Genomic DNA, 144,179 nt, shown 5'->3' on the forward strand with positions numbered 1-144,179 from the left:
ACTTTACAATCCCCAGGAAATTTTGCTTTAGATTATTGGTTTACTTTTGTAAGCAAACAACCTTCAAAAAGAGCCCATTTCAAAGCGATTTGGCAAATGCTAAGTAGGTCTCAGGGTAACGGCCATGTCTTGGACGTTAACAAAAGCAACGGTCAGAAGGCGCTGAAGCCTACTGACCCAGTAAAACCAAGACCCCAGCTGCCTTGGGAGGCAGGGGGAGAGGAGAGTCAGTAGCAGGACTCTTGAACAAGAAAGACATGCGATGTTTTCTCATTCCTGGTTTATCAAGACAATGTAACCCGGGAATCTCTAGGATTTTATAGAATTATAGATCAATCTGTTTTCTACAGAACATTAAACAAACACAAAAGCACACCACTGCCATTGAGTTGATCCCAACTCTATAGGAGATTAAAAACCAATGGTGGTTAGAAGGATTAAGACTCATTGACCTTGAGAGAAGTAACCAAATTTCCCTGACTTGTTTCATTTTTTCAAAAACAGGTAGTGGCACAGGAAGCCATTCCAAGACTCCTCGGTAATCATTAGAGACCCCATGATGTCCCTGGGGACCACCAGATTAGATCACTTTAGGAACCATTCCCAGAAGGATGGCAGATGAGCACAAGTTGCAGACAAGCACCATGACAACCACAATGCAAGCTAGCTAAAAGCCACAGCAGACTGCAAAGCCCACATCCTGGACTAAGGGTCAGGCTGGCCACTCCCACCCTTCTAAAAGTGGTTCTACAGGAACCTCCAGTCTGACTGTGGGCAATCATGCAGAGAGGAGGGGGCCTGTGCACCCAGGACCACAGCAAGCAGGGGTGGCATCCCATCATAAGTCTTGCTTTCTGATATCAGAATCCCTCGCAACCCGGAGAGGGAACAACCGTCTTGGAGAACACTGGCAGCACAGTCGCTTAGCGTAGCCCAGCATATGCCAGGACATCCCCACCTCTATCTCCAATGTGATGGTGTCTGTATCATCTCCCTGTTGCACCTCGTGGGGATAAACACCTAGCACATCCCTAGCTTTGGTGAGACGAGGGTAAGCGTTGCTGAAACCCTCAGCTCCAGCAGTTGGCGTTTTCGCTCATAAGACTGGGTGTGTGTGGAAACCCTGAGCTTCTCCTGGTCCTTGGTGGTCTGTGGAAGGCGAGGACTCCCCTTGTCTACAGGGTTAGGCAGGGGAACGTGACTCCCCAGCAACAGTCATTTCCTGACAGAAACACTGGTGGTTTCCCCCTCTCCTTTATAAACAACTTTATTGTGGTGTCAATTGCTTGTCGTAAAGTTCACACCTTGGAAGGGTACAGTTACGTTTTAGTAAATTTACGGAGGCCTTCACACATCCCGGTTTGGGAGTAGTTTCATGATTCCAATAAGATCTCTCTGTGCTCACCCTTTTCAAAGCCCCCTCGATGCTGTTGTTAGGTGATTGTTAGTTGGTTTTCAACTCCTAGTGACCCCATGTGGCAATGGAGAACTGCCCCCAACAGCGTTTTCTAGACGTCAGTCTTCGTGAAGATTGCCCGTCTTTTCTCCCTCCAAGCTGTTGGGGGCAGGGGTGGGGCTGGAACAGACAGCCCTTTGGTTACCGGCCAAGCTCTTCATTGTTGTGCCACCAGGGTCCCTAGGCAACCCCCGTCTATCTTTTGGTCCCCATACATTTCTTTTCTGCACATTTCACAAAAGCAGAAGCAGATAACAGCTAATCTTTTGTGTCGGTTTCTTCTGCTTAGTGTGGTAGTTACACAATTTCACATCAACTTGATAAATACGAATGAAGGGGTGGAGTCTAGCCTGTCAGTCACGTCACAGCCTGATGCCTCCTTATGGGCGTGACCTTCTGATGCCTCTCTTCTTCCCTGGAGGCGGGACACACTTTCTCTCTGCTTCATGTTCCTGTTGACAAGCAATATGGAGTCACACTGCTCGCAGCCAGAGGCCTGGAGATGCTTCCACTGCCACTGGCCCCACAGGACTTCCCACCCACTGGCCTGTGATCTTCCTGCATTCAGCACCATTGCATGTGCTGCGTGAGTCTGAAGAGGAATTCATGGCTTATATCAGACTTATGGGCTAATATGGACTTGATCTGGACTGGAATGTTTTATTGATGCATAATGACTTCTTGATAAAAAAAAATTCTCCCTTACACATATATGAGTGTCTCTGGATTTGTTTCTCAACCTGGACTAACACACTTAGCATATTGTTTTTGAGGGTCGCCCACACGGTAAGTCTTTATAACAGAATAGTATTCCATCAGAGGGACATTTTCTTGATCCATGCCCACTTTATGAGCACTGGGGCTCTTCCACTTACTGGCAACAGTGCATAATGCTGCTAAAACATTTGTGTGCAGGCTTTTGTGGTGCGTGTTTTTTATTTCTCTACGAGTGGAATGGCTGGGTTGTGTGACACATTTATGCTTCATGCTTCAAAAACTGTCAAACTACTTTTTCAAATTGGCTGCACCACTAGGAAGTTTTCTTCAGGGTAACCAAACCAGGCCCCAAACCAAACCCATTGCCATGGAGTCAATGCTGACTCATGGTGAATCAAAGGGTTTCTAAGGCTGTAAATCTCTATGGGAGCAGGAGAGCCTCACCTTTCTCCCACAGAAGCGCTGTTGGGATTGAACCAAGCAAAGTGTGGTTAGCAGCCCAGTGCTTACCTGACAGCGTCACCAGGATAACCAGACAGGTCCTCAGAAAGGGGTTTCTTTTCTATGTGACCCTTTCTAGCGGGAAGCAATCCGTTTCTTTCCCACTCTGACTCTCGCTCAGTTAGAAAGCCTAGCAGAGGGTTAATTTCTCAAATCCATTCCACTTTCATATCCTGAACTCACATGAGTTCATGTGTATACCAAGCTACCTTGAAAACTAAGAGCAATGCTGCTAAGAAATGTGCTTTCAGACCTTGGACAAGTCACGTTGGAGGTTCGAGGACTCAGTTTTTTCTTCTTTGCGTGTAGAAGCAGGTGATCTCCTATGTCCCCTCCACTTACGAACGTGTCTCTGGAAGTGCATGTGGAGCAGGTGCGATTCCCTGACAGGCTTCCATCACCCCTCGTGGTGTGGAGCTCGAGTTCCCTCAGTCGTGCAAACGTCAGCAAGCGTACCCATGCAACGAACGGACCGCCCCTGACCCCAAGGGTGGACGTGGCAGTTAGAGGAGGGTCTTGGTGGACAAGTCACATTCCCAGGAGGGAACAGGAGGAAAATTGACTTCAATGTAGTGAATTGTCTGCCATTGTCCCCATCGTGGGCAGTGAAGTAACATGGCTCTTGCAGGCCACTCTTTGATCAGTTGAGTTTTTATCTTTTTGGTTTTGTTTTGTTTTTAAAATCATTTTATTGGGAGCTCTTACAGATATTACAACAATCCACAGTTCAATTAGATCAAGCATAATTGTACAGTTGCTGCCACCATCATTTCCCAAACATTTTCTTTCTTCTTGAACTCTTTGATATCAGCTCTCCTTGATCCCCTCCCTTCCCAACCCTACCCCTGAGGGACCCTTATTCTTATATTATAGTTACCATTGTTGTCCCATCTTTCACTGTCCACTGAATCGGTTTCCCTAAAGTTCTGCTATTTGTTCTGCTCGAGTGGTGTCATAGTCACCTTTGCTATCACCTCCGACTCTTCCCATACCCCCAGGGAATCATTGCTCCCGTCACTCTTTCTGATGGGTTTATCTACCTTGGCTTTCATGCACTGAATGATCTTCATTAGACAACTGAATATTCGCAGGTCTAACAAGCTTAATGAGGTAAAACTGGGGCCATAATAGTTAGGGGAGGAAATATTAAAGAACTGGAGGTTAGTTAAGTGTTTCATCAGCCTTCTGTGAGAGACTATCCAATTATCTTACAGGTGGATTTTAGATCTCTACTTTGTCTACAATTCTTCACATCAATTTGATTGCTTGTCTTTGAACTTCTGATAGGATAGCTATTCCTGTCAACACCACTTGATCACAGAGACTGGTGTGTGTCTTCCATGTGGGCTTTGTTGCTTCCCTGCTGGATGGCTGTTTGTTTAACTACATGCCTTTAAGACCCCCGACACTATATCTTTTGATAGCTGGGAACCATCAGCTTTCTTCACCATATTTGCTTATGAACTCATTTTGTCTTCAGTGATTGTGTCGGGAAGGTATCATACGTCGCCACATTATTAGAACAAATTGTTCTTGTAATGAGGTAAGATCTAAGTAGAGGCCCAAAGTCCATCTGCGTCACTAAAAATTCTTTGGCTTCGAGTTGACTCAGATTCATAGCAGTCTTATAGAACAAAGTAGAACAGCTGTGGCAGTTACATAATCTGGGGTCAACTTGCAGAGGGGTGCAGTCTAGCCTGTCAATCAGATCACAGCTTGATGACCTCATTTGGAGGCTTGAAGGATAATTAGATGACTGGAGGCCAGATATACTCTCCCTGTGAAACATTCCTGCTGACAAGACACATGGAGCTATGCTAGAGCCCTGGAGCTGAAGGAGCCACATGGAGACCCATGCCAGTGTTGAGCTACTTCCACCACCACTGGATCCACAAGACTTTCCACCCACTGGCCTGCGATCTTCCTGCATTTGGTGTCACTGCATGTGTTGCATGAGTCTGAAGAGGAATTTATAGATTGGTATCAGACATATGGTCTGATATCGGACTTATAGACTTGATCTGGGGTGTTTTATAAACTTGCTTTTTTCCATAGAGCTTTCTTCTACACCTATGCGTGTCTATGAATTTGTTTCTGTAGTCAACCCAGACTAACACAACTGCCCTTATGGGTTTCTGAGACTGTATTTATGGGAACAGAAAGCGTCATCTTTTTCCTAAGGAGTGACTGGTGGTTTTGAACTGCTGACCTTGTGGTTAGCAGCCCAATGTGTAACCCACCATGCCACCAGGGCTCAGTATCTTTAACTGAATGCACACCCACTATAAAGGGAGCAAAAGTGTTTTCCTTCTTTAGCAGCTGACATCTAGATTCTATAGCATAAGTTCCCAAACTTATTAGACTTCTAGCCCCTTTTTCAGAAACAATAAATTACTCAGCCAACCCCCTGACCCAGCAATGAAAAATGTTTGTCCTATAGCTCATCATCCAAGGTAAAGTGGCCCTCATTGTTAGGTGCTAGTGAGCCAGTTCCGACCCATAGCGACCCTGTGCACAGCAGAGGAAGCACTGTCCAGTCCTGCGCCGGCCTCACAATCGTGCCCTTGCCTGAACCCATTGTTGCAGCCACTGTCAATCATCTTGTTAAAGTGCAGGTGTCTGCCCCATCATTCCCCCCTGAGGGGGAAATATTGCCCCCTAATGGAAACACTGCCCTAGAGCACGTCAGCGAAGTTGGGCACACGGAGAGGCCACAACTACCTTCAACCTTGGCTTTCAGGCCCATGTGAGTTAAGATTTTGACATTCTGCTCTTATTTGTAGGATTCAGTTCCATTTGGGGCGGGGGAGGGAATTTAGTTGTGGAATATGGCACTGTCAATGGATGAGGCCATTTTACCCTGTGTAGTGCTACTGAGGACTAACACCATTGAAGAATGCGGTCTTAAATATGGTAAAGAAAAAAGGGAGTTGGGACACAAGGCTATGATGTCCTGCTCCATCCTCCACAGCCTCTTCTAGGTCACTGTGCCCCCCCCCCAACCCCCGTTTCTATGCTCTCTGCCCTTCCTGCACGGGCCTTCTCCACCCGTTGTCTTCTTTCCTGTGGCCCTGACAGAAGAACTTGCTTCCCAGGATGGTTGTCTTATACTTCAAACTCAAAGGTCCCCAAACAAAATGTTCCCACATAACACCGACCTCTTCACCTCCTGGGATTGAAATTCTGTTGTCCATGCCTTATTTCTTTCTCTTTCTCAGTAACAGCACCTACACCTTGCTTCTGTGAGGGCTGAGTGCAGTCAGGTGGATCATTTACCACACAGGGCAGGACGCAGCATGTTTCACAAGGTCCATGATTGCTGGGTAGTATAGCATCGCTCACGGGGGAGCTACCTCATCTTTAAAGCGTTGCAGTCTGTTGCAGCTCTACCCTGCCCTATAGGGCCGCCATGAGTCAGAATTGACTTGATGGCAATGATTTATTTTGGTACTGACTTTTACCGACCAAACAGTGCCATCAAATGAATTCTTGATTCAGAGTGACTCTATCGGACAGAGTAGAACTGGCCCTTTGGGCTTCTGAAACTCTTAAATCTTTATGGGAACAGACAGCCTCATCTTTCTTCTGCAGAACCACTAATGTAGTGGGCTTGAACCACTGACTCTGTGGTTAGCAGCTCAATGTGTAACCCACTAGGCCACCAAAACCAAACTCACTGACACTGAGTTGATGCTTATTCACAGTATGCCACTAGGACTCTTTTCATAATCGAGTCAAGTGCCACTGAGCCTTGAACTTGGGTCTCTCAGTTCATTGAGTCTAGAGTGTTTGCTATCACACCATTGTGCCCTACACTCCTTTTTACCAGTTGCTGCTAAATCGATGCCAATTCATGGGTGTCTGATAACTTTGCTCCACGGGGTTTTCAAGGGCTGATTTTTAAAAAGCAGATCATCAGACCTTTCTTTAGAGGCATAAAATATGTCCTCATCTTTTCCCTGTATGCCTCTCAAAACCATCCATCCATTATCCTTTTCATTCTCCTACTATCTCTTTTACCAAGCCTCCATTACCCACCCATCTGGCCTGAGACAGAAACTCTAGGGCAGTCTCCTGGTCTCCAATCTCTTCTCCATTTCCTAAACCATTGGAATACAAGGTGCAGATAGAGATAATGAAAGAACAGCTTGGATTACTTGGATCATGTCTTTCCTTTCCACTCAACACTTCCTGACGAACCAACAGCCATGCTCTAGTGAGACTGGTAGAGGAGTTTCCTGTGAAGATCTTCTGTCTCTCTCTCGTCTATTTTTGGATACATACTGTTCTCTCAGCCTGGAGCGTCCACATCTGAAATCCAGTCCATACTATAAAGACCTCTTCTCCCCAATGCCAGTATTTTTGCCTCCTTCCTTTTCCTTCTTTGACCCCCCCACCCCCCCACTGCCTCGGGCATGTAGTCCTTTCATCATCTTACTCAACGTTTTATACCCTGCCCTGTAATACCTCATCCCAGCCACCAAGGCAAAGCAGTCTGCACCCTTCTAATCGAAGTAAGCAATCAAACATATCATCAAGATGTACCAATGATTATTGGTTATTGGAATGCAAAAGTTGAAAACAAAGAAGAAGGATCAGTAGTTGGGAAATAGATCTTGATGATAGACATGACTCAAGATCACATGGTAGAATTTTGTAAGACCAATGATTCATTCATTGCGAATACTCATTTTCAACAATATAAACAGTGACTATATGCATGGATGTCACTAGATGGAAGGCATCGCAATCCAAATGACTTCATATGTGGAAAGATACGATATAGAAGCTCAGTGTCCTCCATGAGTGAGAATAAGGTCAGGGACTGACTGTGGCCCACCAATTGCACATAAGCAAGTACAGGTTGAAGCTACAGAACATTAAAACAACTCCATGAGAGCCCAAATACATCCTAAATTCAGAGATTGTGTCAAGAACAGATATGACTCATTGAACACTAACAAAGAAGAGATGAGTTGTGGGATAACATCAACAATGTCATACATGATAACATCAAGAATATCATACACGAAGAAAGAAGACAGTCATTAAAAAGATAAGCGAGATAAAACTAAAATGGATATCAGAAGAGATTCTGAAACGTGTTCGTGCACGTGAAAAAGTGGTGAAGTAAAAGAGCTGAACAGAAAGTTTCCAAGGGCAGCTTGAGGAGACAAAGTAAGATATAATGAAATATGCCAAAAATGGGAAAAGGGAAAGGGAATCAAACTCAGCATTTTTCAAGCTGATATAAACAAAAAGCAAAAATGAAGAAGAACAGCAAGCTTCGAGTTACATTCTATGGGCATAATATTAAATGATGCAAGAGGTATGAAAGAAGATGGGAGGTGACCCCCCTTCATGAGTTCCACCAGTAACTAGAATGTATTGATCTAATACCAACAATGCTCTTGAGACAGCTTTATTTAACTTCCCATGTCTTTTTTTTAACATTGCTGTATCTTAGCAACCCTTGGACGCCATTAGGACCTCAGGATAATGGCCTTCTCTCCTCTGGGTGATACATCTCTAGAGTTATCTTGTCCTTGTCCTATTTAAGAGAACACAACAACAACAAAAGAAGATGGGCCAAATAGACTACCCCAAAAAGAAGTGGTGAATGTGTGAGGATACGATCAAGAACCAATGGTATTGAAACAAGAAGTCCAAGTTGCACTGAAAGCTTTAGTGAAAAAGTCGTCTCAAGAATTGACAGGATACCAACAGAAAAGTTTTAACAAGATGATGAAGCACTGGGAGCATTTGATGGCAAAAAAAATTTGGAAGAAAGTTCCCTGGTCAACCAACTGAAAGAAATCCATATTTGTGCCCACTCTGAACAAAGGTGACCCCACAGAATGCATAGCACATGCAAGTAAAATTTCCCTGGCGATAATTTAAAAAGTATTAGCTGTAGCAGTGCACTGACAAGGACCTGCCAGAAATTCAAGGAAGATTCAGAAGAGCACATGGTTATAGGATACCATTGCTGATATCAAATGGGTCTCGACAGAGAGATGTTTACTTATGTTTTACTGTCTATGGAAAGGCATTCAGCAATGAGTTATAGCGAGTTACGGATAACGTCACAAAGGGAATTCCAGAAGACTTGAGCGTCTTGTCCACAGAAGAAGACTCAGTCGCTGGAGCAGAACAAAGGAATACTGATTGGCTTCACATCAGGAAAAGTGTATGAGGCTGTGCCCTTTTTCCTACTTATTTGCTGAGCAAATAATCTGAGGAGCTGGGTTTTACGAAGAAAAACCTGGTATCAGGACTTGTTACCAATTGCTTTATGCAGATAATACAAGGCAAGGCAGACTTGAACCACTCACTGATGAAGATCAAAGACTCCAGCCTTCAGTGTGGATGACAACCGAACATACAGAAAACAAAAACTCTCACAACTGTAAAACAGCCTCATGATAAATGAAGAAAAGATTGACGTTGGAAAGGATGTCATTTTACTTCCGACGCTCACGGAAGCCCTGGTCAGGAAATCCAGGGACATGTTGCCTTGGGTAATGCTCTTGCAGAAGGTCTCTTTAAAGTGTTGGAGAGCGAGGATGTCCCCTTAAGGACTGAGGTGAGCCCGACCCGAGCCACAGGACTTCCAATCCCCTCATCTGCATGCATGTAAATATGAAAGCTGGACCCAAAGAAAAACTGATGCCTTCGGATCATGGTGGTGTTTGAAAGATGCTAAGTAGAACTTGGACGGCCAGAAGAGGGACAAATCTGTCTTACAAGTAGGGGGCATCGCAGAAGGGAAGACGTTCAGTGATTGACTGCCCAAATGGTTGGAACCTAGCAATAAGTAGGAGGATGGGTCATGGACAGGGAGTGTTTTGTCCTGTTGTGTGCAGTGCCTCTGTGAGTCCGATGCAACTTGGCAGCACTACCAAAAACAATGACCTCACGGTTGGTGGTTGAAATCTACCCGGCTGTTCTAAGGAAGAAAGGCCTGACTATCCACATTGGTAAAAAATTATAGCCAAGCCCGCACTCTGTGGAACACAGGGTTCATATGCAATACATGGATGAGGTGGGCATGAGTCAGAATGACTTGACAGTAATGGGCTTGGGATTGCCTTAGAATACCTCATCCCATGCTCACACGCAGGCCCACGCCAGTTGCCATTTAGATTGACTCCAATTCATGTTGACCCCTGTGGGGGTTCTCACAGAGTTTGGTGGGTTTGAACTATCTATCTTGTCGTTAGTAATCCAACAGCAGAGAGTTGACAGGACCCCTTTCATATGTGAACACCCTCACTAAGGACCTCATTGAGTATTTAGTGACTGAAATGGAAGGCTTTTCTGAGGTTAAGGTGAGACTATTCTTTGAAGCCTACCTCTAAGCTCAGGAACCCTCATGCCTGGGGCTTCTTAGGTTCCACCTTCCTCTCACATACCCAGCTTGCTTTTTCTTAACCCCATGTAATAATGTGGGCTTCCTAATCCTTCATTTTTCACTTTCTCGGTTCAGACTCTTTCCATGATCCACCCCAAAGCTCCACTTGTCCTCAAAGCCTCCTGTCACAATTTGTCATAATTAAAAAGACTGTCAGCTACAGAATGACGCTCCTAGACGAGAAGACGGAGGGGATTGCTTTTCCCTCAGGTCTGGCCTGCATCAAAGCCAAGCCCTGCAGTTGAAGATGCCATGGGAATGGACTGATAAGTAGCTAGAAGCAGAACGCTGTGTCTACACAAATTACACTGCATGGAGGGAGCACTTTGGAAGTTCAAGCAAGAATTGTTTATTAAAATGCATGAGTCTACTGTAGCTTTACTGACGGTATCTAACATGCTTATCAGTCACTGGCGGAAGCTCTGCCTAAGAGTATGGGTATCTTATCTAAGTGACTTTTGAAGTAGTTTTTGATTCTTTTCATTAGGAAAGACGGAGCCATCTTCAAGCCTCTACTGCTGGTATGAAAAGATGTGTGTTGTGTCAGCAACCATGGTGTCATGTATTTGTTTTGTGTGACCACATCGTCGAGCATGTCGTTTCTTTTACGGAAACACTGAAGTAACCCTTCAGCTGCTGTCCCGCAGAAAGACGTGTCCGTTTTGGCACACCTGTGCTGCTTGTCCTTGACATTCCTATCCTGCTCCTGTGGCTAGATATAGAAGTAGAGACGGTGAAACTGGGAAGGTGAGTGGTTCGTGTATGCTTGGCATGACCTTTGTTTAATTCTGTGCGGTGGAGCCAGGATCCAGGAGCTGCTCAGATGCCCTTTTCTAGTGAAAGTCCCTTACTGCTTACCACGACCTCCCCCTCTTTAGCCTCAATAAATAAATGGGGTGAGCCCTTTGTATGCTGATGGAGCCTAGCCAGTCTTTCTTCCATGTTTGCCTGAGAGTTCTCTCTCTGTTTGGTTTGGAGTTTGCCTATCTTAGGAAGCTCACGGACTTACAAGATGGCAAGATGCAACTGCTAGTTGGACTCGAACAGCTCTCGGTCCCAATGAGAGCACTTTCCTTTTTCAGTTGAGGGCCGTTGGCAACGTGTCTTTCCCCCAGTTTCCACCTCCATCCCCTTAGCATAGGGGACTTAAATAATGTTAGCCCCACTATCATCATACACCAAAACCAGACTCACTGCCATGGAGTCAACACTGACTCAGTGAGGCTCTGTGGGTTTCCCAGGCTGTAACTGCTTAGGACAGCAGAAAGCCCAGTCTTTCGCCTGTGGAGCTATGGTGATTTTGAACTGGTGACCAAGGGGATTGCAGGTCCAGGCATGACCACTAAGCCACCAGGGCTCCCTTACATGGTCTTCCAATTCTGTCCATACTCTTGCGTACAGTGAGGGACATCTGAGCATAAGAAACCACTATCCAACTCCCTTTCTAACTTCTACCTTGACTTACCCAGAAGCCAATCTAAAAAACATGAGGTTCCCTCTATCCACCCTTCCCTTTCCCCCCACCTCCTGCTCCTGGCCCTCTAGGTCCTCTGATGATATCATCCTCACCTAACAAGGGAGGGACTGGGAGCAGGTCTCCTGGGCAGAGAGCTACTGTAGAAGGTTTTCTCCCCGGCCTTGATTCTGTTTCCTTCCCCCAAAGCAAGCAGAGCTAGAAGTCAGCCAGCTCTCCCGGGAAACACCCAGGTCAAAGTGTAAACGTTTCAGGCTGCGGAAAGAAGGGACGGTACCTGGGCTGTGGGCCGCCTCACCGAACTAAACGATTTTAGCCCCAGGACTATCTTGAACTCATTCTATCCCTGCGAATGAGTCACTTACAGGAAATGGAGTAAACAGAGGTGTACTATTGGCCCCACGGAAGACCTAGCTGTCCCAGGGCGGTGGAAGATCAATTGTCACTAGTTCAACCTTTGTATTTGATAAGTAAAACAAAACGACTCCCCGAAGTTAAGCACTTGGCACTAAGCCTCAAGTTCGAAGGATCTAGCTAACCCTGGATGGAGCTCGCTTCTGAAATCCCCCCCCCCTCCATCCCGTGCCACCCTCTTCCCACAGGTAAGAGTCATCGATAATCAGGGTGCTCACCCTGCTTTCAGGACCTGTCACAGATCCTGACATCCTTAGGCTTTGCACCCCTCACCATTCCTCTTGAGCCAAGCTCTGTGCCATGCTTTGCTCTCCAGGGCCCTGCCCTAGCACCCTACCCTGAGGGCCAGCTAGACGAAGCGATGCACGGTCCCTACACCTATGTCCCCAAGTTGCCGGGAAAGGCAGGCTGCAAACACCGATGCCAGCCCCTGCAGGATGGCGCAGAGTCCTTCTGGGGAAGGGGGCGCAACTGGGGGCTCAGCTCGGGGGCAGAGCGCGCCAAGCCTCGGGCTAGGGGCGGGGCCTCACCTTCCGCCCCGAGAGCCTGCGGGAGGGAGGGGGAGAGGGAGGGGAGGGCCGGTGCCCGCAGAGTTTGCAGGCGTCCGCGGCTGGCGCTCGGGAGCCGGCCGGGGGCGCGGCTGGCGCGCAGCGGAGCGGCCGGCGCGGGGCGGCGGCGGGGACTGCGGAGGTGCGGCGGGGGCCGGGGCGGGCGGGCGGCGTCACCGGAGGCGGAGGGGGCGGAGCCGCGCTCGCAGCTGCTACCCGGGCCGCCGGGCCGAGACAGACGACACCCGAGCGCGGCCGGGCACGCTCTGCGCGCAGACACTCTGCAAACAATGCTGCGAGGCGCCCGGCTGGGCCGCGGGCGGCGAGGCCCAGGGAGCGCAGCCCCGAGGTGAGCTCGAGACGCCTTCTCCAAATTCTGCCTCTTTTTGTCTGGCAAACGTGGCCGCCGAGGGCAGCGCCGGGGGACGGCAGCTCGGGCGGTCGCCGGACAGGCGGCCCCGGGTGACAGGCGGCCCTTTGGGGAGGTGGAGCGTCCCGAGCCGCGTGCGCCCGGCCATGGACCCGAGGTGGAGGCACCCAGCCTCGGGGGCAGAGCTGCGGGAACGGTGCTTTCTATTCATTCCAGAATCGCGCTCTTTAAAACGGGGAAACTTTCCCTCGAGTTCTGGGAGGCTGGGGGCGCCCCGGGGGCTCCGACTGCCCCGCTGGCTTTTCTGGGCTTGCTGCTCCTTTGGGGGCAAGGGGCCCAAGCGGGCTTGGCGTGAAGACCTCCTTTCTAAGGCGGGAGTATTGTCAATGGAGCAGAGAGCGAGGGAGGGAGGCGGCCTGGGTTGCTGGGACCAAGATGGTTTGGGGGCTTCACGCACAGCAACGGTTTAGGTGCTGTCTTCTGGAAGTCTCAAGAGGAGCAGAGGTGGCGACCCTTCTCGAGAGAGGCTGAGCCCTTCCATACTCATGTGAGCACGTCCTTAACCTTTGCTTGTGGGGGTCCCCTTCCTCACTGGACACACACACGCACACACAGCCACACGCACACGCTCACACGTACAATAGGAGCCCTTTACTTTCCAGTCCTGCGAATGGGAATGGACGTGGCCGCTGTTCCCAGCCGGCAGGGCGGACACACTGAGTGTTCATTCCTCCCAGGTGCTGCTCAGCCAGCACAAGGCTTTGCAAAGCTGATAGCAGAAGCCCAAAGGTCTAGGGCTGGGTTTTGCAGTGCATTCTGGCTGGAGTCAGGTTCAAAGGCTTTATAGTTCACTGGTCTGAGCTGTCATTAATAAACCCTTACTCCTTCCCTGTTGGGTTGGGAAGCCGAGGTGGCCTGTGGATTCCACCGTTATTCACCTCTTTTGGGGTCCTGTGGAGGTTGAGATCCAATCCTCCTGATTTAGACCTTAGTTGGTGCAAAACCACCCCTCCCTCTGCTGAAATTAGTTTACACAGCAAAGAAAAAGTATGAATATTATTAGTTGACTTGTGTGTGTATATTAAGGTTGTCACTTTCCCTTTTCTTTGTGCTGAAAAGTCAGTGGACGGTGCTGAAATCTAGGCATCTCTATCCCATACACAATCTTCCTTTTTTCTTATGTTGCATGAATGCAATTGTATAAAGAGCTGTGTTTAGATGAAGGCTTGTTTTCTGGAAATGAGTCACTTAAGGGTAAGGTATAGCAACTTTTCAACAAGCATGAGGGATATTTTGAGTCAAAACACTCAGTTTTACAAATCTGTTCAGCCTGATTCTTTTTGAAATGGGCCTGGGGTGAGGGGTGGTTGTGGAGGAAACTGGGTGCACGAGTATCTGACAGCTTCAGCCTTGCAAATTGTATCCACAAGTCAAGCACAGAAGTTTGCAGAAGCAACTGCTAGCTATTTATTCACAGATTGGATCCAAAAGAGTGCTGAGAGTTTTTCAATCATTATTATCTTTTTAGTTTTACACTGTAGCCTCCCACTGAAATGAGGGAATTTGCATACTGTGGAGGGCCTGCCTCCCCCTCCGAGGTAAGGAATGTAGGCTGGGCAGTGCCATTGGCAGCTGTGCAGGACTGGCTGGCAGTACTGCTGCTTCTATTCCTTGAGTCGCTTGGGCTTGACACCATCTTTTCCTTAAAGCTAATAAAACTCAAAACTAATAGGAGATCATTCCAGACACAGAAACTCTCTAGATTTACAGAGAGGAGCATTTGTTGACTGGACATGGAAATATCCCCCACCTCCACCACTACACACACACACACACACACACACACACACACACACACCACCCCCCCCCACCCTCCCCCCCTACCTGACACTGAGAAACTAGCCCTAGGGGTATTACTGGCTAGGCTGTGATACTCAAGGTGCAAAGTTCAAAAGCACCTGCCACTCCAAGGGAGACCCATGGGGCTTTGTAAGCCTGACCGCTGTTAGACTCTGGGAAACTCACAGGGGCAGTTCTACGCAGTTTTATGGCATTGGCTCCATCGATGGTAGTGCATTTGTTTGTTGTTGTTGTTTTGAGTAGTCAAAGATAATGGGAAGCCCAAGATATCATTTTGTTCTCTTAGTCATCAACTCTTCCATAAAAACCATCTCGCTTTGGAGTATTTGCGCGGGAAAGCTTGTATTCAACGGTGGGAATTTGATGATACCCTGACGAGAAGTTCTGAAGGAAACTTCAGCACGATATTAACCCAGAGCCTCTCGGCACTCGCTGTGTAGGTGTGTGTGTTTCTGTGCATGTATGTGTGGTTGGCGGGTGCAGTGCAGGGGAGTCCAACACCAGCCATCCACCTCTAACAAGTCTGTGTCCTCAGAAGCCTGTTGCAGAGGAAATGAGAGGTGGCCACATTGAAAAATGCTTCTTTGTGACACTGTGTGACCCCCCAGGAAGTGGTTGGACGCCCACTCCCTGGGGCCAGCTTTAAGAGGTGCTGGCAGGAACTTGACAAGGCTGCACAGAGCTGCTTCCAAGCTCTCTTCCTCCATCCCACCCAGGGGCGTGGGAGTTTGTGCCTGCGGTCAAAGCAGACCTGGTTGTCTTCTCTGTGGCTTTACAACTATCTGCTATAGAGGAAAGGACCCCCTTCTTGTCCTGGGACAGTGATGGGGATATTTGCCCTGTTGAAGACTAAAATGTTGCTTCTACTTTTTTCCCTGTCCCCAAAATTTGACAGCAAGGGTTCTGGCTTTCCAAGGATTGAAATTGTAGAAGCAACTGTTGAAGTCTAATGGCAAAAAGAAGTCTGCTACTTATGTGTATTGGGTGGTGGAGGAGAAAAAAATTAATCAGTAATCATCTTTAAAGAGAGGGGCCTAAGAGATCCTAAATATGATTGTACACACACACACACACACACACACACACACACACACACACAAAACCACCTCTTTCCAAGTCAATGGCAACCGTGTAGGTTCCTTAGTAGAACTGCTGCAGAGGATTTTCTTGACTACAATCTTTATAGATGTAGATCAACAGGCCTTTCTTCCCTGGTGCCACTAGGTGGTTTTGAACCACCAACCTTTAGATTCATAGTCAAGTTCAAAATGTTTGTGCTATCCACAGACCTGGGTGACTTCTGTTTGCACCATGTTCATTTAGCTTAAAGAACCAGCAGACGTCACTGTTAACTTTGGAGGGGAAAGAGGTAAATTTAGCTTTAACATTTGTTGACTAAGCACCTCCATCTGGGAGTGTGGGAGACAAGGATGAGAGCATTTCCCACAGAGATCTGGAATGATCTCTGGGGCTTCTGGCTCTTCCCACCTGGTGTGTCTTGTTGATAGTTTAGAGAGCATCAACCTCAAGCAATTTCTCACGGGAGGGAAATGGAGAGCAAACCCTAAGGCAAAACCCACCTTACTTAATGAGAATCAGCTCTTAGATTCTTAGAAGATTTTTCTCAGGAGCACTCCCCTTCTGGAAAGGGAAGAAGAGCAGCGAGCAGCCCTCAGAGAAGAAGGCGAGTTATTCTGTATGATGAAGGGCGTGATGAGGGCCTGCTACAAGACTGGCTACTCTTCTCAGACACAGAAAAGTCTTTGTATCTCGGTTGTCGGGTGCTGTCAAGAGGATTCCAGCGCACAGTGACCCCATGTGCTGGAGGGGAAGGGCCGGAGGAAACTTCCTCATTACAGAAACAGATCGCCAGGAGCCGCCGAGTGGGTTCAGCCTTCCAACCTTGGGGTGAGCAGCTCAGCTTTGAACCACGTGTCCACAGGGTCCCTTCTCTCTACCGAGAGCACCAAACCATGCAGCAGCAGCCACAGAAACCAAGCAAACCCTTCCGTGGGTTTTAACCAACACCTGATCACTGCATCTGCACTGTAAAACGGGGATAGCCGTTTGCTCCTCGTGGGCTGTTGTTATGCAGGTTAATTAGAGAATGCCCTTCTCGCTGGTAATTTTATAAGGTCAGTGCAAATCACACTCAGCTGGCTTTAACAAATGACTGTATTTGCTCACAATTTAGGATATAAATCTCATTGGGAGGCACTGCTGAAGGTCCGTGGTTTGAAACCGCCAGGCACTTTGAGGGAGAAAGATGAGGCTCTCTCCTCCCATAGAGAGCTGCAGTTTCAGAAGCCCACAGGGGCACTTCTACCCTGTCCGGCAGGGTGGTTGTGGGTCAGTGAGTTGAGCGTGACATCTGAATCCTGAGAGCTAGAGCTTGGATGCTAGCAAGACGACCACTCTCCCTGTCAGCTCTGGAGGAGGGGTCTCCTCGCTTCAGCTTCTGCTTCCTGCTTCCTTTCAGATCTCCGTGTCTTGACATTGCTTTTACCCCATCTTTTCTTGGCCTAATGTGCTCCTTTTGTCTTTTGTAAGAGATTGGTTCAAGACACACCCTACACTCATTGATTCTTTCTCATTCCCATTAACAGAGAGTTCATTTCTAAATGGGATTATAACCCCAGGCAGAAAACCGAAATTACAAACCTGTGGTCATCCAGGGGATTCCAACTCATGGTGACCCTACAGGACGGACTAGAATTTCCTTACATGGTTTCCAAGGCAGTTCTGGTTTTGTTTATGTTTTGTAATGGAAGCAGAGTGCTACATCTTTTGTCCTGTTGAGAGGCTTAGAGGTTAGGATTGACAGAAAACAATTTTTTTTTAACTTTGGAAACCAATCCATCCCATTCCACCATTTGTCCCTCTCTCTGCCCCATCACCCACTTACGTACTTGCCACACGCAAACCCATTCACCCCATCACGCCATCTCAGTGGTCTTCAAGCCCCAGATTCCATCTTCTGAGTCATCAATCAAATGAGGGTGAGACTTGAGGAATATCTATCCTGGGCAGAATTCTTCCTTATCTATGAACCTGTGACACAGACTGCAAGGTCTCTACTTCCAAAGTCCACTGCTGGAACCGGTGCCAGGGAAACCATTCCCATGGCAAAGGGAAGAAAGGACAGGAGAAGAAGGAACAGCAGGGACCACACAAATCAAACCCGACCCACTGTCCTTGAGTCACTTCGGACTCCTAGAGCCCGTGGAGGGCAGAGTAGAACTGCCCCATGGAGCTTTCCAGAACGGCAGCAGAGATGCAAGCCCCAAACCCAGCAGAACGCATTACTGTCGCACCCAAGGCTTGAGAATAAGCCTGTGTTCTCTATGACTGGTGTCCCAGTGGGTTAAACAGTGAGCTTCACCATCAGATGGAAGGTTCGAACAAGCCAGTAGCCACTCATTGGGGGGGGGGGGGGAGATGAGGCTGTGGGCTCTTGTAAAGATTAAAGATCTCAAGGCCCTTTCAGAGGGATTGGAATGCAAAGCTGAAGCCTGGGGCTAAGGGACCTCCACCCAGAATCCAGAAACCCACTGTTCTGAGTTGATTCTGACTCACATAAAGGGTTTCTGAGATTGTAAATTGTTATGGGAACAGACAGCCTCTTTTTTTCTCGGCTGGTGGGTTTGGACCCCTGATGTGTCGTTTATCTGCCCAAAGCCTAACTAACCCACAGCGCCATCACAGGGGTCCTGTGCTTTTACCCCTGCTCAGTCTGTGAGTCAATGCCACCTACAGGACAGGCAAGAACTGCCCCTGTGAGTTTCTGAGACTGACTTCACTGGAGTAGAAATCCCTGTCTTTCTCCTGTGGTTTCCAACTGCTGACCTTGCAGATCGCAGCCCAACTCCTGACCATGACGTCAAATCTTTCCAGTTTCTACCCGTGTCCCAATTCTGAAAATGTGTCCACATTTTAGCTGTCTGTGGGCAGAGTGATTTCTCGTTGCCCTGCTAACCTCGGAGTCGTTCGAAACCACCAGCTGCTCCTCGGGAGAAAGAGGAGGCTTTCTATTCCCACAGGGGCCGCTCTACCCTGTCCTGCAGGGTCGCTAGGACCAGGTCGTTATGGACTAGGTGCCACCAAGGGTTAGAGCAGCGCCCACTCTTCTGGTGCCAAGTGCAGTCGTAGTTAACTAGTGATGCTGTAACAAAAACATTAAAAATGGGTAGTTTTAACCAACAAAGGTATTTTCTGCCTCTTTAGAGGGCTCCCAGTCTGAGTTCACCAGCTCCAGGGAAGTCTTTCTGTGTGTTGGCTCTGAAGCAAGGTTCTGGTCTCTTCTAGCTTTATTTCCTGCTTCCTTGGAGAATCCCATGTATTTTTTGGCATCAAACTATCTTACCCTGTCTCTCCTTGCGGACTCTGCTTGTTTGTTTAATCACTACGAGCTGGGATCCACTCCGAGGCACCAGGTAGGGTTGTGGTTTGGGTGGTGCAAATGATCTATTCTCCCCTTTTTTGAAAGCAACCTGTCCCGAGGCAGTGAACTCAGTCTGGCAGCCACCTCTCCAGTGTAATCAGCAGGAGAGCTGCGTGACTGTGACTTCTCTCTCTTGGGTTAGGTTAGTGATGAGCAGCTAAGGGAACCACCGGAGCTTCGGGTTCCCCATAGGCACTTCGGAAGAAAGGTCCGGCGATCTGAGAATCCAGCCTCCGAAATCTCCCCAGAGTGCAGTTCCACGGTGGTGCCCACGGCGTCACCAGGAGGCGAGCTCAGCTGTTTGTTCTGTTCTCTCCCTCTTGGACCACAAAGGTGTGGAGAGCATGCCTTTCTTTTCTTTCTCATCTGCTGAGCCCCTTGGCCTGCTGCATGAACTTTTTGACCTTGCGAAGCACAGGGTTAAATAACATATTCAGCAAGGGGGTGAATTCCCAAGATGCCAGACCTCCAGAACAGATTCCTCTGTGGGGAACAGGCCCCCACTACACCTCTCCCCTTGCTCCACACATTCCAGCCTCCTCCTGGTCAGAAGGAGGAATTACAGTGCTGCTGCCGGGCTCCCCTCTGCTGAGCTTGCCCGCAGAAAAACTGTAGATTTTCCCTGGGTAGGCACCATTCTTACTTGCTTTCCTGCTTTGCAGCTCTCGTTTCAGGGGGTAGGGGTGGGAGGAACAGGCAAAGAGTGTGAGCACAAGGTGTGGGCTTGTCTTTTCCCTGTGCCCTGGATTTTAGGGAGTGGGATGTTTCTGTGCTCTGTCTGTGCTCAGGGACCGGGACTGTGTTTGGTATTTACAGCCTCTGATAAGACCACACAACTGGCCAGTGACTAAGGGTGGAGGCATCAGACGCTATGGAATAATGAATGAAGGAAATTTGCCACTCCCAGATCACACTGCCCCCCTCCTTGGTAGTGCGCCCATCCTCTGACTGTGGAGCTCACTAATCAGACAAGCTCTCTGCTTTTTCCAGGAAGCTCCACTGTGACCGCCCTCTGCCAAGCTCACAGCAGAGAGCCTGGCGCAAGATGAACCCCACTGTCCACGCAAGATTCACGAGACCATCCCACTGAACCCCGAGAGCCTGAAGATGTCTGCCTGCAGTGACTTTGTGGAGCACATCTGGAAGCCCGGGTCCTGCAAGAACTGCTTCTGCCTGCGGAGTGACCACCAGCTGGTGGCTGGCCGTCCCCAGCCCAGAGCAGGCAGCCTGCCCGCCCCGCCCCGCCTGCCCCCCAGGCCGGAGAACTGCCGCCTGGAAGATGAGGGTGTGAACGTGAACGGCTTGCCCTACTCCAAACCCACCATCGCCGTGAAGCCCACCATGATGAGCTCTGACCCCTCTGATGTGTGGGCAGAGGGCGGTGTGAGTGCGGAAGTCTCACAGGTGAGGCTGACTAACCCGTGTGGTATTTTTACAGGGGCTGTTCCTGTCGGAACGCTTGGGCTTGGTGACTGGCTGGCAGCCAGGGGGCTGTTAGAGCAGGAATCCTGCCCAGTGGCTCCCCGTCAGCTCCCCCTGAGGTCCCCTGTCCCTGATTGCTGGGGTTTTGACACCCCCTGCCCTCTTTTCTCTGTCCCTGTGGGCGAATTAATCCAGTCCATTAATCCAGCCCAGCAATGTTTAATCCTGTATAAGGACTGACCAAAATAGAGCTATTAATAAGAAACAAAAAAGTGGAGCTTTTAAAAATAGTTTTATTATAAAAATGTGCGCGTGTGTGTTGAATGAGAAGGCTTCACAACATTTATGAAAGAATGGAATTAATAAATGACATTTCCCTATGAAGTTTTAAAGCCCCTCTATCATTTTCCAATTCAACACATTTTACATTTCAGTGGTCCTCGATTATATTCATCTGGTGGTGCAATGATCCCCACTGGTAGCTTCCAAATGATTAACCCACCACTAACAAGCCCTGGGCCCCTCAGCAAAGACTCCCCCCACTCCGGTCTTCATCCATGTGTCGCTATCACATAAGTGGGAGTGCACAGCATTTGTTCTTTCATGACTGACTGCGTGTCTTCATGCTCATCCATGCTGTGTCATATGTGCCTATATCTATGTAGATACATAACGTTCTATTGCATGCATTTACCATATTGTGCTTATCCATCACCTACTAACAGACATCTAGTTGTTTCTACTTTTGGGCTCTTGTGAACAGTGCTGCAGTGGACGTCAGTGTGTTTTTTGAAATTAACTTGACATTGTGTGTACAGGTATAAGAAGTAGTAATTATATAACGACCCCTATGTGTGCCTCAATATTTTACTACCTCGCAAACAATCCTGTTTCCTCACCGCCACCCCCCACTGCCCCTCTGCAACACTTTTAAAGCAAATCCCTGCCATTGAATCATTTAGTATGATCTTTTATCAGACTACGAACCATTGAATAACCGCAATACCATTATCACGCTTTAAAATGTTAACTCCTTGGTCGTGTTGGGTGCCCAGCCAGGGTTCATAGTTCGCATTTTGAAGCTTAAATTTTACCAGCTTTGATCCAGATCTGTTACATCTCCAGACACATGGGGCAGGGCTGCTGAAGGCTGCAGCCTTTAGGCATGTCTAGGACATGTCCTGAGAACAATTGGTACCTGTTTAACCTCCTCAGCCATTGTGATGAGTGAATCAGGAAGGGTGTGTGTGTGTGTGTGTGTGTGTGTGTGTAGGAGAGAGAGAGAGAGAGAGAGAACACAAAGGCCAGTTTCAAGTCAGTGGAGTCTTCATTGAGGAGAGACGGTCACTGTGGCTGAGATGTCCCCAGGAGGGCTGTGTCCCAGCATGAGTGCTGCACTTCCCTAAGCTGGTTCATGCCATTCCCCGGGCCATTCTGGCTACCCTCAGCCTTCAAAGACCTAAGCCAGGGCCACTTCAGTCCAGACTCGGAAAAGAGCCAGAATCGGGTCCTATTTGGAGGCCACTTCTCAAAGCCAGGCGGGTGAAGGGGCCACTTGAGAAGAAAGGAGGAAGAGGGCAGTGATAACAAGCCATACCCCTCTCTCCCAGTGCTCAGCTTACCCGGCCTCTTATGCCGGCTAGTCACCACCTGTCACAGGGATCGAGAGCAGCCCTTGGCATGGCTTGAAGCTATGCTGTGACCTGCTCAGAAGCCTGCCCTCACCCTCCTGCCCCTGGCCCTCCCCGGCCCTAATGGCTCTTTAAAAGCGCTTATACCTCTGGTCCCTTCAGGATTGTGCAAGAGGCTCTCTGCCTGGTCATTGGCTAGAGAAGGAGCTTGCAAGCAAAAAGCAAAATTAAACCCCCTGTTTTCAACATCCATAGGAGGACAGAATCTCACATGGAAGTTGGGAGACAGACTGCAAAAATTCTCATTTCGATTTAAAAAAAAATTTTTTTCTCGCCCTACCTCAGAGACCCGAGCCAAAAGAATGGCAGGTCACCGGTGGGAAGTGCAGCTCAGTATCTGGGCAGAGGAGCCTGCTCACTGGGTGTGCTCAGTGATGACAAGGCTTGTGGGGAGATCAGAGGGTGGGTGTGCTGGAGAGCTGGACTGATAAGCCGCCGCCACTGCCTTCCTCCAATGCACGTCCGGAGGTGGAGTGCAGTGCCCGGCACCCCCCGCCTTCCCTGGTCCTCGCTAGCCAAGGCTCTGAATGTCTTTTCACCTTGGGCCCCTAGGTCATCTGGAGACGGGTGCCCAGCAAGCTCCCCCTCCCGAAGCAGGACGATGCGTCCAGAGCGTATCTGAGCAGCTTCCGCGGTGCCCCGAAGCTCGGGGGACCCTCGTCCCCCACCGATGGCAGCTCCCGGTGCCCTCCTGCATACGCCATGGCTGGCCAGCCCCGGGGAGAGAGGAACCTGGCCTTCCACCCTGCAAGTTTTGCCGGCGACAAGGGTAGGCGAGAGGGCCAACCCACCTTTCCTTTCCAAGAGCTGACTGCCACTCAGGAGAGCTTCCGCCAGAAACTGGCCACCTTTGCGGAAATGGCATCCGGCTGTGCCAAGGGCCCTGGGTCCTTCTCCTCTCCGCAGCCCCTGAGAGGGTCGCTGCCCTCGGAGGACGGCAGTGACCACGGGTGCTCACCCTCGGGGGACAGTGAAGGGGGAGAGTACTGCTCCATCCTGGACTGCTGCCCTGTGGCCAAGGACTCCTCACAGGCTGAAGGGGCCAGACGCAGACACGCTGGAGGGGACAGCTCGCCCGCATCCTGGGACCCGACAGTGTGTGCTGGGCCCCCTGACGATGACAAGCGGGTGTTGGGCTTCCCCAGGGCATGCTGTGCCCAGGACCCAGCAGGGCACCCATCTCGCCTGGGGCCCAAGAAGCCCTCCCTGACCTCAGAAGCCGCCAGCTCTTCGGATGGCATTTCCTGTGGGAGCAGCAGCAGTGGAGCCAGCAGCCCCTTTGCCCCCCATTTGGAGAGCGATTATTGTTCCCTTATAAAGGAACCTGTGTCCAAGAAGCCGCCGGACGCTGGCTGCCACGGGCTGAACTCTAGCGGATGCATGGGGCTGACTGCAGAGACCCAGCCCCCAGACCCGTCTAGGGAGGCTGTGCAGCCGGAACCCATCTATGCGGAGAGCGCCAAGAGGAAGAAGCCGGGCCCTGTGCCTTCCAGACCCCAGGCCAAGGCAGAGCAGACAGCACCTGCCCAGGGCCAGGGCCAGGGCCGGACAGGTAGCGCTTGGGCCCCCAAAGCATGTGTCTGGGGCCAGGACAGGGAAAGCCCAGACGTGGGCAACCAGGTGGCGGCCACCATCACCGTCATGGCAGCCCACCCAGAAGAGGACCACCGGACCATCTGCCTCAGCAGCCCCGACTCGGCGGTGGGGGTGCAGTGGCCCCGCGGTCCTGTGAGCCAGGACTCAGAGGCGGCCGATGAGGAGCCGGGGCTGAGCTCCCGGGGAAGCCATCCTCACGACGGAGCTGAGCACGCGCCCAAGGGGAGGCCCGCCATCCCCCCGAAGCTGTCCAAGAGTAGCCCTGGGGGGTCCCCTGTGTCTTCATCCACCTCCCCGCTGGCCGACCTCAGCGAGGGCAGTGCGGGCAGCGGCGTGGGGCCCCAGCCTTCCTCCAGAGCCCCCGCTGAACCCAGTTCTTCCTGCCGAGCAAATGGTGTCACCGCCAACGACCCTGCCCGGGGCCTGCCCGCCACCTGCACCCCCGCCACCGCCGCCCTGGACCAGAGGAGACCCAGGTACCAGACGGGAGCCTGGAGTCGCCAGTGCCGCATCGAAGAGGAGGAGGAGGTGGAGGCGGAACTGAGTCAAGGCTGGAATGGGGAACTGGAGAACGGCGCCATTGCCACTGGGGACTTGGCCCACTCCTCCACCTGGCACCGGCTCTACCCCGCCGACGGCGCCGCCAGGCAGGGTGGCATGAGCAAATCGGCCTCTTTCGCCTTCGAGTTCCCCAAGGACAGAAGCGGAATGGAGACGTTTTCACCGCCGCCGCCGCCTCCGAAGTCCCGGTGAGTACCCTTGTCGATGTCAGAATCGGGGCTTGAAGGAGAAATCGGTGTCCTGCAGGCGATTCCGGAGACCTGCGAGGCCTTGGGGTCTTCAGGTGTGGCACAGTAGCGCCGTGTGTGTCAGAGTGAAAACCCTGTTGGATTTTGAATGGCTCTTTTATGTTTTTTTCCCCCCAAGTATGTTGCCAGCTCTTTCTTCTGAGGCGCCCTGGGGAGATGCAATCCATTAGCCTTTCAATTAGCGCCTATCAGTGGTTACCTGCACCCTAAGCACCCGCATCTGGCCAAGGCCCCTGGTGCTTGTCCTTCAATTTCAGGGAAAGGAGTCAAGTGCGGCCCACAGAGAGCATGCCCAGTTGTTCCCACCTTCAGTGCCTCATTTGGGACTGTCTGCTAAGTAGCCAGCCCTTCCAAGGAGCACTGCCAAGCTCTAGTGGATTTGTTTGTTTGTTTGCTTGTTTGTTTGTTTAAGGGGCTCATATTTGTAAAATCTGGTTCTGTTTCCCCCATTGTTCCCAAGAGTCTTCAGCATGCTATCTCAAAGAAACCCTGAAAATGTCCATTGATGCAGACATGAAAAGTAGGGCTCACCAAAGTTGTGCAGCAGGGTTTGGGGAGGCAGAGAGACAGAGACGCCACCGGGCAACGACCACTGTGTGCTTAGCAAACTCAGTTAAAGCGACCACACACCAGGATGCCAATGAGGCCTTGAGGTCAAGAGACAGAGGGTAAGAGTCTGCACATGGTTGGCGGTCCTCAGATGTGGTTTCATTAATTAATATCATTCGAGCATGCTGAACTGCGCCGCTTTCCTGTTCCGGCCTGCTCCTTTAACATACCTGCAGAGGTGCGAGGTGGTGGAAAGCTATTGATCTGCACGTGGAATTTAAATTCTGGAAAGAAAATGTTTTCCTGATTAGAGCAAAACTGATACCTGTAAGTGAAAGGAGAAACCTGCTGTTTTTCAAGAAAGAAAACAAAGTGACAGTATTTCAGAACAGACTTTCTCTAGTCCTGTCCTTTCCAGGGGGTGCTGTTTCAGCTGAGGTGCCTCCGGTTGCTGTTAGAAGCAAGAGGATTGCCCACAAAGGGAAGCATCTGGGGCACTTGACTTTGAACATCAAGGCTGGCCCAGGCTGTGGTGGGATGATCTAACGGGGCACCCCCGCCCCCACCCAGCCTCCTCCCTCTGTTCTCCTGTCACGTGGTTGCCTGCTGTGCTCTGTGCCCTGTGCACAGTCCACATTCTCCAGATCCTCAGGTGATCACAGACGGGCTTTGGCCCCGGTGTTGACTCCCGGGATGAATGATGGCCCCACAGCTGTGAAGCGCTCTCCTTTCTAAGGCACTTACTATGGACCAGGCAGGAATCCAGGAGCATTGGATCTGTTAACTCTGCCACCAGGGGATAGCAATTACTATGACTATTTTAGGGACAAAAAAGCTGAGACAGAAAGCTGAAGCTACCTGCCTAAGACTGCAGCGCCTGTACCCTTGAACACACCACACACACACCACCAGGCCAAGGCCGGGGAGCGAGCACAGTGCCCGACTGCCTCAGGCCTAGGTAACCTGGGAAACCAGTAAACCATGCCCTGGGGCTGAATCTGACGTGTGTGTGTGTGTGTGTGTGTGTGTGTGTGTGAGAGAGAGAGAGAGAGAGAGAGAGAGAGAGAGAGAGAGAGAGAGAGAGAGAGAGAGATAGAGAGAGAGAGAGAGGCGGGCTAGGACTGTGCTTACCCCATTCGAGTGGTTAAAATTGCAGATTTTTTTCGGAGGTAGAAGGCTAGGCTTTTTTCCCAGTGGACTCAACCCTCCAACCCTTTTGGTTAGCCACTGAGCACATTAACCATTGGCGCCAGAAGTGGCAGGCTCGGCTCTCAGAAAACGAAGCCCAGGTACCATCTGTCTGGCTTAAGTTGAGGAAGCCACTTATTGTGACTGAGCTTCCAGGTGATTCTTCGCTAAACCGAGATGCTGGTAACAAAGCGTCCGTCCATCCTGTTGCTGAGGTGGACACTGTAGCTATCATGTAAGCAAAACCACCAGCACCCTTCATGGTGGCAGTGCCGCCCCCACCCTACCTAGAGGAGCCGCCCTGGCCCAATCGCAATGACATCACCTGATTCTAAGATAAGTAACTGAAACATTTTTGTGTAAAAATCATAGGGCTTGTAGAAATCCCAGTAACCATAGCAACATGACTCAGATAGGGTTTTAATTAGCATCTGGATTGAGATCAGACTTTCTTAAATCCAGTTTGTTATGATAAAATCATTGGATTATGTACAGCCCAAACCAGGTGGAAAGCCCATAGGTTCTGGCCTGTAGAAAAAAAAAAATTCAAGAACCCCCACCCCTAGGGGGAAAAAACGATAAAAAGTTCTTATTTCCAAGACTAGGGAGAAAAAGAAAATATCATGAACTAGCTTACGGGAACAACGAAAGAGAAAAGTGCATCTAGTGCTATTTATTTAAAATAAACCAAACTAGTTTATATTTTCATTACTAGTATATATTTTCATTCTGGGCAGATATTCAAGCAGTGCTGACTGTCCCATGAATCTTCACGTCTCCCTGTGAGAGGAGATAAGGCAGACTTGGGACCCTGCGTTGACTTCATACTGGAACTGGGTCTATACTCCATTCCTCTGGGATCGTTGCCAACAGCCTCAAAGTCTTCACACCAAGGGCGCTGGCAAATCAGAATGTTAATGACATGCAGCCCGCGGCTGAAATGGTACCAATGCTGCTCTTACACTGGCAGTTATAGCAGGGCTGGTGCCAGGTATCCAAGATGGAAAATGGCTGGCCGCTCTTCAAATGATGTGCAAGGATAACTTGATTTCTTTGCATGGGCCTCTCTGTTAAGTGGGTCCTGTTTCTATTGGCCAGTCTCCCCATGAGCAAAGGGAATAGCTCATTGTGTGCGCTAGATGCACTCCCTGTTTAAGGCAAGACTGTGTTACTTTCAGGGCTTCTAACAGGGCTATCCCAGCTGCCCCTCTGCTGAGAGCTGAGAATTCTCATTCCCACCCCATCTACGCCAAATCAGAATCTACCTGGGGTCTAAATGAATCACCTAGGGATCTTGGTAAAATGTGTATTCTGATCCAATATAGGTGGGGTGGAAAAGACAAATTCCCAGTAGCAAGTCAAACCAAATGAACTGGTCCAAAGCCCTGGTTACTTTCCATTCACCCACAGTGGAGAGAGCATTTCTCTGCTTTCTTCGGCCAGTAGGGAAGAGCAGAGAACACATCTGTCTAGGTGGCCTCTCACCCTGTTTTATAAAAGTGTTTCAGACCAAGAGGAAAGAACTAGGTGAGGAGCACGACTTCACTTCCCTGTTGAGGATGTTCGGCCGTGGCTTGTCGGCTTGCTTGCAGTGCTGTCCTCTGTAATCTCCCATGCACGTTCCCGAGGCACCTCTGCCTGCGTGCTGTGTAGGACAGACTCTCAACTGACATTTTATGCCTGAACACCTCTTCACTGAGCGTCTTGAAGTGCATACCTAGCCCCTCCCACCCCCGGGCAGGTAAGGCGGAGGTCTATGCCCCACGCCCATACTCACCCTCCCACCTATTCAGCTACTCAGAATGATGGCCCCACTAAATCTGTGGGTCACCCTGCCCCAGTGTAAAGGAGAGTGGTCGGCTAATATTGCTGGTTACAGAATTTAAAGACTTCAGGAAAGAAGTGCACTTCGTAAGGTGAATGTCACATTCAAGACTTAATGTGAGGAACAATGCTTGGAGAAAAGTTAGGATACAAAAGAATAAAATGTATTTCTGCCTCTTTTTGGTAGATTCAATCCTGGTTTCATGTGACATATAATATTTTAGTTACCAGAGCTGTTGGCTGGTTCAGACACGTGTTTCACAAAGAAACCACAGTTTGGGGTGATTCTCCCACATTCAGATGTGAAATCAGAGGGGCGTAAGCGAGGAAAGAACACCAGTTTATGTGCTGGTCTGACTCCATGAAATGAGACTAATCAAACCTATCCCTAAGAAAATGAGAGTTACTTTTGTTCTAAAGTTATTGGCGTTGTTAGGTGCTTTTGAGTCAGTTCTGACTCGTAGTGACCCTGCGTCGCACAGAGCCAACACGCCATCCGGTTCCAGTCTAACAGTGATTAGTGAGGCTTCAGCCCGTTGTTGCAGCCACTGTGTCGATCCGTTTCATTGTGGGGCTTCCTCGTTTTCACTGGCTTGCTAGTTTACCAAGTGTGAAGTTCTTTAGAGCCTGGCTCCTTGTGATAGCATGTGATAACCTGTCCAAAGTACAGGAGACCATCCTTGCTTCCAAGGAGTATTCTGACTGTGTTTCTTCTGAGATAGATTTATTTATTCTTCTAACAGCCCCTGATATACTTGACCAACACCACGATTCAAAGACCTTAATTCTTCTTTGGTCTTCCTTATTCATTTTTCAGCTTTTGCACACCTCTGAAGGGATTGAAAATACCATGACTTGGGTCAGGCACACTTTAATCCTCAAAGTGACATCTTTGTTTTTTAACAATTTTAAGGGGTCTTTTACAGGAGCCCTGGTGGCATTGTGGTTTCACATCGGACTGCAATCTGCATGGTTGGCAGTTCGAAACCACCAGCAGCTCCATGGAAGAAAGACTGGGCTTTTCACCCCCATAAATAGTTACAATCTCAAAAACCCACCTGGGGTCAGTGTGAGTCAGCATTGACTCCCTGGCAGTGAGTTGGGTTGGTTTTTGCAGCACCAGGAACCCTGGTGGATCAGTGGGTTAAGTGATGAGCTGCTAATCATGAGGTTGGCAGTTCAGACCCACACTACACGGGAGCTAGCTGCAGCTGTCTACTCCTGTAAAGATGCCTAGCCTCTGAGACCCTGTGGATGGATCAGTTCTAGTCTGTTCTCGGCGTTCTGTGTAGTTGGAATAGCTGCACAGCAGTGGGTAGGTTTGTAGCAGGTTTACCCAATAGAATAATACATCCTTTGATTTCCTTGGCTATGGATTGTGGATCCAAGTTAAATCAAATCTCCATCAATGTCAGTATGTTCTCCATTTATCGAGAAGTTGCTTATCAGTCCAGATGGGAGAGATTTTGTTTCCATGTCAAGGTGTAACCCATCCTGAAGGCTATCATCTTCGAGTTCTCTTCCTTTCAGCAAGCCAGTTTGTGTCATCCTAGTTTATTATCACATGTTGTTAATCATCTTCCTTCAGCCCCGTGCCACATGCGCATCCATCCGACAGCAGCAGCGTCTTCCAACCTGCAGGCCTCGTCTTCTGGCACTGTGTCAGACAGTGTTTGGCTATTTATAATGTTTTCCCTGGATGCTTTTTTTCTTTAGAAGTGGATCTACCAAGTCGGGAAGTCCTTCTCTGAAAGGCCAGCAGAATAGTTCACAGCATTACATTAACACCCAAACCCCCACAATATGACAGACAAACTGACAGAGAATTGGAGTGGTCGTCTAAAGTTTTCACTAGCTCTAATTTGTAATCCAATTAATTATAACTTTTATAATTACATTTTATTTATGCTATTATGATTAATTTAGTTTTTAACTAAATGCAATTTGTGTACTTATACTTTTTGCTATGTCCCCCTTATCCTAAGAGGATTTAAGAGACAGTGAGTGTAAGCCTGCTCTTTAACTTTGACACATTCTGACTTCGTTTTCTCCCTCCATCTGTGCTTCTCATCAGATGAGCTGATTCGTGTCATAGGCGGGCCTTTTTCTGTCCACAGACATGGCCACTCTCTGAACCAGAGAAACGAAGAGGATTTTACTCTGCGTCCTCTCCTTCAACACAGCCTCTCAGCACGAGCACCCGCAATGGGAATAGGATGAGTGTGCGGGTGTTTTTGTCTCCATAATCCGTAGCCGATCTAATTAGTGTTCTAAATGCGCTATTCTTGAGGCGCATAATGCTATAATTTCAGTGAGTAGACAAATATCAGTAGAAAACCCCACCTCTCTTGATGTCTTAATGCCTTTCAGGTTGTCAGTTTGAAAATCACTATTTGTTCTAGAAAGCACATTATCCATATAGAGGATCTTCTCTGTATTTTGCCTTTTTGATGAAACGCAAGTCAGCTGGAAATCAAGATGGCCCAGGAGAAGGTGACTAGTGGGCGGGCTTCAAGGGGAGAGAGTACTGCCCCTCATCCCTGACCCCCCCGACACGCAGAGTGTGGCACAGAACAAGCATACCAACAATGCAAGCTTACTTTCTGCCCCATGCCAGCGGCAAATTGTTAGTTGGCCTCTTAGCATGAGTGTGTGGCAAGCACCTGGTTGTACATCTAATGATACCATGAGCAGAGGGCATTGAAGTGGGCTCCTCTCTGCCTGGTTTGTAATTAAACAGGCAACAAAACAAACACTTAGTTAAAAAGGAAAATGTTTGTGGAAAAATGATATATATAAAATTTTAAGGCCATCTCTACATTTTTTAGCATATTATTTTTGACTAAAGCTAGAGATCAGAGAACCTTTGAGCTTGCCAGATATTTATAACAACTTAATTTATAATAGACTCTTGCTAAAACGCCAAGACTGGGGTTCTGCTCGGAAGGGTCCTGAGGGTTGAGGTGGTGTCAATTAAATCAGCATATGTGCAATATGACTGCCAAAAACTCAGCCCTCATTTGATTCCCTTTGATGTGACCCATTCTCTTGGGACCAGGATTCCCACCACGTGCAGCGTTCTGCTCAGTAATGTAAAGACCAGCTCAGCTTGGTGTGAGGAGAAGCTGGAGGCTAAGTCTCTTGTTTAACACTCTTTTGGATGGACCAAGATGAGCGCTTAGTGCAGCCTTATAAATAACCACTTATCAAGAAGACCACTCCTTAGAAGTAAAGAGCAAACTTTGTTGATTACACATTGGGTTGCAACGGCATGGTTGGCAGTTCGAAGCCACCAGCAGCTCCTTGTGAGAAAGAATGGTCTTTCTACTCACATAATCAGTAACAATCTCTGAAACCCACCAGGGATCTCTGAGGGTCAGCTATGGACTCGCTGGCAGTGAGTTTAGTTGAGTGAGGAAATCGCTATGAATTGGAATCAACGCCACAGCAGTGAGAGAGGGAGGATTTTCATAAATAGCTCTCCAGCCTTTTCTTCTGAGCCTCCTCAGTGTAAGGCATACTGAAACTTGTCCGGCATCCTAGCAACATCTGCGTCTCTACTTACAGGGTACTGACTGCGTGTGAGATGCCTGTGCCACGAGTTGAACCCAGGTCTCTTGCAAGGAAGATAAGAATCTACCCCTGACCCACCGCGGTCCTCAGAAGAACAGGCTTGGGCATCTTGTTCTCTTTGGCTGTCCTGGAGTTGATTTCATGGCGACCCCATGTGTCCGGGATAGAAGTGTAGCATTGGGTTTTCAAGGTTGTTTTCTTTGGGACACATTGTCAGGTTGTCAACAACATCGTTCTTTTGGAAGCACAGTGCCAGGGCTTTCTTCTGAGACATCTCTGGGAGGTGTCCTTTGCTAATAATACAGTGCTTAAACTTTGCACCCTTTAGGTCTTACCCACTACTACTCGCTACTATCAAGCTGGGTCCAGCTTATCGTGATCCTATAACCTTAGGGTTTCTGAGACCTATATTTGTAGGATCAGACAGCCTCGTTTATCTCCCGTGGAGCATCTGGTGGGCTTGAACCACTGACTTTGTAGTGAGTGAGCCCATACTTAGCACATAGCACCACCTGAGTTCCTTAGGAGTCCTTTAGCCACGTGTAAGTCTGTAACATCTATTTTGGTGCCTGGCACAGAATAGATGCTCAAGAAATATTTATTAGTCCCATGCCTTTTTCCTATCAGTCTCACAAAAGTACCTAATTCATGCTTTGCTTGTAAAAAAAATGCTCAAATAATTGTTGAAGCGAGGATCAGGTGGCGTTAATTACACACAGAGCAGTATCTTTGTGACCCCAGGCTCTGTTTCCTTCGGCATCTGTTTGGGCAGCTGACACCACGTGCCCTGCTCTGCCTTACATTGGATGTGTTTGCATCTCCTCGGGGAACTGCAACCCCCTGGGTGTGTGGACCGTGCATTGATCAGCTTGTTTTTCTATTTTCTTGTGGCACGGAGCCTGGTACATAGTAGGTCTTTAAGAAAGATGATTGGATTTAAAAAGAAATAGGCCAGAGTGAGCTATAGATTACATGGTTCTCAGCCTGGTTTTCACCACTTGTCATCCTGGGTCCTCCCTTGCTCAGTAGAACATTGTCACCTGGTTAAAGGAGCAAGGTTAATCATTATTACTGCCTTGAGGTGGGCAAACACCTTGTGGGCACAATGCATCCTTTCATGGATTAATTACTCGCCAATGATTTCACTTCTGCAGAAAGGCTCTTTTACTCGGCCACCCCACCCCCACTCCTTGCCTTTTTTCTTTTTTTAAGCTGAGCAGGTGTGCAGAGCCAGCCCTCTCTTGCCACAAGAATGTTCCTTTTAGGCAATAATTATCTATGGCTTTTCCCCACCAGGGAGTTGCAGGGAGACCCAGGGTGTGGGCTTGCTGCCCTGAGAATGGAGTTCTTCTTCCCATGCTTCCCAGGGTAGGCGCGAAAACCCCAGTCCAGGCTGGAGGGCAAGCCCCTCTGTCCTCTGGAGGGAACTGTGCACCTAGAATAGCCAGCCTGTTTTTTAGGTGTGGAACTCAACAATTGATGACAAATGTTTATGTATTTGTGGTCAGAGAATGTTTTGTGGCTTTTGTTTTGGGGGTTGCTACTGTTGTGCGTTGGGCTGCTAACCGCACGGTCAACCATCCGCACACACCAGCCATACCTGCTGAGAAAGACAGGGCTTTCGCGCCCATGAAGAGTCCAGTCTTGGAAATTCCCACGGGCAGTTCTACCCTGTCCTGCCAACAGGGTCGCTGCGGGTTGGCATTGAGTTGACGGTAATCAGTGACTGTTCCCATTAAAAGACTTGTGTTTCTTTCCATCAAGATGGATAGATCGGACTACAAGGAATTATCTCTTTAGTGCGTGAGGCTGACTATAAAGATGAGATCCACCCGTGGAGCTTCATTTCCTAATAATTATTTCTAGTCGCTCTGGGGAACACTTCTGAGCGTGTTGGGTGGAGGGTGTGTGCCAGCTTTGCCCGCACAGCCCTGGGCACTCTCCGGCTCCCAGGAGCTCTCGGCCGATACCCTGGGGGGCTCATGCTCTGCGCTTCTCAGGTGGTTCCCTTGCCAATTAGTGCGGGCCACTATCCAGTGCCTCCCGTGACTTCTGGGAATTTGATATTTTAGAGATTTCCTATGCATCTCCGTGTGGTATAAAAACTCTCCTGAACTCAATTGATTGGCAGAGGTCTTGGAAAGCCCTTCAGAACGGATCCTGCTCGTTGAGTCACAGTGAAAATACAACCCCGCGGGCCGGCACCAACACGGCGGCTGGTAGGTGTCCCTGAGTCGGTCCTCACTGGGCACGACAAGGTGCATCAGAACCAGACCCCATCCTCTGTGTTGGAGCCTCGTGTCGCGACCACTGTGGAGATCAACTGTAAATCACCGAGGCGGATCTTCAGAAAGATCAGGAGTGTTTGGGGAATTTCAGAATCATTCCCGGTGGGGCGTCACACGAAGTAACTTTCCCGACTGACTGCTGAGGAGGGATGCGATTCCGTTTTCACCGAGGCTAGAATCATGGGAGCAAATTGGCTGCATTCTCAGTGCTACCGACTCCGCCTGGCACCCTGCGAGGCCAAGTGCCCACCTGTGGGAGAGCTGGCCCCCTTCAGTCAGCACTGTCTGCAGGTTGCCTGGGAGTCGGGGTGGGAGGTAGGGGTGGGACGCATGTCCTGGCTGTTTGCCAGTTGGACCTTAGAAGCGAAGCCGGACAGGCAGCATGCTTGCTGTTCCGAAACTCCCCACACTGATGTCAGAGTGCCTCCGCCTGGACGGGTGCAGAGAAGGCCCATTGCAGACGTTGACCACAGTCATGCTGGGCCTTCCTTCTGGAGAATGATGCGGTGTTATCCAAGAAAATTAAATCTAAGAATGTGCCTTGCACTCACCATTGTCGGTCCTGGGCACATGCTTCAGAGAAGTGCATACTCATACCGGTCCCTCGGTGGACAGGGAAGTTCATGACAGCACTGTCTGTAATGGCAGGAGCCGGTGCAAACCCAGGTGTCCATCCCTAGAGGACGCAGTTTGAAGTGAAACAGGTATCGTGGTGGTCAGAGGCAATGCACTAGAAGTATATGTAGAAGTTCAATGGACTTTGAGCTAGTATTGCGTGAGAAAATATAAGAAACAGAGCAAGATGTCTAGCACCATATAATTAATATAAATTTAATGCGTTCATGCAAAGGAACACCGCATCTTTTAAAATGATAAATCTAAACCTATCTGACAGATATTAGATTGAGTGCCTGGAAGTGGGAAATGGGGAAGTGGAGGATCGGACCAGAGACGGGAATAAAGGCAGAAAATAACTTAACCTAAGAGGGCGCCTTTCCATTTTTATTGACTAATGAAGAAGTGTCCCTTAGTGCAGGGTGACATGAAAGTGTATCTTTAATTGAGGCACTTGGTTATCTATGTGCTTGAAGCCAGCACAAGCAAGAGGAGATACTGAATCATGAAGAAATAGAAACAATTACAAGCAGCTCAGAGTATATGGTGACGACAGATACGAAAGAAAGTAATTTTTATACAGAGTGTTCTGGGTGCCTGGAGGAAGGTGCCACCAACCCCACCTGCAGATGTCAGGGATGGCTTTAAACTAACAAGCAAACAGTACACTGGGGCTAGAACTTAAAGGATGCATTTGTGTTTTCAGGGAGACACAGGAAGAAAGAGCATTTTAGATTAGGGAATGATGGTGAATTTACATCTCGACTCCAGTCCTGTCAACTCTGTTTGGGAACTCCATTTCGGGTTTGAGAAGCAGCCAGGGGTTCTGAAAGTCTGCAGAGAAGCACGGGAGCTAATGCCGGGCCATGCACCTGAGGAGGTGTTTTGGACAGGATAGCCGGGATCTAACATAAAAGAAATTTTAGGTCTAGAGATATTTTCTAAAGCAGAACCAGCTCCGGCTTCACGAACTCCTCTCTCATTGATGGACTATCACGTGAAACTGTAGAGAACAGCTCACTTGGGAGAAAAAGTCTCGAAGCTATAGGTTTTTAGTTATCAGATGTAAGGGAGGCAAGATGCCAGGTATCTGTAACCAGATTTTCACCACTTGTCTGTCAGTTTGTTGTGCTGTGGTGGCTCGTGGGTTGCTGTGATGCTGAAAGCTATGTCATTGGTCTTTCAAATACTCATAGGGTCCTTCAAAGTGAACACGTTTCAGCAGAGGTTTCAGACTAAGAACAAACTATGAAGAAGGAATAGCCTGTAAGCTCAGACGAACTGGCCACTGAAAGTCCTATGGAAGTCATGGAAATATTGTCAGTTATTGAAAACCTAGTAGGTAAAAGTAGAACGTTGTCAGAGAGAGTGCCAGAAGATGAGTCCCCAAGGTCAGAGGTACTCAAGATATAACTGAGGAAGAGCTACCTTCTCAAAATAGAATCGACCACAATTACTTGAAAGGAGTAGAACTGCAGGAGTAAAGCCCGTGGAACTTTCATTGGCTAACGGGACATGACTCAAAACGAGAAGGAACAGCTGCACACACCAATTAATAATTGGAATTTATGAAGTATGAATCTAAGAAACATAGAAATCATTAAAAATGAAGTGGAACAATTGAACACATGAACACTATTCTAGGTGTTAGTGAGCTGAAGTGGAAGGGTATTGGCTATTTTGAATCAAGAAATTATATCATTGACTGTTCTTGGAATGATATAATCAAGAGGAACGGTGTTACAGTCATAATCAAAAAGGAAATTTAAGATCTGTCTTGCAGTACATTGCTTATGTGATAGGATGATGTCTATCTACATATAAGGCTATCCAATCAATACAACTATTATTCAAATAAATGCACCATTCACTAAAGCTAGTGATGAAGAAACTGAAGAATTATATGAACTTCTTCAGTTTGAAATTGATCAAATGTGCAATCAAGATGTGGTGATAATTATTAGTGGTTGGAAACAAAACGGAAGGAATGGAAGTTAGAAAATATGTTCTTCATGATAGAAACAAAGCTGAAGATTATATGATAGAATTTTGCAAGACAAATGACTATTTTATACCAAATACCTCTTTCAGCAACACAAGAGGTGACTGACTATTCATGTAGAGTCAACATTGTAGACTTCTCCACAGGGATTTTCCAGAAGTCAAATTGGCTACATCTGCATAAAGAGTCTAAATCTGTGAAAGAAGCTCATCATCAGCAGTTAAAACAGGGTAGGGGTCCACTGTGGAACAGACCATCAATTGCTCATATATAAGTTCAGGTTGAAATTAAAGAAAACTAAAACAAGTCCACAAGAGCCAAAATATAAATATATCCCACCCACATTTTGGGAACATCTCAAGAACAAACTTGATGCACTGAACACTGATGACGGAAGACCTGCTGAACTGTGGGAGGACATCAAGAAAATCATCCATGAAGCAAGAGAAACGTCATTACAAAGCCAAGGAAGAGAAAAGATCGAAGTGGATGTCAGAAGAGATCGTGAAGCTTATTCTTGATCATAGAGTAGCTAAGGCCCGCAGAAGAAATGAAGTCAAAGAGCTGAACAGAAATTTTCAAAGGGCAGCTTGAGAAGACAAGGTAAAATATTATGCTGAAATGTGCAAAGGCCTAGAATTGAAAACCGAAAAGGAAGAACACACTCAACAAATCTTAAACTGAAATAACTCGAGAAAATTCAGGCCTTAAGTTTCAATATTATAAGTTTTTCTGGACAAAATATTGAATAACGCAAGAAGTATCAAAAGAAGATGGAAACAACACACAGAGTCAGTGTACCACAATGATCTAGTAGAGTCCGCCATTTTAAGAAATCGCATATGAGCAAGACCCAATGGTGCTGAAGGAAGAAATTCAAGTGGCATCGAAAGCATTAGCCCCAAACAAGGCCCCAAGAAGTGTAGGGAACTGCATATCCCCCTACCTGGATTTAAGCCATGTACGACCTTTAAGAATTTACTCTCAGTTTCCTGCCATACAAACGGTGCCTGGTAGTTTTACTGCCTTTGTTTCACCCGCCAGATGGTGGTTGTCTTGACCCTTGCTAGGATTGGTGCTCTTTCACTAGCAGCTGCTGTGTTCATTGGTCAATACATGACTGGTGGCATTTCCCCCAGGCTCCTGGTATGCTTCATTAGCATACTTACCTGTTCGATCTGTTGCCCGCCATTTCTTCCTTATTTGGGAGATGCACGACTATTGGCTACCTCAGCTGTACCTTACTTCCATGTGACGTAATGGTGCCTGCCCTTCGCTGGCTATTTAAGCCTCTGCTCTCAGCTCAATAAACGAGGCTTGATCAGATTCCTGTCTTGCCTCCATTTTTCGCATCTCTTGCCCATCTTCATTCCCAGTCCCTCTTTCAGGTACCCACATTGTTGATGTCCCATGGGATGGGACAAGGAATTGATGGACTACCAATTGAAATGTTTCAACAAGTTGATGAAATATTGGAAGCACTCACTCCTCCCTGCCAGGAAATTTGCAAGATAGCTACTTGGCCAATTGAAAGGAAGAGATCCATAATTGTACCCATTCCAAAGAAAGGCGCCCCAGCTGTGATTATCAAACAGTAACATTGACAGCACGTGCAAGTAAAATTTTGCTAAAGATCATCCAGCAACAGTTGCAGCAGTACATTGACACAGAGTTGTCAGTGGTTCAGTTGAGATTCAGAAGAGACCGTGGAACAAGGGATCTACTGATGTCAAATGGATGGTGGCTGAAAGCAGAGCATACCGGAAAGATGCCCTCTGGTGTTTCATTCATTATTCAAAGATATTCACCTGACCCAAGCCATGGTATTTTCAGTTGCCTCACATGCATGTGAAAGTTGGACATTGATAAGGAAGACTGAAGAAGAATTGATGCATTTGAATTGTGCTGCTTGCAAGAATATTGAAAAGACCATGGACTGCCAAAAGGACAAACATCTGTCTTAGAAGTACAATTAGAGTGCTCTTTAGAGGCAAAGATGGCAAGACCTCTTCTCACTTACGTTGAGCATGCTGCCAGGAGAGACCATTCCCTGGAGAAGGACGTCATGTTTGGTGGCATGGAGGAACAGCAGAGAGAGAGAGAGAGAGAGAGAAACACTTTGGACAAGAGGGCTTGACAACAGCTGAAACAATGCGCTCACACATAAGAACATTTGTGTGGATGATGTAGGAACAGGCAGTGTTCTGTTCTGTTGGGCACAGGATCGCTATGAGTCAGAAGCAACTCATTGATGGCACTAACAACAACACCACAACCAAATTAAGAAGGTGAGGATGGCGCTGATATTATACAGGTAAACTTAGAAGAAGAGCAAAGGCACCGTGATGCGGTTCCCCGGCAGCTTGCATTTGCTTAGTGAAATAGAAGGCAGGTAAACTGGGGGAGGATGGCTTTTAATTAGTTCAAGAAGAGGGACGAATGAGTGGAATTACTGGTTTGGGAAATGGGAGTTGAGGTTCCAGGACTGGCAGGGTGCACTAACGGAAGCATAAATTAGGCGTGGGATCAGTCTGCATCACTGTGTTCTTTCCTAGAGACGTACTAGCTGCCTGCTGCAGATGGCAAATACTTCGAGTTACTTAGTGTTGAGGGTGGGAGAAAGAGGAGGCTTTCTCCTTCCATTAAGAGTTACAGTCTTGGAAACCCATAGCAGCAGTCTGTCATGTCCTATAGGGTCACTGTGAGTTGGACTGGACTTGATGGCAGTGAGTTTTGAATTTGAGTCCGGAAGTTTTCAGATAAGGCTGAACCAGAAATGTTGCTAATGAGGAGCAGGCAAAAGAGAAGGGGGGTTGTAGAACTGACCTGGGGTGGGAAGGGAACACCCAAGGGTGGCAGCAGGCTGGACCAGCATGAGAGCTGGGAATAAAGATTTGTCTAGTGTTTTCATAAGAATGGTACTGATGTCTAGTACACAGAAGATGAGGCAACAAAGTTGAGTTGAAACATTCGCCAAATTGAGAGAAATAGGGATAATTCTGAAAGCAAGCTTTCCAGAACCAAAAGTCCAAAAATGAAGATTTCGGGCAGGCACACATCATCAGGGTGGTGGATGCCAACAAGAATTGTTGCAACCAGATTGCAATCAGAACAGTAGTGACTCCCAAGTTGATGAGTAACAACTAGTGTTTTGGTTTAGTCGATTGTCAGAGCTCCAAGAAATACAAATACAATAGAACCCTATAATTGACAGCATCAGTACTTGACAGATTTCAACACAAAATGTTGAAAAAAATTTGCAGACAGCCCCCCACCCCACCCCACCCCGCAGAAGAACTTACTTCAGAGGACAGCACTGAAGCTACAGCTCAGGGAGAGGGACGTGTCTGATCAGAGCACATAGGAGCAAATGAAGGGGGTGGAAGAGAGAGTGGAGCACATCCTGGCCCTCCAAGGCTTGAGGATGAAATCCCTGCTCAGAGCAGTCAATGCACAGAGAGGACCATAGGGCCAGTCCCACTATGAGACATAACATCCCTCACTGACCCACAGCCCTACGGGGGATAACACTGGAGACACAATGCAGGAACTGTGCCTTATCTGACCCCACCACACTGAGGTAAAACACTAAGGGTGTGCAATAAAACAGCAAGGGTAGCAGAGCAAGGAAGTCCTCAGGGGATACCAAAAATAGAGTTTAGGGCCAGAGCATGGCACCCCCCACCAGACTCGACCGGAAAATACTCCTACGGGTCAACAAACAGACCTTGAATTACTTACAGGCTTTTCTTTTTTTTAATTATCATTGGTTTTTGGTTGTTGTTGTTTGTTTTCTTTTGTTGCTTTGTTTTGCTCTGTCTTGTTTTTTGTGCATATTATTATCTCTGCAGATCTATCTAGATAAGATAGGTGGGATAAACAATCTGGAGGAGAAAAGATGGGGACTTATGGTTTGGGAGGACATGAGACAGCGGGAGGTAGCGGGAAGGAAGTGGGTATTAACAAACCCAGCGACAAGGGAACAACAAGTGATCTAAAAACGATGGTGAGGAGGTTGTAGGAGACCTGGTAGGACTTGATCAAGGGCAGTGTAACCAAGTGGAATTGCTAAAACCCAAATGAAGACTGAACATGATAGTGGGACAAGAGGAAAGTAAAAGGAAATAGAGGAAAGAACTAGGAGATAAAAGGCATTTATAGAGTCTGAATACAGGCATGTATATATATAAATATATTTTTATATGACAATGGGGAAATAGATCTGTGTACATATATTTATAGGTTTAGTATTAAGGTAGTAGATGGCCCTACTCAAATACTCCCTCAATGCAAGAACGCTTTTTCTATTAAACTGGCATTCCATGGTGCTTACCTTCCTGACATGCTTGCTGAAGAAGCAGGTACATAAGCAAATGTAAAGAAAGCTGATGGTGCCCGGCTTTTAAAAGATATAGCATCTGGGGTCTTAAAGGCTTTAAAATGAATAAGCAGCCATCTAACTCAGAAGCAACAAAGCTCACATGGAAGAAGCACACCAGCTTGTGTGATCACGAGGTGTCAATGGGATCAGGTATCAGGCATCAAAAAAAAAATCATATTATTGTGAATGAGGGTGAGTGTGGAGTGGAGACCCAAAGCCCATCTGTAGGCAACTGGACATCCCCTTCCAGAAGGGTTGCAGAAGGAGACGAGCCAGTCAGCGTTCAGTGTAGCAACGATGAAACATACAACTTTCCTCTAGTTCTTAAATGCTTCCTCCCTGCCACTATCATGATCCCAGTTCTACCTTACAAATCTGGCTAGACTAGAAGATGTACACTGGTACAGATAGGAACTAGAATCATAGGGAATCCAGGACAGATAAACCCTGCAGGACCAATAATGAGAGTAGCAAAACCAGGAGGGCAAGGGGAAGGTGGGGTTGGAAGGGGGTACTGATCACAAGGATCTACATATAACCTCTCCCTGGGGGACGGACAACAGAAATGTGAGTCAAGTGAAATGTCAGACAGTGTAAGACATGACAAAATAATAGTTTATAAATTATCAAGGGTTCATAAGGGAGGGGGAAAATGAGGAGCTGATACCAAGGGCTTAAGTAGGAAGCAAATGTTTTGAGGATGAAGATGGCAACAAATGTACAAATGTGCTTGACACAATGGATGGATGTATGGATTGTGATAATAGTTGTACGAGCCCCCAATAAAATGATTTAAAAATAAAAATAATAATGCATTGCCATGAAGCAAAGAGAGAAAAGAAAATTTTGCATTGGAGCTGGAACAAAACATTGCAATCCGACCCGACGTGATTTTTGTAAATAAAAGCACTTCGTGCTTCCCTTTTGCGGCTGTGTTCCAAGAGCTTTGCTGTAATGTTGTTAGTTTTTGTGGCTTTTGTACTGTTTTTAGATAAACATGTATCCTAAGAAAGGGTTTTTTGAAAAAAATAAGATAAGGAACTGGTTAACCGTGTTATTGATTTTGTCGATGATAATATAGTAAACCCTTTCAGAAAAGTTATGTAAACACCAGCAGCAGACCACATTAGACAGAGTTTGTTTTAGAGAAATCCAGCCAGGTGCTAGTGAAAAAGGCAACAGAGGGGGAAAAAACTCCTGAAAAGCAGCTACCAGTTGATTTTAGGGAAGGGAATTCCCCTTCCAAACAGTGACTCTCTCTCCATCCCTCCTCTCCACATCCGTGTCCACAGCTCCAGATCCTCATCAGTCTCAAGGTATGGGCCATACTGTAGTTGTTAAAACCTTTAAAAAAATTTTTTTTTGTTAAAAACTTTTTAAATGTTTCTTATTTAAATTATATTTTAACTCTGAACTTACTTACTTTGAAATTTCTGTATTTCATTCTGTAATGCTTTGTATAAAAAGGCAAATTAGGGTAAAAACTTGGTGGTTGAGAATGGATGAATCCATTTTCAGTTATTTCTTATGTGAAAAAATGATTCAGAACTTGACTGCATCGTATCTCGAACGGATTAGCGTCAAGGTCGGGGTTCTACTGTACTTTAAAAAGGTAATCTTCTGGGTATCAGGAAATTCAAGGTCTTGTTGTTGTTTGTGGTTGGGGGGGCGGGCACTAGCCTACGACATGGCCGTGCACTTTGATAGGGAGATGGAGCTGTAGAAGCCCAGGTAAAAATAGCAACTCAACTCCATCTGACGTCCATTAGACTGTCATCTCCAATATGGTAGATCATCTTAGAATACGTGTCTCCAATCCATGAACTTGGAAGCCAAGAAGAAGGCTCTTAGATCTGCTCATACATAGAGGCAGGGAAGAAGCTAAAAATGAAAGATAGTGGAAAGGAATTCAGTGGAAGCTGACGACTGAGTCACTGCAATTCATGCGAGCGTGCTTCGCGCCGACTGCCCTGCTCAGAGGTGACCGTGGCTTATGAAGGTCCTCAGGAGCCTTGGGGTAACTAGTTCCTGGAGCACTTAGATGACTGCCCAGATGGACTTCAGGTACAGCCCTCCGAACCCTCTAGAGCACCTAACAGCAACTTCTAAAAATATTTGTACTTCTCGATGCCAAAGTATGTAGTATGCATGTGTTGTTAGTCAAGTTGACGGAATCAAACTGATTCCAACCCATGGCGAAGACACGTGTGCAGAGTGGAAGTACTCCAATGGGGTGTTCAAGGCTGGGCCCTTTTAGAAGTGGAGTGCCAGGTCTGCCTTCCCAGGGGCCTCTGGAGGGATTCCAACCGCCAATCTTCAGCCTAGCTATGGGGCCTCTCCAGTTGCTTCTCACTCACAGCCAGCCTATAGGTGAGTGTAGACCTGTTCTCATCAGACTTCTGAAGGCATATAAATATACTTCTTCACATAGGCAGACAGCCTCATCTTTCTCTCACTGAGTGGCTGGTGAGTTCACACCGTTGACCTTGCCATTAGCACCCCAACCGTTAACTCACTACACCACCAGGACTCCTTGGATAGGTCTCTCGTCGGGGTCAATGCCTGCACATTTCCATTTGACTGATTGAATCAATGAGTTCCTCAAACATTTTTATGTATGTTTCTGTCTTCTTAAATACCATTTCAGTTTTGTCTTGTTTTTAAAAACATTTTCTACTGAATAGAAAGAGTTATTCATTTTCAGGGGAAACCCAAGGACGTTTCATCCTGTAGGGCTCTGTTGGAGTCACCAGTGCGTGGACTGCAAATGCAAATTAACAGGCTGGCACCGTGGGGACCACGGCCCCTCTGACTAAAAAGGAAAGTACTTTCTGGTTGTTATATTTGGAGATGAGTCGGTGGGGAAAACATGCCCCAAAGCACGTGACACCTGGCTCCGTCAGGTGGCGCTTAGGTCCTAACAGTGTGGCCCTTTGTCACCTTCTCCACAGAACAAATAAAAATAATAATTCCTCCAGCTTAGTTATGTGCTTTTCCCTCCCAGCTCTTGGGGACAAAGAAAGAGGAAAGCTTTGTGCAAGCCCAGAATATTTCAGAACTGTGTTATTTTGTAGATAAGAGAAACATTTCAGCTATCGGGTCCAATATCCTTGTTAGTTGCTTAGTGTTACTACCTTTTGCAAGTTCAACCAGACAAATGTATTTTTTTTCCTTGAAGGAAACATTCATTCTCCTAGATGCCTCAGAAGTCCTGAAACAAAGACAGATAAACCTAATCAAGAAGTATATAATAATTACTCTCTGTTCTAGCAGTCCTCAGCAAGACACAGCTCCTCGAGTTTATAATTTGGGGGTGATAAGAGGGCGACTTCCCATTAGAAACAATTAGAATAATCTAGGCAGGCTTATAAGCAAGTGCACGATACTGTGGTTCACACGCAGCTCAGCGTGAGCTCCAGAGAGGGAGACTACTCGGAGACGACTCAAGTAGTGTGGAAGGAAGTCATGGGTAAGTGAATCAGACCCTGGGCGTGGAGGACAGAACGAATGGACTTGAGGAGAGAAGAGGGGTGTTTCCTCTGAGCCGGGGGGGGGGGGAGAGAAGGGAAAAGGGATGCCAGTACTTTGGAGGCGGCGAGGTTAGCCTGGTGGGAATGAGTTCGTGAGGAGCAGTCGTGCTATGTAAACCAACATGAGGCACCCCCCACCCCAAACCAGAATTGTTGACATGTGTGCTAATACCCGGTGAGCGAATGCCATGGTCTGAAGCTGAGACTGTCCACAAAGTCGGGAATGTGTGTTTGTGTTTCGGTCAGTCACTGGGGAGCACTCCAAGAGTATCCAGTATGGCTGACAACGTAGGGAACCGCCGCTGGTTCTCCGTGTAAGACTCTGTTCTGGGTAGGCTATTGAAAGGGAGCAAGGTTCTCAGAAAAAGTCAAGTCAGGATGCTCTCCTACGAGGTTGGAGCAAGTTTCTGGTGTGGACTGATGTGACTGGCACTTGTCGCTGTCATGTTTCAGAGGAGCTGAGTAAGTCTTTCTTGACTAGGTAGAATCAGTTCTGCTCCCAGTGCATCCCCAACACCTGCTGGACCAAGAGCAGGCATTTGCTAGTGATTTGTTGGAAGACCCGGAGCTGGTAGGGAGGCCAGACAGGAAGGGGGGCGTGTTGCAGTTAACACAGCATCCGGTACATGCAAAAATGAGGGCTGCTTATTCCACCTGGAAACCAATTGTTTCCACTCGACTCACCCATGTATTTCGCTGTAGAACATGGTGACGGAGGAGAGAATAAACAGAGCACAGCATCATGTATGTTAGAGTGCATACGATCCCCCTGCTAACCAGGGGACCCAACATGACAATGGGTGATTGAAAGCCATGGGGCACGGCGGCAGAGCCTTCCCTGTTTTCCTGTGCTTTTGCAGGAAGTGCATTTTATAGAAAAGTCAGAGAGGAACTGAGGGGAAATAGAGAGCTCTGAGCTGGCGAATTCACAGCAGGCGGACAAGAGCGCTCGCCGCCGCTTCACCACCCAGCCTCTCATCCGCAAGGGCTGCTCCATGGGACCCTGAAGTGGCTGGCCCAGGCCCGGGGGCTGCCCTGATGAGGACAGCGCCAGGCCCGAGTCTAGGATGGTAAGAATCTGATTCCTTGCTTTCGGGCACCCGTTGATTGTTGGAGTGTACGACCAGTTTGTTTTTGCTTTTTCTTAGGTCATTTACCAACGTATATAGAAAACTTTAGTTTGTTCATGCTTCCAGCGCTACCTTAAACAGCTCGTTGAGTCTTTAAGCGTACCGTCTCGTTCTTCTCCAGGTTGGCACCGCGGAGCTGGCCACTGGAAAGACCTGAGAGGTGAGGGTGTGCGTGAGCGCCTGGAGGACCTGCCCGCAATGGCCAGCTCGCACGTGCTGTTTGAGTTCTCCTGTGTTTAGCTGCAGAGATGAGAAGGCTCTGAACCAAATGGTAGTGAACTAAACCCCCATGTGCTCCGGCCCCTGCGGGCGAGTGTGCTGTGGATGTGGGGTCCCCGCAGCCCTGGGAAGTTAGCGAGTCGCTCCCAGCCCCACCTTGGGCACCGGCATCCGTTAAGAATTGCGGACGTTCTGAAAGCGCTGGGGGTATTTTTAGATGAGGCTTGTTCCTCCGAATGAGGAAGTCTGGCAGATGGCTCTTCCGGCTGCATTATTTTCTCCGGCTTTCTACCTAGCTAGTGTAGAGCAAACTCTGGCAAGCCTTCTCTCTATAAGGACAATGGGGGGAAAAGCCATGCTGGAAACCCCGGGCGGCAGCTGCGGGGCTCAGAGCTGCTGAGGACACTGTCCGTCCGTCCGTCCGTCCACACCCGGCTCCCGTATTTCACCCTGCTCTCCTGTGACTGTGTCTAATCAACAGTGGGAGGCAGGAAAGGAAGTCTGAGCAAGAACAAGCCCTTTATCACCCTGCGTGAGAGAAGACATCTGTGGGGGCTGTGCTCTTGCTGCAGCTGATAAGACTGTTTTTCACCACCCAAAGAAAAAGGACTAGAATGTGTGGTTTTTGTCCATTAAAGCCGCTTCCTGAAATCGCATGACATCAGATTTCATTCTGCAGATGGCATGCGTGGCTTCATTAAAACCAGATCAAATTGTTGTTAATGATGGGGAAACACCTTTCTAAAAGATCAGTGTCGTCTTGATGTGGTTGTTGTTAAGTGCACTCAAATGCTCAAGTTATCGTTGGATCATATGTCTCGCGGCACAATCCGTTAGGACTCGGGAAGACTAAGCGAAGTCCCGTTCGGAATATTAAGGAGTTTGTTGGGATTCTTAACTCTGTGCACACACGGGCTGAACACATTGGCATGATTGGATTGTAAGTCTCTGCTTTGCGAACGCGTCTCCCCTGTCATTTTGTAAACCGATGCGGCTCTGTTCATTCATTCCCTAATGAAACTACACGGGTTTTCAGGGTAGGTGCTTTTTAATGTCGTTCGTATAAAAGGCTCTTCACTCCCAGGAGTTGATATCAAGGAAAAAGTGTCCCGCAAAGCCTATTAGAATGCATTTGCGCTTGAGTGTTCCAGTGCCTATTGGATTGTAAAGGAGCCCTAGTGGCGGAGTGGCGGCACGTTGGGCTTCTAACCACAAAGTCAGCGATTTGAAACCCTCAGCTGCCCACCCCCCCCAACACACACACCAGGAGAAAGATAAGGCTTTCTACTCCTATAGTGTTACCGTCTCAGAAATCCACAGGGTCACTTCTCCGTTCTCTAGGGTCACTGTGAGCTGGCATTCACTCAATGGTAGTGAGTTCCTGGGCTTGAATGGGTTATAGGCATTGGGCTTCTAAGCGCCAAGGAGGGCAGTTCAAAACCGCTGTGTGTCTGCTCCGTAATGCATTCCAGTCTTGGCAACCCCGTGGAGGGTCCCAGTGAGTCAGAATTGCCTGGGTGACAGTAGGTTTGTTTGTTTTTAAAGAAGCCCTGGTGGCTGCACTCAGCTAGTAACTGCAAGGCCAGTAGTTCGAACCCAACCGTGCTGTTGGGGAAAGAATCGGAACTTCTTGAACTTCACTCAATGGATAAGCAACAGTAATCATCTTCCCAGAAGCTGTGAAAATTCCATTTGGGATCTGGATGAGATTTTCCAAGGTCTTCTTTTGGAATCCTTCCGCCCCCAACACTCACACACACAATCTGTGGAGAATATATTCTGCACAGATAGGCGTACTCTAATTTTGTCTGGCTTCATTGGTGAGTCTTTGAAGCTGTAACGTCTAACAGCGTAACTGCATTCAAAAGAATTTACCCTACAGTTTCAGCAGAGGTGTGGGTTCTGGACAGTTCCCTTGTCCATCCTGGGAACTACTATCCTGTGGTAGAACCAACCCTCCTCCTGCTCTGAGGCCTTGGGAAAGTCCTGTCCTCAGGGATAGATGCTTGGCCGGGTCTGAGGGTCTCTCTGGTTCTGCACTGGGCAGCGCTGTAGCCCCTAGCTGGAATGTGCTATACATACATGCTACACACCAGGGTCTGAAGCCTTCGTATGAAAAAGGAGGTATGCTTACCTTTCAGAAACCAAACACAGGTCGCTAGTGGTGGCCGCCCCTGAGTACATCCAGACCCTAGTGATTATTTGTGCTATTGGAAACCCTCTGGTTTAATTAATAAAAGTCTCCAGTGAGCACACAGTGCAGTTCAAGGAATAATTCAATTGACATTGGTCTGCCTCCCCGATTTTTCCTTTGGACATGTTATCAGGAGAGACCATTTCCTGGAGAAGGGCATCATGCTCGGTAAAGTCAGCAGGCAGTGAAAGAGAGGAAGGCCCTTGGCAAGATGGGTGACACGGTGGCTGCTGCAGGAGGCTCAAGCACACACCGATTGTCCGGCTGGTGCCGACCTGGGCAGTGTTTCCTTCTGCTGCACAAGGACTTGCTATGAGTCGGGATTACTTGATGGCACCGAACTACAGCAAAACAAAAAGTTTTTTTCAAATGTTAATATTTTTCCTGTTGCTTTTATCTTTTAAAATAGGATATTCCAGATAGAGTGGAAGACATTTTCCTATCCAATTCTTGTTTCTTCTTTCCCAGAGCACTGTCTAGATGTCTACATTTACCCTTTCAACTAGCTTTTTCATGCTGTCTTCTAAGCCTGATGTGTATTAGATACTTGTAAGTGTATTTACTACGGAGCCCTTTAGGAAGAGGTGTGCTGCCCCAGTTTGAGAACGATGGTTTTTATCCATTTTCTGGTTGTTGTTGTTTTAAGCAAAGCCCCAGAAGTATTTCTCGTGGTCTAGTGTAATACACCTGAAACAGAAATGTCATAGATCCTTGTAATGAAGGGGATACATTGAAATGTTCTGGGCTCTTTGGAATTGACTTGAGGGCAGTGGGTTGATTGGGTTATTGTATGTATTAAAACAAACTGCCAGTCATGCACCATTACCTTGGCTTAGCCATTCATTCACTACAGGTGATTTGAGTAACATTGCTCTAGGGCACATATCTAAAGAGGTAGGAACTGGTTTATAAGGAAGTGCATATTCAATATATACACATAGATGTATTTAAAGAACTAGAGTGTTCTTTTTCCTCTATTTTGAGCCCCATAGTACTCTCGCCTTCTACTGGGGCCATCTTTTGTGACCATATGCAGAAGGGTCCTTGGTGATACCCGGCACCATCTGGTTCTTTGGGCTCCGGGTAAATGCGGCTGTGGTGCCTGTAGGTGGGTTTCCTCTGAGTTTTTGGTTACCTTCTAACTGCTTTCCTCCTGGAGGGCAGAGATGTAACTCAAGTGGCGACTTACCTCCTTGTAAGACCCCACATGCTACTTCCTTCACTAACATGCAGATCATGATTTGTGTGAACCATGTTTTACCAACTGACTGAGCTGTCCCATGAGGCCAAGAAAGAAAACCCACCTTGGAAGGTGATCTCTGGCAAGGCAGGGAAGTGTCTGCATTTTTGTGTTCCTTGACTTGATTGATGTGCTTGCACCCACCCATTTGAATTTCCATGTACCTATATTGCTGGATTGGTACTGTACGTGGGAAGATCCTTGGTAGCTTAGTGGTTAAGTGGTTGCCTGCTAACCCAAAGGTTGGAATTTTGAACCTGCTCCTGTGGAGGAAGATGTGGCAGTCAGCTTCCTTCAAGATTTAGTGCTCAAAAGCGTATGGGCCGATTATTCTCTGTCCTCTCTGTCCTCCAGGGGCGCTATGAGTTGAGACTGACTTGGTGGTAGTACGTTTCTAGATTCTATCAATTCTTACCTACTCAACCCCGTACCTTGATGCCTACTCCTGTGCAGTATGCCTAACGCCCATCTAGTTGTGCTCAGCCGATGTACTTTGGCGGGGTTGTGCTCACTGTATCCACAGTCAGCGCCTCGTTTACCGAGGGCAAAGGTAACAAGTCTCTACCATCTAAAACATGCTCTCCACAGTCCCCCTCTCCTAGAAACCACTAATGAGCACTGGTCTCCATGGAGCTACACTTGTCATCTTATAGAGGAGATACGACATGATAATTGCCCTTAAGTGATTGGCTGATATCACATAGCATTTCAGTTCATCCACATTCTGTTCCCTGGATCATCATTGTTCTATGTGTACCACTACGTGTTCTGGTCATCTGTCCATGGGCACCTCAGACTTGAGTCCTTTCCATGTACTTGCTATGTAAGTAAAGCAGTGATGAAGATAGGTTTGCCTATGTTTGTTTCTGGTCTTAGTTTTAGATCTCTACTAGTAGACTTGTCGGCGTACTGGTTACTCCTTGGGCTTCTAACGGCAAGGTCAGCAGTTTGAAAGCACCAGCCACTCCACTGGAGAAAGATGAGGCTTTCTACTCCTTTAAAGAGCTACATCTTGGAATCACTCAGGCCAGTTATACCCTGTGCCATAGGGTTGCCATGAGTCGGCATCAGTCTTAGGGCAGTGAGATTCCAGGAATCGACAGAGTGCCAATCGAGATAGTTCAACAAACAGATGCTGTGCGGAGGTATTCACTTGTGTCAAGGAATTTGGAAGACAGCGATCGATCTTTCTGAGATTTTATATAAATGTCGTAAGATCATTGGAAAGGAGAAAATGTTACCCAATTCATGTTGTGATTCTAATGTAACTCTCACGCGGACACTGGACAAGGACAGTTCCAGGGAGGGCGGGGGGTGGGGGTGGTGCGAGAGGGAAGACTTTTGAATGGGAATGTTAAACGTTCTTCAAGGAACTCATGGAAAAATCCCCATTGTCTTTTCATTCTATTTTTCCATGAGCTTTTTGAAGCCCCCTCAGATTAGTAAAAATGAATACAGTAATGTGTAGTAAAACAAGTGAGATGGTTAAGGTCCATTGTGCCAACCTGGCCAATGAACACATGCGGGATTAATTGAAGGGCAGAGAGATAAATGGCTCAGACAGGCTTGCCCTTCTGGTCTCTTTTTCCCTGATGGTTGGACCAGTGTGTGGCTGCCTTAGCTAGCATGGCTCACTTCCTGTGGGACATCCCTGAGGAGAAGCCACATGGACTTCCCTTGATGCAGCCCTAGGTGCTGTCGCAGCTGCATGGAGACTCCTGCCAGCGCTGAGATGCTTACTGGATTCAAAGACTTTCTACCCACTGGCCTGTGATCCTCCTGCATTCATCATAATTGAGTGTGTTTTGTGAGTTTGAGGACTTTGTCAGACATATGGGCTAAGTCGGACTTATGGGTTTAGATGCTTTCTGAATGTACACTTACCCTATATATAAAACTCTCTTTTCTACACATATGAGCTTCTGTAGATTTGTTTCTCTTCTATCCAGACTAACACAAGTTATATGCAAAATGTGAAGAAATGGATTAATTTTTAAAAACTCATTCATGGAACTCATCAGATTAACTGAATAAAGGAAAGAAATGATACCATTTTCCTCGCAGATTTAGAAAACATACTGGGTAAAATTCAATAACAGTGCATGATAAATATAAAATTCTTAGAGACCTTGGCATTGAAACAAATATCCTTTACCTGATACAGAGCACGTAACGAAACTTAGGACAAACAGCCCGTAGTATTGAAGCATGCCTTAGTGTTTTGACGTGGAATTTCCGTTTTGCATCTGGTTTAGGGTAATTTAAAAATTTTATGCTTGGCTATTGCTTTAAATAATTGTGTGTGTGCGTTTATATGTGTAGGAAAGTAAGTTCAAAAGTCTTGTGTTCCAATTCACATATGCCTAGGCTTAATGGGGCTCTGCAGTCAGTGGCTGGCTATAGACAAGCTCTCTCAGTTATACACTTGTCTGAATCCCCTTGGGGTACCTTCTAAAAAGGGTCCAATCAACACAGCTTCCCAGAAACCCACCCACTTCAATTCAAGTCAGAGGGCTCAGCTCAGAAAGTTGTGGTGACTCTTTTGGGGGTGGAGTGGGGAATCTTGATAGATTTTATTTTTGAAGTACACAGGACAATCACAGGGGCTTATTAGGAAGAGGTTTTCAGAAACTTGGACAAATGTGCTTGACACATGGATGTCTTTATGTATTGTGCTAAGAGCTGTGTGAGCCCTCAATAAAATGAATTTTAAAAAGACAAAGAAACTTGGAAATGCCATTGGTGAGAAAAAGGCCATGCTTGTTGTCAGAGGAATTTGGTTCCTCACAACCTTGTGCCTGCACATTCTTCCAGGGTTAGTTAACAGGGGTTGTCCGGGGAGAATTTTGTTGGGAAACCGGACCTGATCTTGCCCTTTCAGATTTCTTTTTGACCCCCAAACGCAAAAGACATTTAAAAAGGCGCACAAGTTGAGTGCCCTTGGATGCCAGACTGCTGTTTTGACTCAGTGCAAATCAGAGAGCTCAGAATTCTCCAGGAGATGGTTGCAGAGATAAAAACACCGCCTTCAGAAATACATCGACCTTGACAGGAAGACCTGATGTTGAGTGTGGCAGTCGGAAGCCAAATCAATACTGTATTGTGTCTTTCCTATAGCCGGTACTGAGGTGTGGGTCAGCTGCAGTGGGAACAGGGATGTCGTCCGGAATTTGATATCACATTTTGATAATTTTGTGTAATAAAGTCTCTGAGTTTTTAGCAATGTTTTTAACCTGTTCTCATATGTGTTTGTGTGTATGTCTGTGTGTATAGGCACAGACGTATACATATAAGTTAGTATTTTACCCAGATACTTCTTCCTAAGTGTTTTCCTAAGTTGAGAAGTGGGAAGCTTTGCAAGTTCACAGCCACAGTGATGCTCGATGTTCTCAATGGACCATGTTCCGGGATAGAGTAACCCCGAGCTCGGACACACCTGGGAGGGACAGAGCAGTTGGGCCGCCATTGAAATGGTTTCTCTGCTCGGTAGAGGAGTTCTCGTTTTTCACAACTTCATCATAGCTTCCTCCAGGAGAGCCACTGAGAATGAATCTGATGCAGATAAATACATTTCATGAAACTTCCTGTGATTCTGTTACCATCAAGTAAAATCAAGATGATCTATTATTCTAGAACTTTGTAAGGATTTGATATTTTCATGATTCCTCCCGTAATATTGAAAATATAAAGAGTCCTATTAGCCATAGCTTTTCAATCATGATCATGCTTGTATTTGATAGCTTTAAAACTTCTTTTAATATGCTTTTAAGGTTGGGGGTAGTGGGAGCGACAAAGATCTAGGGAGCACTTTTCAGAGTAACAAACGGATTTTTCTAAATCTTGCTGTCCACAACTGTTAAGCAAGGAATCCCAATGGCTGTGAAAACCCCGACAGGGCCTCGCAGTGCTGAACACAAAGAACGATCGATAACTTCTAGACTGTACGGTCATGGATAGGAAATACGGCAGTTCCGATACCCAATCAATACGGTATTATGTATTTCCTACAGCGGATATTGAGATATGGATCTGCTGTAGTGGGCACAGGAATGCCATCAGGAACTACCAGCGCAGACACATCTGGGTTACCACCACCAGGGAAACAGCTGGATTGATTGTGGTCTAACTCCACGGTGGAAATGTCAGCTCAGAAATGAATATTCATGATGTGCCCCTTGGAAAGTGTGTGTGGAGGGGCCAGTTTGAGGAAAAACCAATAAGCTAAACACACTACCTCCTAATGGAACTGCTACGTCCAGGGAAAGTCCTCTCTTCTCTACTTTTCTGGCGAAAGATTTTCCTAAAAAACCTAAGGGCACATTTCACAGTTCTGGAATGAGAGATATGTTACTATCGTTCTGGAAGTCCAGTTAAAATTTAAATGAAAAATTCCTGAATTCCAAGGAACTTGCTAGACAGATGCTTTACCGCTGTCATCATATGAAAGCACCAGGCAAAAGTCAAGTTCCCTATTTTCACTTCTAGTTGGCAACTCACTTGTCTGGTGAGCTTGCAAAACCTTCCTAGTGTTTGCATGGCTGATTATGTCCTGTCTTCTTTCTATGGATGTTAAAGTTATTATAGGCCGCCACCGATGTCATAAATATTTTGGCAGTGGGCTCAGGGTGTAAAGGTAATCCCACCTAAATCATGATGTTGGTGTTGATCTAAACACAATAGACGCTCTTCTCTCCAATATGAGCCTGTGGTCTCCTGCCATTCAGGCGCCGAATGTGTGAGCTGAGTCTTTCCGCAATCACTTGGCCAGCGTTGGCGAAGCTTCAAGAACATAGAAAGTTCTGAATTGAAACTAAATATTTGATTCCTACTGTTTTTCCATCTTCCAGGCACCTTCTGAAAATGAACAAAAGCAGCTCTGATTTGGAAAAGGGGAGCCAGGGCTCAGCCGGGAGTCTCAGCCCATCCTTCCGGGGTGTTCAAGTCAGCTTCACCACCGGCTCCACCGACAGCCTGGCCTCGGACTCCAGAACCTGCAGCGATGGAGGTAAGGGGATGGGGAGAATTAGATAGCTCGGGGGCTGCTATCGGGTCCTTTTGACTTGGCATCAACTCAGTGGTCGTGAGTTTGACTTTGCACTGGGTTGCCGGGCAGTTCTGGCTTACTCTCCAGGGGTTGGAAAGGCTGAGATAAGCCTCATGCCTCGGTTCTGCTGTCTTCCTGGACTGGACAGACTTCATCCAGATTCCAGCCAGGTTATTTCTCAGTTGAGTAGATGATAAGCTGCCTTGCCCCGTGTTGCCCTCTCCCATTGTAAATGCCCATGGCAACAAGGCGGGAGAAGGATACATGGAAAGTACATCGTAGGCTGCCGCTTCCTTGGGGACCAGCCATGTCTGTGTAGGTGCTCTCCCATCATTTCTGTCATCAGAATGAGGTCCATAAGGAAGATGCCCACCCATCCGAAGTTCTCACCTTTGGCTTCTCCTCTCAATCTCACCGTCACTCAGTGGGGAGACTCCAGTTTCCACACATGCGTACATGCTTGGAAGCAGCCAAGTGTCCAGAGGAATGGAGGCCAGGAGGCTTCATTGGCCACCATCCATCCCACTGGGGATTAAGTTGGGAGGCTTACTTTGTGGATATGCCCTGGTTGAACAGATGTCCTAAAAAGAGACTCTCGTGTCTCTTGCAGTTCCTGACCAGGATGGGTAATGTTTCCCAGCTCACTCTGACCCCTTCCCACATTCTCTGTGGTGCATGTCCTCGCCAGGGCCTCCCTTCAACATTCTTTCATGTGATAGGCTTTGACGTGGGCTGGCATGACTTCCTGTCCTGGCTGGGGAAGGGTTTCTTCTCCTCGGGACGCACTACTGGAGGGCTCTGTTGTCAATGGACTGCTGGCTCCACTTGCTTCATGTCATAAACATCACCCGCCGGGGTGCTCCAATAGGAAGCTGCTGCTGGTGTGGACTAAGAGAGACGAGGAAGAAAGGTCTGACCATCTCCTTTGAAAATCGTGCATGGGGTTACCATGATTAGGGCTGCCATGTTAACATCCCAGGCCATCAAGTCCACTCTGATTCAGCGTGGCCCTCGATAGGATTCTAAGGCTATAAGTCTGTACTGGAATAGACAGCCCCCTCGTTCTCCTTTGGGGGCTGGCACATTGGAGGGTTTGAGTCACTGACTTTGTGGTCGTTAGTCGTCCAAAGCCTCGCCCACAGCACCAGGGCTCCAGCTACCAGCAACAGCCAACATGAATCTGGAAAATAGAGCCAGCAGTGAAGGGATATTAGAAGTCCGTCATTAACCAGGCAGCTCAGGTCTGTTATTGAACAACTGCCTTTCAGTTCTGTGAGTCCTTATTCACTCATCCTTCATAGCGGAACTATTACCCATCATGCATTTTCTTACCATATAGAATCCATTACTGAAATCGAGTAAGGGGATCAGAGTAAGAGAGGCAAAATTCGTTCAATTTAAAGTGTCTTGAAACTAGCACATGGTGGCACCTCTTCTAAGAGCATATACCAAATCAAAAGATGTCACGAGGCAATCGGTGTGTTTTGTTAACAAGAGCCCACTCACTAAAACTGCATTTCATGTAGGCTGGGCTGAGTGAAGTGAGGACAAAGCCATTCCGGGGCATTCCATAATACTAGTTTGATCTTCCCCAGAGTTAATGGTTCATGATAGTTACCAACTACCTAAATTGTGTGACAAGAAAAGGCAAACATTAAATTTTATCAGAGACACTAACATAATTGGCATTTTAATCTGCTGCATTTTTAAAGCCGTTCATCTAAATTTTGTTTATAATGTATCACTTCATAGCACTCTGAATCCCACATCTTTAGACTTGTATCACATTTCACGTTCCTCAAAGCACATCTGTCACCCAGTTGTCCGTGTGGGCAGTTCAGTTGACCAGTGCGTCCCCCGGGGAAGGACAATCCCTCTCAGCAGTTGTTGGGGTAAGCGTGGCTGGGAGGGACAGGCTGCAGGTGTCGCATCGGTGCCCCACAGGGAAGGCTATTTGCAGTGAAGGGATGAAGGGACGAGAGAAATGCCAGAGAAATGCCAGGAAAGGTCATCAGAAGACACTGTGCCTCTGTGATGACCTTTAAATATGTAAATGCAGTCATTATGGCTAAGTGCTCAAAAAAAAAAAAAGAAAGGGTTGATGGTTCGATTCACCAGTGGCCCCACTGGAGAAAGGCCGGGTGACCAACCCCTGTAAAGACTGGAGTCAACACCGCGAGCGCAGACCACAGGTCAGAGGCATTCCCTGTAGTTCCATGGCTAGCAGATTAGAGGCACAGAATGTGGGCTGCATCTCTTGACAGATGGAACGTCTTGTTCTCCATGTCAGCCAAGGAGATTATTTTAAGTGAACGCATTAGTCCAGGTATCGATCGGTCTGATAGATACTTGGAGAGCCCCAACACTGCGGCGGGCACAGCTGCCGACGCCGCCAGTCCCACTGCCAGGCAGACGTGCACAGGAAGGAGATCAAGAGGCCCAGTAGCTGGCATGGCAGCAGATAGTATGAAACAACAACAAATCAAGGGGCAGAGGGGAGCGCCTGCCAAGGGGGTTCCCAGAAGGCCACCAAGATCAGACATCAGTCAGAATGAGTGATGGCTTATCCCTTAGCACACCTGTGCTCCTCTCACGGGCTGCTTCCTGAGCCTCTGGAAGAACACATGATATTTTCTGAAAAGGTGGTTCGGGAAAATACATCTAAGGCGCTCGACCTAAAAATATTTTGTGACCTTTAAGCAGGACTGGGCACGTGTTGCTGGCTGCATGTATTCGGTGTAATGTAAGACATTCACGTTTTATGGAAGCAAACGGAGTCCCGGACTCCATTCTGAGACATCTACTTCTAAAGGAAATATCCCCACAGAAATGGTAGTCATCCTCAAGTTTGCCTGTGGTCAGAGTCAATGGGACTCTCTACAGTGGGACCTCATCTTATTTTAAACTGATTTTTAAAATATATGTTGTATGTTGTTACTTTAATAATATTAACACCTGTCTGTGATTAAAAATTCAAAGAATAGAGAAGAGTATGAAATTAAAAAAACAAAGTCCCTTAACACCCTGATCCTAACTTCCACATACAACCCTCTCACCCTTTCTGTCACCCCAGTTTGGGCAGCCATATTTTAAATAGTATAAAAATGTGTGTGCATTTTTGCACTTGTATAGCTTGAGATGGGCTGCTACAACCAGGCCCACAGTTGAAACTCATCAGTTCCAAACCACTTTCCCGCTGCATGAGAAAGACGAGGCTTTCTGCTCCCGTGAGGATTTAGCCTTGGAAAGCCACAGGGCCAGTTCTCTGCCCCGGGACTGCTGGGAGTCGGAATCCATTTGGTGGCACTGAGGTTTTTCATTTCGTTTTGTTTTGCATTGTATTTTTTAGATAGCTTGACATCTTCCAAATGAGGCCCTCCAGATCTACCTCCTGGCTTTGTTTTGTTTTTCATCAAGGGAACAACTTACGCCCTTCTCTAAACATCTTTACATTGTCTTCACATTGTTTGCAGTGGTTTCCATTAGCGTGATTTGATGAGCATCTCTGTATTCGGAGGATAACCTCTTAGAAGAAATGGACTTAATCTGTCGAAATGAGGTTCATTTTAAATAGATGCTACCTAATTATCCCGTAAAGATGTCAATTGACACTTCGTCTACAGCACCGTGTGCTTTTAATCCCTCCATTCCCAAACGAACCTTTATTTTCCCTGTTCAGTGAAAGCTTTCAGGATTTCATTGTCATGAAGGCAGGAGCCTGGAAAAGCCCGAGTCAGGGACTACACTCAGTCTATAGCCGTGGCATCCAAAGTACCGTAGCCACTTTCCCAAACCAACACAGCCGTTCTGTTCATTTGCCCATTAATCACATTCACATCTTAATTACTCTTTCCTGGGATGATTAAGTGGTCCAGGCAGGCTCCTCACAAATGCTACATTGCCCAGTCAGTTGTAAAATGCTAATAGCAGGCTTTTTCAGAACATATCCACCTTGTTTCAGAACACTTCCCTTTGAAGAAAGACTTTATCCACCCCCATGGAGCCCTGGTAGTATAGTAGTTACACGTTAGGCTGAGATCCGCATGGTTGGCAGTTTGAAACCACCAGCTGCTCCTTGGGAGAAAGACTGGACTTTCTACTCCTGTAAACAGTTACAGTCTCAGAAACTCACAGAGGGGTCACTACGAGTCAACCTTGACTTGATGGCAATGGGTTTGGCTTTTACAAAGATGAGTCAAAAATATTGCTATAAAATAATATTAGAGACCTGTATGAAACAAAAATATCAAAATGTGAAGTGATGCTTGCTCAGAATACCCTCCCATCTAAATCTAGATCCATTCCCCCAAAATTCTACACTCTTCGATTTTCTTCTCATCGAAATGGCCATGTTGATTTTCTAGGGGTGCTCAACTTGTGTCCCTTGTGAATGCTCTTTGAGTTTGAGCAGCAGAGAGAAATCTGAAGGGGCGAGATGAGGGCTGTGTAGGGTGGATGGGTGAGGTTTCCCAGTGAAAGCCTCGGAATGGCCCTTGCCCCATTTGAAGAACCAGCAGGGGTGTGGTCTTCATGAACAGAATTGAACCAGCCCAGTGTTCCTGACCTTTTTCTCACCTGGGCAGTTTTCTAAAAACTTCTTCCTGAGAAGTCCCGTGACTGTTCTGTGTCCTTCAAGAAAACGAATGCTCTTTGGAGTGCCAGCAATCGGTCACCGTTACCAAGCTGGCCTCTTGGGCTTGTTGAATTGAACGGAACTGACCCGCACATCCTCAGGGAGCACTATTTCGATGGGACCTTTTTAAAATGGCACCTTAACTAGCCTGAGACAAGTGTAATGCTGAGAGAGTGTGTCTGCCACCATCCATCCACTGCAGAGACACGTTGAAGCACATTTTGTCTGGAATAAATCCACGCACGTGACATATGCTTCTGATTGTAGGAACAAGCAAGAGGTTACAGAACTTTTTTGTTAGGAAAAGTTATTGGGGAAGCCCCGGGGTGGCAAAGTGGGTTGCATGTTGGGCTGCTATCAGCAGGGTCAGCTGTTCAAAACCACCAGCCACTCCTCAGCATAAAGATGGGGCTTTCTACTCCCGTAAAGAGTTAAACAATCTCAGAAGATCACAGAGGCAGCTCTACTCTGCCCTACTGAATGGCCAGGAGTCAGCATCGGCAACAGTGGCAGCGAGGAAGAGCCACCTGCATGTCCTCTGTGGGCAGGGGACAGGCAGAAACCTGCATGAGAGCTGGCATAGTGGGACTGGAGTCGGCCATGACTGCACTGACATGGGGGATGGATCCCTCGGGGTACATGCTTCCAGCTATAAAATCAACTAGCCTAATTTGAAAAATCCATCTGTAAAGGACTCCTAAGTTCTCAGAACAGAAGAGAATTCTGCTTGCTCTATCTCCAACTCAACACTGGAGACATGTGGCGTGGAAACGCTGACGTTTCGAGTCTGTGGCAGCGCCACTGCGACTCTGCCCTCGGCGCCCACCATTTGCTGCCACAGCTGCTGCCTGACTGGCAGAGGCCAGCTCGGAGGGAGTCAACATGCCCATTCATACGGCTCAAACCAGGACTGACCACTTCCTCCCTAAACCCAGCCCTCGTTTGAACCATAGAGAACAATGAACGTGCCTATTAAAGCCGGGCAAGAGGGACAGACGCTATAATAAGGAAAACCTCATAGTACCAAATTTGAACTTTTGGCCTGCATTGCTGCAGAGGGGCTAAGCTATGTTTCCTGACTACCAAAATCCTGATTTCTCTCCTCCACTTTCTAAATAGGACGGCACCAAACTAGTACAACTCCCCCTTCAGTCTTTGTAAGATCCCACCTGGTGTACTCTCTCTGTCCTCAACTGCCAGATACACTAACGAAAGAAGTCTGGGTGTTCTCCAGTCAATAGGGAATTCACTGTATTTGCAGAACTAGACATTAGGAGGGAAGCCTAGGAGCAGAAGTTTGCAGCCCCGTGGCCTGATTAATATGCAAAATCATTTAATACCTACCAGTGGTTTAGCTATAATGTAGGCAGACTTCCCAGAAAAGTGTTTTCCATTCTCAGCTCCCGCCGCCTCCCATTCCCCCTTAGCCCCTTAATTATAAGCCGGAATTTTGAAACAGGGTGATATAAAGAACAGTGTAAAACCAGGAGATGTCTGAATTAGTCTCCTGCCTTGTTGGATCTGAATCCTGAGGATACAGTCTGTTTGCTAAAGTTTTCCAGGATGAAGAAAGCCCATTTTTCTGAACCCGTAGCTGGCCCGTAGATGTCAGTGCATATTTGTTTCTTCTCTGGCATACGAAGAAGCTAGCGTCTGTGTTACCTCGGGCCATATTTCTGAGCTGGCAGTTCCCCCAAGCAAGACTCGAGAGATGACAGAGTGAGTCACAGTGGACCCTTAGGAGTTCTCTCAGATCCACAGAAAACAGCTGCCTCGTGCTAGAGAAATCACGTTTCCCCCTGAAGGGCCACATCTTGGCGTCCACCTGGGAGCAGTAGTCCTAAGAATTTTAACCCCTGTGAAGCACTCTGGCCCTGAGATGCTCGGTGACTCCAGGATCAATCAGCCCTCTCACCGCTGTGGGTCCACATTAGGGGCACAGCTTTGAGATCCAGGCCATCAAAAGTGGGCATCAACGTGCAAGGCAAGATGTGCCTGCCAAATCCAGGTACTGCCTCTTTCCACTGGAATGCCCGTGTAGTGCTCTCGTGTGTGAATCCACATGACAGCTGGTACTTCACTTGAAGAATGTTGTGTGGCTGCGGCCTTGACTTCAGTGGGGGAGTCCTTGGGGGGTGGCTTTCTCTTAACGAGGCCATTCGCTAGTTCCAGCATGCATTGCTGAGTGATTATTGGAGAGAGAATATGTACTCTCTCAGAAATAAAGAAAAAGGAATGTGTTAGTCTGGGTGGACTAGAGAAACAAATTCATAGATACTCATGAGTATATAAGAAAGAGTTTTATATACAAGAGCAGTTGTATATTGAGAAACATCCCAGCCCAGTCCAGATCAAGTCCCTAAGTCTGATAGTAGCCCATATGTTCAATACCAATCTATAAAGCTCTCTTCAGACTCACGAAACACATGCAATGACACTGAATGTAGGACGATCACAGGCCAGCGGGTAGAAGGTTTTGTGGATCCAGTGGCAGTGTAAGCATCTGAGTGCAGGCAGGGGTCTTTATGGGGCTTCTCCAGCTCCAGGGCTCTAGTGTAGCTCCATGTGTCTTGTCAATAGTAATGTCTCATGGCTAGTGTCTGAGTGTCCCGCCTACAGTGAGCTATTTAGCACCTCCAAATGAGGTCATCAAGCTGCAACCTGATTGACAGGCAAAACTCCACTCCTTCACTCTTTAGTCGCTAGTTGACAACAGATTATGTAACTACCACAAGGAACTAGCTCATGCAGTAGGCTTTCGAGCCATACTTCCCAACTGATAACGAGTGTGCCTCACCAGAAGGATCCAGGTGGCTATGGGGTATACCAGTTCCCCTAAGCAGATTCTGACCCTGGTGCCCCTTCGTGTATCAGAGGACAACTTCTCTCCATAGAGTTTGCAAAGGCTGTTTTTTTTGGAAGTAGATTCCCAGGCCTTTCTTCTGAGGTACCTGAGTGGACTGGAACCTTTAACTTCTAGGTTAGCAGCACCACAACATGAACTGTTGGCACCATTGCTATGGATTGAATATTGTCCTCCAAAAATATGTGTTGTAATTCCTAAATCTATACCTGTGGTCATAGGTCTGTTGGGGAATAGGTTGTCTTTGTTTGACTAATGAGGCAGGATTAATGTAGGGTGTGTTTTCAAGCAGTATCTTCTGAGACACAAAAGGCTAAACAAGCCAGCATAGGGGAAAGAGAGAGAGTAAGATTGACACATGGAGATCTCCAAGGGACACGGAATAGAAGCTGGGGGGACAGGAGCCATGCCCCCCCCCAGGAGAGAGCCTTCCCTTAGAGCAGTGATTCCGAACTTTCCTCAGGCCGCGATCCTTTAATACAGTCCCTCAAGTTGTGGTGACCCCCAACCATAAAATTATTTTCATTGCTATTTTATAACTCTAATTTTGTTACTGTTATGAATCGGGCAAACCTTAAGAAAGGATCGTTTGAGCCCCAAAGGGGTTGTGACTCACAGGTTGAGAACCGCTGCCTTAGAACCACCTCAAATTCAGGTGCCTAGGTGCCTAGGCATATTGAGGCACCACGGGAGGTGTCTGTGTTACAGTAGCACTCCTCAGCTCAGACGGCCAGCCGCCTTGGCGTCAGAACACAGCGATCCCGAGCCACAGGGAGGCACAGGCCAGACTACAGCCACCGGCGAGCAAGAGGAACCCATGCAAGTAAAGGAAGAAAATCACTTCCCACCAGCTGCCTGAACCAAGTTGTTCTTTTGCACCAGACCCTGATCTACAGCCTGAAGCAGAGCGTCCGGATTCTCCTTGGTCGTCCAGGGATTACGGAGAGTGACAGCTTCTTTTTAAACCAGCTTCCTGCCATCGTTTCAACTTGGAACCTGGGTCACAGGCCAGTCTTGGAACTAAGAAACAGAGGAGAACTCATGAAGCAAATCAACCATCTGCCTAGAGCTATTTTATTTCGGGGGCATCATTCAGACAAAATGCATGTTAGGAGAGGTTGAAAATGGCCAGGGTGGCTGAAATTATAGTCTACCGGTGCTGGAAAGGGCCTTCACAATGATGCAATGTACTCATTTTGTAAATGAGGAAACTTGGTCGGATAACGTCAGTTGGCAGCTAGTTAATGGCAGGCAAGGGTCAGTCCATTCGGACTATGTTACAAATCCTAGTAGAAGCAGAAAGGGACGTATTGGAGCCATGAAGGAGAGACGTGTGATAAAGGCAAGGACGATGAAACCAATAAAGGTCAGGGGTGGGGTGGGGTGGGCACAACACTTGAAACGAGAGCATCTAAGGAACTGGCCCCAGGAAGGTTCCCTCTCTCTGAGAGGAGCTGACTACGACACTGTGGACTCTGATCACGCGGCACTCTCTCCCCAACCCCCTGTCCTGGCTGTTGATAATAAATTAAGGATGTTCAGGAGAAAGGACTTGGTGAGAGTAGGGGCAGGGAAGGCAGGAAAGGGGGAACTGGTAGCAACGATGGCTAAATAGTCCCCCTCGAGGGGAACTAGTACAGTACTAAAAGTGAAAGGATACATAATATATGAAGTGTTCGCGAGGGTGGCAGGGCGGGAGAGGGAGGGGAAAAAGAGGAACTGATATCAAGGGACTCAAGAAGAAAGATAATGTTTTGAAATTGTTGATGGCAAAATTTTATGTATCTGCTTCATACCGCGGTTCTCAATCTGTGGGTCGCAACCCCTTTGGGGCTCGAGCACCCCTTTCTCAGGGTCATCCGATTCATAACAGTAGCAAAATGACAGTGATGACGTAGCAATGAAAATAATGTTATGGTTGGTGAGTCACCATGACATGAGGAAGTGTATGAAAGGGTCGCGGCCTGAGGAAGGTTGAGAATCACTGGCTCAATAGAATGGATGTATGGACTGTCATAATATATGTAAGAGCCCCCAATAAAATGTTTTATCCATAAAAAGTTCATAAAAATAAATTAATTTTTAATATCAACCAAAAAAGAAAGAAATTAAGAATGTTGGTGGGTTTTCTCTGCCCAGAATGCAGGGCCACTTTCCCTGCCATTGAGTCGATCCCAACTCACAGCTGCCCTAGAGGGCAGAGTAGAACTGCCCCTGTGGGTTTCTGAGGCTGTAACTGTTTACTGGTGAGTTTGAACTGCTGACCCTAGGGAGTTAGCAGCCCACTCTGCCACCAGGGCCCTCCTGAATGCGAGTGACCAGGAAATGAGTATGTTTGCCCACCTGTACTTTTTGCTTCTGTCTGGATGCACTTGGCCCCTGAAGCTCTGTGTCCCTGGAGGGCCTTGTGGATAGGAGGCCCTGTGCTCCCTTGTCAGCTTGCTGATAGCTGCCACAACTCGGCTCCCCACTCCGGTGAGCAGAGGAGTTCTATTCCCAGGCGGATTTGAGCCACCAACCTCTCAGTGTGTCGTCCCGGTCTTAACCATGGGTGCGACCCAGGAACTCGTTTCCCCCTTTTTATAACCTGAGAGCTAGTAAGTGGTCCCCTTCCTCTGCTCTCAGCCTCACCTACTAGAAGAAGGGAACGGTCCACCTTAGCCTTCATCTGCCCCATTGCTGGCCCTGAGCCCCTGGGAGGAGAAGAGGGTCTCCGTGGGAGGAGGTAGTGGGAGGACTCCAGCTTTCAGAGTCGGCTAGTACGGTCAGCATCTCCCCTCCTCTGGCCAGCAGTCCCTCGCACACCCTCATTCTGACTACAAGGGGGAAATACTGGCAGGTATAAAGCTGACTGGGCATCTCAGTGGCACCAGTAGTTATCCAGAAGGTGGTTGGTAGTGGGTCAAACCCCATCCTCTCCCTGCTAGAGATGCCCCTGAAGACAGGTCTGGCGACCACGCAAGAAAAGCCCCGGCCTTGAAAACGCTTGGTGCAGTTCGGCGCTGCGGGCAGGTGGGCGCCATGAGCCGGAATGGAAGGAAACTATACCAACAGAGAGCTGGCTGGCCTTGACTGGGCCCGCACTGCATGACTGATCATCATCCTGGGCCCTCCTGGCCCGCACATACATCACTCATCTTCCCTGCTGGCTTGAGCCTGGCCTGTCATTAACAACGCGGGGGAAGGGGGAAGGAAAACTTGAGACACCACAGAGAAGCGAGAGCAACCTCGGGCTGGGGCAACAGCCGTGCAAGTGCACAGTGACGCAGAGGTCATGGGAAGCGCTATGTTCCCTCTGGGCCTGGGGCAGAGAGTGGAGCTGGGAGAGGCCGTCGTGGGGAACCAGACTGGCTCTGCTGCACGACACCTCTCTGCATGGGCACGTTGGTGCTAGCTCCTGGTTTCTGCATGGCTCATTCAAGATGTAGACACCATTAGAAGGACAAGTAAATAAATTGCTTTGACTCCCCCTGCCCCCCCCCCCAAAAAAGAAAGAAAGTCAGCCCACTGGGGCCTCTATCTCTAGCTCATCTCCACCTTGTTTCTGCTTCTCTGTTTCAGGACCTTCGTATGAACCAGCCCACTCGCCCACCAGCAGCGGGAAGAAACTCTTTGCTCCTGTTCCTTTCCCTTCGGACTCCACTGAGGATGTGTCCCCCAGCAGCCCCCTGCAGCCCCCTCCGCTCCCCCAGAAAAAGACTGTGAGCCGAGCGGCCTCTTCCCCAGACGGCTTCTTCTGGACCCACGGCTCCCCCAAGCCGAGGGCAGCAAGCCCCAAGCTGAACCTCAGCCACTCTGAAACCAGCGTCTGTGCCCACGAAGAGTCCCCCTTCAGCTTCTCCACCAGCCCTGGCCACCGCCACCATCCTGTCTTCTCCGCTTCTGAGCCCCTGGAGAAAACTTTCAAAGGCATCAACGGCCCCTGGGTCCCTGTCGCGGGGCTGGCGGGCAGCAAAAGCAGCTGTGGGAGCCCCAGCCTCCAGTGCCGAGGGCCCCCCTCCACCTCGTCCTCCCAGCTGAGCGTGTCCAGCCAGGCCTCCGCCGCCAGCTCCCAGCTGCACAGCCTTCTGAGCAGCATCAGCAGCAAAGAGGGCACCTACGCCAAGATGGGGGGCCTCTTCGCCCAGTCCCTGCTCCGCCTGGTCACCAAGTGCGAGGACCTCTTCATGGGCGGCCAGAAAAAGGAGCTGCACTTCAACGAGAACAACTGGTCGCTCTTCAAGCTGACCTGCAACAAGCCCTGCTGCGACTCGGGAGATGCCATTTATTACTGCGCCACCTGCTCCGAGGATCCCGGCAGCACCTATGCTGTGAAGGTAGGCACCCTCTCCCCTTCCGCGGTGCTGTGCTGCAGCGAGCTGCCCGGTCCTGGCTCTGCACAGTGGGGCTCGGGCGAGTCTTTCACCCTGTCTGTGCTAGATGAACAGGACTGGTGACAGAGGTTCTTTAACACGCCATGCTCCATGATTTCGCTCCCCACCTAGGTTCTTGTTGGGGCTTATATTCTATTGAAAGGGATGCGTAATTAAGGTCATTATGCCTCACATGGTAGAGCCAGCAGGATCATCAGACTGAGTAACAATAGTGTTGACTCAGCGCTTGGCTTGGTGGCGTTGATGTTAGGTGCCATCGAGCTCGTTGCACTCAGCCACCTTATGCACAGCAGAGGGGAGTGTCGCCTGGCCCTGCACCGTGCTCGCGTGCGAGCCCGCAGATGCAGCCCATGTCAACCCCCCTGGCCTTCCTCTTTTTCACGCGTCTTCCCCTTTACCAAGCACGATGCCCTCCTCCAGGTCTCTCCTGACACTATGCCCAATGTACCCTTCTCATCTTCATGGTAGTTCTGCAGGTAGGTTTAATCGATAGGGAATCGACGGCTAAAAGCGAGTAAGTAATTTACCCACAGTTCACTGGTGGCGGGGATGGTTTGAACTCGGTCTGTGTGTTTCCAAAGCCTGGGCTGCAGTTTCATCAGTAAAGGAAGAAGAAGTGCAGAGAAGTGAATTGACTTGTTTCTGACCTTTGACCCTGAATCAGAGCGGTTGCCACCCCATCCAGTGCCCCCCCCCCCCAGGCTCTGAGCAAGCTGACGGAGTGCTCCACACTCCTGTGAGTCGTTGTGGCCTCTGCCAGGGAAGCTGCTCCTCCCTGCTGCCTTTTCATCATCCTTTCTTGGTGTCTTCTGAAGGCCTGAAGGGCCTGAAACCCTGCTGTCAAGGCAGGCTTTTGGGGAGGTGAGAAGGAGGACTGAGCTCTTTTCTGTAATCACCTGCCCAAGCCATTCCTTGTTTTTCCCACTTAGTTCTGTGGAAATGATGAACTGAAGTAGCCTTGGTAGAATAACTTCTTGCTTACCAGCAAATTAAATACATATATATATTTAAATCCAACATATTTAATTTACTTATGATATTTTAAATACAAATTATATGTCTAAGTTAAATATAAATATATTTAAATGAAATGTAATTAAATATATGTATATATTTAAATATTCTTAGGCAAGCAAGATTGCTGTGAGATGTTCCTTTTAAGAAATTCGTGGCTCAACAACTGTAAGCGATAGATTAGGGAGCCTCTGGTTTATATGTTTAAAGTGCTGTATATAATTATTTGCTGCCTTTCTGTGAAAAAGCAAGTGGCTACTAGAGGAACCTAATTGGTTTTTCAAGGCTGTAAATCTTCACAGGAGCAGATAGCCTCCTCGGTCTCCCTTGGAGAGGCTTGTGGATTTGAACTGCCAACGTTGTGGTTAGCAGTCCAATGTCTACCCGACAGAATCGCTAGGGCTCCTAGAATGAAGAGTCTAGGGAGGCAGTAGGTAAGGGAGCCATAGGGGCGCAGGGGGGAAGTAGCAGGAAAGGCCTGAGGTTTGAACCCGCCAGGGGCTGGGAGGGAAGAAAGGCCTGGTGATCGGGTTCCTTGATGACGACAGCAGAGGAGACCTGCTGTCCTGGTGGCCGTGGGTCACTGTGTGTTAGAACCGTCTCTAGAGCACAGCAGATGCCGGATGGGAGAGAATGCCAACGCCCTGAGATTCTCTGCTAAGCGTTACCTGCAAACTTCATTTCTTCTTTGTTTCCTAAACCAGTGACTACAGTAATCATCTTCCTGGTATGGGACAATTCTTTGGCACTCCTCAACCAAAATTAAAACCAATCCCAGTGTTTCCCTCCCTATCAGGCTGGTGCTGTACCCAGGAGAAGGACAGGCAACAATTAGCCTGGGGTGACCAGTGTCAGTCCACAGCCAGGGTTCTGCTCTCATCTGAGGCAAGAGACCACTAGTCGAGCCCCTTGAAATGCCAAAGGGATGGAGGTACACTTGGGACGACCTTTGTGTTTGCATGGCCCCATGAATCCAAAAAAGTGACCATGAATTCTGTTTCCGCCTTCCTGTGTCTCAGGGGGGTTCTAGCTCTCACCTTGTCCCTTGGAGCTGAACCTGGGGGATTCATTAGGCACCGAGAGCTAGAAAACCTCCATTCCGAGGAGGAAGGAAAATGCCTGGTGAAAATTCTGATAGAGAAGGAAAGTCTTAGCTTAAGGGGCTTCCTCCGGCCTCTCATGGGCTAAGAGGTGATTTGATTCTGCTGCAAAAACTGAGGGACAGGATCACCTGGGTTTACGCTGATTCAAAACATCAGTCAAGTGTGTTGCTTTTTCCCATCCCTGAGTTACCCATGCGGTACAGCTCGATTCCAGGGCCTCAGGTAACAGTGCAGAGTTAATTCTATTCTCCAGTGAACAATGCAGAAAATGCAGCTTCCCGGGAGGAGGAGAAAAACAAACATTGCCCTTCATTTCTTTAGAAATCTAACAAGATGGAAATCAGCAGCTGGGCCCCCATTCTTGAGGGTCTCCTCTATATGTCATCTTGGACACTGGAGGGGCACAGAAACCTCCTCTGTAATGAGAAAAGGAAGTTGGGGGGAGACCTGCAGGCATTCAGACTATGGTAACCCTGAGTCAGGATTACCAGCGAGAACAGTATCTATTTGCAAATGTGCCCGTGATGGCAGGAAGGGGGTTGTTTGTGGAGCATCCTTGGGGCTCTTGCAGCTGTCCCACTTCATTAGTGTCCCAGTCTAGACTGAATTGTCATTTGAGAGGCTGTCCCTGGGGGGAGGGACGCGGCCTCTTAGTGTGGCTGGTCTTCTGTGCATGCTAAGCATAGAGCCGACCCTGTGCTTGAGTGAGGAGGTAGCCTTGGTTGCAGTTTCCCCGTTAACAAAAGCAAGCTGGCACCTGCCGACCCCTCCAGCTGGAGCCTCCATTTGGGTGGTGGGGGCGGGGCTTGCTGCCTTGAGGAGTTAGAGCAGGCTCTTGTCGGCTTAATGAAAACTCCCTGCCATAGTCCATTCTGACTTACAGTGATCCTATAGGACAGGGTAGGGCTTCCGAGACTGTAACTCTTTACTGGAATAGACAGCCTCCTCTCTCTCCCGTGGTGGCTGGTGGATGCCCACGACTGCCTTGCTCTTTGCAGCCCAAAGCATGAACCCCTATGACACCATCAGGAAAGGGGGGGGGGGGCAGGACATTAATTGTTCAAGAGTTTGCAAAGCTTGTTCATTCGTTCTTTGTTATTGTTAGGCGTCATCAAGTCAGTTCTGACCCAATAGACCCTGTGCACAACAGAACCAAACACTGCCTGGTCCTGCCTCATCCTCACAATTGTTCCTTTGCCGGGCCCCTTGTGGCAGCCCCGGAGTTGATTCTTCTCTTTCACTGCCCAGCTGCCTTTCCAAATGTGAGGTCCTTCTCCAGGGCCTGGTCTCTCCTGACAACGGGTCCAAAGCACACTCTCTGACATTTTTAGTGGTCTAAAAGAAATCTGCTTTCCATAATTAGGGATCTGTGGTAAGGCTGACGGATCTTCCCCTTTCTACTGCCACCCTCTGTTTTGTCCGGGGGGGGGAGGGGGAGGAGGATAGCCGGAAGGACAGTGACCTTGCCAAAATGTTCCACCACGAACGAAACCATGGCTCCTGAGTTTAGAATGCGACCTGGCTGAGGTCAAGCATTCCAAGTTGGAGCAAAACCAAAGGTCTGAGACTGAAAGAAAAGAAAGGGAGCAATCGGAGCTGGGTGTCTTGAGCCAAAATCCAAGGCAGACACCTTGAAAATGAACGGAGCTGGGGAAAGAGTCTGTGGGAGGGGTGATAGGACGCATGTGGTCAGCTGACCAGCCGGAGCACTCCCCCTACTTCCCACACACCCATAGACAGACTCACCCCGCCCCACAAGGGTGGAAAGAATTTAAGGTGACCAGATTTTAACACTGGTAAAGAAGGACACCAGCGGGACACCATTGATAAAACTCATATCCTGGTGAAATAGCCACACGGCAGCTGAACCGTCTACCCTAGCTTGTCGTGCATTCTTTCCAAAAAGTGGGACTTTTTTTAAAAAACGCCGCGGGACTCGGGAAAAATTGTTAAAAATCGGACATCTGGTCACCTTAGGAAAGATGCTCTGGGGACCAGCTTGCAGCCCTGCGACTCGTTAGCATGCGCCCTGCACACAGCTGCCTGGCCAGGCAAGGTCTTGCCAGAGGCCCCAGCTCACTGATTTTGAAACTCATCCAGCCTAGTTCCCATTTACTTGGCTCCTTCATTTACATCTCTGTGCACAATGTCAGAGGCTTAGCTGGGGAGCTCAGGGCTGGGAATGTTTGCTGGGTTTTTGATACTCTTGAGAAAAGGGGGTCCTGGGAACACTTCCCAGGCCCCTCAGCAGCCACGCTGACCTGCTCTGTACAATACCTGCAAGCCCGATCCGCGTGGTTCAGCGCCACATAAGGCTCCGGCAAAAACAACCCAGCAAGAGCAACAAGCACGGCAATTTCTCACAGAATGCTCCTTCTGGGCCAGGCCCCGCACTAGACACTGCACCTGCAGTGTTCCCCCTCAGCCCTCCCCACGACCGCTGCCCCTTGTTGTAAGGATGAGGCAGACTATGCGATACTACCTTGCCAAAAGTTACGGGACTAGCCAGTGGCCGGGTTGGTATGTAAACCCAGGTTATGTTGACTCCAGTAAGGAGGCCCCTCTGGCTGGCCATGTGCTTCTGAACACAGTGGAGCGGAGTTTCACGTGGGATCGTTGAGCAAGTAACCTGGAAGCCTCCATGTCCTCCTCTCCCGGGGACTAGTGTGCACGGCGGGGCTGCTGGGAGATGCCCGGAGCCACTGCGCCCACACGGCTCCTTGGCACAGCCCCGAGCATGCAGGAGCCGTCCCACACCAGTGACCAACACGCCAGCCACGTGGACAGGTCCAGACACAGTGGGGGACCGGTCATCGCGGGCACTTATATGAGGGGCTTACAGTTTTTTCAGAGCCCCGACATTTCCTTTAGTTCAATGGTGTTTCAAAAGGCTGCCATTCCTGGCCGGCTGAGTAGGCAGGAATACGGAAAGCGCCTGAAGCAACGCCCTTCAAACGTGTATTCCTAAATTGCTTTTATAAGTGTGAACAGGAAGCGGCACCTGGGACACAGTGAACTCCTCTTTGATTTCCATCTTACTTCCATAATAGGGAGATTACTCAATTAATTTGTTTCCCCTCCAATGGGCTTTTTAAAAATTGTCCTCAGGCTGAGCTCTGTTGTGCCGGGTTTCCCGCTGTGAAGGTTTGTATAGCTGCCGTATAAATAAATCCCCGTGAAGGTGTTTACAATACAACTTCTAGAAAACATCGCCCATAGGCTCTGCGGCGCTTTATAAACACCCAGCTGTCATCATCCGAGCGTGGCCACGCAGCCCCCCGAAGAAGACTTGCTTTTGGACTGTGTGGCCGATGCTGTTTTCTGGGTAGACGTGATCTGCCTTTGTTCTCAGAATTAGCACGCTGCTCCCTGGGCATCCATCACGTGGGGGTGAGGTGGCACTAGCCTCTCACTGACCTGCCTTCCCTCCATCCCTTTCCCAGTATCATGACGGTCATTATCCTGGGTGAATGACCGCTGGATGAGGAACAGGTGGCTAGAGACCCTCAGGTGACTGGCTCTGTCCTTAGCATAAGCAGGCAAGGCTGAAGGGAAGGGACGGAGGCTGCGCGGATTCCCCAGGCACCATCCCACAGCAGACTGAGATTGTGTGTTGGGGGGCTCTCTCTCTCGGTCAGAGCGCACCTGGGGGCACTTTGAGATTCCAATACCCTGGAGAACTCTCTGTGGAGAACTCTCTGCTTTCTTTCAGCAGCTGTGACTCACTCTAGATGGAAAAGTGTGTGGCTTCCACGTAACACTGGGTGTATATATATATACATATACATACATACATACATACATATATATATACTGGGTGTATATATACACACACACACATACATGCATACATACATACATACATACATAAAATAGTCCAAGGATCATTCCATTCTAGTAAGCATTGTACAATGAGACCTGTGAGAGCCAAACTCAACTGGACTGCCTTGCTTTGGCAGGTCCCCAAGGCGCAGTCTTAGCACTTGTCCATCACTCCTTTCAATGGAAGATGTTCGCAGTTTCCTTCTCTGGCAGGTTTCTGCACACGCCCTGCACATGTTCTGGCTTTCACGGGTTTGCCCGCATCTTGAACCTGGATCTAGGACAGCCTAAGAGCACATGGCCAAGCGATAGTGGCCCAGTGACTGCTGCCGCCCCTGCCAGTCTCCCAGGGGTCAAACACAGCAGTCTGGTGGAAGGATGGGGAGTGGGGAGTAGGGCTGACTGCCTGTGTGAACTCTCTCTCTGACTTCCTGAGACTTTTTCCAGCCCATCCTGTGGACACTTGATGTCTTCTCAGAAACCAGGAAACCGCCTTGCCTGTGCAGCTGTGGAAACCCATTCTTGCCACATACATTTAGCATGTCACTCTATGCTCAGCTATTTAAAGAAACTGACAATCTGCTCCCAAGTGGCTGTGCCATATAACCTTTCTCCCAGCAATGTATAAGTCTTCCCATTTCCCCACATCTTTACCGTCAACACTCATTATCATCGCTCTGCTGAGGAGTGTGAGCCAGTATCCCTTTGTGGTTTGGAATTTCCTTTCCCTAGAGTCCTGGTGATGCAATGGGTTAAGCACTGGAAGGGCTGCCAAACCACAAAAATCTGTGATCCACACCCACGGCGGCACCTCGGGAGAAAATGCAGTCCCTGTGCCCTATAGAGATGTACAGTCTCAGACACTCAACGGGGCGGTTCTACTCTGTAGCCAGACCCGGCTCGATGGCTGAAAGAATGGTGCTGAATCCTTTTGTCATGACTCCATTCATACCTTTTCATATTTTAGAATTAAGTTACTGATCTTCTTTTTGACTGTAAGAGTTCTTTATAAAGGTACTGGTTTGTTGTTGTTGTTGGGGGGGGTGTTCCTTTAATCGGGTATGTGTTTAGCCCTGGTGGTGTAGTGGTTACAGTGGTTACACACTGGGCTATGACTCACAAGATCAGCAGTTGGGAACCATCTTTTTCAGAGGAGAAAGATGAAGCTTTCTACTCTGGTACAGTTACCTCTCAGAAACCCACAGGCAGTTCTACCCTGCCCTGTAGGGTCACCATGGGCAGTTCTACCCTGCCCTGTAGGGTCACCATGGGCAGTTCTACCTTGCCCTGTAGGGTCTCCATGGGCAGTTCTACCCCGCCCTGTAGGGTCGCCATGGGCAGTTCTACCCTGCCCTGTAGGGTCACCATGGGCAGTTCTACCTTGCCCTGTAGGGTCGCCATGGGCAGTTCTACCCCGCCCTGTAGGGTCGCCATGGGCAGTTCTACCCCGCCCTGTAGGGTCGCCATGGGCAGTTCTACCCTGCCCTGTAGGGTCGCCATGGGCAGTTCTACCCTGCCCTGTAGGGTCGCCATGGGCAGTTCTACCCCGCCCTGTAGGGTCGCCATGAGTTGGAATCAAGTGGACGGCAGTGAGTAGTCAGTAGGGGTATGTGGTTGGCAAACATTCTTTCCTGGTGTCTCACTTCTGCTTTCACTCTCCTAGCTGTGCTTTTATGAAGCACCAAGAGAGACTTGACTTTGTAAGAGGTCCACTTCTCATTTCTTTGAGTGTCGTTTCTCACAAAATTTTGTCTCAAATGTTCTTTTATGTTTTCTCTTAATATTGTTATTGTGTTAGCACGCCCATGTTGGTCTCTATGGCCCACTGTGAGTTTGCTTTTGTGTGCGGTGTGAGGTAAGGGATTAGATTAAGGGACATGTAGTTGTGCCGCACTGTTTGTGGACCAGATCAGTGGACCCTACTTTTGACCTCTCTTCTCCTTTTTCTCACAGATTTGCAAAACTCCTGAGCCCAAAGCAGCCACCTACTGCAGCCCCTCCGTCCCTGTGCACTTCAACATCCAGCAGGACTGTGGCCACTTTGTCGCCTCCGTGCCCTCTAGCATGCTCACGTCCCCCGACGCGCCCAAGGACCCACTGCCGGCCCTGCCTTCGCACCCCCCTGCCCAGGAGCAGGACTGCGTGGTGGTCATCACCAGAGAGGTGCCCCAGCAGACTGCCGCGGACTTTGTGCGGGACTCTGCCACCGGCCACCGGGCTGAGCCTGAGGTTTATGAGCGCCAGGTATGCTTCCTGCTCCTGCAGCTCTGCAACGGGCTGGAGCACCTGAAAGAGCACGGGATCATCCACCGGGACCTGTGCCTGGAGAACCTCCTGCTGGTGCACTGCACCCCCCAGGCCTCCCAGCCGGCCGCCCCCAGCCAGCCCTCCACCACAGCTGCACCTCCTGCCTCTGCGCCACCCGTCACGACAGCCCCCGCCCCCGCCGCTGCTCCTCCCACCTGCCCCTCCACCACCCTCCCAGCCAGCGCCCCCACCTGCCGGGGAATGCCCCGCGAGAAGCTCTTGCCCCGGCTCATCATCAGCAACTTCCTGAAGGCCAAGCAGAAGCCCGGCGGCACCACCAACCCGCAGCAGAAGAAGAGCCACGCGCGCCTGGCGCCCGAGATCGTGTCCGCCTCCCAGTACCGCAAGTTCGACGAGTTCCAGGCGGGCATCCTCATCTATGAGCTGCTCCACCAGCCCAACCCCTTCGAGGTGCGCGCCCAGCTGCGGGAGCAGGACTACCGGCAGGAAGACCTGCCCCCGCTGCCCAGCCTGTCCCTCTACTCGCCGGGCCTGCAGCAGCTCGCCCACCTGCTGCTCGAGGCCGACCCCATCAAGCGCATCCGCATCGGCGAGGCCAAGCGGGTGCTGCAGTGCTTGCTGTGGGGGCCGCGGCGCGAGCTGATGGAGCAGCCGGGCTCCCCGGAGGAGGCGCTGTGCGGCACGCTGCAGAACTGGATCGACATGAAGCGGGCCCTGATGATGATGAAGTTCGCTGAGAAGGCCGTGGACCGCAGGCGCGGGGTGGAGCTGGAAGACTGGCTCTGCTGCCAGTACCTGGTGTCTGCCGAGCCCGGAGCCCTGCTGCAGACCCTGAAGCTCCTGCAGCTGCTGTGAGCCTCTGCCGGCCACACCGAGCCCCCAGCCAGCCTGCACTTTAGCCGGCCCGGACCCCACCCCCTTGCCCTGCGGCGGAAACATCACCTTCTCCCTGGGAAATGGTACAAACGACCGTTATACTTGGATATAATATATACATATATATATATATATATATATGGAAATCTACAAGTGGTCTCGCCCACTCTGGCCTCCTCCTCTCACCCCGTCATCGTCCCCAGCCTCCTCCAGGAAATCGTGTCTCTTCCCAGCTCGGTTCTGCCAACAAAATGAAGCCCGGACTCTGACCTCACCCAACCCTCTTGTCACCCTGTCAAAATTTGTGTTTTTCATTTTTTAACAACAGCAAAAAAACTCCATTATATTAAAAAACACATGTTTGAGTTGTGAGCAAAGCTTTTTAAAAACTCCCAGATACATTAATAACCGTTGGTCCCTAACTATCCGTGTAAGCCTTGGAAGCAGTGGGAGGTCCCACTCTGAGGATCCTTGGTTTCCCCCCTCTTCATAAAGTAGTCCTTGTATGTACCCAGGCATATTAGAGACAGTTGATCCCCGCGGCCGCCTCTACCCCCATCAGTAATCTACTAGGAATCTAGGACATAGCCCATGTGATCCCTGTGGTTGAGAATTCCACCCTATGGCAGCTCTAACCATATCAGGCAGAAATCTGGCTGACAACAGGATCTACAGCAAATGGTTCAGAATAAGCAGTGCACACAATCAACTATCAGCCAAAGGTTGGCATTTCCAACCTATTCCGTAGTGCCTTGGGAGACAGGCCTGCCAGACAGCTTCAGAAAGACGCCGCTTTGAAACGCTGGGTGGGGCATTCTGCTCTGCACACACTGACTCCACAGCGTCTAGTAACAACCACAAAATAGCTTTCCACTTACAAAGGTATCGGCAGGGTTAAGAGGCAGACAAAGGCTGGAATGTGGGAGTAAGGGCCACCTACAGGCCCTTGTGGTACACCCACAAGGGGTGTACAGCTGAGGTTGATTCTGCTAGACAGTAAAGACGGTTACCAGATTTCTCTCTCTTCATTTTGAACCTCAAATTTCCAGATCAAGAGCAGTGAGAAATCAGGCAAGGGAGCTGGGTCACAGAGTCTGAAAGACCAGCCTCAAAGGAGCTTGGGTAATGGAGTCTGAAAGACCAGCCTCCCCGGCAACAGGAGGCGATGGGGGGGGGGGGGTGTTGGCAGACATCCCGTTTCATTGCACTAGAACATGGTAGAGCAGGTAAGGACTCAGGTGCCAAATTGCCATGCCAGTACTCCCATGGTCCCAAGTGAATAACCCACTTGCTATTACTATCTCCTAGGTACAGTACTGCATTTTAAAATGCACGAAGAGAATGAAGAGGCACCAGAGTTTTGCTCCTCAAGACATATTGTTAGGTGTCTTGAAGTCATTTCTGTCTCTTAGCAACCCTTTGTGCAAGAGAATGAAACACTGCCCAGCCCTACGCCTGTTTGAGCCCATTGTGGAAGGCACTGTGTCACTCCATCTCACTGAACGTCTTCCTATTTTCCTTGACCCTCGACTCCCAAGCATGCTATCTTCCCTAGGAACTGGCCCCTCCTGATAACATGCCCAACGTTAAGTGAGGCAAAGCCTCGGCAGCCTAGCTTCTAGGGAGCATCCTAACGGAAGACATCGGTGTTCCTCCTGAAGTTCATGGATAATGATTGTTCTTCTCCAACACCACAGTTCAAATGCATCTATCCTCCTCCGGCCTCCCTTATTCACAGCGCAGCTATTGGACCTGTCTCACAGACAGACACGCCATTGAGGAGATCATGACTTAAATCAGGTGCACCATAGTGCTCAAAATGCTGTCTGCTTTGAACCATTTATCAAATCTTGCTGAAGGAAAGTCTGTAACTGCTCTTTTGCAGGGACTCAACCCTAAGATTCTAACACCAGTTGCCAGTAAAGTGGATTCCAACCCCCGGGGCCTCTGTGTACATCACAGTGCAATTGTGCTCCACAGGCTATTCATTGGCTGGGGTTGTTTGTTTTGTTTTCCAGAAGCAGGCTGTCAGCCCTTCTGAGGCATCTTTGGGAGGGCAAGAGCTGCCAAACTTTATTTTTTGCACCACTCAGAATCCCCTATATCAGTGGTTCTCAACCTTCCTCATGCCACGACACTTCAATACAGTTCCTCGTGTTGTGGTGACAACCCCCAACCATAAAACTATTTTCGTTACTACTTCATAACTGTAATTTTGTTACTGTTATGAATCGGGAGACCCCTGTGAAAGGGTCGCTTGACCCACCCAAAGGAGTTGCAACCCACAGGTTGAGAACCACTGCCCTATATTTCTTCTTAAGGGACAATCTCCCAACTCCTGACTAATTATAAAACCTTCTTAATAACCAAGGACAATTTAATGCAATTGCCAACAGCTGAAAGGCTGTCCTGGAAATCTGCAAATGTGGTTAGCCCCCCAGAGTGAGGGAATTGCTCCAGGTTCCCTTATGCTTGTTCGTTTTTCTCTGGGCCCCCTCCGCCTGCCAGCCTCCCACTGCATGCACACACTCATTTCCATCCACAGGGGTAAAGCCATCACCGGGGGCGCATCTGTCTTTTCAATAGGCTTGAATGTTGAAGAGAGAACTGGCTACCACCAGCCTCCAACCATGTTTATCCAGGAGAAAGAGCCGTTGCACAAGGAAATGCTAACGCTCTGTGGGACACAGCGGCTTCAGAGGGTAGGATTTTGGCAAACTGTTTAATCCTGGGAATTTTCCAGGCAAACTTCCCGCCCTCGATCTGCTGACTTTTGCAGTCTTGCTGCTTCTCAGTTGGAGTAAATAAACAATAGAGGGGGAGAACCCGACCTTCTGCCAGGGGAAGGCAGCGCCTTTGGAAGCACATGTCTCAGGAGGCACATTTTTAATCTCCGAATTAATTGCACCTTTTTTATATGCCACCCACTTCCTTCAGAAAGAACTCGCCGTGGCAAAAACAATTTAAAGAGCCAAAGTGAGCCAAAAAGTACAAGCGCAAAGAGAAGAAACTATAGCGATACTGTGTGGTTGAAAAGAATGGTCACAATTAAAATAACTGGGAAGAGAGAGAGAGAGAGAGAGAGAGAGAGAGAGAGAGAGAGAGAGAGAGAGAGAGAGAGTGTGTGTGTGTGTGTGTGTGTGTGTGTGTGATGTTAGGAAATAATACAGTAGAAGAAACAGACCTATTCCCAGTGCTTGCTTTAAAGGGGATTTGTCAAGGATCGCCTTGTTCAAAGATAATGACTAATGTCCCCCCCCCTCACAGCTTTAAAACACATTTTTCTAAGTAGGGCAATTTCTTATCTCCACTGTTAGTGGAATCGAAGTACATGATGTCCCAGCTCAGCTGCTTTATCTCCATGGGCTTTCTCCATAGATGCTTTTCCACAAATGATAAGTCCCGTAGCTACACATACTCGGCTTGGCAAATAGCTGCGGTCACACTCCATTCCAGGGCTCCATCTATTTCTCATTCCCTCAAAATGCACCTGGAATGCACTGTCTAACTTCGCAGAAGGTTGAAGCACTCAACAGGTCAGTCAAGAAGCAAGACTCGGCTCTCTCCCTGAGACTGCACGAGCTGGCTCAGTGTTCCGTGGCACCTACCTACTAAGCACTCTTGATATCTGTGAGTTCATCTCCCTCTGCTTCTCTTGGATTAAGCTCCAGCTACTGGTATTTAAAACTCGAGTTTTTCTTCGCTCATGCTTTGAGTCAACTCGCCCCCATAGGCTTTCCACATTTCTAATTTTGTTCCTAACGGGCCTTTCCTTTTTTGGTACCAAGGTGTGGGATCTTCCTTCTTTCTTCTGAGCTCTGTCCCTAAAGCCTACCCTGTGAGTGGCATAAGCTCCTACAACTAAATTCATGTATCCTTGTCAGAGACAGGGTAAGCTCTTCACCAGATCACTTATTTATCGTAAGCACGTGGCTTAGATCAAATGGAGGGGGCTTCAGGGACTGGAGCGAGCACTCAGGACAACAAAGCCTGGTTCCAAGAGCGCAGAGCTGGAGGCGAGTCTTCTGTGACAGCTGGGTACCCAGCCCAGGGAGGAAGGCCTTGGAGAAGGAAGAGCCGTGCTGCTTCACTGCCTTCTCGCTCAACATCCTCTTTAAAAACACAGCCAACAACGGAGGCAGCAGCTTCCCGCGCTGTTGGCTACCTGAAAAGTTGTGCGGATCTGAGGATAAGCTCGTCAGGTCTCCCTCAAAGTAGTGGGTTTGTAACGTGAAAGCCACGGACGCACTGAGTAGAAGGTGATGTGCATGGAAGTGATGGAGAGAACCAATATTTACCCCAATGGATGCAACCTGTTGGAAATTAAAGACAAGAATAAAATGTTTGGGAGCAACGGGGTGGATGTCTGGACAAACGTCTCTTTTCTTTTTTCCCATTCTATTTAATGCTTGTTAAGGGCAGCTGCCTAGGCTCCATGGCAGTGCATTTGGAGTTTGAGATCAGCCCCTCCCAAGAGATGTCCTAGGAAACCTGGTGCTCTGGGAAAGTCACTACTAAGTGACTCGATGAGCTCCAGGGGCTCAGGAGAGGACTCCGCATGAACCTATGAAAGGTATCTTTCACTTCGGGAGATGAGTTTGGTCCTTGGTGGCACTGTCGGGTGACTCGTGCTGCTAACTACAAGGTTGGCAATTCCACTAGCTGCGCAGTGGTAGAGAAATGAAGTGCTCTGTCCCCATAAAGAATGCCGTGGTGGTGGTTGGTGGGTGATGCCAAGTCAGTACGACTCATAGCGGCGCTGTAGACAATAGAAGGGCGCACCGCCTGGTCCTGCACCGTTCTTCGCCGTTCTTCTTAGGTTTGAACCCATCCTTGCAGTCACTGTGGCATCCATCTTGTCCAGGGCCTTCCTCTAGATGCTCTGTCCTTCTTCTTTGCCAAGCACGATGTCCTTCTCCGGGAAGCAGTCTCTCCTGATAACAATGTCCAAAGTCCGTGAGATGAAGTCTCTCCATCCATGTCTGTAGGAAGTATTCTGGCTGTACTGCTAAGACAGATCATGTTGTCCTTTTGTCCATCCATGGTGTGACTGTACAGATGTGAACCCTCCATTAGGTCTCTGTGAGTCAGAATTGACTTGATGGCGGTGGGCTTTTGTGTTGGGCCAGACTTTCCAGGACCAATTAAGTCTCACCTGATCCTGGGTGCTCAGAGTGTTCTCCGATGACTCTGATCAAGAATTTTCCTCCTAGAACCCAAGGAAATCCATTCTGGCATGGGAGAAACAATCCCAAGTTTCCTTAAGATGTTCCGCCTAGTCTTGGTGTGGGACTATCCCAGTGGGCAAACACTTGAAAGGACCTGAACATACATGAGTGAGCCATGTTGTGAATGGTTGATTCAATTGAGTTCAGGTATTTCCTAAACACGTGACGTGCTTACATGACTGATTTAAGGTTTCTACCTGCTGTAAAGGAACTAAAAGGTTAGGACTTGGATTCCTGCCTCAGGAGGAGTTCTCAAGCATGGGGACGGATTGAGGAGCTGAGCACAAACAAACAAAGAGGAAATGAGAAAGCAAGGTTCAGAGACAAGATGACAGGCTCTCTCTGTTGCCTGGCCCTGATCCTAGTGACTTCCCACAATCCCAGGATAGTAAGGCTTGGCATTCCTCTACTGGTCTTATGCAGACATGTGTGCATGTCTGATCTCTTACTGAGCCTTTCAGGGAAGCAGAGGGAGGCAGAAGCTATACCTATTTTCCCTCTTCCTAGATTGTGTAGACTACAATTTCAGAGCTAAGGGTCACTTTCTATAAACATAAACAAGACCTGAAGAACTAAGTCCTTTATAGCCAACCCTCTACAATAATACTTCTTTATTCCCACTACCACGACTATGTAGATGGCATTCAGTTTTCTCAAGGGAGTAACTGGAATTCTCCACTTCTTCCCCACATCCTATAGGGCGTCCACTGGTTACCTACATGGCTGCTAGCTGAAAAAGCGACTGGCTTGAGCCCAGCTGCTACATGGGGGAATATTACTGCAGTCTCTTTCCCGAAACTGTATAGGGCAATTCTGCTTTGTCCCACAGGCGCACTGTTAGAATCAACTCAAAACCAACACACGTTTACCCCACATTCTGGGTTGACTCTAATTATTCTGTGTCTGTGCAATGCAAAATGCCAAAACGACTCAAAACGGTCTACTCAAATATCATTCCACCCTGATCCCACACCCCTCACCACCTGACTGACACACACCCCTTCTCCCTGCTCGCGTAGCCCAGTATATCAACAGGGATTTTCTTCCAGAGCGGAAGCAACTTGATCTCTCATTTGGCCTGGAGAATTGACAAGGCCTCATCCCTGCTTACCTATCAGCCTGAGCATTGTTTCTACCACTTAGAGCTTATTGATTCTTCAAACTTTTCATGATCTCTTGCTGGCATTCCTGTTGGGTTTATTTAGTAGAACCTATTTTCTTTCTGTTGGAGGATGTAGACTGTATTCAACTCACTAGTCTCCCCCCAAAACACAGTCGGCATTGGCAGCAGGCCTCTGAGTGGAATGACAAAATCCTCCAAAGCCTTTACTGGTCACCAGAGTGACATCAACCATCCCTTGTCCTTGAAACTCAACACTTTTTGGACAAAATTCTGTGTTGGTCCCTAGCAGCCAAGTCAGGCTGGTGACTTTAGCCAATACTCAGGGATAATCTCCCCAAGGTAGTGTTGAAAGAAGAAAGACATTGTGCCCTTCTGTGGCTGGCCTTGGCTGTGGCTCTGGTGTGTTGACATCCTCCACCCCCCACCCACATGACCTGAGAGAACAGCAATGTAAGCAACAAGGGCTCCGCTCACCGAATTGTCCATGGGACATGCGCTTACGGTTACACAAAAGGAGTCTGATGCTTTGGGTCTTGGCACGAGCCATGTGCTGCCTCAAGGCCCTGATTGAGCATGGATGACATGAGCAGCCGGGCGGGGGGGGGGGGGGTGTTGGCCAGTGATGGTTCATGTGCAGAAGCAGGAAGGTGGGCCAGGGGTCCTTGCACATCCAGAGTGCCCCCTCAGCCAGTATCAAATGCACGCCTTTATCTGGACTTGGCAGCTCCTCCCAGCTGTGAATCATCCATTTGATTACAGCCTTCATCTGGTAGACAGGCCTGCCTGGGGCAGCTGCTGGGCCCCAAGGCTCCTCGCTGCACAGCCCTCTGTGTCCGTGCTGCCAAGGCACGGGCTCATTGGAGAAAGCATGAGAGTGGGGGAACCAAGGGCTCTGTTTCCATGTGGACTGCAGCCCCATTGGGCTTTCGGTGGAACCCTCGTTTATGGATCACCCTCGGCTCCCAGGTGCTTCTAGAAAGGGGTCTTCCACTAAGCACAGGCCCTGCCAGCTGCTTCCTAAGAGCACTCTGCCAAAGGATTGAGATGAGTGACTTCCAGGGGGCAGGCCCTGAGAGGTCTGGAATTGCTTCCCAGGGATAACTCTGCATTTACCCTGAAGGGAGAGAAAGGATGAGGGGAAGGGAAACTTCATATTCCTGGGGAGATGCTGGGCGCATCCCAGAGTGCACAGCATGGCAACCGCTTGGCTCTGTTGTCCATGCATCTCCAGTGGACCCCGCACAGGTCAGAGAGCAGAAGCTGGTGATGCCCAGTCCTTTCGTCTAGCTCTCATCAGTGTACCCCTGTCGTCTGAGCATCAAAAATTCTTGAATGTGTGCAGATTATTATCCATTGGTAATCTCTAAATTTAGAGACCATCTCAAGAATAAGTTTGTTGCATTGAACCCTAGCGACCAAAGACCAGACAAGTTGTGAGATGACATCAAGGACATCATGCAGGCAGAAAGCAAAAAGAGAGGAAAGAAAGCAAAGTCCAAAGTGGATATAGAAGAAACTCTGAAACTTGATCTTGAATACAGAGAAATTAAAGCACACACATACACACACAATAAGGAAAATAGCGGGAGAGATTTCCAGGGGCAGTTAAAGAAAACAACATATTATAATGAAATGTGTGAGACCTGGAATTAGAAAACAAAAAGATATGGAGTAAAAAAAATATTGAAGAATCCTATAGACACATGTTGAACATTGCAGAAGGTCTCAGAAGAAGATGAAATCAACACACAAAACCACTGTACCCAAATAATTGACATCCATCCCTGTCAAAAGGTAGCTCTGATCAAGAGTCAGTTCCAGTCTGCCTTGGAAGAATAAGCAAGGCTCCAGAAACTGACAGGATACAGACTGAGATGTCCCAGCCAACAGGTACAATGTTGAAGTGCTCACTCCTCTGTGTCCAGACATTTGGAAGCGAGTTAATTGACCAGCTTTCTGCAGGAGATCCATGCGCCCCTATTCCAAAGACAGGCAACCCAACAGAACACAACTACTATCACATGCAGTAATTTCCTCAACGTAAAAAAGCACGCTTGGAGCAGTGCATCCACTGGGAACTGCAGATATTGGAGCCAGCTTCACAAGTGGACGTGGAAGCAGGGATATCTTTGCTGAAACCACGTGGATTTGGGCGGAACACACTGAGTACTGAAAAGATGATTGCTTGTGTTTTGTTTGCTATGATCATGACCAACAATGGATAAAATTGCAAAGAGTAAGTATTCCAGAACACTTGACTCTGGTGCAGCACCTGTGCACAGACCAAGAGGCAGGCATTTCAGCAGAACAGGGGACATGGCGTCGTTGTAAATTAGGAGAGACATGCTGCAGGGTGTTGCCTTTCACCATAGCTATCCAATCTGAGCACCAGGAATCCGAGAAACGGCTATAACAGGCACACTGTGGCAGTAGGGTGGAGGAAGATTCCTTAACAATGTACAATATGCAGATAGAATAACCATGCTGAAAGCAAAGACAGCTGAGGCACTTTCTGATGGAGATCAAAGACTGCAGCCTTCAGTATGGAGTGACCTCAGGCCAAGAAATAAAAAATCTTCCCAACCGAACCAATAACATCAGGATCAAGGGACAAATTATTTAAAATACCCAAGGATTTCTTTTTCCTTGGATCCATAATCAATACCCATGGAAACAAGTTTAAGAAATCAAAGGACATATTGTGCTGGACAAATCTGCAGCAAAAGACCTCTGTAACGTGTTAAAAAGCAAAGATGTCACTTTGGGGGCTAAGGTGCACCTGACCTGAACCATGATATGTTTCTTTTTTTAATTTATTAATCATTTATTGGGGGGCTCTTACAAATCTTTTAACAATCCACCACATGGATCAATTGTATTAAGCACACTTGTACAAATGTTGCCATCAACATTTCCAAAACATTTTCTTTCTACTTAAGTCCTTGGTATCAGCTCTTTTTTCCTCTCCTTCCCTCCCACATCCTCCCACCTTCATGAATCCCTGATCAAGTATATACTGTTGTTATTTCATGTCTTACACTGTCCATTGTCTCCTTTCACCCACATTTCTGTTATTCATCCCCCTGGGGGATGGGCTTCATATCCAACCTTGTGATGGGTTCCCCCTTTCTCCCCCCTCCCTCTCCCCTGGTGATATCGCTACTCCCACTATTGTTCCTGAGGGCTTTACCTGTCTTGAATTCCATGTGCTGAGAGCTCTTATCCATGCCAATGTGTGTACTCCAGTCTAGAAGGATTTGTAAGGTAGAGCTGAGTCATGGTAGTGGGGTGGGGGTGGGGGTAGCATCCAGGAACTAGAGGAATGATGTGTGCTTCATCAGTGCTATACTGCACTCTGGTTGAATCAGTCCTTCCTTGTAACTCTTCTGTGGGGGGATGTCCAATTGGACAGATGGACTTTGGGTCTCCACCCAAATCCCGTCGACACCTCATGATCACACAGGCTGGTGTGTTCTTCCATGTGGGCTTATTTGCTTCCCTGCTAGATGGCTGCTTGTTTAACTTCAAGCCTTTAAGACCCCAGATGCTGGATCTTTTGATAGCTGGACACTACCAGCTTTCTTCAACACATTTGCTTATGTACACATTTTGTCTTCAGGGATCACGTCGGGAAGGTAAATATTAGAACAAAGTGTTCTTATGTTTAGGGAGGCCGTGAGTAGAGGCCCAAAGTCCATCTGCTATCTTAGTACTTAACATATAAATATATGTACATTGGCCTGTATCCCTCTCATTATAAATTAATATATTTACATATATACATGCCTATAGCTAAACCTCTGTAAATAGCTTTTGCCTCCTACTTCTTTCCTCTATTTATTTCACCTTCCTCCTGTCCCACTATCATGCTCACCCTCCATTCTGCTCTCAGTAATTCCTCTTGGATACATTGCATTTGATCAAACTCTACCAGCCATAATACTTCCTCCTTGCCATCAATTTTAGATCTCTTGTTGTTCCCTTACCCCTGAGTTTATTGGCTCCCCGCTCCCTCCTCTCTCATGTCCTCCCAGGAGCACTAGTGCCGTTGCTTTCTCCTCTGGACTGTTGGTCTTCCCTATCTTCTATAGATAGACATAGGGCGAAAGGTGTAAAAAAAAAAAAAAAAGAGATAGTTCCAGGTCTGTCTGCTGACCCTTGAGCGTTTTCCCATCAGGTCTGATGAGGTCCCCGTGTCAGACGTCTACTTTCAGGAGTCCTCGGGAACTCAGTTACTTTGCTCCCCTTGCTGCCCCATTGTACTCCCTCCACGTTCCACCCCACGATGTGTAGGGCAGACCAGGAAAACCTTCCCCCCAGTGTCTCCAGTGCCGTCCCTGTGACACTATGAGTCTGTAAGGGAATGCCATGTCTCGTGATGGGGTCCCCTCTGCGATTTAGCTGCTCTGAGCAGGGATGTTGTCCTCGAAGCTTGGTGGGCCATGATGAGATCTACTTTCCCTCACCCTCTCTCTCTTTCCCCCTTAGTTTGCTCCCGTGTGGTCTGGACAGACCCGCCAGTCTCCCCAGGCTCTCTCTTCAGTGCTGTCCTCCGTGTTGCATTCTTCTGGGGAGGGGTCGACATCGCTCTGCTTGGGTCTAGCCTCATCGTCCTCTCTGTTAGTTATCAGTCCTGTGCCAGTATGTTGCCCTCAAGGCTTGGCGTTCCAGTATGAGGCCTGGTTCCTCTCTCCCTTTCCTGTGAAGACAAACAATACCCAATCCTCCATGGGTGTATTAGTGCTGTTTCTCCATCACCATCACTCCTGTTTTCTGTTTTTAACCCTATTTTTATGGCCTCGTACATGTACCTGGATCGCAGCCGAGTACTTATCCCCGACACCAACTAGTGATTATGCATTGAACTGTGATACGTGTGGTTGGCAGTTCGAAACCACCAGCAGTTCATCGGGAGCAAGACCAGGCTTTCTACTCCCGTAAACAGTTACAGTCTCAGAAACCATCAAGCAGTCACTGTGTGTCAGCGCTGGCTGGATGGCAGTGACAGCGAAAGCTGGACCGTGCCTAAGGAAGACTGAAGAACGGGGTGTTTTGAATTAGGTGTTGATGGAAACTTGCATCTACCATGGACTCAGGAGCGTCACTAGGAGAGTGCAGGGGAGAGACCAGTGGAGACACTGTGTGAAGAGATGACACTGAAATGACTGTCTAGGAAACTTTTGTGCGCTGTTTTGTGTTTCAGCAGAAATCTAATATTTTTTTTAGAAATCTAGTATTTTTATGAAAATATCCCTGCTGTTAGTTATAATGAAAATAATTTTGTAAGCTCAGCTCATACGTATGAATAAGCATGTGAGTCTAAAAGAGCACGCTAATGTTCGCTCTGAACTCCCTGACGTGCCCCAATCAATGCTGTTATTACCCAGTGGCCATGGCCCTGGCTACCTCGTGCCTCTGCCTGCCTGCAGCGTAAGCGTGAGCTGTGGAGTTTCAGTTTCTAGTGCTTTTTAGTCCCTGGGCTCATCCAGCTTTCCGGTGTTTCCCTACAACATTGTCATCATTCATATTTGTCGATCTATATCAAATATTTTTAACGTGAAATTGTAATTAAAGGAAGAGAAGGAGAAAAATCTAAACAGCTTCTGCTCCGTTACTAATAATGGTGTTGTACAAGGTAAAAAAAGATTTTACAAGACAAATTTGTTGTCGGTATTCTTATAACCAAAGAAATACTGCACTTGAGCAATTCACAACTACGTTTACCTCACAGTACTCTGAGTAAAACTGGTACTAAGCATTCCTAAGGACCCGTATGCCCTGGAGTGGGTGCAGGGTGGTGGGGTGGGGGGCATGACATCACGAATGACCACACTGGGCCACCCTAACCTCGCGAGCCTTCCACATAGATTCTCTGAGGAATCAACAGATCACTCTCGAAAGAAAACAGCTAGAGTTCTCTTTAGAAATAAGGATGGTGAAACGTCACCTCGTGTACTTTGGACACATTATCCAGAAGACCAGTCCCAGAGGGACACCATGCTCGGGAAAGTCAAGACAAGAGGAGGCTCTCAATGAGACGAAGGAGGCACTGGCTGCAACAGTGGGCTCCCGGATGAGGAGGACAGGGCAGGCGGCAGAGGGCCGGGCAGCGGTTCCCTGTGTTGCACAGGCAGTCGCTGAGTCAAACGTGATCTCACAGCACCTGACAACATCAGCGTGCCGCAGCAGATTGCTGGGCTGCATGAGCACACGTTTTAGTTTGGTGCCAGATGAAGATATTGCATGACATTATAAATGGCCTTTTTGATTATTTGACTTCTCTATTCCAAGAGACTGACAAGTCATGGTATCTGAAATCTCATTTGACTTTCTTACAACGTTTCTCTGATCTGCGTGGGGACCAAGACAGGTAATCCTTATTGTAAGAGAAAATTAAGATCTGAACATATGAATTTAGAGGAAGCATACATCTGGGACCAGTGTCTAGTAGAGGATCCAGTGATCCCTTGACGTGACTTGCTGCTCATCAAAACGTTGCGAGTCTGAGTCCACCCAGAGATGCTTCAGGAGAAGGACCGACTTCCCAAGCATAGTTATAAGAAACCCAGGAGTACCCAGTGCCACCCTGATAAACATAGGGTCTCCATGAATCAGAGCCAGCTCAGTCTCCGAGCATCACTGCACTGTGTGAGACCAAATGTTCACAGATGTCCTGGCTGCCTTATCATTGTCAGCACAATAAAAGCTAGTGGCCCTTCCTTCTCCATACTCACTACTCGGTCATCCTTGTCTGGGGAGGTAAGTTTCTCACCTTATTATAAGTACATTCTTAGTCCTGACATAGACTACAGGCCCGTTGAAGGCAGCAACTATGCCCAATGCATTTTGTTTCCCAGTTTCCTAGTCCCTTGTCTAGTACACAGTAGGTGTTCAATAAATGTGTTGCTGACACTATGAGGGGGCATATAGTGGGTGACTGTGGCCACTGATGGGGAAAAATCATGTCCCACAAATTACATAAAGCTTTACAATTGACAGCAGCCCTGGTGGCATCGTGGATTACGTTTTAGGCTACCAACCAGGAGGTCACTAGTTCAAAACCACCAGATGCTCCACAGGAGAAAGATGAGACTTTTCACTCCTGTAAAGAGTTATAATCTTAGAAATGCATAGGGTCAATTCTCCTCTGTCCTATAGGGTCTCCGTAAGGATCAACTCGGAGGTAGTCTGGGCTTTTTAATAGTTGGCCAAGGGCTTTTCAGATACTTTATAATCACAACTACCTTCTAAGTTAGGACAACACCCTCTTGGAAAGAATACAAGAAGACAATAGAGGAAAGAAAGAGGGAAAGAAAAGACATGCAGACATGGGCAGGTGGGGAGCAGGGCACTAACCCACCCCAGGGGAGGGTATTGTGTATATCTCCACAGGAGAGGGAGAGAGAGACCAGGCTGCAACCCCATGTGCCAACACTTGAACACAACACACCGCATGTGCCAGGAAATCAAGAGAGGTCTGCGGGGCCGGCCCCAATCCCAACTATGTGGACACCCCTTCTTCAGAAGAATGCACTTCAGAGGACAGCACTGGGGCTACAGCTTGGGGGAGGGGCACGTCTGATTAGAGCACAGGGGAGAAACAAAAAGGGATGGAGAGCAAGGAGAGGACATGCTGGCCCACCGAGCCCCGAGGATGATATTCTTGCTCCGAGCAGGCAACGCACAGAGAGAACCATAGGGCCGGCCCCACCACGGGACACAGCGTCCCTCACCAAACCATGGTGCTGTGTGGGACTACACTAGAGACACAATGCAGGAATAATGAACAATCTGACTCCATCATGCTGGGGTGAAACGTTAAGGGCATGCAACAGCACAGCAAGAGGAACAAAGTGATGAAACACCCAGGGAATACTAAAAATAGACTTTGGAGACAGATTGTGGGACCCCATCAGATTGACTAGAAAACACTCCTACAGGCCAACAGACAGACCTTGAACTATTTATACACTTTTCCATTTTTGTCAGTGGCTTTCTTTTTGTTATTATTATTTTGTTTTGGGTTTTTATTTGTTTTTTACTTCCTTCATTGTTTTATTTGGCTTTGCCTGGTTTCTGCACTTATTAATGTATCTTCATGTCTATCTGGATAAGACAGGCGGGATAAATAATTTGGAGATGAAAAGAATGGGACCAAAGATTCCAGGGGGATACAGGAGAAGGGGAGGTGGGAGAAAGATAGTGGGGTGGGGGGGGGGGGCAACCAACCCAGGGAGAAGGGAACAACAAGTGAACTAAAATCATTGGAAAGAAGGATGTAGAATGCCCAGTGGGGCTTAATCAAGGGCAATGTAGCAGCGAGGAATTACTAAACCCAAATGAAGGCCGGACATGATGGTGGGACAAGAGGAAAGTAAAAGGAAATAGAGGAAACAACCAGGAGGCAAAGGAAATTTATACAGGTCTAAATACAGGCATGTACATATGTAAATATATTTATATATAATGAGAAGGGAATAGATTTATGTACTTATACCTATATTTTGAGAATTAAGGTTGCAGATATACATTGGGCCTCGACTCAAGTACTCCCTCAACACAAGAACACTTTGTTCTAACAATCCGACATTCTATGATGTTCACCTTCCCTTCCTGAAATGATTGCTGAAGACAAAATAGGTGCATAAGAAAATGTGGTGAAGAAAGTTGATGGTGCCCAGCTATCAAAATATATAGTGTCCAGGGTCTTAAAGGCTTGAAGATAAACAAGCGACCATGTAGGCGAGAAGCAACAAAGCCCACATGGAAGAAGCACACCAGCCTGTGTAATCACGAGGTGTCGATGGGATCAGGTATCAGGCATCTAAGACCCAGAACAAAATCATACTCAATGTGAATGGGGGGCAGGGAATGGAGACTCAATTCCATCTGTACACAATTGGCCATCCCCTCACAGAAGGGTCACAGGGAAGAGATGAGCCAGTCAGGGTGCAGTATAGCATCGATGAAACAGACAACTTTTCTCTAGATCCTTGATGCTTCCTTTCCCCCACTATCACGACCTCCCTCAATTCTACCTTACAAATCAGATTAGACCAGAACATGCACAGTGCTACTGATAAGAGCCGGCAACACAGGGAATCCGGGACAGATCAACCCCTCAGGGCCAACAATGACAGTAGAAATACCAGGAGGATTAGGAGAGGGCTGGGGGGGGAGAGGGAGGGGGCATCGATCACAGGGATCAACCTAGAACCCCCTCCAAGTGGGTGAGGGGCAACAGAGGACAATGTAAGATATGGAAACAATAATATATAACTTATCAAGATGCACACATGGTAGACAACTGGGGAGAAGGTAGGGAAAGGAAAAAATGATAAGGAAGAAATGGGTAGAGGGAGCATGGGGTGCTAACCCACCCAAGGGGAGGGTATTGTTTATATCTCCACAGGGAAAGAGGGATCAGACTTCAACCCAGTGCCCCAAGGTGTGAATGCAACATGCTGGCGTGGAGTAGGGAACCAGTGGAGAGGTCTGAGGGGCCGGCCCCAGTCCCAAATACTAAGTGGACGCCTGCCCCTCCCCACAGAAGAATTTATTTCAAAGGACGACATTGAATCTGCAGCTCCCGGAGAGGGATATATCTGATCGGAGCACATGGAAACAGATGAAGGGGGAGGAGAGAGTGGAGCATATCCTGGCCCACCAGGCCATGAGGATGATGTTCCCGATTAGAGCAGTCAGTCTACAGAGAGGACCACATGGCAAGTCCCACTATGAGACATAATGCCCCTCACTGACCCATGGCCCTACAGGGGACAGCACTGAAGACACAGTGTGGGAATTGCGCCTGATATGATCTCACCACACAGAGGCAAAGCCCTTGGCAGGTGCAGCCGAACAAGGGAATGGAGTGGCGAGGTCCCCAGGGAATGCTGAAGGTGGACTTTGGGGCCAGGGCATGGTACCTCAACAGACTGGACTGGAAAACACTCCTAAGGGCCAACAAACAATCCTTGAACTAACTACAAGCTTTTCTTTCTTGTTGTGTTGTTTTGTTTTTTGTCATTGGTATGTTGTTGTTTTGTTGTATATTGTTGCTTGGTTTTGCTCTGGCTTGCTTATGCACCCATTTGTCTTCAGCGATCATATCATGGAGGTGAGCACACAATGATAAGGTTTTTTGTTCTTTGATGGCTGATAACTGATCCCTTTAGAACCTCGTGATCACACAGGCTGGTGTGTTCTTCCATGTGGGCTATGTTGCTTCTGAGCTACATGGCCACTTGTTTATCTTCAAGCTTTTGAGACCCCAGATGCAATATCTTTTGATATCCAGGCACCATCAGCTTTCTTCACCACATTTACTTATTCATTCGCTTTGTCTTCAGGGGTTGTGTTGGGTAGGTGAGCATCATAGAATGCCAATTTAATAGAAGAAAGTAATCTAAATTGGTGGTAAGGTGGGTTTGGGAGGGCTGGTAGTGCACACTCAAGGGTAATGTAACCAAGAGGAATTGCTGAAACCCTGGTGGAGACTGAGCATGATAGTGGGACAAGAGGAAAGTCAAGGGAAATAGAAGAAAGAGCTGGGAGGAAAAGGGCATTTATAGAGGTCTATATAAAGACATGTACATATGCAAATATATTTATATATGAGGATGAAGAAATCGATCTTTGTGCATATACTTATAGGTTTAGTATTAAGGTAGAAGAAGGACATTGGGCCTCCACTCAAGTACTTCCTCAATGCAAGAATACTTTCTTCTATTAAATTGGCAATCTATGATGCTCCCCTACCTGACACAACCCCTGAAGACAAAGCGGGTGCATAAGCAAATGTGGTGAAGAAAGCTGATGGTGCCTGGATATCAAAAGATATTGTATCTGGGGTCTCAAAAGCTTGAAGGTAAACAAGTGGCCATGTAGCTCAGAAGCAACAAAGCCCACATGGAAGAACACACCAGACTGTGATCACGTGGTTCCGAAGGGATCAGTTATCAGCCATCAAAGAACAAAAAATCATATCCTTGGGTGCACACCTCCATGATGTGGTCACTGAAGACAAATGGGTGCATAAGCAAACGTGGTGAAGAAAGCTGATGGTGCCTGGCTATCAAAAGATATAGCATCTGGGGTCTTAAAGGCTTGGAAGTAAATAAGCAGCCATCTAACTCAGAAGCAACAAAGCCCACATAGAAGAAGCACACCAGCCTGTGCGATCATAAGGTGTTGAAGAGATCAGGTATCAGGCTTCATCAGAACAAAAAATCTCACCCTAGTGAATGGGTGGGGGGGAGTGCAGAGTGGAAACCCAAAGTCCATTTGTTGGCCACTGGAGACCCCCTTGCAGAGGGGTCTAGGGGAGGAGACAAGCCAGTCAGGGTGCGATGTAGCACCGATGAAAAATACAACTTTCCTCTAGTTCCTAAATGCTTCCTCTCTCCCCTCCCCACTATCATGATGCCAAGTCTACCTTGCGAGTCTGGCTAGACCAGAGGATGTACACTGGTACAGATAGGAACTGGAAACACAGGGAATCCAGGGCGGATGATCCCTTCAGAATTAGTGGTGTGAGTGGCGATACTGGGAGGGTAGAGGAAGAGTGGGTTGGAAAGGGGGAACTGATTACAAGGATCTACATGTGACCTCCTCCCTGGGGGGTGGACAACAGAAAAGTGGGTGAAGGGAGATATCCGACAGTGCAAGATATGAAAAAATAATAATTTATAAATTATCAAGGGTTCATGAGGGAGAGGGGAGCAGGGAGGAAGGGGGAAAATGAGGAGCTGATACCAGGGGCTTAAGTGGAGAGCAAATGTTTTGAGAATGATGAGGGAAATGAATGTACAGATGGGCTTTACACAACTGATGTATGTATGGATTGTGATAAGAGTTGTGTGAGCCCCTAATAAAATGATTATGAAAAAAGGGGTTCCTGAGGGAGGACGGGCAGGTCAGCGAGGAGGAAGAAATTAGAAGATGGTACCAGAGGCTCAAGTGGGAAAAGAATGCTTTGAAAATGATGATGGTGGCATATGTGCAAATGTGCTTTACACACTGAATGAATATATGGATTCTGATGAGATGTAAGAGCCCCCCAATAAAAGTGAGGGGGGGGAAGAAGACAACAATGAGTCTGAGAGAGACTAAATGCCTAGCTAGAGAGTCCCTAGGTCCGTTAAACGGTAGGACTTGAACTAGAACTCAAACTGAATTCAGACCCCACCGTGTGTCCAGCACAGTACAGGCCATTGTCAAGGTCATTGTCACTGTTTCTGAAGAATGGCCCACATACCATCAGACAGACACTCACAAAGTCATATCCTTTACACCAGACCCCAAAGCCAAGCCCACGCGGACTCGTGTGAGCCTATAGCACAGAGAGAATGGCTTGTTAGGGTTTCTGAGACTGCCAGTCTTGACCATCACAGACCGCCTCAGCCTCATCTGTTCCCCAGGAGCACCTAGTGGATTTGAGTCCCCAACCTTTTAGCAGGGCAATGCTGACACCACCGTCACTACACAGGCTTTGTGTTCTTTGTGTGCTTTTACTAAGCTATAATTAACCTGTCACACAATTAGATATTTCAGTCATATTAAGAAAGGTTACACAATCAACTTGGAGCATTTTCTTTCTTCTTGTACTGATTGGCGTTGACTCCACTTTCATACCCCCAGGCAATTATTAATCCAGTTGCTGTCTTCATAGATCCACCCACCCTGACCTCTCTGTACCGGAAAACATACAAAACAAAGACATAAAAAAAACCACCCAGCAACAAGGCCCAAATAAAACCAAGAAAAACCTCAATTAAAACAAAAGCAGAGAATATTTAAAAACTAGAATAATTTCACAACAGATCCAAATGGAGATTTAATAAAAAGATGTGGCATTCCAGCCTATGGTAAGTGCTGAAATCCATTTTCCAATGTTCTTTGATAGTAAGGCTATCAAAGTGATTTCCCACTGTGGTCAGTGGGAAATCACTGGAGACCCAATCACATTGGAACCCTGTAAATGGATATGCGGCTTCCGCTGTCATCCATAGTGTTCTACACACAGGGTGTTTAGAATTGATACTCTGGTACCACTCCCTCCTCCATGTTTGGATTTTATCATTTATAATCCTTAGATCACACAGGCTGGTGTGCTTCTGCCTTGTGGACTTAGTTGACTCCTCACTTGGATGATTGCTTGTTTTGAGGCAAGCCTTTTTTAACAACAGAAATAAATACAATCAAAAGGACATTTTGTATTTTCATAGGTAAGCCATGCAAACATTATCTACCTCTCAGAAATGTGTAGTAATTAAATAGGCAGCACCTGGTAGGACTATTTGGCTACTCATGAAAAGTCCAGAGGTCTGAACCGTCCAGGTCTCCTGTGGGAGCGAGATGAAGCTGTGTGCATCCATGGAAAGATCTGCAGCCTTAGAGACCCTAGGCAGTAGTTCTATTCCGTCCTGTGGAGTTTCTATGAGTAAAATCCAACTTCACAACAATAGTTTAATTTGATTTGTGTGTGTGTGGTTTCCCCCAACATTTTATTAGAATGATTTTTACTACTCTCCTCACAGTGCTCCCAGGATGCTGCTGTTTCCGTGGGTAACTTGCAGGAAAAAGACTCTGTCTTGGGTCACCTGCTGAGCCAAGGCCAGTGTGCTCTGCCAGAGCAGCTGCCCTCGTTGTCCAAGGCCTCCTGCTGGAAATGTAGGGATGTCCAAGCTGCCTGCCAAGTTCAGCCTCCACTACGCTCTGCATTCAACTCTACTTGGGCCCCTCTCCTCTCTGGGGAGTATGCCTGTATTCAATCTGCTGTTGAGTCCACAGTCACCTTCCCGAGCTCCTCCCCTCCCTCAGGTGTGTCAGCCTCCCACTCAGCCCCCAGCAGGACAGCATAACAAAAGGCAGGGCAGTTTCTTTGACAGACCCCTAGAAAGAGTCTATTTCATTTTCTGCAACAAATGAAGACAATCTGGGGATAAAAAGAGAGCAAGAGCCTTCAAATTTCCCTGGTGATGTCGTGGGTGAGGCATTGCGCTGCGAGCTGCAAGCTTGTTGGTTCAACTTCACCAGCCCCTCTGTGGGCGGAAGATGAGGCTCTGCTCCCTCCACGCAGGGTCTGCAGGAGACAGAATCAACTCTATGGCAGTGGGTTCATCGTGTGCCACCTCCACAAGGCTGAGTCCACAGGTGACTAAGATTCCAGCTTAGTGGGCTCACCTCAGGTTGGGAATGAGTCTGTTCCAATGGTCCCACTCACCGAATCCTCTTCATGGGGCTCAGGAGAGTGAGACATAGTGGGGACGAGTGTGGCAGGTGGACCACCGTTTCAGGTCTACAGGCAGCACAGAACCTTTGGGTGGTGCCAAAGTTGAACTGCTCGGTTGCTAAATGAAAGGATGGGGTTTGAGTCCGCTCAGGGGTCCCTCAAAAGAAAGGCCTGGCAACCTACAGCAAGAGCCTGATGCAGCAGCATTCTGCTCTGATGCCCATCGCCTGACCACGGGTGTAAATCATCTGACCACCACCCCTCATTTTTTTTTTTACAGGAGATGCATTTTTCTTTAATGTCTAAGTGAAATTTAGGATTAAAATTTTGCTACTTGAGCCCAGAAAGTATGCAGAGTTTTCAAATCCTGTAAATATTTGCCAGCGATTTTAAAGGAATTCCACCACAGTTATCTAAGGAAAAAACAAAAAACATTTCTGCGAGCCTGGGCTGTAACTTAAGCGCTCTTCTGAAAAGCCAGCAGTTGGCACCCACCGGCCACTAGCCACCTCGGGGAAGAGAGACGCAGCCTTTTGTTTGTGTGAAGATGGTAGCCTTGGAAACCCGGGTGGTGCAGTGGTCATGCATTGGGCTGTGATCCAAATGGTGGGCAGTTTGAAACCACTTTCAGGAAAAAGATTGGGCTCCCTTCTCCCGTAAAGCGTTTCAGTCCCGGAAACCCACGTGTGGTCACTCTGAGTCAGCACTGAGTGACGGCAGTGAGTGAGAAACATGATGAGGGTGTTCGCCTCTTTGCTCTCAGGTTGCTAGGAGACAGAGTCCGTTTGCAGATCATGAGTTTGTTGTTGTTGTGGTTTGGTTTGTGGCCTGTGGACTTCTCAGGTTTAGTTTAGCTCAGACTTCTACATCTTGGAAATAGCTCCAGGGTGCCCTTTTGTGAAGTGTTTCTAGTACTACCTTTTGTTCCAGCAGGAATTCAGCTCCGTTTCCTGTAGTAATTCCTCCAAGCTCCTGTGTGATAACAATCCCGGATCTTGCGGCTTCTCTGGGCTGTCGCTGACGGCTGCAGTTGGTGGAGCTCCCCCCTCTGCTATTTGGGTCTCCCGTTTCTGGTGAGAAAAGTCTGTGAAAGTGAGCTAAAGCCTAAACAGATTATTCCCTCATCCCTAATAAAGACATGCCAGGGCTCTGCCAGAAAGAATCTGGTTTCAGAAGCAACGTTCCTTTTCAAGTGCCAGGGTGATGGCTTCTGCCCAAACTCTGGAGGATCGCGTTGCAGGAAGCAAGAATATGATAGCACAGCATCCTGGCTGACAACCTCCTTCCGGAGCCCCAGCCTCCAAACAAATAGCTCTCTGAGGGAGGGATGTCCAGATCAAAGGGTAGCTTGTAACTCAGTGAGCCTCCCAGATGGGGAGGGGTTTGTCTTGGGAGAGAGCACCTTGTTTCCAGATGGGGGGGACTGACTGTGATGGAGTACTTCTGCCTGTAGCAGGCGGGGTTGGTGGCAGCCACACCTTTCTTCCGACTCCCATCTTCTAGAAGTTCAGAAGATGTTCAGACAATATGGCAGTTGTCTCACTGGCTCCAGGGAAGAGTGGAAGGTCTCCCAACATGCACAGGTCTATCAGGTCATAAAGCCTCTTCCTAGGCTTCCATCTAAACCAGTCATACCCAGCGCGGATGCTACACTTCCATTTTAAAAAGCAGCACAGAATAGACAGCAATACGTAAACCTTTCTGTTTAACTTGCTCTTGAAGTCATTGATCTCTCAGGAAGTGTGTCTGCATTAAAAGTCGATGATCCCTGTCACGTGTCGGGATCCTGTTCTCTGTCTTTTGGTCATTGCGTTGTAAAATGTTTTCAACTGATAGAAGATTATAATGTTCTTCATCTTTTAAGAGCGTTGATAATCTCAGAAAAAATTCCTTAATCACTTTTATACTGGGTAAGATCCTCCCTGTATTAGGATTCTCTAGAGAAACAGAACCAATGATATATACATGTGTACACACACATACACACACACACCCCTCACTACCATTGAGTTGGTTCCAACTCATACTGACACTGTGGAGCAGAGTAGAACTGTCTCTGTAGGTTTCCAAGACTTTCATTTTTTTTCCAAGAGCAGACAGCCTGGCTTTTTCCCTCAAGTCAACTGGTGGTTTCGAACCACTGACATTGAGACTTGCAGCTTGATGTGTAATCCATTACACCAGCAGGACTCATAGACTTTAGTTCAAGGAGGCAGTTCATGAAATTGTAGGGGACTGGCGAGTCCAAGATACATAGGGGTCAAGCAATAGACAGGAGATCCCTGCAGACTGTAGCCCAGAATCCACAGGTCAGGTGATGTGCAGAGTTAAGAGAGAAGAAGACCTGGTAAAATGCCCATTTATGATCTGAAAGTGGAACACTCCCAGGAGACTCCCCTTTTGATCTTCAGACCGTCAACAGGGTGGTGGAAGGGTGTCTTAGTGGGCTAAGAGAAGTGTCCGAAGCGGACAGCTTGGACAAAAGAAATGGGTGGGCTTACAGTTAGGAGGTGAGAGACCAAATTCCAGGAGAAGACTGCAAGGAGGCTCTTGTAGCTTCTACTTCGGCTTCCTGCATCTTTGGAGATCACCTTGGGCTTTGACATCTGTCTGTCTTTCTCTATTTTTTCTCTGCTCTCTTATTTTATCTTCATATCTCAAAAATGATTGACTTAAGATACATGTCCCACTAATGCCACCTCATTAACAAAACTCATTTCCAAATGGGATTATAGTCACAAGCATAGAGGTTAGGGTCTGCGTACATATTTGGGTGGGTGGGGCATATAATTTAATCCACTTCAGAGAGTAATCTGCTTTACTGAAGGCCAACTGGTTTAATAACGTAACTACATCATGGTACTTGCTTGACTATCGGATCACACAACTAGGTATCATAGCCTAATCAGTTGCACATGAACTTACCCATCATAATCACACTTTCTCAACCCACCCAGCCTTCTCAGTAAGAAGCAGGATAGCTATATGGGGGAAGTCTAGAAAACCACATCCTGACCATATTCGGTCATGTTTACACCTAAGAACAGAGAGAAGCAAAATAAAGGTTATCGGTTGACAGTGCAAATAATCACAAAACAAATGCCAAATAAATTACTCTGGATGCAGTTTTGAAAAAAGTTCTGGCCATTTCCTTTGGGAGTTTTAAGTGTCACGACGTTTTATAGCATTTGAAATTTACAAATACATCCTCTTTATTGATATTTTTAATATACTTTCCCCTCCAATTTTTGTTCACACTTTTCAAGGAAAAAGGCTCATCTTCTACATCCTGATAGCCTTCTAGTGTGACGCGTCAGAGGGTGGCAGCGGCAGCTGCTGAGAGGTTGCTAGAGGAGCAGAGTCTAAGGTCATCTCCAGGGATGGCTGAATCAGAATCTGCCTTCTAACCGCCCCCCCATCCCCGCCCCCAAACCAGGTGATTTCTATGCAGTGCTATATATCTTTTACATCTCTAGGTCACCAATATTTAAGCATGATATTCACTCAATTTGTAGAATTTTAAATTTAGATGTTCAGTATAATTATGCAAATACTTATTTCTTGGCAGCTTTCCATGTGCTCCAAACTCACTGCGAGGGACTGGATCCTGACTCGCAGTGACCCTTCCGGGTAGGAGAGAACTGCCCCTGCAGGTTTCTGAGAGTGTAACTCTGTATGGGGGCAGAGTACCTCATCTTTCTCCTGAGGATCACTGGTGGTTTTGAACTGCTCACCCTGCAGTTTGCAGCCTAATGTGTAACTACTACCCCACCAGAACTCCTTTTAACAGCTTTTCTGAGAGAGAATTCACATTTAAATCACCTCACCTGCGTAAAGTATACAACTCACTGGCTTTCAGCATATGCTCCAAGTTGTGGATCCAGCACCACAATACATTCTACAACATTTTCTTCACTTAAAACAAACAAACAAAAGCCCTACACCTGAGCTGTCTTCTTCAAAGGCCCCTTCCTCCCAGCCCCAAGCCAGTCCTAATCTATTTTCGGTCTCTACAGGTACCTATTCTGAGCATTTCATAGGTGTGAACTCACACAGTAAATGGTCTTCTGTGACTGGTTTCTTTCACTTCGTTAGTATATCATGTTTTCATTTGCCTCCATATCCCACATTTCTTTTTATTTCCAAACAATATTCTATTGTATGGATAAACCACATTTTATTTAACCATTCGTTAGTTGATGTACATTTGATTTGTTTCCGCTTCTAGGCAATGGTGTTGTTGGCATTTGTGTGCGAGTGTTTTAGTGGACATAAGTGCTCCTTGCTCTTGGTTATCCATCTGGAAGTGGGTTGACTGGGTCCTGACTTATTCCCTTATTCCCGTATTTTCCTGTTGTGCATTAGACAAGGCAAGGCCCACACTGTCCCCATTTAAGACATGAGGGAACTGAGATCCAAGAGTTGTCTTGTATGTAGTGAGGCAGAACTAATCTAGTTTCATCTTTTGACTTTTAGGTCCTGTGTCTTAAGATGATTAAACTGAGAACATATTACCTGGTCTCCGCCAAAGCTTTAGTCTACATTGATAGAAATTTCTCCCAACAGGGCTTTAAAATAAGCACCAGGGGCTAATCAATGACACTATTCGTGGAGGATCTTTATGTCCCAGGGGGATGATTGATAAGACTCTCTACCATAAATTAACAAGGAGGTCTCTGAAGGGACCCAAAGACAAATAAAAAAGCATGGATTCGGGAATGGGTTTTGGGCTCCACTAAATCTTAGCTCTAATTTAAGAACAATGAATTCTTGCATCATGGCCCTGCTCGGTACTCGCCCTCAGGAAAAGAACAGAGAAGATATGGTTGCCATAGCAAAGTGTAGTGAGGAAATCAGATGGTGCCTGGCTATCAGATAAAATAGGGGGTCTGAAAGGCTTGTTTCCAAACAAGCAGCCATCTAAGTGAGATGTCAACTAAGTCTACATGGAAGAAGCACACCAACATCAGTGACTGAAGGATTGTAAATCATATCATCTGAAGTCAAAGGAGGGAACAGTATCAGAGCTTAAACTGTGAGATTCTACTTTGCAGAAGGCTATGGATAACAGTGGGGGCCCAAAATACATTCGTAAGATCTACATAGGAAATGAGCCTCCAGTGATTTCCCTCTCTCCGTAATAGAGGGAGAGGAAGAAACTGGTTACAAACAGAGGGCACTGGAGAGGTGACTGTAGACGATCAAAGTGATACACCTGCAAAGGTTTAAACCTTGTCAGTTGATCCTCCTGCTGATGCGCACGCGGCCTGATCTGGTTTTCAACACTTTCTGTATTGTTGTTTGTTCACATTGGGGTTCATCTCAGATGACGTTTTGTTACTGGGGGTGATTTTTGTTATATGGTTTTCTGTGTTTCAGTACATGAAACCCAGGATTGATGTACCTGTCGGGACACCACGTAAAATAAGAGTTTCTGGTGGGGGTGAGGGAGGGGTTGGGGAGGGGTGGGGTGGGGGAGGGGGAGGGTGGTAACAGGGAGCTGATGTCAAGGAGTTCAGGAAGGAAGAGAATGTTTTAAAACCGACTGATACTGCTTGATGTGACTGAACCATGGAATAATGTGATATTTGGATTAGCTTCCAATAAATTGCTTTTTTTTGGGGGGGGGGAGCTTCAATCTAGTGAAGACAAAGAAGTGAGCTGGATTTTATATTTTTCTTCTCCAAGTCCTAGCCAGTCACTGGGAGACAAATGCTATCTCTCTGGCTTTAAGACCAAACTCAAATCAGAAAACAGAATGTCCCACAAAGTTCAATGTTTAATCCATGTTTTATTTGTCTGAGGCAGTCTGAAAGAGAGGGAGACACTAAAAGATAATGACACAAGAATCAAGTCCAAGAAAGATTCTCTTCATGCCTCGCCTCCCGTTATTGTGCTGCATAAACTGCACGGTTCCCGCCACTTCCTTCCAGGTATGACTAATTTATGTCTTGATGGGTTGCTTGCTTTTAGTTAATCAACAGTTTCTGCATTTTTATGATTTATTTAGTAGGCTTCGGTGGCACACTTAGGCGTAGGGACTCCAGCTCCTGGACAGCTCAACCTGCCGAAGCATCCAGACGTTGACTGGGACACCAAGGAAATGGTTCACAGTGTGACTTAAGGGTAAAAAGCAGTCAGGAAATCGTCGAAATGGCATCAATGTGAATTATAATGAATGGAGCTATCAATGTGAATGTCAGAAGAGGCTCTGAAACATTTGTTAAAGCACAGCATAGCTAAAGTGAATGGAAGAAATGAAGTGAAAGTCTTAACAGAGGATGTCAAAGGTCAGCTCGAGAATACAAGTAGAAGGTTATAATGAAATGCGTAAAGACCCAGAGTTAGAAACCAAAACAACATACTCGGCATTTCTCAAGCTGAGAGAACGGAAGAAAACAACACAGGGCTTGAGTTTCCATGTTGGAGGACCCGATGGGAAAGCTCTTGAACCACACAGAAAGCATCGAAAGGAAATGGAAGGAATTTACTCACAGTACTAAAAAGACATGAGTGAAGTTAAAAAAAATTCCAGGAGGTTGCATATGATCAAGAAGTGAAAGGACTGAATAAAGAAGGCCACACCACACTGAAGGTTATGACCCCCCAAAAAAAAAGTCTCTTGGAGTTGACAGATGACAGAATACCAAATGGGATGTTTCAACAAATGGGGGCAATGTTGGAAGTGCTCACTCATTAACGCCTCAATATCCTGAAGATACAGATAGCTTCCTGGCTCATTAAAAGAAGGGATGGATATTGATGCACTTTTCAAAAGGATGATTTAACAGAACACAGAAATTAGTGAACAACACAATTACTATCACAACTAAGTGCATTTTTACTAAGGAAAGTTCAAGAGCAGTGGCAGCAGTACTCTGACAAGAACTGCCAGAAATTCAAGCCAGCGTCAGAACAGAACATGAAACAAAGGAAATCCTTGCTGAAAGCAGACGAATCTTGGCTGAAAGCAGAGAATATCAGAAAGATGTTCACCTGTGTTTTATTGATTATGCAAACGTATTTAACTGTTGATTGTAACAAAGAATGGATCACCTTGTTCTGATGGTTACGATTTTGTGTCAGTTTGACTGGGCCAGGAGTCTCAGAGGTTTGGCAGCTAGAAAACACAGCCTGAGACAGTTAGGGAGAGTGGGAATTTCAGAACACTTACTTGTGCTCATGCAGAGCCTGTACGTAAGCCGAGAGGCAGTCTTGGGAACAGTGGTTTGACTTGGTTTGGGTGCATGGTTAAAAATCAGGACAAGTGTCAATCAGAGTTGGACCCTGATATAGTTAAGGTTTAAACACATGTGGGATTAATTGAAGGGCAGAGAGATAAATGGCTCGATGAGCCTAGCCTTTCTAGTTCTTGGGTCTCTTGCTCTCTAATGGTTGGATCAGGGTACAGCTGCCTTAGCCAGTTCCCTGTTTCAGCTGGCTAGGCTTACTTCCTGCAAGACATCCCTGAGGAGAAGCCACATGGACCTACCCTGGGTGCTGGAGCAGCCACGTGGAGACCCCTGCCAGCGCTGAGATGCTTAATACACTCACTGATTCGGTTTTCCTCCTGCAGTCAACATCATTGCGTGTGTTTTGTGAGATTGAGGAGGACTTTGTAGATTGGTGTCAGACATATGGGCTAATGTTGGACTTATGGGCTTGGACAGCCCTGGGTTGGGATGCTTTCTGGATGTACAATTACCCTATATATATAACTCTCTCTTATACATATATAAGTTTCTGTAGATTTGTTTCTCTTGTTTACCCAGACTAACACAGATCCTTGCACCATTCTTATTCAATCAGTATGCGGATACCTGGACTACATAAAGTCCAATGCAGCGTCAGGATTAGAGGAAGGGTCAGTGTCACCTGTAATGTGAGATCTTGCTTGCTGCAAGTGAATGAATATCAGAGTACAGCCTTCAGTGTGCACTATGTCTTAATATAAGGAAAATGAAATTTCTCGCAAGTGGACCAGTAATCAACATCATGATAAAGGGAGAAAATATTGAAATCATCCAAGATTTCATTTTGCTGGGATCCATAGCCAACGTCTAAGAAAGCTAGTCAGGAAATCAAAGGACAAAGTGCATTGGTCAAATCTGCTGCAAAAGAACTCTCCAAAGTGTTAGCAAATACAAAGGCGTCACTTTGAGTCTAGGGTGCCCCTTGCCAAACCATAGTATTTTCAATGATCTCATGTCTACATGAACACTAGACAATGAATAAGGAAGACCAAAGAATAATTGATACATTTTAATTATGATGTTGGCAAAGAATATTGAGTATATCATGACATGCCAGAAGAATGAAGAAATCTGTCTTGAAAAAGTACAGCCAGAACATAGGTAAATACTGTCTGTTACATACACAAGCCTGATAAAATGGTGATTTAGGAGCAGATGCATGGACAGGCAGCCAGGCTAAACAGGTGTAGGATCTCACTGGTCTGATACTTATGAATATGTATGGGTGTAACAAAGTATATTTCCACTTGTGTATTTACCTGTCCTAGGAATATGTGAATAAAGGAGGAAGCGAACAGGAGCAATGTGATGAAAATGTCTTAGACACAGCCAAATACCTTGAGGTCATGAGTCCCTGATCCGAGGGGCACCAAGGTCAATTAGACTCACAAAGACCGTAGTCTATATCCTTTGGCTGGGTTCTCTGGAGAAGCACAACCAGTGAACGCTGCATATGTGCCTATGCAGAGAGGTTTATGTCAAGAAAATGGCTTGTACACTTGCTCAGGCAGATACAAGCTCCAAGTCTGTGGGTCAGATGTCAGGCTGAGGACTTCTCCTGACCCAGGTCCTTACAGGGACTCATAACCCAAGATCATCCGGTCGAACAACAAGCTTCTGACTGCAACTGCAAATTGATCCAAGGATGGTAGGCTAGATGGCAAGCTGCTGAAGATGCCCAAGATTGGCAGATTGAATGCCAGGCTTCTAGTGGCAGAGGCAATGAACCAAAGCCTGGCAGGTAAAATGGCAGGGAACTGATGACTCCCAGGATCAGAAAGCAATAAGGTTCAAGTCCAAAAAGCAAGAGTCAGATGCAGAATCCAGACCCAGCAAAAAGCAAACCAGTGTTTCCACAGTGTCCACTTACATTAGAAGCAGGCATATCCCCAAGGAGAATGACAAGGATTACTACATCTTAACTGCCAACCCCCTTAGAATCCTGGTTCGGTCAAGGTGACACAAAATATTAACTATCAAAGCATCCTACTTGGGTGTATAGCAATTGAGGTCCTAAAAGCTTGTGATCAGTCAACTAAGGTGCAACTATTGGTCTCTCTTTGTCCAGAGGAAAGAAGCACAGTTAGTCCAATGGACCAGTGAGGCCTGCCAACACCACCCTCCACACTCCAGCGATCAACTAGAGAGTGCCCTGCTCCTACTGCCAACTGCCCGGAAAGAGATCACAGCAGAAGGTCCTCGGTAGAATGGGAGAAAAATGTCGAACAAAACTCGAACAACATAAAATCCCAGGCTTAACGGTGAGATAGAGATTGGTGGAGCCCTTGAGGCCGTGGTCCCTAGCCATTCTTCAGATTTGGAAATAAACTCATCCCCGTGGCTGAATTTCCAGGCCAGCAAAAGAAGTGCATTCATCGTGATGGGGCAGAATGGACTAGACGGCATCTAACAACAGAAGAAAACTAAAACGAGGGAGGTAGGAACACCTCTCCTTTGATTGCAAATCATCTCTCACAAGACCCTGTACTAATTTGCCCTCCCAACAGAGCTCTGTATTACTGGCCACAGCATCCCATTACCCTTCTCCTGTATCCTCAGCGTCCCTCTACTGGAAGGGCCCACGTATCAGCCTTTGGTTGGGGCAGAGATATGTGTGGGAGAAGTGTCTTGCATGGTCTTGTTGTTCCCATCGGCCTCCGCTGTCATTTACTGCTGTGTGAGGCAAGGGGGATCGGGGAGGCAGCAAGCCAGGATTTGCAGACGGTGGTGGGAATTGGAAAGTATTGCTATCCGCGTCCAGGGCTTGTAGACTGTAATCTGTTCTTTTGGCCCAAATACAGAAATTACTTAGAGTTCGTTAAAGCCTGATGAAAACTACAGCTTTTATGGTCGAGCCGGCCTCTAAAGCACCACTTATGAATTTGCTTATTCCCATCTAAAATGTCTTGAAGGATTAAACCCATGGGCTAGATTAGAAGATAATCACTAATGCCTTTTCCAGTTTGGCGGTCCTCTGATGGCCACTTCCTCTTAAAATCAGAATGACTACAGCTTCTATCTTCTTGGCGGGGAAGCTTTCAGCCCTTCCACAGATGTTAGCGATTTCATCCTCTTACCTTAAAGCTTAGCTTGGGAACTCAAGGGCTTGTTTTTCCTATCAAGTCCCAACCCACTTGGGAGTCCTCATCCTGACTGGCTGGCAGTCTGTCAAGGACAGTCTCCTGAGCCAACTGGCTCACCACACCTATAAGGGAACTGGACAGGATGATTTTTCTCAAGCACTCGCCAATCCAGCTGAGGACCACGCACAAAGAGCGAGTTCTTCCCAGCCTTCCTGGCTCATATCAGGGCACATGACTCCAGCCCAGCTGGGATGTGATACTCTCTCCTGGTCTGGACCAGAGGCCTCTGGGAGGGCGACAGTTCTGGGGTGGTATCTGAGTGGGACTCCCTGTGCTTTGGGGCATGTAGGAGGGACAAGATGAACGTCTAATGAGCCTAATGATCCATTATAGCACTTTAGCTTAACTTGCGATTACAGTTTCTAAATATATGAATCAGTAAGACCTCCCATAGCCACTGTCAGCAACCAGGCTTCCTCACGAAGAATCTCTACCCTGCTCCCTTCTCCCCAGCATTTCTCTCAATTATCCATTGAGGTTATCTGTGGTTAGCTAAGTCATTTCTCCAACAGGTCAAAACTCTCACAAGATGAGCAAATGGTTTACTTTGAGAAAGACTCGTTTGAAGCTTAACACTTTTTTCCCCTCCTCCTGGGTCCTTCTGCACTGCATTGTGTCTTCCTCATCTCTAACAGTATTTCTTCTCTCATCTTCTTTCACGTTCTCTTGATTTCTACTCTCCATCACTGGGGAGATGTTTCTATTTATTTAAGTGCTACCCAGAGACCCAGCCACCTTGTGCCTTTCTTTCTGACTCTGCTCACTGGTTTAAGCAGAGGCTTCACAGGTGACGTCTTTGTCTGGCCCTTCAAACCTGGAGGGGCATCTGTGTACCCACCTGGGTCTTCCGCATTCATTTGCCAGGCTACCCCAAATCTGCTTTGCCACTTTTAAAAAAAACCTAGAAATCTACCCCGAGTGCATATATATATTCCTTCTTTATCTTTGGGAGGTGGTGGGGATACCATGAATCCCAGTGAAAATAAGAAGGAAATGAGGACATCGAAGTGACAAGGTCATGGTTACACAGTCACTCCGAAAGCAAACAGAGGCCTGAGTTGTCAGCTTCTCCTTTCAGAGGAATCTCTGAATCAGTCGACTTCCTCCAGCCTTCAACAAGCCTAGCCTGTCCCCGTGACTCAACTGCCACTCATAGTGACCCTCTGGAATAGAGCAGAACCTCCCCGGGGATTTCGGAGGCACCTCCAGAGTCTCATTTTGGAAGCGGATTTCACATCTTCCTTCTGTAGAGCTGCTGGTAGGATCGAACTGCTTACCTTTCTAACAGTAGCCAGGCATTCAACCCCTGTACCACCAGGGCTCCTTTGGAACAAACCCAATGTGTTCCACTGTGTCTCCGAGGGCTGGCTCTGTTTTCATTTCCAGTCTGGACATTTTCAGCATGCACCCAGGAACGCGGAGAAGAGACACAGCCAACCCCAACGCCTCCCCTTGGCCCAGCGCCATCCTCTAGCTTCCAGCCTAGGAAGGGCAGGCCCCTCCACAGCCCGTGTTTGGGGGAGGAGGTGCTGAGTCGCTCTCCGGACCTCTCCTGGCCATGTCAAAGTGCTAAGGGCTCAGAAACGTGTTAGCTCCGGGGCTCCCAGGAAAACCATCTGCTCTCAGAACACGGGTGAGGGGGGCAGAGAGCCGCCGGCCACAGTCATACATAAACCAGCTTTTTCCTTTCGTGTCTTTGCACACGGGGCGGTGGCCACAGGAGACTCCTGAGGTCGGCCTGGTGATGTTGACCTCCCGGTCAAGGTCAGATGAGGCATCCTATGCACTTCTGAAAAACCTCGCCGGGCAGGGGAGGCCGAGGGCAGCCCACTTGGCCGTCCAGCCCGGAGGAGCCCAGGCGAGGCGCTTTCTGTGCGCTCTGGGGCACAAGGCGGGACGGTGGTAGTGGCACATGCTTCCATCCACGTTGTCTCCTTTGCCCAAACGTTGACTAGTCTGTTGTCCCATGGTTTGGGTTTCCTCCTTGCAGGGTCCTTGGGAGCGAGTGAGAGGAAGCACCTTGCCCTTCCAGCAGCCTCCAATCATTGGAGTCCATTGGGAAGGGCAAGTCCGGTCAAGCCGAGGGCAAGGGGGGGCAAAGTCTGACCCCTGGCGCACAGTGGACCATCAGCAAATACTGATGCACTGACGTGAGAGCCGGGCACACCAACTCTCCTGAGACCTCGCCCTCAAACCTGGCACAAGAATCCCTTTTTCTGCACAGAATGGCGTGGCCCTCAGAGGAATCAGCTGACTCTGGCATGGCGGTGTGGGGCTCAGTCCGGAAAGACCAGGCGCTGGCAGCGGGGACAAGATGGCAGTGGCCGCAGCCAGGGAACACAGCCTGGAACTTAAAAACTCACTTCCACAGAGATGCCACAAGCCTAATTGAAAAGGAACACTCCCATGGTTCGTGTCCTGGAGCTGGAAACCTGGAGCTGGGGCAGGCAGAGGAGGGTGCTTGGAGCAAGGAACTTGGCATCTGGGTCCTGCAGGGGGCTAACCGGTGGGGAGGTGAGGCAAGGATCTCTGGCTACTGCAAATGATTAAAGCATGCCTTTGCTAACGAAAGACTGGAGGTTCAAAGCCACCCAGAGCCAGTTCCGAAAAAGGCTTTGTGATCCACTTCCCCCCAAATCAGTCTTTGTAGTTCCATTTCCCCCCCAAATGGCTCATACTGTGGGGGGTTGGCTGGCAAGTCCCTGCTGCAAGCTAGAGGCTTCTCCAGACTCATGTGGGCTCAGGAGCAGACAAACTCAAAATTGAGGGCAAGCTGCTGGCTCGTGTGCCATGCTGAGTTGGATGCAGGGCGAATAGAGTGACCAAAACTAATCCGTGTGTATTGAATTCAGGTCATACACTCTAATAAATGAATTGACTTTGAATGGATTGTCTTTCAACAGATAGATTTCTCAGCTGGTTGGTTGGCTGCTCACATCCATTTATAAATGAAGAATGAGTACATTCTATTACATCATGGAAGAGCACTCAGTCCAGTGTCTGTGAAATCACTGAGAATCATAGCCTCGTTAGATGAACACAGACCATTCACCATAATAAGCAGGGACCTTTTCAGCCAGTTAGGAAGATGAAGGAAGGAGAAAGTAGGGTTTCTGAAACGATGGTTAGGTCCATACTTTGAGCTGAGTCCTGGAAGAGAGAAACAATGCCTACCGTAGAAACAAGGAGCAAATGACCTAATTAATGCCCAGGACTTGAAAAGCATGCTGCTTCAGAGAACATCAATCGCTGAGGATGCTGGGAGTGCACTGATGCCTGTCAAGTATGATGACTGGGTGAGTTAGGAGCAAGATTTGGACTTCCTGGAACTGTAAGCGTTCATGAACTCCCTGGATTTGGAGGAGGAAATGTGGAACACTAGAATCTTTCCTTTCAGCTCCCACCTCCTCACCTATCCTTTCCAAGGTAATTTATTTATATAGTCTTCTCTCGGTTAAACACTCAGCTCCTAACCAAAAGCAACAGCTCCATGGGTCTGCTACTATAAAGATTACAGCCAAGAAAATCCGATGGGGGACCTCAACTCCATCGCTCAGGGTCACCAAGAGTCGGAATCTACTAGGCCCCAACAGAACCCCCCAGGGTTCTGATTCATCCCAAGTGGGTCCTTGACTTGCTCTTAAAATGGGAAGGAAAAGGGTAGTGATATCAGTAACTAAATGAATGAGACATCAGCTATGCCAGGAATTGTAGTCAAGGTGCAAAGCAAAAACAGGAAGGATGTTTCAAAGGAAAGACCTCATATAGGAAATAGAGGGCAAAAATAACAAGAGAAAGAAAAGCAAACAAATTTGGGTCACCTGTGGAAACCAATAAATTACCCAGCAAACTAGGAGCTAGAACAAAGTTAATTAGAAAAGAAAACTGAAAATAAAAATAACTAATACTTAAATAGCTGTCATAATATAAACAGTCTTTTAAGAATGAAATGTTTCTTAAATTAGGTAAGCGGCAACCCTACGAGTTGAATGCAGTTGTTACACACACTTTACACGCAGGGGACTGGAGCCAGGGACAGAAAGACTCTATGGTCATATTAATGCACACGTAACTTCCATTCATGATGGCACCTTAGGTCAAGTGCAAGCTTATAATGAATAAGCTTCTTCAAAGTGCCTGGGATAGCTCTCCCTCCTTCTTGTTCCATACCTGTTCTGCTGTCCTCACCAGGGAGCGTTGCCCTGTCCGCAATGTGCCAGCTAGTTCTTGGACTCAACCAAGCTATTGTTTTTGTTAGGGGCTCTTGGATTGGCTTGACTCAAAGCAACTCTCTTGTCTGTCACAGAACAAAATGGTGTCCACCCCTATGTCATCCTCACAATACTCAGAATGCGTGGGCCCACTGTTGCAGTCGCCGTGGCACTTCATCTCCTGGAGGGTCTTTGTCTTGTTTGCTCTCTAGCAAGCCTAACATCTTCTCCAGGAACTGGTCTCTCCTAATGACACACTCAAACTACATGAGACAAAGTCTCACCATTCTCTCAAGCGGATTCTGCCTAGTCTTCTTCCAAGATAGAGCCATTTGTTCTTCAAACATGACTAGACATGGCTAGAACAATGAGCAGTTTATTTATTGGCAAAATCATGTGACTTCTTAGGCATAAGAGCACACACATGCATAAAACAAACCCTGAGAGGAAAGAGGGACAGACAGACAAGGCCCTTACAAAAATAAAGATACAGAGCGCAGGAAACGATGACTCCATCTCACATTCGAATCTTCTTCCACGTCCAACACCACGGACTCATGACTGAATATTATTTGAAAGGAGTATAAATAGAATGAGAGCCTAATAGTGAACATTGTTGTTTCACAAAATATTTGGGCACAAATCGCACAGCCCCTGGGCTACTTTAATGGAGCATAGAACTAAAGAGAGCCAAGAATTCTCTCCCACGTTCCACAGAATATCATGCAACTCAGCGCTAATGTGTCAGTACATCAGTATCTGTGGTGTGGACTCCAGGAGGTCTAGGCGGGAAGTGGCCCTTGGGGAGCCATGGCTCCCAGTAAGATGGAGGAGGGTGGCAGAAACTATAGGGCCCATCCTCATGTTCTGGTTCAGGAGGAGACTGGCTGCTGCTCAGAGAGGCAACACACCACTAGCAGTTTGGGTGTTAATTCTTCCATAACACCTAACTTCTTAGAAGTAGCATAACTAGAACGTTCCTTGGATGTTTCTTGTTACTTGAGACACGTCATCAAGAAAGTCAAGTCATCATGCTTGGTAAAGTGGAGGGTCAGTGAAAACCAGGGACACCCTCAATGAGATGGATCGGTACAAGAATTGCAAACATTGACTCAAACCTATCAATGACCATAAACCAGTCAACATTTACGTATGTGGTTACTTTGAGTAGAAACCAACTCAAAAGCAACTAATAACAATGTTAACATAACACCTGGAAACATGGTAATTATTAATGCATCTAGAAGACTGATGTCCACCATGGAAAATGAAGAAATCATAACCTTACACAAAGAAAAGAAGAAACCCCGCAGAAGCCGCGAAAAAATGTGACAAGAGCTTGTAAATGGCACTGCGACTTGTTTTTCTTTTTAATTTCAACTAACCTTACAGAAAAATATATGTTCTTTCACTTTGATCTGACTTTAGGTTAACTCTGGTTTTTGTTTGTTTGATTTATCAGAATAACATGTTCATAAACCACTGCTTTCCTGAGACGAAAGAATATGCTTTACGCTATCACAACATCAATCCAAAGGAGAGTTAGTGTTCATAAAAGTATCTTTCTTTAGGAATTAGCATTAATTTTTTTCTGTAAAGATGTGCTAAAAACTGATTAATGTCTTCTGTTTCCCATTATTTGGATAATATTAGAGTTTATGTGTGCTGAATTTATGACTGAAGGATACAAAAGAAAATGTCAAGGAATTTAAATCAAGATTTGCTACTGAATTAATTTTTCTCCCTGATTATGACTCATTTGGTCTTGGAGGCATGACCATACCTATACATCTACTTGGAACTTTTTAATATTTTATTTAAAGACCAATACTTTGAATGGAAAGCAAATGTAGTGAAGAAAGCTGATGGTGCCGGCTCTCAAAAGATATAGCATCTGGGGTCTTACAGGCTTGAAGTTAAAGAATCAGCCATCTAGCTCAGAAGCAACAAAGCCCACATGGAAGAACACACCAGCCTGTGGGATCATGAGATGCCAAAGGGATCAGTTATCAGGCATCAAAGAACAAAAAATCATATCATTGGGTGCACACCTCTGTGACACGATCACTGAGGACAAATGAGTGCATAAGCAAATGTAGCAAAGAAGGCTTGAAGGTAAACAAGTGGCCATCTAGCTCAGAAGCAACAAAGCCCACATGGAAGAAGCACACCAGCCTCTGCAATCACGAAGTGTCGAAGGGATCGGGTATAAGGCATAATCAGAACAAAAAATCTTACCATAGTGAATGAGGAGGGGAGTGCAGAGTGGAGACCCAAAGCCCATTTGTCGGCCAATGGAGATCCCCTCCCAGAGGGGTCTAGAGGAGGAGATGAGTCAGTCAGGGTGTGACGTAGCACTGATGAAGAATACAGCTTTCCTCCAGTTCCTAAATGATTCCCACCCACCCCACCCCCTACTACCATGATCCGAATTCTACCTTGCAAGGTTCCAAACTGGTGCAGATAGGAGCTGGAGGCACAGGGAATCCAGGATGAATGATACCTTTAGGACCAGGGGTGTGAGGGGTGATACTGGGAGGGTAGAGGGTGAGTGGGTTGGAAAGGGGGAACCGATTACAAGGATCTACATGTGACCTCCGCCCTGGGGGATGGACAACAGAAAAGGGAGTGAATGGCAAAGCCGGATAGGGAAAAACATGAAAAAAATAATCATTTATAAATTATCAAGGGCTCATGAGGGAGGGGGGAGTGGGAAGGGAGGAGAAAAAAGAGGACTTGAGGCAAATGGCTTAAGTGGAGAGCAAATGCTTTGAAAACAATTAGGGCAAAGAATGTACAGATGTGCTTTACACAATTGATGTATGTATATGTATGGATTGTGATAAGAGTTGTATGAGCCCCTAATAAAACGTTTAAAAAATAATGAGGTTTAAATATTTAGTCTCTTTAGCCCATCTTTATACCTATATACGTATACATAACTTTATTATAAAGAGTCTGTATATAAATAATGTGTTCCAGTAACCCTCATGTAATTCCCTGGTATTCTTTAATACAGCCAATACCATTCAACTTTAACCAAGTACGGGTTTTGTACTGTCTGGCTTGTTCTCTGCTCTTCCCTCAGGGCCTGTTTGGGTGAGCATCAAAGGCAAGATTAAGAGACTATAAACTTTACCAGAACAGGCACTCACGGGATTTAGAGATGATCTCTTTACACCAGCGAATTAGCATAAATCTGACATCCTAGTACAGAGTACACATGTCTATACATACGATAACCCTCTCTTTTACACATGATGATCGTTTACTTAAAAGATAGAAAACAATATTACCATACCCTGAAACCAGTCCATTTCATTTGTGTAGAACTTTGTACAAAGATCTGCCAGTTGACATTGAATAAAGCAAAACCAACAAATGAAGAGACTTTGTGTGTTGCTGTTAGGTCAATCCCAATCCACAAGGATCCTGTGTACAGCAAAACAAAGCACGGGGATCCTGTGTCCAACAAAACCAAGCACAGGGATCCTGTGTCCAACAAACCAAGCACGGGGATCCTGTGTACAGCAAAACCAAGCATGGGGATCCTGTGTCCAACAAAACCAAGCACAGGGATCCTGTGTCCAACAAAACCAAGCACAGGGATCCTGTGTCCAACAAACCAAGCACGGGGATCCTGTGTCCAACAAAACCAAGCACAGGGATCCTGTGTACAGCAAAACCAAGCATAGGGATCCTGTGTCCAACAAAATCAAGCACAGTGCAATCCTGTCCCTTCCTCACAGTTAGTGTTGTAGCAACTGTGTCCGTCCATTGCCTGGAAGGTCTTCCTTTCATGGATGCTCTAATCTACCAAGCCTGATGTCTTCCTCCAGGGACTGTCTCTCCGGCCCAAACCATCCTTGCTCATGGTCTCACCATCCCAGCGTCTAAGCAGCACCCAGGTTGTGCTTCCTCAAATGCAGATCTGTTCCTTCTTTGCCAGTTCTTTGTATGCTTATTAGTCTTCACTGACACCGTAATACAAAGGCATCAATTCTCCTTTGGCCTTCTTTATTCATTATCCAGATTTTGCATGCACATGAAGTCGTTAACAATCTAATTTGGGGGTCAGGAGCACCTTAGTCTTCAAAGTGACAGCTTACCTTTTTAACACTTTAGAGGGTTGTGGGGTTTTTTGGCAGCAAGTCTGTCCAATGCAATATGCCATTGGATAGCTTGACTGCTGCTTCCATGTTCACTGACTGCGGATCCATGTAAAAAGAAACACTTGAGAACTTCAATCTTCTCTTCATTTCTCGTGATGTTGCTTATTGGGCTAAGTGGGGTTGCCTCCCCAAAGCCACAATTGCAGCCGGCAGGGCGAAGCTTTGTAGTACACACGTTTCCCGTGAGGCAGACACGAAGCAAGCGTTTCTGAGTGAGTACACTCAGTTCATCACCTGAGTGTTTTCATGAAAGCAGTTTCACTAGAACTTCATTTCTTGTGATGGCCGACTTAAGACAACAGTGTGATATTTTGTTTCCTGCTCAGGAAAAATGCTGCAGAAACTGTTGTGATGTGGAACACAGTTTAGACAGACAGCGCTATGAAGAAAACTCAAGTGTGCGCATGGTTTTCACAGTTCAAAAATGGTAACATGTCAATTGATGACAAACCTCGTTCTGGACACCCATCAACTTACCGAATGGACGAAAATGTCGACTCATAGTGCATTTGGACTTCATTCCACCAAGTCAGACTGTTAATCAAGCTTTCTACTCAGAGGTTCTGAAAAGATTGTGTAACAGGGTGCGACCATAAAAGGCCTGCTTTATGGCAGAAGGGAGACTGGTTTTGCATCTGCTCACTCAGCTATCTCAGTGCACAGGTTTCTGTAAAAAAACAAACATGCCTCTCTTGCCGCATTCACCTTATTCACCTGATCTAACTCCATGCAACTTCTTTTTGTTTCCACGAATTAAGAGGGACATGAAATAACAGTGATTTGATAACATCGAAGAGATGAGAAAAAAAAAACAACGAGGGAGGTGCTGTTAACCATCCAGATGAGTTTGAACAATGCTTCCAAGAATGGACTCTCAGATTTGACAAAAGTATTAAGAGTAATGGAGAGTACTTGGAAAGTAATAAGGTTGTTTATTAAAAAATTTAAATATATAACTTTGAAAAAACTCAATTTTTCATGGGGAATACCCCGTCGTATGTGAGAATTTTTGTTTTCTTTATGCTTTGAGTTGAAATTGACTCAACAGCAGTGAATTTGAGATTTTTTGGTTTTGTTTTATATTGAAACACAAGGCAGCTTAAAAAAGGTTTTGGAAAAATTCCACTAATATTTCATTTTACTTTCCCACAAGCATCATAAAGCCCAACCTCAGAATGTGGGAAATGGGGCTGCAGTGGGTGTTAAGGAGGCCCAGGAGGCTCAAGGACCAGCGTGAGCCTTGACCAGACATGGCTGCACTGGAAATTCCATGTCACTGAGCGCTCTGCAGTAGGTTTATTTACTTTTGATATTTCTGTAAATGTATTTCTTATTATCTGACTGTGTTTTTTGGTAGAGTAAACGTAAACATTTACAAATGCATTCACACAACTGTCATATGATAGTTGTTTATTAGAATGAATTGCCTTTATATTCATAGTGCTTGAGTCTGTATCAAATTACTGGGTGGAGAGAGAACATGGGGCTCTTTGTTCACAGGTCCTTTCTTGGCAGAAGGAGGAGTGGAGATGACTATCACATATGGTTTGCATATACATGACTTAGGACAGTTATAGCTTCAAATGTCTCAGGGTGTAAGCAAGCATTCAGAAAACTATTCAGGCTTTCTTTGGTTCTCCAAAGCCTGAAGTTTTCTGCAAATAGAATTAAAGTAGCCTTTGTTGTGCTTCCGTAGCTTCACAACTGTGTCCACTCAGCAGGCCTCTGGGCCTGATTAAAAAAAAAAAAAAAAAAAAAGCTAATATGGTACTAGCAGTCAAATAAAAGATTAGGTGCTGTTGGGAAAAGGGTATTACTCAGACTTAGGTATACATCCTGTCAATTACTCTGTCCTGATGAGTAGTCGTGACCGGAAACAAGGAAGTGATAAAATGCCTAACAACTGGTAGACTGGCTGAGTGATTGCATACCAGGCACTGTGCCAGACAATCGCAGAGCGCAGGCCAGGCCCGTTCAGCACAGGACAGCTGTGGACAGTCTCGGCTCTGTTATAAAGTGGGCATCTCCAAGCCCTTGGCATTCAGGTCTAAGTAGGTAAGCCAAGAGTCTAAAGGCTCCAAAAGCAATTTCTTCTCCTAAACCAAAATATTGGTCAACAGTGAGGATAGAAGAAAGATTATGCAAGCCAAGCCAAAGGTGTAGCTTAGCTTCAGAAATAAATCCTGCCTGAGGAGATGAGTCAGTCAGGGTGCAATGTAGCACCGATGAAGAATACAGCTTTCCCCCAGTTCCTAAATGCTTCCTCCCCCCCCCACCCCCACCCACCCTCACTACCATGATCCGAATTCTACCTTGCAAGTCTGGATGGAGCAGAGGTTGTACACTGGTGCATATGGGAGCTGGAGGCACAGGGAATCCAAGGCGGATGATACCTTCAGGACCAGGGGTGTGAGGGTCACTGGGAGAGTAAGGGAGAGTGGGTTGGAAAGATGGAATCGATTACAAGGATCTACATGTGACCTCCTCCGTGGAGGATGGACAACAGAAAAAGGGGTGAAGGGAGACGTCGGACAGAGCAAGAAATGAAAAAATAATAATTTGTAAATTATCAAGGACTCATGAGGGAGGAGGGAGCTGAGAGGGAGGGGGGAAAAGAGGACCTGATGTAAAGGGCTTAAGTGGAGAGCAAATGCTTTTAAAATGATTAGGGCAAAGAATGTACAGATGTGCTTTATACAATTGATGTATGTATATGTATGGATTGTGATAAGAGTTGTATGAGCCCCTAATAAAATGTTTTTAAAAAAAAAAGAATTTCCAGGGTTTTTTAAAAATCATTTTATTGGGGCCTTTTACAACTCTTATAACATTCCATACATGGACTGTATGGAGCATATTTGTACATATGTTGTTATTGTTACCATCGTTTCCAAAATATTTTCTACTGGAGCCCTTGGTATAAGTTCCTCTTTTCCCCCCACCCTCTCACTCTCGTGAATCCTTGATCAATTATTTATTGTTATTATTTCATATCTTACACTCTCCGTTGTCTTCCTTCACCCACATGTCTGTTATTTGTCCCCTTTGTGGGGGGTGGGGAGGCTATATATTCAACCTTGTGATGGTTCCCCCTTTCTCCCCCTTTGTTTTTTATTTTTTATTGTTTCCATTGGGTTTCCCAGTTTGTAAAGCACAGAAGGTGGGGATGCATAGAGATAATAACAGATGCAAGAGTTTATAGGGGATGTAGGGACAGGAAGGGTGAGGGGATTTCGAGAGTAAACAATGAATTCCGGAATGAAGAAGCAGCACTAGAACTGACTGTGATTACACAACTCCTTTTAAAGGTGATTTAACCATTAAGAAAATGAAAGAAAAAGAAAATGTTCTAAAATTGACTGTGGTAATAATTGTACAATTCTTCTCAATATGATTGAACTATTGAACTGTATGATATGAGGATTATGTGCCAAAAAAAGAACTTCCAATAGCCATAAATCACACTCTACTCTAACTTCTCTTTTTCTTGTCTATAGATAACATAATCTAATTAATGCACCATTAATAGGGGCAGTGGGTGGGTAAGGACTAGTTGTGCTTTCACATCTCTAAGTATGTAAGTGCACAGGAAATGTCATAATTTTAGTCTCAGAACTGCAGGCATCTTGGGGATCTTTCCATCTAAGTGTTCACCCATTCAAGGAATGCCTTTTATAATCCGGGAATGTCCAAGACTCAGCTACTACTTGAATATCTCCAGTATTGTGGGCAGACTGTTGCCTAATTAAGTGTTATTCTACTTTTATACGATTCTAATTATTAGAAAGTCTTTATGGGATCAATTGGGGCTGGGTTTTTGAAGTTTCTAACAATTGGCTTCTCTCTTCCCAAATATCTTTGTTGCTACTGTTAGGTGCTGTCAAGTTGATTACAACTTGGCGCATTCTTTTTTGTTTTCTTCACGTTTTGATAATTTTAATAAAGATGTTTTGGGTTTTTTTGTAGCATTATTTTAAAAATAGTTTTATGGGTATATAATTTACATATCACACGATTTAATCATTCGATCATATTAAGAAGACTAGTGCAATCATCTTCACAATCAATTCCAGAACATTCTCTTCTCGCCCTTCTTGCTGTTAGCTATCCCTTCCCCCCACCCCAACCTCTCCTATTATGCTCAGAGGTAGTTATTACTCCAGTTACTGTCTCTACAGATTTACTTATCTTGGAATTCAACTACAGAAAATCATACAAAACACAAACAAAAAAGTCTGACAACACAAAGAAACCAATTGGGGTAAAATCAGAAATATTAAAAACAGAAACAATTAAAAATGGGTAAAAAGGGAGATCAAATGATAAGGCGTTGCATTTATTAGATGTGATAATCTGTATATACCTTGCAATAGGACCCGTACTTTATCCCAATTTTCTCACTGTTGATGCTTATAGCTCCAGGGTTTACATTTACATCTCTAATTCATCTTGAGTCTATATTTGTGCATGGGGTGAGGTATGGGTCCTGTTTTATTCTTCTGCCGATGGAGATCCAATTTCCCAAGACCATTTCTTGAAAAGGATTTCTTTCCCATTTAAAGCCTTTTGTCCTCTGTCAAAAATCAATTGGCTGCAGTTAGATGCTTTTATTTCTGGGTTTCTATCGTGTTCGATTGCCCTATGCATCTATCATTGTCCTAGTACCAGGCTGCTTTGACCGCCGTGGCTCTGTAGCACATTTGAGGTTGGGTAGAACAAGGCCTCCTGGCTTTCTTTTTGAGAAGTGCTTTGCTTGTCCTTGGCCTCTTCCCTCCCCATATGAGGTTGGTAATTCATTTGTCCATTTCTGTAAAGAATGAAGTTGGGATTTGGTTCAGAATGTGTTGTGTTCGTAGATTGCTTTAGGGAGTATGGAGCACCGTGATGGTGTGGTTAGGAGTTCAGTTACAAACCGCATGAAGCTCCATCAGGGGCTCCGCTGGAGAGAGACTGGGCTTTCTACTCCCATAAACCCGTACAGTCTCAGAAACCCACAGGAAGTTGCTGTGAGTCAGCACTGACTGATGGCAGTGAGTGAGTGAGTTGGGTAATGTTGACATTTTCACAAGATTAAGTCTTCATATCCATGAACACAGCATATTCTTTCATTTGCGTAGGTCTCTTAGTTTCTTGTAGTAATGCTCTGCAATTTTCTTTTGGCAATTTTGTTTTCTTTCACTGGGTTTATTCCTAAGTATTGCATCTTTGGTGTGGCTATTGTGAAGGTATTGTTCTCCTAATGTCTTTTTCGGGGCTCTCTTTGCTAGTATATAAGAATCCAATTGAATCCTGCTGGTTAATCTTGCATCCTGCTCCCTTACCAAATCCTTAAATTGTTTCCAATCATCTTTTTTGGTGCCCTTGGGGTTCTTTATATAATTGTACCATCTGCAAATAACGAGAGTTTCACTTCTTTGCCCAATTGTATTCCCTTGATTTCTTTCTGTTTAATGGTTCAGGCCAAGACTTCAAGCACACAATTCATAGCAATCTTATGCTCAACAAGACCAACTCTGCCTAGTCCTGGCCATCTCCTCAAGCACAGAAACACTTGAGTCAGTTATAGATACGGTGTCAAGTAGCTATGTGCATGGAGTGGTAAGCATGGGAGTTTAGCTTTGACCAAAATGAGGTGGCAAAAAGGGGAAAACGGAAATTGCATCTCATTGAGCCCCCTGGCTTGGTGGCTTCCCACAGGAAATAAGGGTGAAGGACTAAGAACCCAGAAATCTGAGCTTGTGAACACAAACATGGTTTTAGGGGACCCAGTGCCTAACAGCGGTCAGTAGAGAAGCTTTTGTTGTCATTCTCCATGAGATCCAGTCTGTCACAACCCCCCGATATGGGAAATGTTGGGAGCACCAAGCAAGAGCACCTTTGGACACCATTGGGTCTTCCTTGAGACTTTATCAATTGTGGCAGGAAGATGACTCCATCAGCTACCTTTGCTGGTGACAGTCCCGGAACGTGGGAGAAGAGAGTAGGAAATGAAGATGCCTCTGGGCAGCGGTTCTCAGCCTTCCTCGGGCCGCAACCATTTCACACAGTTCCTCCTGGTGGGGACCTCCCCCCCAACCATAAGATTATTTTCGTTGCTACTTCATCACTGTCATTTTGCTACTGTTATGAATCAGGTGACCCCTGTGAAAGGGTCATTCATCCCCCCAAAGGGGTCGAGACCAACAGGTTGACAACCACTGCTTTAGGGGGACTGATGTGGACAGGCTGTTTGGTTAGCACGTGTGAATACTTGAAAATTCCCAGAAATACTTTGGCTGGGTAGGAGCAGAGACAGGGAGGAGCCCTGGCAGGGAATTGCCTGTATGTGCAAGTGTGGGCAGAGGAGGAATGCAGAATTCCGGATGGTCCCGTCGATCCCGGAGGGTAAGCTAGAGAAACGCGGGGGCTGCATTTCTCCAGACCACAGCGGCTTCCTCGACACGAGAGGCTAAGTCAGTCCCTTGCTTCCTCAGAGCGCGAGGACCAAACGCGTTCCCAGCTCTCCTCACACGGTTGGTTCTTTGTTATTGCGGAAATTGTTCGAAAGCTGACAACCTTCTTTTGTAAATAGAAATACCTAACGGCATTTATTTGTTTTTTCATATTATAAAATACATTGTACTTTTAGACAAGATGAAGAGGCTTCGATTTGTTCATGGAAAAATGACATGAAAGGAGAATGGGATTTTCCTGTGAGCTTTTTGAGATGCCATTCATAGAAGCAGGAGAAGCCACGGAAGCCTGTCAGTCCCAGGAAGCGTGAGCATACAGGCGGCCATCGAGCCAGGATGCCCCTGAGAGTGGGGTGCTACTTGGTGTTGTGCTGCGACAAGGGACAATCACAGGGACTGTTCTGAATCACATGCTAGCAGTCAGAACCTGACTGGCCTTAGGAAAGCCCGGTATGGGTATGACAATACACGGCGATCCCAGTATTTCCCCGATGACCAGGAGTGAAGGCTGGCGGTACCAGGGCCATTTTGAAACCCGCGTCTGCCTTTTGCTGTGTCCAGCCTTCTAACAAGAGCAGGGGATAAAGAAAAGGGAACGCACACCACCCACGCTCCCAGAAATGATGCTTCTAGAAATAGATGCTTCCTGCAGTCTTTCTTGATAGGATGTTGTCGTGGTTTGAATGTATCTCCACAACATCCTAAATGGTCTCTTCCCCCATCAGTCTCGCCCAAGCCTCCCAGGTTTCTCACAGCTCTGCTGCTCCACCTCCTCCTTCTCACATAATTCTGTCCTCCTCGCTCCTGCCAGACCCTCTGTGCAAAACGTGGTGAGACAAAGAAGAGTATGAATGTGCATGCATTCATTTGGTGTGTGTGTTCATCACCGCTTTTACATCCTCACAGTCAAAGCACCTTCCTGCCCCCTTTCTCTCCTGTCAGAGAGTCTGATGGGCTCAGTTTGAGAGACACTTGTTGTTGTTGTTAGGTGATACCAAGTCAGTTGCAACGCATGTCAACCTTCAATACAACAGAATGGAACACTGCCTGGTCCTGGGCCATCCTCACAATCGTTCCTATGCTCAAGCCGTGGTTGCAGCCATGGTGTCAATCCGGCTCATCGAGGGCCTTCCTCTTTTTGGCCGCCCCTCTGCATTACCAACCATGATATGGCTCCAAGCAAGGGAGATACCCTGAGGACAGAAATCCAGATGGGGGCCACGAGCTAGGAGACTGACAAGCACTGCGCGCTGCCGGCGTTGGCATGCTTTACTCACACAGGGTAGACCTAGGACATTTCCAATCTTTGTTTTTCTGAAGCTGAAAGATGATAGATGGCATGTTCCCTGTGAGTTGGAAGACTGGCTCTACCAGGGAAATTATAAAATATAGGAGATGATTCACTTACACTAAGGGTCCAAAAAGGTCAGGTTGTTGGAAAGCGAAGGGGATTCTTGATCGTTTATTTGGAGAAAGTTAGGAGTATGTTGTCAGTCCCATCCAGGCCTACCTTTAACCTTAAGAAGAGAGAGGAACTTTAAGGAGCTATTCAGAATACATGTCTCCCCCAATCTAGAAAGACACTGTCACATAATGCTGACTGATCTGAGCAATCAAAGCACCCAAACTGGATGACGAGCTAGTTGGCTGGCTGAGTTGGGAAATCAGCCTGGGGCCTAGAATTTTCTGGGAGCAAACAAGTTGTGAGTGCGCCTCAGGGACCTGCAGCGGTGGCTTCATCACAAAGAGGTGTGGAAGCTCATCTCGGGGCCTTATCCAAGTGGCCACTGGAAAAGCACCCCACAGCAGCAGAGAAGCTGGAGCTGCCTGCTCTTTCCCCAAACACTGATTCCAGTGTGTCTTCTAGAAAGCACGCAATACAATGCAGAACCCAAATGAATCTGAAGAATCGTCCTGGATAGAAGGAACCCTGGTGGGAGAGTGGTTATGCACTGCGATCCTCAAGGCCAGCCGGTTCAAAGCCACGGCCACTCCAAGGTAGAAAGGCGGAGTCTCTACTCCCATAAAGAGTTTCAGTCTGCGAAACTCACAGGGATGGTTGTACCTTGTCTATCAGGGTAGGTGTGAGCAACCGTCGACTAGATGGCAGTGAGTGAGCGAGAGAGTGAACACGCAAAGAAACACAAGCGAATTTCTCCTGAGTCATACAGAAAATAACTCACGACAACATCTGATTTAAGAAATGGAAGGTGGGGTGGAATAGGATAAATAAATATTACCATAAAATTAAGATAAAAACAATTAGGACACTCAGCTAGAGGCTTAAGTCTACCCAGAGGTGTCTTAGAAGAAAGGTCTGGGGATCCACTTTGGAGCTGTAAGCCACTGGAAACCCTACGTGCTACGTCGTGCGCTCTCCTCTGGTACACGTGCCATGTCCCTGAGTCAGCAGACCCCGTGGAAACCGGGATTCATAGACTGCTGTGACCAAGAGAAGAGACAGGGGTTGGCTTGAGGTAGCGTCAGATAGAAAATGCATTTAATGACGATGCAAAAGAGAACACACAGAACAAGCAAAACCGTCTTCCTTTTGTAGCGTTGCTGTAGGAAACTAACACAGGGGATCGGTGACGACCTCCATCGATTGCCTCGCAGCTCTGGATGCCCTGGGGGACGGGAGTCCTTCCTTGTCTGAGCCTGGGTCTTTCCAACTTGCCTTAGCTTCCTGCTCCTCCGATCGCTCCTCCTCTGCGCGTGTCTAAATCCATTGTGCTCTTTTCTTTCAGTGTCAGGAAACTACAGACACGGCACATTTTGGGTGCACATTTCTGTCCTGTTGTGCAACCCTACCAACATCCATTGCCAAATGTTCTATGACCATAAACAGAAATTCACCATTTCCCAAACAACCCACTCCCCACTGCTTCCTGCTTCTGCCCTTGCTGGCCACATTTAAACTCTTGAGTTCTGAACATTTGGCTACTCTAGGTATTTCAGATGAGTGATAGCAGAGAACATTTGTACTTCTGTGATCGACTTATTTCAACTAGCCTCATGTTTTCACCTTTCCTTCAGGTATCAGCCTGCCGTAGGAGAGTTTGACACTTCCTCCAAAAGTTAAACAGATGATGAGAGTATGAGTCAGCAATTCCGTCCTCGGGTAGATCCTCAAGAGCTTTGAAAGTAGCAACACGAACAAATGTGCATCAGTCTTCATTGCAGCACGAGTGCCAAAGGCGCGAGTGACCGAGGCACTCGTCCACAGATGAACGAGTAAACAAAGCGCGGTGTGCGCCTCAGTGGGATATCTTGCTCTTGCTAGAAGACATCACTCAGAAGGGATCACGTTTAGGACCCACCCCCGTTTTTGTGACTTCAATAAAGTAATCAAACAAAACTCCTCTTTTCAAAAGGGTAATATTTACAGACACAAGGTTTATAATATGACTTCTTTGGGGAGAAGAAAACAAATTAATTCTTAACAATAAGGAATGGAGAGCTGGACTGTAACCCAACATGGGTTTATTAAATAAGCTATTACTATTATACTTCAATTGACATTAAGTTTTAAAATGTTTTCTTAATCAAGGGGATGGCACAATAAGATGAAGGATACATTACTTTAATTATACATCAAATGCCCTTATATTGTTTATAATTTTAAAGTTATCTACTGCCTATCAATAAAGTCATTGAATGGCCATGGAATCAGCAGTCAAAAAAGCAAATATTCTACTGGGCAGCTCTGCTGCACGAGGCCTCTGGAGAGTGTTAAAAAGCAAACATGTCACTTTGAGAATTAAGATCCCCCTGATCCAAGGCAGGGTAATTTCACCTGCCTCATGTGTTTGTAAGACCTGGACAATGAATTAGGAAAATCAGAAAATGGATGCCTTTGAATAACTAATGCTGGTGACGAATATTGCGGATACTGTAGCCTGACATAACAACGAGCAAATCTGCCTTGGATTGTGTCTAGTCAGAATGATCCTTAGAAAGGAGGATGCCAAGGCTTCATCTCACAAACGATGGACGTGTTAGCAACAAGGATCAACAACATCCTACTAGATGAACAAAAGGGTGGATGAACACGAGGAAGCCTCTCAATGTGACGGGTTGCCGCCGTGACTGCCACAGTGGGTTCAAACAGAACGACAGGACCAGGGGCTGCGTGTTATTCTGCTGTGCGGGGAGGTCACTAGGATCGGCACCAACTCGTGGTACCTAACAACCGCCACCACAACAACCCCTCTCACAATCAGTTCTCAATGAGCTCACTGGGTCTAGACATTTCTATTTCTTTCATATACCGACGCGCATTTTTCTCTCATTTTCATGTTCTCGTTTTATTTCTGGATACTGTAGACATTCATTACTTAATTCAATCATTAAATGACTCTATTGCCTTCAATCCACTGAAGCATGTGGTTCTCATTTAATATTTCTGCTAGAGGACAGCCTCCGGATTCTTGCCACTTGGTATGACAAAAACTGGGTCAAAAACTACCTTAGAATGCTTTTGGGTCCTGAGGATGGAGCAGAGATGAGGGTGAGGCGGTTCCACTGAGGAGCTGAGATCACTCCTGCTTTCAGTGAATCTTGTGCAGGGTTAACAACATTCTTGAAGATGCCAGCAATCTTTGCACACACACATGCACACAAAAGATCTTTTCTGGTAGCATGGCAGATAAGATAGTCATATGAACCGCTGTTAGAAGAACTCACATTAAAAAATGCTAGACTTAGATTTATATAACCATATAGGAGAGGGCTTCAAAAGTTCAGGGGGAAATGGGAAATCGATTCTTTTTAAATTCCATTTTCCAGGCACTTTTTGAATGTCTATGTAGGCATGTATCCACTGTATATGATGCACGCACAGCGTGATGAATGGATCTGTGGGGTCTGGCTGAGCTGGTGGAGGGTAGAGGAATTCTTTGGTGGCTGTTGTTAGGTGCCAGCATGTCAGTTTTGACCCACCATGACTGGGCCAGTGGTTCTCAACCTTCCTAAGGCTGCAACCCTTTCATACAGTTCCTCCTGTTTGCTGACCCCCCACCCATACAATTGTTTTCGTTGCTACTTCATAACTGTAATTTTGCTACTGTTATGAAGCAGGTGACCCCAGTGAAAGGGTCATTTGACCCCCCCAAAGGGTCGCAACTCGCAGGTTGAGAACTGCCACAGTCTATGCATAACAGAATGGAACAGTGCTCATTCCTGTAACATCCTCACAAAGATTCCTGTGCCGGAGCCCATTGTGGCAGCCCGCTGTCAATCCAGCTCCTGAATTGATGTCCTTCTCCAGGGACTGGTCCCTCCGGACATGTTCAAAGTCTGTAAGATGAAGTCTTGCTGTCCTTGCCTCTCAGGAGCATTGTGGCCTTGCTTCTTCCAACACAAACGGGTTTGTCCTTTTAGCATCCATGGTAGTGTCAATATTTTCCTCCAGCACCACAATTAAACGCAGCCCTTCCTCCTCAGACTTCTTTGTTCATTTAGTGTCAAGAACTGACAAGACAGCTTGACTAGAGGGACATGCACTGGAGTGGTATTTTGGGAGCTGGTGGCTGAGAGCTGGGGATTTGACAGGTCATGGATGAGTCCGCAGTGACTCCACGGCACTGAGTTTGGTTTGATTAGAAGGAGCCTTGCAGGGATAGTGGCCAAGAGCTGGGTTGCTAACCATAAGGTTAGCCGTTCAAAACCACCAGCCGCTCTGTAGTAGAAGGATGAAGCTTTCTACTCCTGTAAAGAATTACAGTCTCGGGAACTCATAGGGGAGCCTCTAGCCTATTGGAAATGGTCGCTGTGAGTCGGCGTCAAAGTGATGGAAACGAGGGTTGTACTGGAGTTTTTGATCTGTGATCAGAAGGTGAAGCCTGGGGCTGAGTATTGTGAGACCAGGTCTAAGATGTTGTTACAAAGCTGTGCTTCCAGGGGCCACTGACTCAGTGAACCAAGAAAGTAACGCAAATACTGTCTGAGATCAACCTGCTTTAGACAAGCAGACAAGGAGGAGGCCTGCCCGTGTTGCTTTTGGCTGTGACAGAGCTGGGGAAAGATAGGAAAGCGGGGTTCCTCTGAAAATGGTGAGCATTGGAGCATGCTAGCAAAGCGTTTGGATCCAGAATTTTCACTATCTGTGTCACCTGAGAAGGCAGGAGTTTCAACTAAAAGTGGTTCTGAGCTGAAAATGCCCAAGGGTAATGCGGTTCCCAAACCACTGGAAGAATGCTCAGTTTAAAACCCAGTCTCCCACACGTGCGAAGAATTGAGGTGTGCTACTTACACAGTCGCGTGTCAGCGGGAGGACAGTAAGAGTGAAGGGGTGGAGTCTAGCCTGTCAGCTGGAGGATGTCTCCTTGTGGGCATGGCCTTCTCATGAGGATTCTAGGAGCTTCCTCTCTTTCTTCCTGGAGGCCACTCGCTCTCGCTCTGCTTCACCTTCTTGTGGACAAGCTGTGTGGAGCTATGCTGAGACCTGAGCAAGTCATATGGCAGAGACCTGCCAAGACAGTGCTGAGATGCTTCCACCACCACTGGGTCCACAAGACCTGCCATCCACCAGCCTGGGATCTTCCTGCATTTGGCATCATTGCATGTGCTGCATGATCCTAAACAGGAATTTATGGACTAGTATAGGACATATGGGTTAATATCCGATTTATGGACGTGATCTGGACTGGGCTGGGATGTTTTCTCAATATATAATTACTCTTTGCTATAAAGCTCTCTCTTACACACATGTGGCCGTCCTCTGGATTTGTTTCTCTGGCACATCCCTCTAACCTACTAGGTTATTATGAGTGAGATTGAAGACAAAAAGGACTTATAGATCCAGACATGGAAATGTCAGAGAGTTGTTCAGACAGGGACGGAAAGGGCCAATTGAAAGAACGGAAATTTAATCAGAGATTATGACAATTGGCCAGACTGACTTGAAAAAGAACAAAATGGACATCTAAAATAGAAAAAGGGAAAATAAAAAGCAACTAGAAATCAGAAATTCAATGAATGGATATACAATATATAATCTAGAGACATTGAAAGATTTCATGATGAAATTTATCCAGATAAGCGTGCGGATGGGAAATCTTGGAGATTAAAGATATGAAAAGTAGAGTTTAACAGGCCGCTCGTGTATCCAATGATTCATAAGGAAAAGGATAAAGGAGGAAAGACAGAGCTTTGAGGAGATGGTGACAGCTATTCTCCCAACAATGCTGAACAGCATTATGTCCTGGGTAACGGGAGCCAAAGTGATCTCCGGCATAGTAAAGAAAAAGAAACCTACTTCCAAGATGTGTAATAAAATCGTACACCATGGCAGACAAGGAGAATATTTTAAAATAGCAAGCCAGCCAGGATAGATAGCCTATAAACTGGGGAGCCGTATAATAATAGCCCCGCTAAACTATAACTGTACCAGCAAATTCTACTGTACCTATGGCTGTAATTTCCTTTGGGAAGTTTTCTTTGTGACGTCCATAAGAAAGTATGATGCGGGCTGTGGCTTATCTCAATTGCTTCTGAGATAGGAAAGAACAGACTGTGCATGTAAACAGAGAGAGGGGACGGTAGGCACCCCACCGCATCAGAGCACCATGGAACAAGACAAACCCTGAAAAGAGATAAGCCAGAAGAGAGAAAAACCTTCTTATCTAGAGTCTTGTGGCATCCAGTCAATACTGACTCATGGAGACCCTATAGGACAGGGTAGAACTACCCCGTGAGATTCTGAGGACAAAGCCTGGTCTTTGTCCCGAGGAGCTGCTGATGGTTTTGAACTGCCGACCCTGTGCCTTGCAACCCAACTAGTAACCATTATGCCACCAGGGGTCCTCCATCCAGAGTGAGCATTCTGAATTCGGACCTTTGGCCTCTAATGCTGTGAACAGCAACAGCTTAGATTTACAAAGTAAGGGAAATACTACAGAACAACACGTGCCGCCCAGTTGTTTGGTGAACACTGTCTTGAGTGACACATCAATGCCATACGTGTGTTCATTTAAATGCAGGTGAAAAGCAGAAATTCAATCTAAGAAGACTGAAAAATAAAGTCAATCATGCAGATGAAAGAAAACACAAAAGATCACTTCTGTATTGCTATTATTTAATATTATTCTTTCCTTCTTTCCCCCTTAGTTTTTCTAACTCAAGTATGTCTCCACACATTCCATCTTCATTGTGTCAATTTAGAAATTTTACTGTAAGAGGCCACCCCCTTAATGACCTGGTTGCTCTGCTCTCTGCATCAGAGCAAACAGCTCTAGTCTCTTATTTCAAAGCAATCCACCATGTCTCCCACTGTGACACAGTGTCCCCTAGGATCGCTCCCCATCTCACTTACAACTTAGCAAAATGAAATGTTTAGAATTGTCTTCATTTTTGCTCTTTTCTTTCCTACTTACAAGCATCTCAGCTCCACCCTAATTAAACTTTGGAATGTTCTTACTTCCTCTTAGCCTCTACATTTCTCTGTTTTTGCTGAGTTTCAATGCTTATTTGAATTGAACTTATGTTTGAGCTGGTTTTGTCTTCGGCGGCTACATTTCAGGCTGCGCTGCACATCCTCTGTTCTTTCCTTTGGGGGGAGGTTTTGCTTCAGTCATTAAGCTAGAGCGACATATTTATAAGAGCAAAGTCTGTGTCACCTCCATTTTTTTCTTCTACACAACCTCCCCCCACTTTGAAGTCTCTGTCCTGTTTTTTTGGGGGGAGGGGCTTTGGAAAGGTTTTATTCTAAAGTATTATATCAGATGGAGTACAAAATCTTTTGTTCTTTGAATTAAAATGTATCCTCAAGTATCTTTCTTGAAGTATCAATTACATAGATACTAGAGCAACAGCAAATGCCTCTTTCATGTTCTTGGGTGTTTCTGTGTTGCCAGTGAACAGGAGTTCACTGTCACCCAACTATCTTGTGTTGCAGATAAAAAGTCCAATGACCCTCTCCTTTGCTTTGTTCCCTTTGAAAAAGAAGAGTCTGGAAGCTTGGTTGACCACAGGATGTCCAAAAGCATGTTAGTGCCACCAAATCTAGCCAAGAACTCTGAACTATTTCACTCTGAAGACATTGATCTTTCTTTTATTTAGGGAAATTTTATCCTAAATTGCTTAAAACTATTTCTTCCTTGCTGGTTATTTTTCTTTCAGACTTTTATTCAGATAAAAGAGGTCTGGAGTCTCAATTCACAGTGATCATATGGACAGAGTAGAAATGTCCCCACGGGTTCCCACATATAACCATTATGTCACCAAGGAAACTATGCCTCAGAATTGACTAGATGGCAGTCAGTTGGGTTTGGGGCCTGGAAATTCAATTGCTGAACACACAGCTGTTCACCAAAACGTTAGCTGTTCGAACCCACTCAGCAGCTCCACAAGGAAAGGCAAACAGTGCATCTAGAATACACCCATACAGAATGCATCTGCGGAGACTCTATGGGGAAGTTCTACTCTGTAGCACCAGAGACTGCCGTGAATTGGTAGAGATTCCAAACCCATGCTCCGAACTCTTCCCTTGCCCTTGTGGATTTAATCTTTTAAAATATTTTTTGCTCTGTGATCTGTGAGGCTTCATTAATGGTACTTCAGCTGCCAGGCCACTAGTCAATTTTCATCAATCATTCTCCGGTGTCTTAAATCGCGTAACAGAATTGGTAAGATTTTAACAATGTCCGAAAAGTCTTGTTATTTAATTTGTTGTGAATTTTTGTTCATAAGTGCTTTTAAAAAAATCTTTTTAAAATTAGGAATCCCTTTGTTTCCCCAGCAAGTCTATTCCAGTGGGCAGGAGGTCTGTCCAACAAGTTGTATTTTATTGGGTATCTGCTCAGGCTTTATTCACCCCTCTTTGGCTTAAGGATATGGTCCCTACTCTGTTGCCACCCGGACGATTCTGACTCATATCAACCCCAGGGATTAGACTGGAAATGGCCGCAGCAGATTTCTCTGGCTGTACTCTTTACAAAAGCAGACCACCAGAACACATGTGTGGGTGTGCGCAACAGATCAAAGCCAGTCTTTGGGACCGTCCTAAACCTAGGAAATTATCCGGTAAAAGGGACTCTCCCTCTGAGTAACTGAGTAATAAGCTGACAGCCCCCCCTCCCCCCACTGAGGCGTGTGCTTGATCTCAAAGATGCTGAACTCGCTTGGTTTCCCAGCAGAAAGGATATGTACAGCCCTTATGTAACCCCGACACCCTTACATAAAAGCTAGCGAACCCTAGTCTACACACATCTCTCGCTGGCAGGCCCTGTATTTTTCGCCAGGATGACCATCCCAGCCCCAGGATAACCAGTTTCCCTGGAGTCAGTTCCGAATCATTTGGCCTCCAGGCCTTTCTTCCAAAGCACATTAATCATTTGCATCATCCAGAGACCCACCCAAAGCCAAAAGCTGAACACCAGCTCTGTCTGCCGAGAGAGGGTGCTACAGAGAGCCCAGGCTGTCATTTATACCCCCTGTGAATCCTGCCTCTAGAAAGAAGCGACTAGCTTGGAGTTTGTGATGGCAGGGATCTTATTTATGTCACCCTGCTCTGGAAAACCTCTTGCCTAGGTGCTCCTGCTGTAAGATGCGGCCATTCAGGCCAGCACTAGATGCTATTTAAGGAGTCCTTCATCTGCGGCCATCTAGAAATCCAAGGTTAAGATGCATCCATGACTAGGAGACCTGAGGGGAATAGAAGATGGTTTTAAGAGAATCTTCTTTCCATTGTAATCCTGGAGGAAAAGCCAAGCGACGTGAAGACGGGAGTGGGGGGGGTGGGGGGTGGGGGGAGGAGTTAAGAAATGTAGGGCAAGTGCTGAGGTTTAGCCTGCACCTGCGCAAGGCTGACCTGGGGAGATGACGGTGCACATTGACTCGGGCCTGTCTGGTGGCCCAGAGTCTGATTTCTAACAGGTGGGCGTGTCCTTGCCGTAGAGCTACTTTGCTGAGGAGCTTTGTGCGGGGAGTAGACCTCTGGTGGTCACGGTGGCAGTGCACCATCTGTGTGTCCTCACACTGCAAACTCTTTCTGGGGATGTGAAAAACATAGCCAAACGGGGAAGAAAAAAGCAGGCAAATGACAAATGTCTAACTGGCATGAGAAACAAAGCCAGCGTAGTTCATTAATTTGGGTTCCACCAATGGGGACTTTGGTGTCATTCCGGACAGATGATACTGCCAGTGAAAACCACAGAAGGGACATGCTTAGTCCATTTCAGTGCTGAGGCAAGTGCATTTCTAAAAAGGAGCGAACACATAGAGCCTGCACCTAGTAGCGCCTTTTAAAACTGAGTCACAAGAGATTAGTTGTTGGTTTGTTTACATTTTTAAAAGATCTCTGAGGCTAACCAGTTGATTCCTCTATCCCCCCATAAAGGCTGTTATAGCTGCACCTGTCACAATGTTCTATTGTAGCCCCTTCTCTGCATCAAACTAGCCTGCTCTTAATTTGGAAAGACAAGGGCAGTTTCTTAGTCGTTCCAAATATCTTCTGGCTCCTCTCAGTCTGTGTCTCTCACACAGAAGACCGAGAAAGCGATGTCGTTTGACTTTCGCCCGTGGCTCAAATTAAACAAAGAATCCATAAAGGATTCAAAAGTTATTCTTTTTTTTTCCCTTTGGAAACATTTTTCCTACTGTTTTTCTTCTAGCTACAATTGGGTTGCTTATTTTGAATGTCAATAGACATATTTCCTGGCTCTGCCCTGGTAAATAGATAAATGTTCTAGAACTCGTCCAACTTCTTTTGAGATAACAAGATCATTATCCCTCTAAGAAGGAAGTGGAAACAGCTCACACCAGGAATGCGCAGACTCTCAAATTAGAGGCCCAGTTCATTTGAAGAAACTGGATTCTAATATCAGCGTAATTGTGATAGAAACCTGGACCGTGTGCTCAGCCTGCTGTCGCTGGACCACAGTCCCGACTAGCCCCTGGAAAGTGGCCCAGTGACTCATGGACCTGCTGTTGAGTCCAGCCCTGTTCCAGCAGCCTTGCAAATGAACACTGGACCACTGATCACTCCCTCGCATCACTTCCATGGTATCCATGTATGTTCCAAGAGTCACACATATATGTTTTTGTAGTGTAACATTATATATATATTAGTTCAAAACGTTTGCTTATCAGCACTGCAAAGGTTCCTATTGTAGAATTTAGGGTTAAGGGTAGTATTCTCAAAGACTTACTGGAGAGACAGATCAATGGTGAGTTGTAGATATTTCTATACCCTTGGAGTTTCTAAAACCACCAGCCATCACCTGGTAGTTTCCTGCATGTTAGGTTACTAACCTTAATAATTGCATTATATATTTCAATGGTCAGTGGGTGGATTTTAGCCTGTCTAGCAGCAGGTTTAGCTTATCTACAGGTCATACCATTTCATGGCAACAAGACACAAGCAAGGACGGAGCCTCGATGGATGCCCATGAAGGTGCAAGGCTGTGCTGCTGAACAGTACCTGTGAAGCTTCTATACTGAAATGGACTAATAAGAATAGTCTTGTAACTTTCCGTTAAAATTTCATCAATTAATCCCTATGCATGACAAAGGTCCCATCGACACGTCATCATGAGGTTGACAAAGGACTTGGACAGTGTTTTGTTCTATTGTGCATGGGGCAACCACGAGTCAAGAGCCGAGAGGATGGCAGCTAACACTGTAATAGTTAGGGATGCTGTCAACAAGATCCTCTTGGGAAAGGGTAGGGCCAGAGTTCACGCTATCCATTGTGCTGCAGCCTGATGACACCTTTGTGGTGTTGTACGTCTTTCTGTGTGAGAGACCAGGCCGAGTTGCATTCGCTACAGCCTTCACATTCTGCCGAGCTCGATCTCGCATTGGCTTCTGCAATCTGCTTTGTGTGACCTGCCCATCCCAGGAGCCATGAGTGAACTACCAACAGTGGATATACTCCATCGACGTCAGCCCTCTGTACCCACCAGCCTGGGCCCCCTGCTGTCTCTGCTTCATCATCCTGCTTCCTATTGATCAGCTTCCAGGAGTCAGGAGAAGCCTGGCTGGAACTGAACTGGGTTTACCTATTCCTACAACTGTGTGAGCCATTTCTTGAGATAAGTCTCTTTCTACCAACAGACACATACAAGTGGCACTGGCTTTGTTTCTCTAGAGACCCAGCCTTTTACAAACACCACAGCAAAGTTCAAGGTCCCCAGGAGCTGACATTTGCAAGTCTAACTTAAGTCCAAGGGATTCCTCTTCCTGTTTTTTATTCTGGGGCAATTCTCTAGTGAGTGGGGCAGGAGGGGACTAAAGGTAATACCGGGTATGCCAGTTCAAGCTACAAAGGAAGCAAACTGCCATCCTTTGTCTAAGCTAATAGGAAACAGGAACGAATCAACATTCCTTACAGAAAACCACGAGGGGGCTTGAACACGCTTGTGGGAAAAAAGTCCATTATCTTGTCACTCAATTTTTCCATGAACTTTTAAAAGCACCCATGTATGTTTTGCTATATAAATATTCTCACACAACACACACATGCGCGCGCACACACACACACACAAACTGGATGCCTCTGGCTTCTCATACCTCTGATCCCCACTGTGACAATGATAGAACTCATTTGAAAAAATGTGAACATGAAAAAAACTCTCTCTGCCAGCAAGTCAATTCCAGTTCATAGCTCCTCTGTGGGACTGAGTAGAAGCGGCCCTTTGGGTTTCCAAGGTTATCGGTCTTTACCGGAGCAGGCTGCCTCATCTCTCTCCCACGGCATGGCTAGAGGGCTCAAGCTGCTGACCTTTGTGGTTAGCAGGCCACTGCAGCACCCACTACCCCAGCTAGTTCCATTCAGATATTTTCAGAGTCGATGAATTCAGATAGAAAGACGGAGCTGAGAGTGAGCGTCTCTAAGGATGCTGAGAGGAGAATGGGGGGAGATTGCAGCTCCCAGGAAGCAGGGAATCATACTTGGCGTGAAAAGCTTGATGGTGAATAGTTCGCTTTGTTTGATCACATCTACTTAAGATTAGGACTGAGAACTATATTTCTAATGCAACCGTGTGTGCTAATCCACACTAGACAGGATCCATTCAATCAGACTGCTTTCTTCCTACCGCTAAGGACCACTGAAGAAACAGCAATTTTCGCAAGACAGAGGGGAGGGCAGTATGAGCCCCGATTGTATCCCACAGTTCCCCTTCTGGGTCAGCTGGTGTCAGCCAAGGGGTACACTCAGTCTCAGCACTGGGTGGGCAGCGGGATGAGGGCCGGACTGCTGGGAGTGGCAGTTCACCGTGCGGCCAGGTAAACACTGGAAAGGAAGGGCCAGGAAAGTGGAATCGCTAATGGAATGCCAAACCAGTGCCAAAAGAAGTAGTATAAGCTGGACCAGCAATCCCAAGGGCCAAATAGTGATTGGAAAGTAAGGCAAGACCCAAGTAGGTTAAGAAAACAAACCAGAAGAGGCGAACTGAGCGTGAGACTAGCAGGCAGGTCCCGGGCAGGCCGGTGGGTTTGTGGCTAATTGCCTTTGAGGCGATTCCCACCCACGGCAGCTCCGTGTGTCACGGAGGAGAGCCCCTCCACGGGGTGGGCTTGGCAGCACACTTCGCACACACAGGTGGCCGGAGGAACCGTCTGCGCAGCCTGCAAGTCTTGATGGCGCTTGTTGCCGTCGGGTCAGCTCGGATGCAGACGGAAACCTTGCTCGGCGCTGCACCATCTCCCAGCCTTGTGATGTTGGAGCTCAGTCTTGCAGCCACCGTGTCAGCCCATCTCCGTGAACTTCTTCCTCCCTTCCGCTGACCAAGCATGGTGTTCTTTTCCATGGACCGGTGTCTCGTCCTAACATGGCCAACGTCTATGAGACTAAGGCTTGGCATCCTTACTTCTAAGGAGCTTGCTGGTTGTACTTCTTCGAAGACAGATGTGTTCTTCTGGCAGCCCACAGTACTTTCAGGACGCTTCAACAGCATAATTCGAATGCATTGGTTCTTCTGTGGACTTCAAAAGAACTGAAGAAAACCAGCTAGCTCTTCAAACTCCACCCCCAGGCCTTCTCCTTAGGCTTTCCCTCACTTAGCTGGGAAGGAGTGTGCAGCGTGCCCTTTCACGTGGAGAAGAGGCTCCCTTGGTGGCCCTTGCAGCCTGTCCTGTCACCATTGATTAGTGTCCAGAGCTCTTCTTAAATCATGTGTTACCCAGAGAAACAAATCCAGGGAGACTCATATGTGTATAAGAAAGAGGTTTATATACAAGAGCAATTGAAGATTGAGAAAACATCCCAGCCCAATCCAGATCAAGTTCATAAGTCCAATATTAGCCCATATGTCTGATATCAATCTATAAATTCCTCTTCAGACTCATGAAACACATGCAATGATACCGAATGCAGGAAGATCACAGGCCAGTGGGTGGGAGGTCTTGTGGATCCAGTGGCATTGTAAGCATCTTAGTGCTGGCAGGGGTCTCCATGTGGCTCCTCCAGCTCAGGGCACTGGAGTAGTTCCATGTATCTTGTCAGCTGCAGTGTCTCCTGGGGGCTGAGCCGGTGTCTCACCTCTAGTGAGCTACTTATCTCCTTAGCACCTCCAAATGAGGTCGTCAAGCTGCCACTTGATTGACAGGCTGCACTCCACCCCTTCACTCTTAGTCCTCTCGAACTGGCAACAGATTATGTAGCTACCACAAGACAGTATCAGTTGTGGGAGAGTGAGCTAGGCTGTTGGGGTTGATGGCTAACCCCAAGATTGACTTCAAACCCACCAGCCATTCCACAAGAGAAAGACGAGACTCTCTGCTCCCCTAAATATTTACAGCCGTGGAAACCCTACACAGAGTGACCATTTTTCAGAATCCCTTGATTGACATGGTCTGGGCTAATTTTTGTTTGTTTGAGTCGGATTTAGTAGGGATTTGCAGAGCATGAAGTGGATGTTTTCAGGAGCGAGAAACTGGAGGAAGAATCCCAAGGGATTGGTGGACACAATAAGCTCACAGGGACTAAGTAGTCATCTGGTTTCTGAACTGACAGGTATGTCTGAGGAAAAACACCCAAGTTTCCTTGGCAATGTCCTTCCCCAGGGACTGACACCTATCAGTTTATGATTGGTCATGGCCCTCAGCACACCGCCGTGGGTTCTAGGCCTTGCTCGGTGCCACAGCTCCCTGGGGTTCTGGTCAGAGGGCAGGCAAGCTGGTAGAGAATGGGACTCTGCTCGAGAAGAAGTCCGCCTGTCCTTACCGCAAACACCATGGAGCGAAGGTGAATGGACTTGTTGTTTTGAGCTATGTGAAGTCCCTGTAGGTTTCCTAGCCATCTTTTTCATAAGCTGATGCGGATTAAATAATAATCTTAATAAACCCCAAAGTTGGTTCATGAATATGTGGTCAAGCACTTGACAGGAGATGTTTGGGGACTCCTCCTAACATAGCATAGGGGACCCTCCTAGCACCCTGATCCCTTTCTTGGGGGAAAACAATACAGTGGCTGTCCAGTTGGGTCTGGCTCACGAGGACACCATGTGTATCAGGATACGACTGTGCTCCAGGGGTTTCAATGAAATATCGGTGACCAGCCCTCTCTCTTGAGATGCTTCTGGGAAGACTCCTACCTCCAAGCGACTCTCATCAACAGCAGAAAATACTAACCCTTTGCACCTACCAGGAATGCCTTTTCTTTTCCACAGAACCCGATCCTGACTCTCCTTTCCCCCAGCCTCAGAACCCCAGAAAAAGCCCCCCTAATGCTCAGCGCAGGGTGGCCGTGGTTTGTCCCGGGTCTTCCCAATCCTCTGAGTGGGGATCAGGCATGCAGGGATGAGCCTCTGGCAAACATCTGGCAGGCAAGCCTGGAGGGGAAAGCTATATGCCAGGGGCTAGGATGTGTTTCCTCCGTCCTCGGAGAAGAACAAGTTTCTCTTCTTAGGTTGCTCTTTCTTATGCCTCAGTCTCATTCCTGAAACTTCCTGCGCACTACCTGCTGGAGCTTGAAATGCACCTAGGGAATCGCAAAGCACAGTCGAGCTCCGAGAGTGTGTCCCTGCAGTAGACTCTGTTTTCGAGGAGATAATAAAGACCGTTCATAGTCAAGCTGGAGTCATGTAAGTCGCCCCAGTCCACATGGAAGAAGCACCCCAGCCTGTGTGACCCAAACCCCGTGGATACTGCACTCTGTGTTGGTACGTCCCGCTCCTCCAGCTCTCTGGCACACACAGTTAATATTTCAGAACAAATCTAATGAAGCTTGCAGAAAGGAAACTTAGTAATTGGGAAAATGGCAGAAATAAAATCAAGGTAAAAAATAAGATTCTTCAAAAGGGGAGAAACAAATTAAGAGCAAAAAGCTTTTGCTGTAAATAAGGCTGATGACGAAAACACCAAGAAACTGAAGTCCTGGTGGAAAATGCCTTAAAATTAATACTAAGATACCACCCTTTCAACGTTGATTTGCTTCTCACTGCATAACCACTACACATGCACTAAGAAGGACCAACTGATTTGTGCTGTGGAAAACTCCGTGGCCTGGGGTTTGAAGATAGATATTCACATTCCAGTTTTTTCCTATGAAGCATTGATAAGATCATTAGACCTGAGAGCAATCGTAGACTCCGGCTAATGCAAGCTTCTAATTTTACAAAACCGGAAATTGAGCCCATAGATGAGGGCTCTCTAAAGTCACCGTCCATGAATTGACAGAGTACGCATCAACACCCTTCCACACGGACTCCCTCACTGGCTCACTGGGGAAAGCAAGTGTGAGACTGTTTGTAAACAAACGTGTAACTATGCCCTTTCAGGGCAGGTATTGCTGCAAGGAGCAGCCACTGGGGATTCCTCATTTATAAACCAAACAAAAACCAAAGTCACTGCCACAGAGTGGAGTCTGACTCACAGCGACCCTTGAGGACAGGGTAGAACTGTCCCTGTGGGCGTCTAAGCCTACAAGTGTTTATGGGAGTAGAAAGCCTGACCTTTCTCCCATGGAGTGACTGGTGGTTTCAAACTGTCGACCCTGCGACTGGCTGCCTAACACATAACTTCTCCTCCCAGACATCCATTTGTAATGTGACACATATCTAATTAGGAACAGCATCAACCCTTAGTTTGTCAGCTGAAACTTTCAAGCTCCTGTGATGCCAACAGATTTCAACAGAGCTTCCAGAACAAACAATGTAGGAAGAAAGGTCTGGTGAGCCACTTCCCCACATTGCCCCAGGGAGAAGGGCATGGACTGGAGACCCAATGCCTATCTGTAGATAATTGGGCATCCCCTCGCAGAGGGATCACAAGGAAGAGATGAGCCAGGCAGGGTGCAGTCTAGCATCGATGAAACACACAACTTTCCTCTAGTTCTTTGGTGCCTCCTTCCCCCCACTATCATGACCTCCATTCTACCTTACAACTCTGATTAGACCAAAACATGCACACTGCTACCGATAAGAGCCTGCAACACAGGGAATCCAGGATAGATAAACCCCTCAGGACCAACAATGAGAGTAGAGATACCAGGAGGATAAGGGGAGGATGAGGGGAGAAAGGACGAATCAATCACCAGGATCAACCTAGAACCCCCCTCTCAGGGGGACAAACAATGGAAACGTGGGTGAGGGGTGATGGAGGACGATGTAAGATATGAAAATAATAATCTATAACTTATCAAGGGTTCATGAGGGAGGGCTGGCAGGGGAGGAAGGGGGAAGAAATGGGGAGCTGATATCAGGGGCTCAAGTGGGAAGAGAATGCTTTGAAATGATGGCAGCATATGTGAAAATGTGCTTGACACACTGGATGAATGTATGGATTGTGATAAGAGATGCAAGAGCCCCCAATAAAAGTGTTTAAAAGAAAATAAAATCCATTGTGCATGGGTTTCCTCAGGAGACAGGGGCCAACAACAATTACTCTCTACATGAACTATTTGATTCCTCGCCTGGAGAGATATTGGAAAGCTCAAGGAAAACTCAAAGTAGAGCCCCAAAATGAGGAGGCAGGGGTGTAAAAAAAAGCTATAGAGAATGGCAAGAGTCCCCAATACAGTGATCTTAAAAAAAATACCAAGGTTGGTGTTAGATATTCAAAAGGGAAGCAATCCCACCCAGCTAGAAGGCACAGCCTACTTAAAGGAGGTGGGCATGTAAGCAAGAGAAGCCCCAGTGGTGTAGTGGTTCTATGTTAGACTACTAACCATGAGGTCAGCAGTTCCAAACCACCAGTCACTCCAAGAGAGAAAGATGAGACTTTCTACTTCAGTTACAATATGGGAAACCCACAGGGACGTTTTACCCTGCCCCACAGAAGGTGGTTATGAGTCAGCATCGACTCAATGCCAGCGAGTTTCACCTTGTCATAGGTTGTGAGATAGAATTCTAGTCTGGGCCAGTGGGGCCACAAAAACAGAAGAGAAAGGGCAGAGTAAACTCAGTGGGGGGTGGGTAATTATGAGGCCAGAACAGTGTTCTGCAGGGAGAGGCTCTTTTGTAAACTAGTCGCACTAAAAATGAGGGAACAGAATGAGCTCACGTTGTAGCATCCAAAGGGCTGTAAAATAATTAGTGGAAATAATTTTCACAGTAAAAATTAACCAGGAATTTTATGCTATAAATGGTGTGGAATCTGCTTTCCAAAAAAAAAAAACCCAAATAAATCATATCTGACTGGAATGGTTTAACTATGGTATCATAGTTTTAAGCATCATTCAACTTCGACAGGCTATTTGTGAAACAATTAATTTCTAAATTGACAATATCTCTAAGAACTGAAAGATAGCACATGTGGAAAATTATTGCTGACAAAACTGAGGACCATACTCCACAATATTTCCTTCAAAGCAACTCTTCTCCAAATTTTCATAATTATATAGACACCCCTTCCTCTTAAATACTTTTAACTTATAAGCCATCAACGGCAGAACTAAAGTTATTTTCCAGAGCAAAAACATATCTTAATGTATTCACCATAACTCTTAATAGACTTCCAATGACCCCAGCAGTGGTTTGAAAAGAACTCAAGTTCAGAAACTGAGCAACCAAGAGAGAACACATTGTTCTGGGTGTGGTGCTCAGCTGAGTCACGCTCCCCCAATGTAGGGGAGAAGAGCAGGCAGTGGGCGAGGGGTTCCTGGCCAGGGACCTCTCCACTTGCACAGCAGCTCACCTCAGGGATCCGCCCCCCGTTCCCCTCTAGTGCGAGCCCCTTCAGTTAGCTGCTTGCTCCTGGAGTTACCTGGGGGCACATGAGCCTCCTCAGTCCACTGAAGGCACAGAGAGTTCTCAGCCTTTCTCCCACACATCGCTGAAAAGAAGGTCCTCTGACCAGGAGCCCAACACCATGAGCTCCTCTGTGCTTCCTTCCCGGCTCCTTTCCCTTGTTTCAATAGCGTCAACCGAGCTTTCTTTGTAATCTCTTACAGATTACCCCCCAAACCTCCGCTCAGGTCCACTTTCCCAAAGGGCTGGGTTGCCCTGGAGGTGTTTCCGATGCCTGGCGGCCCTGGGTGTGTCAGAGCGGGGCTGTGCGGGATAGATTTTCTGCAGGTAGATCACCAGGTCTTGCTTCGGAGGTACCTCTGAGGGGACTGGAACTGCCAATCTGTGGGTAACAGCTGGATGATTAAACGTGGCATCCTTAATGTTGATGGTTAGTGCTTAGGTGTTCAACCCAGACCACTGGCCTTAGTTCACAGTCGCTTGTGCTAACCATCTCTGACCAGGGCTTCCGGGTGAGTCACCTTGGCTGACAAAATCATTTCAACGCCATAAATGGTGGCCAAGCATCCCTTCTGTGGGAGGAAGGCGCTGATGTACAATGCCGATGGTGGATGTCACATGCCGTCCTTGATGTTCAGCCTTTTCCGGAAGGGAATGTGATTCTAACGGGCTTCAGGGTCATTTGGGCTGACTTTTATTTGTAGCTTCTAAAGTTATTTTAATCAAGGTCATTCAGCCTGTATCAGCACGCGTAATACCTTGTGATGTCAAATAGCTCTGCGGATGGGCATTTTTCTCCCTTCCCCTGCCACTAGCCAAAGCTGAGGCAGCCAGTAGGAGGGACTGGGAGAGTGGAGGAGACAGGGACTGCCAGTGCAGGGACCCGTGGGGCATGGTGAAGAGCAGGTCGCTTCGAGCCCCATCAAAGGCTCAGTCTTGGAGGTATTCTGAATCTCTGCTTTGCGGTTTGTTTCGCCTACCTCCATGCTAACGTGGAAGCGTGCATACTACCTTTTAAGGCCACTTGACATGAGAACTATTAGTACCCAGCTGACAAACCAAAACACCAAGCCCACTGCCCTTATGTCAGAGGAGCCCTGGTGGTGTACTGCTTAAGTGTTTGGCTGTGCTCTGTAAGGTCAAGAGTTTGAATCCACCACTCGGGTAAACAGTCTCAGCACCTCCCAGGGGCAGTTTGACTTTGTGGGGGTGGTGAGTTTGGTTTTTGTTTTGTTTTATAAAACAGAGTAGAACTGGTCCATCAGGTTTCAGAGACTGTAGTTTTTTAAAATAGATTAGCTGATTTATTCATGGCACTTGGGAATCTATTTTATGTTTGACTGGACTCCACCTTAGCTGGAGCAGCTCTCCGAGAAGACAGCCTCTTCTCTTGGCAACCATCCGGCGTTTTCTTTGGCCTCCTTCACTCTCTTGGCCAAAAGCTTGGCACATTCAGCAGCTTCTCCTCATTTTCTTGGTGTGCTCTTTCTTCAAGGCGACGGGCCGGCGCTTGTGCTGCAGGGCACGCGGAGCCCCCAGATGCTGAATCTTGGGTGTTCTGGCCCTGGCTTTCTCCCTTCCTTTGTTTGGGCTTTCTCACCACACACTGGTGGACATCGTCTGCTTTAGAAAGACTGAAGAGTTTGCGGATTCTGCTGCCTCTTTTGTGCCGCAGGCCATGAGGTCCAGTTTTATCCATCAGTCTTGAGATATCTTCTAGTAACACCTCCCCCCCACACACACACACATACTCACTTAAAAAAATAATAACCAAATTGAGGATGCTCAGATTAGCATCCACAATGCAGACCCCACTGGATGTGCACACCTCTCTGCTTCTCATTGGTCTGTTACAGGAGTGCCCCTTACTCAGCAGTAGTAGGTCGACACATCCCGAGCCAAGACTCCCTGCTTCATGGGAAAACCTTGCTTATCACCCCCCACCACTGATGCATACAATGTTCCGCTTCCATTCATCGCCCAGCAACTCGGCAACCACTTCTGTGGCCACGAGCTGCTCACAAAGGTGTGAAGCTGTGTCTATCATCCACGTCACGGAGTTTCTGACGGACAGTGGCTGGGGAGACGTTCAGCTTCACGGTGAAGCAACCGATTGCTCCTGCGAGGCCACAAGAAAAGAGGAGCGACAAGCTCATCTTTCTCCCTCAGAGCAGATGGTGGGTTTGAACTGCCAGCCTTCAAGCCAGCAGCCCAGCACTTACCCAACAGCACCACAGAGCTCTTCTTTGTCATTCTTAGGTTCTGACTCACAGCGAGCGGCCCAACGCCCAGCAGAAGGAAACACCGCACGGCCCCGCACCTCGTCACCATTGCTCCTGTGCTAGAGCCCATGGCTGCATCCACCGGGTGAGCCCATCCTGGTGAGCACCTCCCTCCCCTCTACCAAACATGATGTCCTTCTCCAGGGAGCTCCTCCAGGTTATATAAAAACCTAAAACCAAACTCGCTGCTTTCAAGTCGGTACCAATTCATAGAGACCCTGTAGGACAGGGTGGAACTGCCTCTGTGAGTTTCTGAGACTGTAACTCTTTATGGGGGTAGAAAGCCCTATCTTTCTCCCTAGGTAATAGAAAGAACTCTACAAACAAAACAGCAATGAGGCAAACAACTCAATTTTAAAATGGCAGAATATTTGCATGGAGCCCTTGTGGGCTACGTGTGGGGTTGCTAACCACTAAGTCAGCAGTTCGAAGCTCCCAGATGCTCTTTGGGAAACAGATGAGCTTTTCTGCTCCCATAAAGATGTCCAGTCTTGGAAACCCATGG

At 47.2% G+C, this 144,179-nt stretch overlaps 1 protein-coding gene across 1 annotated transcript; it reads left to right on the forward strand.

Moving 5' to 3' along the window:
* Positions 1-12,731: 12,731 nt before the first annotated feature.
* On the forward strand, positions 12,732-76,608 carry PRAG1 (PEAK1 related, kinase-activating pseudokinase 1). Its single transcript, XM_075556743.1, has 6 exons — positions 12,732-12,873; positions 20,186-20,599; positions 22,861-24,653; positions 54,294-54,451; positions 65,548-66,302; positions 74,252-76,608. Exons 2-6 carry the CDS (start codon positions 20,303-20,305, stop codon positions 75,419-75,421), a joined length of 4,173 nt encoding a protein of 1,390 aa, XP_075412858.1. The 5' UTR covers positions 12,732-12,873; positions 20,186-20,302; the 3' UTR covers positions 75,422-76,608.
* Positions 76,609-144,179: the final 67,571 nt, after the last annotated feature.

Source organism: Tenrec ecaudatus, chromosome 8, assembly GCF_050624435.1.
Source record: "Tenrec ecaudatus isolate mTenEca1 chromosome 8, mTenEca1.hap1, whole genome shotgun sequence".
NCBI lineage: Eukaryota > Metazoa > Chordata > Mammalia > Afrosoricida > Tenrecidae > Tenrec > Tenrec ecaudatus.

Excerpts from the sequence above, each read along its gene's own strand:
- PRAG1 (XM_075556743.1), top strand. The coding sequence starts at position 20,303 with ATGTCTGCCTGCAGTGACTTTGTGGAGCACATCTGGAAGCCCGGGTCC. Across the intron at positions 54,452-65,547 it reads CAGAACCTGCAGCGATGGAG|GACCTTCGTATGAACCAGCC; the intron begins GTAAGGGGATGG and ends TCTCTGTTTCAG. Across the intron at positions 66,303-74,251 it reads GCAGCACCTATGCTGTGAAG|ATTTGCAAAACTCCTGAGCC; the intron begins GTAGGCACCCTC and ends TTTTTCTCACAG.